Raw genomic sequence first — 123724 nt, 5'->3', positions numbered from 1 at the left:
GTCGGTTAGGACATCTACTTTGTGCATGACGCAAGTCATTTTTGTAATAATTGTTTATTTACAGTGGGCCAGAAGTTTACATACACTAAGTTGATGTCATGGCTTTAGAAGCTTCTGATAGGCTAATTTACATATTTGAGTCAATTGGAGGTGTACCTGTGGATGTATTTCAAGGACTACCTTCAAACTCAGTGCCTCTTGCTTGACATCATGGGAAAATCAAAAGAAATCAGCCAAGACCTCAGAAAAAAATTGTAGACCTCCACAAGTCTGGTTCATCCTTGGGAGCAATTTACAAACGCCTGAAGGTACCACGTTCATCTGTACAAACAATAGTACGCAAGTATAAACACCATGGGACCAAGCAGCTGTCATACCGCTCAGGAAGGAGACGCATTCTGTCTCCTAGAGATGAACGTACTTTGGTGCGAAAAGTGAAAATCAATCCCAGAACAACAGCAAAGAACCTTGTGAAGATGCTGGAGGAAACAGGTACAAAGGTATCTATATCCACAGTCAAACAAGTCCTATATCGACATAACCTGAAAGGCCGCTCAGCAAGGAAGAAGCCACTGCTCCAAAACCACCATAGAAAAGCCAGACTATGGTTTGCAACTGCACATGGGGACAAATATCGTACTTTTTGGAGAAATGTTCTCTGATCTGATGAAACAAAAATAGAACTGTTTGGCCATAATGACTATTGTTATGTTTGGAGGAAAATGTGGGAGGCTTGCAAGCCAAAGAACACCATCCCAACCGTGAAGCACAGGGGTGGCAGCATCATGTTGTGGGGGTGCTTTGTTGCAGGAGGGATTGGTGCACTTCACAAAATAAATGGCATCATGAGGGAGGAAAATGATGTGGATATATTGAAGCAACATCTCAAGACATAAGTCAGGAAGTTAAAGCTTGGTCGCAAATGGGTCTTCCAAATGGACAATGACCCCAAGCATACTTCCAAAGTTGTGTCAAAATGGCTTAAGGACAACAAAGTCAAGGTATTGGAGTGGCCATCACAAAGCCCTGACCTCATTCCTATAGAAAATTTGTGGGCAGAACTAAAAAAGCGTGTGTGAGCAAGGAGGCTTACAAACCTGACTCAGTTACACCAGCTCTGTCAGGAGGAATGGGCCAAAATTCACCCAACATATTGTGGGAAGCTTGTGGAAGGCTACGCGAAACGTTTGACCCAAGTTAAACAATTTAAAGGTGTTGGGGTTCGTTCCTTGTTCTTTGTCAATCATTGGCTCATTGGTGAAATCAGCAATTAGACTATATCTTTATGTAAATCAATCAAACCTTTATTAATGCAATTGCAGACAGAAGTTGACAACGGGAACATAGCATGTATGTTTAAGAGTAAGTTATGCAAAATAGGAAAGGTTCCGAGTTGTTTTATTATGCTTGCAGTCAACCCCTAGTGATGTAACTGCCCACGTCAACACCCTCTACTCATGAGACCAGGCCCATACACACACAGCTATACAAACAATAGTTTCATTGTTATCTAAAGGCTCAGCAGTCATTGTCCACTCCCCAAGTTGATTTATAGTGGTATGTCTGACTAGTCTCTTACCTCTTTCAGTCCCCTGCAGGGTTCTGTGTCTATGAATCTCTTTTAGCCTTGAGGCCCTTTCTCACAGACACCCTGTTTTGACTGCAATAACTCACACATCTCTGACTGTTTCTTTATAAGAGGCAGAGACTATAAAAGAATAGTGGAACAATTTTAAACCTTATAATGAATATATATTGTATTATAGCCCTTCCCCTTCTATTAATACAACATAAGTGTAATCAATTATTATAATACATCAAACATTTGGTGCAGCCCCTATCATGACCCCAAGGTGAACCCCATCAAAGGCAATGCTACCAAATACTAATTGAGTGTATGTAAACTTCTGACCCACTGGGAATGTGATGAAAGAAATAAAAGCTGAAATTAATCATTCTCTCTACTATTATTCTGACATTTCACATTCTTAAAATTAAGTGGTGATCCTAACTGACCTAAGACAGGGAATTGTTACTAGGATGAAATGTCAGGAATTGTGAAAAACTGAGTTTAAATGTATTTGGCTAAGGTGTATGTAAACTTCCGACTTCAACTGTACTTCTCTGCAGCTGCCACCACAACATCTATTTTCTGTGGCTTACAGTTGATAACCATTGCTATGAACACTAAGAAGCCAACATTATTGAAACATATATCACTCATTGGGCTATCCTTCTGTTCTGGCACAGCTCTACTATTCACAGGGATCCACTCAGAATCACTCACCCTTGATCCACCCTCCTGTACTTTCTTCACTGCCTCAGCATACGACACCTTCTGCACTACTCTGACCGTGGCCACCTCAACCTGCCTCTCTCGCACCAGACACCTCCAATCCCCAGCAACATGGGTACCCCTACAGTTGGCACACAAAACTTTCAACCGAAACTACACATTCCTCTGTCCCATGTCCTCCTGCACACTTCCCACATCTTGGATGTGGGAAGTGTGCATCTTCCTCCTACAGAGTGCTGCGACATGCCCCTAAACATGACACCTATAACACCACAGTGGATTTGGCAGAAAAGCTCTAACAGCATAATTCATATATCCTAACATTACTTTGTCAGGTAAAGACTAAATCAAAGCTCAAAAGAACACTTCTGTTTCACCAAGCTCTCCGCCGGGTCTGCATCACACCAAACAGTGGGTGCCACAAACACCCGGAATTTTCAACTTCAATTGCTCCACCTCCACACTTAACTCTACCCCAGAAATCACTCCCTTCAATGGTGCCCTGTATCTAAGCGTAAAGCAAGATACAGGTCTTTCCGCAAGTTGCGCCTGCTCCCTCTGATCTTAACAAAAACAAAGAAACATTTCAAGTCCACTTCGGGTTACCTACACCGACTCAACAGCACTTACCACATTCCACCCAACCTGAAACGACCCATGGACCAGCCAAAAGGCGTGGATCTACCCTCTTCAAAAATCTCATTCCAACTGGACCAAACTTATTTCTATCATAACCTATCATAACCTTGTCCATCAATGCATGGCTTGGGCTCCGAGCACCTCATCATACCTTCCACCTGTTCTATTTCACCTCGAACTGGTGTCTGGCTCACTCTGTTTGAACTTGACTTGACACCAATCTTCCTCGACATACCCTCTCCCCTTGTTATTGCCATCTTCAACAGATTCACACCAATCCTTTGCCTACCTCAGTCTTTTTAACCTCATCTCTCTTTCTCTCTAATCCTCCTCCCTTAACCAATTACCCGGCTCATGAAAATATTTTCCACTTTTCCAAGTCATAATCTCTTTCTTGCTTCCTTGAGGGCCATGCTAAGCCCTGTACTCGACCCACAGTCATCCAATATCTGCAGGTCCTTTCAGCCATTCCTTGTGCTTGAGTTTTGCCTCTGATCTAGCTGGTAGTTGTAGTCCAGAGTTGGAAAATTACTGATTGGATAGAAGTTTCTCTGTAAAATACAAATAAACACTTAAGAAATAAATGGTTGTGATCATTTACCCAATTATTTTCTTTTTTGATTTTCTTTATTCAAATATAAAAGCTTTAATGAGGATATCTAGAGTGAGTGGGTCGAAAGCCACATCACTAAGGATCTATCATGGTCCACACACACCAACACAATCATGAAAAGGGGCACGACAACGCCTCTTCCCCCTCAGGAGGCTGAAAGGATTTGACACGGGCCTGCAGATTCTCAAAAAGTTATACAGCTGCACCATTGAGGGCATCTTGACTGGCTACATCCCTGCTTGGTATGGCAACTGCTTGGCATCCGACCGCAAGGTGCTATAGAGTGTACATCTGTTCTGCCTGCGGCTAAGGAACCCTGACCTGTTCACTGGATGTGCTACCTTGTCCCGGACCTGCTGTTTTGGACCCTCTCTCTACCGCACCTGCTGTCTCTAATTCTGAATGATCGTCTGTGCTGACCTGTTACACCCTCTACAACCACTGTGATTTTTATTATCTGACCCTGCAGGTCATCTATGAACGTTTGAACATCTTGGCCATGTTCTGTTATAAACTCCACCCGGCACAGCCAGAAGAGGACTGGCCACCCCTCAGAGCCTGGTTCCTCTCTAGTTTTCTTCCTCGGTTCCAGCCTTTGTTGGGAGTTTTTCCTAGCCACTGTGCTTCTACATCTGCATTGCTTGCCATTTGGAGTTTTAGGCTGGGTTTCTGTACAGCACTTTGTGACATCGGCTGATGTAAAAAGGGCTTTATAAATACATTTGCTTGATTGATAGTGCGTATGGCCCAGTACATCACTGGGGCCGAGCTCCCTGACATCCAGTACATGTATACCAGGTGTTGTCAGAGGAAGACCTAAAATTTGTCAAAGACTCCAGTCACCCAGGTCATAGACTGTTCTCTCTGCTGCCGCACAGCAAGCGGAACAAGCCGGACCCTGAACAGCGTCTACCCCTAAGCCATAAGATTGCTAAATAGTTAGTTAACTTAAATAGTTAACCAAATAGCTATCTGGACTATATGCATTGACAATTTTTGCACTCATTGTGTATTTATTATTACGTGTTTTACTTTTTTATTATTTCTCTATTTTCTTTCTCTCTGCATTGTTGGGAAGGGCCGTAAGTAACGCATTTCACTGTTATTCTACACAAGTTGTTTTCAAAGCATTTGATGAATAACATTTCATTTAATTTTGTTCATACTGCTGAGAGGTCTAAATGATTTACTTTTGGATTATATAGCTAGCTATAAAAATATATATATATTTGAAAAACTACTGTCTGAGTGGTCCGCACCCTCATTTGGCGCTAGAAAGATTTTCCTGATGTTTTACATTTTATTAAAAACCCTCATGACCCAGCATCCACCGCTAAGCGTTCCTTCCGGTTTGTCCGCCATTAAAGAAAGTAGGTAAGAATTCTTTTGAAGAATAACTATCAGCTGAAATCTTTACACAATCAATGGCATCCTTCGTTTATCACCAATTATGATAGAACCAACATACGGTTTAGTTGTTACCAAAAGCATGGCGCCAATATTGTGGTGACAAATAATATAATTTAGCTGTAACGTTACCGGAAATGTGTTGCGTTGACATGACTTTCCCCTACATATGAGATTCGTATCATATCGCATTATTGCTGGATTTTTGTAACGAGCCGTAATGACTGCAGTCAGATGACATTTATGTCTAGTATAGTCGGACTCTAGTCATTTTCCTCGACAGAAGTAAGCAACTACTAGATAGCTACGTTAGTTGGCTATCTAGCTAACATTGGTAGCATTATGTCTGTTTATAACAGCCATATTTGGTTCACGTTAGCTAACTTGCTTAATCAAGAGGCCTTACGCCTCAATAGGTTAGACTGCTTGTTGAGCTAGCTTCTTCTGCACCACTTTTAATATTTGGGTTACTATGAAGTATTTAGTGATGACCAACACAGTTTGTGTAATGTTATGATTTCATGTCTACTATTAACTAGTTACCACAAACAGTCATAAACCCCGCCCATTTATACAATGTATATTAGGGTGTGTTCTTAAATTCACTCCGGAGTGCCAGTGCTCGCAGTGGTCGTTAGATTGTCCGTTTCTAAATTAAGAACGTTCGGAGCAGCGCACACTGGCCGCGCTGTCCGATGACAGAGCGTCCAGTAGGGTCGATCCGAGGGCAGTCAAGCACCCAGACTAACGTTGGCTAGCTATTTCCAGACACAAATGAGAAAATCTCACTCTTGACCATTTTACTCACCCTAGCAGAGCTGGTTATGCTGTTTGGATGTTATCAAGTATGTTTTTACCTGTAACAGCTGCTGGTAACAATTTCATTATGCTTTTTTGCACACGTTTAATGACACATGCCATATTTAATAGTTGTTGAGTGTTCATAAATTCATCAGTTATTCTGCTCTCTGTCACACTCAGATGAGTGCTCTGAAATCGGAGTAGATAGCAGCTATCTATATAACCTGTCTGTACTTTTCTGATTATCCCTGTTTTATTTAGCTCTGGTTGTCTTAGTCTAATAGATGGTCAAAAATCTGTAGAATGATATGTATAGTTAGCTCACTCACAGTATTTTTCAGTTGTTCAAGGCTCAAACTCCCATGATTCCATTTGGCAAAGCCACTCCCACATCACTTATTTATTTGGATCCCCATTAGCTTTTGCAGAAGCAGCAGCTACAAGTAACACCAGTGATAGACAAGGACAGTCACACAAATTTGAAATGCAACAATATACGAACAATACAACAGTACAAATAATACAACAAAAATTGTGTTGATGTTGCAGCTCTGGCAACCATTGGGCCCTTTCCAAATATACTTTTCATAGTAAATTACTGTATTGGCTGTTATTTTTGAAAACACTTTCAGATGCAGCAGGTTTAGCTACTTAGCTAGCTAGCATTGCTAATAGCACCAAAGATACAGCAGGTTTCAAACATAAGAGATTAGGATTCTGTAGTGATTTGCCTGTAAATTTCATAATAAATGTTGTTTTCTAACAGGCCTACCTGTTTAAGACGTCCTTATATATAGATGTCCTTATATATATTCCCGAACATGTTTAAACCTGTTTTCGCTTCGTCATTATGGTGTATTGTGTGTAGATTGCTGAGGATTTTTATTTAATCCATTTTAGAATAAGGCTGTAACATTACAAAATGTAGAATAGGCAAGGAAGGCATCTGTATACTTTCCAAATGCACTTGTATATGGATGATTTATGAAGCCAGGCTATTGATTTTATAGTCAAAACATTTCTTGGACATTCAGGCTATGGTAAGGGCTGTTTCCTCGTCTCTGCTGCTGCTGGCTCCGCTGTATTCTACTCAATCCCAATATGCTTTTTAACTTTGCTATTAAGGACACAGCAACATAGGGAAAGGCACCAATTCTAGGTTGTTTCAGAACCGTGGACAGCGACCACATGCAACGCGAGCAAAAGCGCATTTGTTATAATATTAGATTATTAGTGTTTCACCATTTATTTTGACACAATATAACCATATACAATTTCAGTATCACGTGATGGACTGTGCTATCCCCATGGCCTCCGCAATGGATTTGTCCACTCAGACAGGTGTCTTGTGCACCATGGGATTCTTTTCATTGCGACTGCTCGACTAAAGAAATCTTGGTCGACCAACAGCCTATCAACCAAACAATCGACTAAATAGGGTCAGTCCTATGTATATTTTATTGGTGGCATAAAGACCGATATAAATATTTCTGTGAAATGCTATTGGTCGGGCTCTATTAATGACAGTATCGATTTTAGGTATCAAGGTGACTGTTTCGGATAGAAGCATTTGATTTTGCAACCGCATACATTTTGTGGGATTTGTGTGCCCATTAACTGTTTTCACCCTGTAAAAAAAAGGAGATATGAAGTGTTGCCTAGTGACACTGCCTTTTCTGAGAACTCTATGCAAAAACTGTCCGACAGCTAGATCCAAGATTCTTACAGGGTTCAAGTTCAATATCTACTTTAACAGATGAATTCTTAATATACACAATAGTATGTAGACACCTGCTCGTTGAACATCTCATTCCAAAATCATGGGCATTAATATGAAGTTGGTCCCCTCTTTGCAGCTATAACAGCCTCCACTCTTCTGGGAAGGCTTTCCACTAGATGTTGGAACATTGCTGTGGGGACTTGCTTCCATTCAGCCATAAGAACATTAGTGAGGTTGGGCGATTAGGCCTGGTTCGCAGTCAGCGTTCCAATTCATCCGAAAGGCTTTAAATGGGGTTAAGGTCAGGGCTCTGTGCAGGCCAGTCAAGTTCTTCCATACCAATCTCGACAAACCATTTCTGTATGGACCTCGCTTTGTGCACGGTGGCATTGTCATGCTGAAACAGGAAAGGGCCTTCCCCAAACTGTTGCCACAAAGTTGGAACCACAGAATTGTTTAGAATGTTATTGTATGCTGTAGTGTTAAGATTTCCCTTCACTGGAACAAAGGGGCCTAGCCCGAACGATGAAAAACAGCCCCAGACAATTATTCCTCCACTAAGCTTTAGTTGGCACAATGCATTGGAGCAGGTAGCGTTCTCCTGGCATCCGCCAAACCCAGATTTGTCCGTCGGACTGCTAGATGGTGAAGTGATTCATCACTCCAGAAAACACATTTCCACTGCTCCAGAGTCCAATGGAGGCGAGCTTTACACCACTCCAGACGATGCTTAGCATTGCACATGGTGTTCTTAGGCTTGTGTGGCTGCAAGTCCATGGAAACCCATTTCATGAAGTTCCCGACTAACAGTTTGGAATTCGGTAGTGAGTGTTACAATCGAGGATAGATGATTTTTACCCGCTTCAGCACTCACCTGGCCCGTTCGATGAGCTTGTGTAGCCTACCACTTCGCGGCTGAGCCTGTTGCTCCTGGACTTTTCCTCTTCACAATAACAGCACTTACAGTTGACCGGGGCAGCTTTAGCAGGGCAGAATTTTGACCAACTGACTTGTTGGAAAGGAGGCCTCCTATGAAGGTGCCACGTTAAGTCACTGAGCTCTTCAGTACAGGCCATTTTACTGCCAATGTTTGTCTATGTACATTGCATGGCTCTGCTCGATTTTTATACACCTGTCAGAAACTGATGTGGCTGAATCCACTCATTTGAAGGAGTGTCCACATAGTGTATGATATAACGACAACTTATAGTGCCATAAATGCAAGGACATAAATAAATCTTATGTCAAACGATTTGACAAATGTCACCAAACTATGAGAAGGGGTTGAACAGGTTTTTTCAACTCGTGAATTTGATTGAATATAGCCATGTTCACCCCTTATATGTTAAATGTAATGACATTAAGAAAACAATGGCAGATTACTATCAATGACTTAACAGCAGTAGGAAATCCTCACTTGTACCCTAGTTTTTAGAAGGACCCAGAAAGTATTCACACCCCTTAACTTTTTACACATTTTGTTACAGCTGGAATTTAAAATTTATAAAATGTAGTGTTTCACTGGCCTACACGAAATACCCATAATGTCGAAGTGGAGTTATATTTTTTACAAATTAATGAAAAATGAAAAGCTGAAATGTCTTATGTATGCTTGCCATAAAGGGGTTGAATACGTAAGTTCAGGAGTAACACTGTGCTTAATATGTTGCATGGACTCGCTCTGTGTGCAATTAGTGTTTAACATGATTTTTGAATGACTACCTCATCTCTGTAACCCACACATACAATTATCAGTCAAGCAGTGAATTTCAAACAAAGACCAGGGAGGTTTTCCAATAGCTTGCAAAAAATGGAACCTATTGGTAGATGGGTTAAAAAAAAAAAAAAAGCAGACATTGAATATCCCTTTGAGCATGGAGAAGTTATTAATTATACTTTGGATGGTGTCTCACCCAGTCACTACAAAGATACAGGCATCCTTCCTAACTCAGTTACTGGAGAGGAAGGAAACTGCTCAGGGTATATCACCATAAGGCCAAAGGTGACTTTAAAACAGTTTTAATGGCTGTGATGGGAGAACTAAGATGGATCAACATTGTAGTTACTCCACAATACTAACCGAAATGACAGTGTGAGAAGGAAGCCTGTACAGAATAAAAATATTCCAAAACATGCATCCTGTTTATAATAATGGACTAAAGTAAAACGGCAAATAAATGTAAAATTAACGCTTTGTATTCAGGACAAATCAAATACAACACATCACTGAGTACCACTCTTCATATTTTCAAGCATGGTGGTGGCAGCATCATGTTATGGGTATGCTTGTCATCAGCAAGGACTAGGGAGTTTTTTTTATGATAAAAATAAACGGGATAGAGCCAAACAGACACATTTACCTTTCAACAACCTAAAACAACAGCAAATACACACTGGAGTTGCTTACCATGCAACTTATCACTGGAGGGCTCCCTAGTGGCACAGCGGTCTAAGGCACTGCATCTCAGTGCAAGAGGCGTCACTACAGTCCCTGGTTTGAATACAAACTATCACATTTGGCCGTGATTGGGAGTCCCATAGGGCGGCGCACAATTGGCCCAGCGTCGTCTGGGTTTGGCCGGGGTAGGCAGTCATTGTAAATAAGAATTTGTTCTTAACTGACTTGCCTAGTTAAATGTTCCTGAGTGGCCTAGTTTGTTTTGACTTAAATGGCTGTGTAACAAAAACATTTTTAAGAATATTGTACAGTCCAATGTGCAAAGTTCTTAGACTCACAGCTGTAATTGCTGCCAAAGGTGCTTCACAAAAGTATTTACTCTGGGTTGAGTACTTATCTATTTTGTATAGACCATTGACAATTTTTAAAATTAAATCCACTTTAATAACACAACAAAATGTGGAAAGAGTTAAGGGGGTGTGAATAGAGTGGCGTAATTGTCCTTTAAATGTTCGTTGCAGTTGACAATACTGTGATGGCATTGTAGGAAAACATTATTCTGGTAAGGCCAGACAAGGGATTGTATCCACAAAGCATCTTAAAGGTCCTAGGAATCTTGTAAACCTGTTTTAAGACACACAAAAAAACTCCGTAGGTTGTCGGATGATGTTAAGACACTGCCTAGACAAACTTTGAACCCGGGAGTAAAATCAATTCGTAAGTTTCTCAGCTAGTAATCACGTCAGTTTGAGGTACCCAATTTGTAAGTCGCTCTGGATAAGAGCGTCTGCTAAATGACTTAAATGTAAATGTAGATGTACTGCAAAGGAAAGATTGAAGCTCATTGGTTATTCCAATCATTTGCAACGTCAATCACGATGAGGCATCATCAAGCTGTGAACTCCAATAGCATGCTTCAGACAACCACCGTGAATGTGGCTGTACATCAAATGTTGCAATGGTGAAACGTTTTGCCTGACAATCACTTTGCCTACTCTTAATTATTGCCTAATGTTGGCATGAATAACTTTGTCGAATTCTGATGGTTAAAGCGGCATCTTAACAAAATTACCGTTATATCAACACTCGTTGTCACTCCTGTTTAACAACTAAATATCTTTGGCACAATAGGCATCACGTCTCTTGCCGATAATGTTGCATACAGTGTTTTCATCAAACACAATCAAAGTTAACATAAGCCCTAGATGCCTTATATTTCCCAACTTATAGGCATCTCCAATTTAGGCATCGTTTTTATCGACGTGATGTTGCGTTCCAAAGGGATAACATGATGTAGGTAATTAAATTATTTATTAGCCTCGTGGTTATAAGTATTTAGGCCTCGTGAAATGTGAAGATTTAGATTATTTATTGATCAGACATTTATTATTTTGACAACTCCATAGCAATTGCATGTGGTGCAGGCACCACTGACTCACTGTTCTTTCTTTCCACAGACATGGCTATCAGGTATCCTATGGCCGTGGGCCTTAGTAAAGGCCACCCAGTAACCAAGAATGTGACAGCACCGAAACATGCTCGTAGGCGAGGGGTGAGTTCATCTGACTGGATAGAAACATGACAACCACATATAGTGTCGTATTGGTAGAGTCTATCAGGTCACTATGTCCTCTGGTAAAGGGTCTGGACCCTTTGCCACAGGTTGTTTGCTTGTCCTAGAACTGCTGGGTGCTGGTTCAAGTTTGTGTTCTAATCCCATTGCTGCCATCAGTGTAGTGATTGAAGGCCTGGGTTCAGGATTCACTTCGGCTGTCTCATCTACATTAGCGACATGCATACATATGTTCTGAAACAAAGTAGATGACCACAAATGTTTGAACCTGTTATTATGAGATAATGGGCCCAGTGGTCCACAATATGGCTGAAACATAGGCTACAGTTACTGTTAGTTCTAATGCATGCATCTAACTCAGTGTCTCTTTGCTGATTTGTATTTCAGCGTCTGACCAAGCACAGCAAGTTCGTGCGTGACATGATCCGTGAGGTGTGCGGCTTCGCCCCCTACGAGAGACGCGCCATGGAGTTGCTGAAAGTTTCCAAGGACAAGCGTGCCCTCAAGTTCATCAAGAAGAGGGTATGTATGATTCCCCTGCTACTAACCTGGCTGGGTGTATTCGTGTTGGTATTGGCAGTATGGATGCATTTGTCGATGTCAGCTTTCTGCAGCTGCTCTCTTGTGACAGTTTGAGAACAAATAAGTACATTTTTCAAACCAAACAGATTTTGTATTAGACATCTGTTTGGGAATGTCTAGCATTTTGTGCAGCTGTCAAGTGGGCAGCTTTCTGAAATGTGATGGACTGTTTCCTTTGTGGAGTATTTATTGGTAAGATGAATCAAAACTATTGGATCAGTAGAACTATTCTCCTATAGTTTGTCCAATCATTTCTGTATTATTAAACTGCTAGCCCCATATTTGTTGATTACGGAATTTGTCGCTGACATAACTGTCCCAGAAACATGCTTCAGTGTTAATTTCATCCTGAGCATGGTAGTTAACCTGCTCTGAAAGTTGCAGATGCATTTGTTGGGTTTTTCCTGTTGCACATTCTAATGTGTGTTTGCTCCACAGATTGGAACTCACATCCGTGCCAAGAGAAAGAGGGAAGAGCTCAGCAATGTTCTGGCTGCCATGAGGAAAGCCGCTGCCAAGAAGGATTAAGCGGTTCTTGCAAATAAATATTTGTATTTAAAAAATGGAGAGTTGTCAGCTCCTTCCTTGTTTCTCATTTTAGAATGACTAAGTGGTACTATGCTTAGCAATGGACTTGAACTACTTATCTCAATTTATCTTTGAGCATATATATGACTTGTAGGCTGCATGTCTTCTCAAGTTTACTAGGGTGAGATGCCTGCAGACATTAGACCTGGAGTGGAGCTCTTCGGATGTCTTTGGGGCATGTTTGTGTCTAATTAAGACATTTACTTTATTTCAAATCCGAGTGTCTAATCGTCTGGGTAGTGTACTTTCTAGTAGTACAGTTGCCTGCATTGTTAGACATGCCAAAGGTGATGGGATAACCAATAATATACAACCGTTACCGGCAGCCTTTTCTTTCTGCAGAAATTGGCAACGATATGATATGAAACCACTGTGGGCACAAAGGATTGTGTTCAAAATGACTATTCAAGTTTGTGTTTAAACAGATTAAATGCATCTTTGGTAAATAAAAAATACCTAAGTCTTGGCTGCGTAGCAGCGACATGACCAACTGTGGTAGTTTGGGTATCTTCATATTACTGTTCTAAAGCTGGCAGCCCAACGCGTCCCCTTCTGAGGCCTAATGTACTTCAACACATCAGGGGATTGAACATTGCTGATAGAAATGCAACTTAGAGCTGAACCTTGCCTATTCTATATGAGACAATCGTACCTGTTCTACACCATACATTACTATCAAACGTTCTTTGTTTTACTCTTCTGAACAGACCCCCCTGCTCCCTGTCTGGTCCAACTGCTCAGCTGTAGGGCTTTAAACAGCAAGTGAATGTACTTAACAAATCACTCAACAGAAAATCTGGTTTCAGGGTGTCCTAAAGTCCATTACTCTGAATGTAGACAGACCATTATCCATCCTTTGGAGCCCCTCAGGCACCAGTCTCATAGCTTAATATGATTCGGTGTTCATTGTTGTGGAAAGACGGTGCGGTACATCTTGGTGTAATGATCCACAAAGTGAACCTCCAGGCCCTCTGTGATTAACTCTAGCAGGTCAGAGCAGTCCTTGTTCTCAGCTGGTAAAATCATGCAGGTCACACCTGGCCTGGTGAGAGAAGGGAGGAATGTTTAAACAGATTCATTACGACACTGCTAATAGAAAAACCTTTCAGAACAAACTGCCATACAGTGCTTTCGGAAAGTATTCAGATCCCTTGATTTTTCGCCATTATGTTACAGCCTTATTCTAAAATGTATTAAATGTTTTTTTCCCCAATCAATCTATACACCATAATGACAAAGCAAAAACTAGTTTTTAGAGTTGTTTGTAAACGTATTAAATAAATCTAATTTTATGTCATATGAGCCAAATACAACAGGTGTAGACCTTGAAATGCTTACTTACAAGCCCTTAACCAAATAGTTACATTTACATTTAAGTCATTTAGCAGACGCTCTTATCCAGAGCGACTTACAAATTGGTGCATTCACCTTAAGATATCCAGTCACTTTACAATAGTGCATCTAAATCTTTTGGGGGGGGGGGGGGTTAGAAGGATTACTTTATCCTATCCCAGGTATTCCTTAAAGAGGTGGGGTTTCAGGTGTCTCCGGAAGGTGGTGATTGACTCCGCTGTCCTGGCGTCGTGAGGGAGCTTGTTCCACCATTGGGGTGCCAGAGCAGCGAACAGTTTTGACTGGGCTGAGCGGGAACTGTGCTTCAGCAGAGGTAGGGGGGCCAGCAGGCCAGAGGTGGATGAACGCAGTGCCCTTGTTTTGGTGTAGGGCCTGATCAGAGCCTGAAGGTACGGAGGTGCCGTTCCCCTCACAGCTCCGTAGGCAAGCACCATGGACTTGTAGTTCAAAGTATTTACTAAATAAAAGTTTAAAAAATCGAATCAATCAAAAAGTAACAAGAAATGTACATAACAATAACGAGGGTATATACAGGGGGACTGGTTAGTCAAGGTAATTTGTAAAGTGACTATGCATAGATGAAACAGCGAGTAGCAGCAGTGTAAAAACAAATTGGGGGGTGGCCATTTGATTAGTTGTTCAGCAGTCTTCTGGCTTGGGGTAGAAGCTGTTAAGGAGCCTTTTGGTCCTAGACTTGGCGCTCTGGTACCGCATGCCGTGCGGTAGCAGAGAGAACAGTCTGTGACTTGGGTAACTGGAGTCTTTGACCATTTTTTGGGCCTTACCCTGACACCGCCTAGTATATAGGTCCTGGATGTCAGGAAGCTTGGCCCCAGTGGTGTACTGGGTCGTACGCACTACCCTCTAGTGCCTTACGGTCAAATGCCGAGCAGCTGTAGAACTTTTTGAGGATCTGGGGACCATTGACAAATCTTTTCAGTCTTCTGAGGGGGAAAAGGTGTTGTCGTGCCCTCTTCACAACTGTCTTGGTGTGTTTGGACCATGATAGTTTGTTGGTGATGTGGACAACAAGGAACTTGAAAGCAAACCATGAGGAGTGGCTTCCTTCTGGCCACTACCATAAAGGCCTGTTTGGTGGAGTGCTGCAGAGATGGTTGTCCTTCTGGAAGGTTCTCACATCTCCACAGTGGAGCTCTGTCAGAGTGACCATCGGGTTCTTGGTCACCTCCCTGACCAAGGCTCTTCTCACCCGATTGCTCAGTTTGGCCAAGCGGCCAGCGCCAGGAAGAGTCTTGGTGGTTCCAAACTTCCTCCATATAAGAATGGAGGCCACTGTGTTCTTGGGGACCTTCAATGCGGCAGAAATGTTTTGGTAACCTTCCCCAGATCTGTGCCTCGACACAATCCTGTCTCGGAGCTCTACGGACAATTTCTTTGACCTCATGGCTTGGTTTTTGCTCTGACATGCACTGCCAACTGTGGGTCCTTATATAGACAGTTGTGTACCTTTCCAAACCATGTCCAATCAATTACATTTACCACAGGTGGATTACAATCAAGTTGTACAAACATCTCAAGGATGATCAATGGAAACAAGATGCACCTGAGCTTAATTTCAAGTCTCATAGGAAAGGGTCTGAATACTTATGTAAATAAACGATTTATGTTTTCGCTTTGTTATTATGGGGTATTGTGTGTAGATTGAGGATTTCTATTCCTTTAATCCATTTTAGAATAAGGCTGTAATGTAACAAAATGTGGAAAAAGGGAAGGGGTTGGAATACTTTCCGAATGCAATGTATTCAACCATATCTATCAGAGGCTGGTGGGAGGAGCTATTTAAGGACAGGGTCATTGTAATGGCTGGAATAGTATAAATGGAACCAAGTCAAACCTGTGGTTTCCATATGCTTGATACTGTTCTATTTATTCCATTCCAGCCATTACAATGATCCTGTCCTATAGCTCCTCCCACCAGCCTCTGATATCTATGCATACTACACTGTCATTTCCAGTTTCAGACTACCATTGTGCCCTCAGGATTTATTATGAACAGGCTTTCAGAATAAAATATTGAACCATCAAACTAAGTCACACAAAACATATTGTTTGCATTTAGTTTTGAATATCAGCTATCTGGAAGAGTTACTTCACATACCGTTTTACTATAACAAACTAACAGGCTACTTGAAGTACATTTTGTTTTCTTCTTGGTTAATGTCCTCATAAAAGGAATCAATTGGTGAATCTATCCCACGAACATCCCTGGTTAATAAACAGTGTGTTACTAGTAAAAGTGATGTGACTCATAGCAATAGTCTTCTCCTTGATGCCTCCCACAGGCAGGATCTTTCCGGTCAGGGACACCTCTCCCGTCATGGCCACATTCTCTCGCACTGGCGTGTTGGTCGCCAGGGACAGCAGAGCCGTAACGATGGTGCAGCCGGCACTGGGCCCGTCCTTGGGAGTAGCACCCAGTAAACAACCATAGTAGTCCTCAGTGAGTGATACAGGGAGAGAAGAGGTTAATAAGAAACTTCTTCATGATGTTGTAGTTATGTATACAAATCAACACAGTTCCTTTTGGTGTTGCTTGTCTACAGTGGATGTTTGTGTACATTGAAAGTCCCTTCTCATATAATACTGTAATTATTATAAATATTTTTTTATTTAATTAAGAACAAATTCTTATTTACAGTGACGGCCTACCGGGGAACAGTGGGTTAACTGCCTTGTTCAGGAGCAGAACGAGGGAATTCGATCCAGCAACCTTTCGGTTACTGGCCCAACGCTCTAACCACTAGGCTACCTGCCGGGTATATGACATGAAGATCAGATAACATGGTCAGTACATGTGCATCAAAATATGTACATCGAGGCAAAAACACCAAACGGACGTGCAGATGGAGATGGGAGCCAGAAAATAAGTCATTGTCCGGCTGCTGCTTCATGAGGAAGGCCCTGGTGAAGGTACTGGCCGCTCTTAGCACTCTCCTTCATCACATGATGAACCCACAACCCTGTGGCTCAGTTGGTAGAGCATGTTGTTTGCAACGCCAACATGGTGTGTGCAACGCCAGGGTTGTGGGTTCGATTCCCACGGGGGGCCAGTACAAAAAAATGCATGAACTACTGTAAGTTGCTCTGGATAAGAGCGTCTGCTAAATGACTAAAATGTAAATGTAAATATCTCCAAGCTGCCCTGTGATCTCCAGGGACCCATCCCTGGGGCCATCCTTATCCTTACTCCCCGTGTCCCGTGACTGTCTTAGGGACGTCTCTATAAACAGCGTAGTGCCACCTGGAGAGGAGCGATGAAGGGGTGTGGACTTTAAGATCAGAGCTGTGTTGTTTGTATTGTTCTCTATGGACAATGCTCGTAAAACACGTCTCTTCCACACTGAACAAAAATATTAACGCAACATGTAAAGTGTTGGTCCCATGTTTCATGAGCTGAAATAAAATGTTTCATATCAACAAAAAGCTTAGTTCTTTAAAATGTTGTGCTCAAATTTGTTTACATCCCTGTTAGTGAACATTTCTCATTTGCCAAAATAATGCATTCACCTGACAGGTGTGGCATATCAAGAAGCTGATTAAACAGCATGATCATTACACAGGTGCACCTTGTGCTGGGGACAAAAGGCCACTAAAATGTGCAGTTTTGTCACACAACACAATGCCACAGATGTCTCAAGTTGAGGGAGTGTGCAATTGGCATGCTGACTGTGAGAATATCCATCAGAGCTGTTGCCAGAGAACTTAATGTTAATTTCTTTACCATAAGCCGCCTCTAACGTAGGTTTTAGAGAATTTGGCAGCATGTCCATCCGGCCTCTCAACTACAGACCATGTGTAACCACGCTAGACCAGGACCTCCACATCTGGCTTCTTCACCTGCGGGATGGTCTGAGATGAGCCACCCAGACAGCTGATGAAACTGTTAGTTTGTACACCTGAAGAGTTTCTGCACAAAATGTTAGAAACAGTCTCAGGGAAGCTCATCTGCATGTTCATCATCCTCACCAGGGTCTTGACCTGACTGTATTTCGGTGTTGTAACCGACTTCAGTGGGAAAATGCTCACCTTTGATGGCCACTGGCATCCAAGGTGAGAAATGTGAAAGAAATAGGTTTTGATTATGTTTTACTGGTAATGGGGACATACGTAAATGCCAACAAAACTTTTAGTCAGTGTGGTGTGTGTGTGTAACCTTTATTTAATTAGGCAAGTCAGTTAAGAACAAATTCTTATTTACAATGACGGCCTACCCCAGCCAAACCCGGACAACGCTGGTCCAATTGTACGCCGCCCTATGGGACTCCCAATCAAATCAAATTTATATAGCCCTTCTTACATCAGCTGATATCTCAAAGTGCTGTACAGAAACCCAGCCTAAAACCTCAAACAGCAAGCAATGCAGGTGTAGAAGCACGGTGGCTAGGTAAAACTCCCTAGAAAGGCCAAAACCTAGGAAGAAACCTAGAGGAACCAGGCTATGAGGGGTGGCCAGACCTCTTCTGGCTGTGCCGGGTGGAGATTATAACAGAACATGGCCAAGATGTTCAAATGTTCATAAATGACCAGCATGGTCAAATAATAATAATCACAGTAGTTGTCGAGGGTGCAACAAGTCAGCACCTCAAGAGTAAATGTCAGTTGGCTTTTCATAGCCGATCATTGAGAGTATCTCTACCGCTCCTGCTGTCTCTAGAGAGTTGAAAACAGCATGTCTGGGACAGGTAGCACATCCGGTGAACAGGTCAGGGTTCCATAGCCGCAGGCAGAACAGTTGAAACTGGAGCAGCAGCACGGCCAGGTGGAATGGGGACAGCAAGGAGTCATCATGCCAGGTAGTCCTGAGGCATGGTCCTAGGGCTCAGGTCCTCTGAGAGAGAGAAAGAAAGAAACAATGAGAGAATTAGAGAGAGCATACTTAAATTCACACAGGACACTGGATAAGACAGGAGAAATACTCCAGATATAACAGACTGACCCTAGCCCCCCCGACACATAAACTACTGCAGCATAAATACTGGAGGCTGAGACAAGAGGGGTCAGGAGACACTGTGGCCCCATCCGATGATACCCCGGTAAAGAGCCAAACAGGCAGGATATAACCCCACCCACTTTGCCAAAGCACAGCCCCCACACCACTAGAGGGATATCTTCAACCACCAACTTACCATCCTGAGACAAGGCCGAGTATAGCCCACAGGGATCTCTGCCACGGCACAACCCAAGGGGGGGGGGGGGGCGCCAACCCAGACAGGAAGACCACGTCAATGACTCAACCCACTCAAGTGACGCACCCCTCCTAGGGACGGCACGGAAGAGCACCAGTAAGCCAGTGACTCAGCCCCTGTAATAGGGTTAGAGGCAGAGAATCCCAGTGGCGAGAGAGGAACTGGCCAGGCAGAGACAGCAAGGGCGGTTCGTTGCTCCAGAGCCTTTCTGTTCACCTTCACACTCCTGGGCCAGACTACACTCAATCATATGAGCTACTGAAGAGATGAGTCTTCAGTAAAGACTTAAATGTTGAGACCGAGTCTGCGTCTCTCACATGGGTAGGCAGATGATTCCATAAAAATGGAGCTCCATAGGAGAAAGCCCTGCCTCCAGCTGTTTGCTTAGAAATTCTAGGGACAATTAGGAGGCCTGCGTCTTGTGACCGCAGCGTACTTGTAGGTATGTACGGCAGGACCAAATCGTAAAGATAGGTAAGAGCAAGCCCATGTAATGCTTTGTAGGTTAGCAGTAAAACCTTGAAATCAGCCCTTGCCTTAACAGGAAGCCAGTGTAGGGAGGCTAGCACTGGAGTAATATAATACTTTTTTGGGTTCTAGTCAGGATTCTAGCAGCCGTATTTAGCACTAACTGAAGTTTATTTAGCCCTTTATCCGGGTAGCCGGAAAGTAGAGCATTGCAGTAGTCTAACCTAGAAGTAACAAAAGCATGGATTACTTTTTCTGCATCATTTTTGGACAGAAAGTTTCTGATTTTTGCAATGTTACGTAGATGGGAAAAAAAGCTGTCCTTGAAACAGTCTTGATATGTTCGTCAAAAGAGAGATCAGGGTCCAGAGTAATGCCGAGGTCCTTCACAGTTTTATTTGAGACGACTGTACAACCATCAAGATTAATTGTCAGATTCAACAGATCTTTGTTTCTTGGGACCTAGAACAAGCATCTCTGTTTTGTCCGAGTTTAAAAGTAGAAAGTTTGCAGCCATCCACTTCCTTATGTCTGAAACACAGGCTTCTAGCGAGGGCAATTTTGGGGCGTCACCATGTTTCATTGAAATGTACAGCTGTGTGTCATCCGCATAGCAGTGAAAGTTAACATGTTTTCGAATGACATTCCCAAGAGGTAAAATATATAGTGAAAACAATAGTGGTCCTAAAACGGAACCTTGATGAACACCGAAATGTACAGTTGATTTGTCAGAGGACAAACCATTCACAGAGACAAACTGATATCTTTCCGACAGATAAGATCTAAACCAGGCCAGAACTTGTCCGTGTAGACCAATTTGGGTTTCCAATCTCTCCAAAAGAATGTGGTGATCGATGGTATCAAAAGCAGCACTAAGGTCTAGGAGCACGAGGACAGATGCAGAGCCTCGGTCTGACGCCATTAAAAGGTAATTTACCACCTTCACGTGCAGTCTCAGTGCTATGATGGGGTCTAAAACCAGACTGAAGCATTTCGTATACATTGTTTGTCTTCGGGAAGGCAGTGAGTTGCTGCGCAACAGCTTTTTCTAAAATTTGGAGAGGAATGGAAGATTCGATATAGGCCGAAGTTTTTTATATTTTCTGGGTCAAGGTTTGGCTTTTTCAAGAGAGGCTTTATTACTGCCACTTTTAGTGAGTTTGGTACACATCCGGGGGATAGAGAGACGTTTATTATGTTCAACATAGGAGGGCCAAGCACAGGAAGCAGCTCTTTCAGTAGTTTAGTTGGAATAGGGTCCAGTATGCAGCTTGAAGGTTTAGAGGCCATGATTATTTTCATCATTGTGTCAAGAGATATAGTACTAAAACACTTGAGTGTCTCCCTTGATCCCAGGTCCTGGCAGAGTTGTGCAGACTCAGGACAACTGAGCTTTGGAGGAATACGCAGATTTAAAGAGGAGTCCGTAATTTGCTTTCTAATGATCATGATCCCTCAAAGAAGTTCATGAATTTATTACTGCTGAAGTGAAAGCCATCCTCTCTTGGGGAATGCTGCTTTTTAGTTAGCTTTGCGACAGTATCAAAAAGAAATTTCAGATTGTTCTTATATTCCTCAATCGATACTGCACGGTATTGTCTTTCCAAGTTAGTCGGAAGACTTCCAGTTTGGTGTGGCGCCATTTCCGTTCTAATTTTCTGGATGCTTGCTTCAGAGCTCGTGTATTTTCTGTATACCAGGGAGCTAGTTTCTTATGACAAATGTTTTTTGTTTTTAGGGGTGCAACTGCATCTAGGGTATTGTGCAAAGTTAAATTGAGTTGCTCAGTTAGGTGGTTAACTGATTGTTGTCCTCTGACGTCCTTGGGTAGGCAGAGGGAGTCTGGAAGGGCATCAAGGAATCTTTGAGTTGTCTGAGAATTTATAGCACGACTTTTGATGCTCCTTGGTTGGGGTCTGAGCAGATTATTTGTTGCGATTGCAAACGTAATAATATGGTGGTCCAATAGTCCAGGATTATGAGGAAAAACATTAAGATCCACAACATTTATTCCATGGGACATAACTAGGTCCAGAGTATGACTGTGGCAGTGAGTAGGTCCAGAGACATGTTGGACAAACCCACTGAGTCGATGATGGCTCCGAAAGCCTTTTGGAGTGGGTCTGTGGACTTTTCCATGTGAATATTAAAGCCACAAAAAAATGTAATATTATCTGCTATGACTACAATGTCCGATAGGAATTCAGGGAACTCAGTGAGGAACGCTGTATATGGCCCCGGAGGCCTGTAAACAGTAGCTATAAAAAGTTATTTTGTAGGCTGCATAGATTTCATGACTAGAAGGTCAAAAGACGAAAACGTCATTTTTTTTTTTGTAAATTTAAATTTGCTATCGTAAATGTTAGCAACACCTCCGCCTTTGCGGGATGCACGGGGGATATGGTCACTAGTGTAACCAGGAGGTGAGGCCTCATTTAACACAGTAAATTCATCAGGCTTAAGCCATGTTTCAGTCAGGCCAATCACATCAAGATTATGATCAGTGATTAGTTCATTGACTATAACTGCCTCTGAAGTGAGGATCTAACATTAAGTAGCCCTATTTTGAGATGTGAGGTATCACGATCTCTTTCAATAATGGCAGGAATGGAGGTCGAGGCACAGACACAGTCTCAATTGGGATAGCTGAGCTGACTACACTGACTGTGCTAGTGGCAGACTCCACTAAGCTGGCAGGCTGGCTAACAGCCTGCTGCCTGGCCTACACCCTATTTCATTGTGGAGCTAGGGGAGTTAGAGCCCTGTCTATGTTCGTAGATAAGATGAGAGCACCCCTCCAGCAAGGATGGAGTCCGTCACTCCTCAACAGGCCAGGCTTGGTCCTGTTTGTGGGTGAGTCCCAGAAAGAGGGCCAATTATCTACAGATTCTATCTTTTGGGAGGGGCAGAAAACAGTTTTCAACCAGCGATTGAGTTGTGAGACTCTGCTGTAGAGCTCATCACTCCCCCTAACTGGGAGGGGACCAGAGACAATTACTCGATGCTGACTCATCTTTCTAGCTGATTTACACGCTGAAGCTATGTTGCGCTTGGTGACCTCTGACTGTTTCATCCTAACGTCGTTGGTGCCGACGTGGATAACAATATCTATATACTCTCTACACTCGCCAGTTTTAGCTTTATCCAGCACCATCTTCAGATTAGTCTTAACGTCGGTAGCCCTGCCCCCTGGTAAACAGTGTATGATCGCTGGATGATTCGTTTTAAGTCTAATACTGCGGGTAATGGAGTCGCCAATGACTAGGGTTTTCAATTTGTCAGAGCTAATGGTGGGAAGCTTCGGCGTCTCAGACCCCGTAACGGGAGGAGTAGAGTCCAGAGAAGGCTCGGCCTCTGACTCCGACTCGCTGCTTAATGGGGAGAACCGGTTGAAAGTTTCTGTCGGCTGAATGAGCGACACCAGTTGAGCATTCTTACAGCATTTCCCTCCAGAAGCCATGAGAAAGTTGTCCGGCTGCGTGGACCGTGCGAGGGGATTTATACTAACGTTACTATCTGTACTTACTGGTGGCACAGACGATGTTTCATCCTTTCCTACACTGAAATTACCCTTGCCTACACTGAAATTACCCTTGTCTGAAGCTGGGCTTGCAGCACAGCTATCCTCGCCGTAAGGCGATCGTTCTCCTGTATATTATGAGTACAACGACTGCAATTAGAAGGCATCATGTTAATGTTACTACTTAGCTTCGGCTGTTGGAAGTCCTGACGAACCATGTCCAGATAAAACGTCCGGAGTGAAAAAAGTTGAATGAAAATAAGTTGAGTGAGGGAAAAACTAAAAATATAAACGGTAATTAAAAAGTAAAAACCGTAAAGTTGTCAGGTAGCAAAGTAAGATTGGCAACAAAACGCACAGCAGCACGTAAACAAGTCTGCAAGTTGTGACCTGAAATTAAGTTGTGACCAATCACAGCCGGATGTGATTCAGTCTGGATTCGAACCAGGGACTGTAGTGATGCCTCTTGCACTGAGATACAGTGCCTTAGACCGCTGCATCCATGTGTGTGTGTTAACTATTTAACTGTACTGGAATGCTTACAAGGCCGCTAAAATCTTAAATATCGGTATCGTTTTTTTTCCGCAAGGAAAATATTGGATATCGGTATTGGCCAAAAATGTCATATCGGTGCATCACTAATTAAGACCTTTAGTATTTATTGGAAATGAGATTCAAGCTCATCACCATGCATTTTTACCACCCTGTGAAGTTCAACATGAATCATGAATCATCTGTAGCTAATAAACTGTCCACAATTTTCTGTTTCCATCAGGTCTGTCATTAGTTTGTTATCCGACAGATACTTTACTCAATTAAAAATAGTTGGATGGAAACATTGTTAATGACTCAATGTTTGATGTAAGATGGGGTGGGTGTTTTGCTTTGTGATGTAAAGCATGTGTTGACTCTGTCTTCTCTATGCGTTGTATGTTGAGACAGCTGTCTGATTGAATCTAATGTCGTAGGGCCTCCCGAGTGGCGCAACGGTCCAAGGCACTACATCGCGGTGCTAGCTGCGTTAACTACAGATCCTGGTTCGATACCGGGCTGTCACAACCGGGAGACCCCATGAGGCGACGAACAATTGGCCCAGTGTTGTCTGGGATAGGGGAGGGTTTGGCAGGCCGGGATGTCCTTGTCCCATCGCGCTCTAGTGACTTCTGTGGCGGGCAGGGTGCATGCACACTGACGCGGTCGCCAGGTGTACGGTGTTTTCCTCTGACACATTGGTGCGGCTGGCTTCCAGGTTAAGCGTGCATTGTGTCAAGAAGCAGTGCGGCTTGGCAGGGTTGTGTTTCGGAGGACGCACAGCTCTCGACCTTCGCCTCTCCAAGTCCGTACGGGAGTTGCAGCTGTAACTACCAATTGAATAATGACAAAATTATGGACAAAAAGGGGTACATAAAAAAAAAATCTAATCTCGTAACACATTAACACATGGCTAGTTTCTCCTGGACCACGTATCCAGACATGTTGATCATCTCCATGCGGTCTCTCAGGGGCTTTGTGATGGTGTCAGTCACATTGACAGTACAGATAAACAGAACCTGGAAAGAACACAAGGACACAAACTGTTTAATTCAAGACAATGATCCATTCATTATTAGTGTTGGGCTGTAACTAAAGCCTGCACACACTGAATCCTAATGGGGGTTTGTGTGTGTGACCACCTACCTTGGACAGGTACATACTATAACAGGTACATCCTAACAGGTGTGTGTGTGTGTGTGTGTGTGTGTGTGTGTGTGTGTGTGTGTGTGTGTGTGTGTCCACCTACATTGGACAGGACCACAGGCACATCTAGGTAGTGATCCAGAAAGTTGAAGTTCTGTTCTCTAAAATGACGTTGGAGGCGGCTTATGGTAGAGAAATTAACATAAAATGATCTGGCAACAGCTCTGGTGGACATTCCTGTAGTCAGCATGCCAATTGCACACTCCCTCAAAACTTGATGACTCTGTGGTATTGTGTTGTGCGACAAGTGCACATTTTAGCAAGTGGCCTTGTATTGTCCCTAGCACAAGGTGCACCTGTGTAATGATCATGCTGTTTAATCAGCTTTCTGATATGCCACACCTGTCAGGTGGATGGATTATCTTGGCAAAGGAGAAATGCTCACTAACAGGGATGTGAACAAATTTGTGCACAACATTTTAGAGAAATAAGCTTTTTGTGAGTATGGAACATTTCTGGGATCTTTTATTTCAGCTCATGAAACATGGAACACTTATTAACATGTTACATTTATATTTTTGTTCAGTGTACATAGACCGACACAGTGGGCGCGTCATAATACCCATGAAACCTAGCGGTAAAACCTCAGCAAAACCTCAGCAGAGAAGATCTCAGCAAGTCCTGCACGTCATCTCGAGCCGACACTGTCAGCTACCGTTCACCAGAGTTATCAGAGACCGTTGTGCCCAGAGAACTTCTGTGCCCAATCCATTAATTTGTGTCCCTTTTCTCTTTCTTAGCTAGCCACTGACTACACTTTAGCTAGCTAATTAGCAGAACAGTAGATCAAAAAAATCACTTTGTTTATTTACTTAGCCTAGATAATTGTTTGTACCGTATGTCGACATTGGTGTCTATTTTAGACCTTATGATATTTTTCAAGGATGAGCATAAGAGCATTAAAAGGGAAGAAGACCACTTCTGGCCATGTGGAGAAGTGCAGCTATAGTGAGGGGCGATTTACCGGTTTGGTCAGGGCCAGCATGAGGGATAAAGTTTATCCTGTGTAGCTAGTGTAGCTATAAAGTTAAGTTTGAGCATCTTAGCAATACAATGTTATGTTTCACTATATTGGATCACTCCAATAAATTGTTATCACTCCGCGGCGGAGGGATACATCCGAGGAGAGGATTTACAGATTTACTCCTGTGTACAGCTGTGTCACGGCTGGGGTCCGCCTCTATATATAGACCCCATGGCCGCAACACACATTTTCTTTCATTTTCTAAGCGGACGTCCGTATGGTTTGAGGTACAAACTTTCTGAAGTTCGCTTGGTAAGTCACTGGTAAGTGTAATATCTTGCGTAGAAGTATACTCACCGGCTGTTTGCAGCCTGGAGCAGCCGGCCACATGGCCAGCCCCTCATCTTGAGTGCTCTACTCGCTGCGCGCGGTTGATCTGTATCTTCCGCCCGTGGTTTGTCGTACTTGTGTTTCCTTAGCATTACACTACGACTCTGTGTGCATCCATTTGTATGGTGGCTCTTGCTGCCACACACTGTAATTTACCTTACACAACTTGCCGACTGGCTTGTTCTATGTGTGTGTTGTGAATTGCTTTAACATTCTCTACTAATTACCATGCAGGTTTGTTTTCTTCTTGTTCTTTCCCCTGCAGAGTGTAAGAGTATAGTGGTGGGCTTTCCACGACGTTGAGACATTAACTTTGGAGTTCCTTAATTAACGGAGTTACTCATATGGTAACTCATATGGTGCTGTTTTTACTGCTTGGACATTAAACAGGCTAGGTAATATTGCAGTTGCCGTAAAACAAAAATAAATATATTAAATCCATTACCTGGTTGCTGTTTTTTTTTGTCTGCCTGCTTTTCCCACACAGGTCTTCCCTGTTTTTTGCAGAGGTACTGGGTAATTTATCCCTCACCGGGTTCCTATTCCTCCAAGCGGGTCACAACATAAGCTTTCCCAGAGTGCCGGACCCCTGCTCCTTGGCCTTGTTGGCTTGGCTGAGCTTATGGCTTCCCTTTGTGACAGGTGTGATGGTGGCATCCCCCTGGGGATCTGCATACCTCGTGTATGCATTGCCTGGGTTTGAGCCACGCTGAGAGGGCGGTGGAGCACCCTACTGGATGCCTGTTTTGTGTGGTGTTCTCAGAACGCATGCGCCTGGCGGGATTGGAGGCCATGCGCGAGTGGGTCAGCCAGGCTCAGGTTGGGAACGAGCTCCCTCCCTCAGGAATGGTGCATCAGCAAGCTGTTAGTCCCTCTATTGGGCCCAGTACCCCTCCCAGGAAGCGTGGTCGGAGCCACCGCAGGCAGGGCCCATCTGCTGCCAGTCCTGGACGGGGGCAGGAGTCGGACCGCTGGGACTACCTTGAACGGAGGGCGCATGCCCTGCGTCAGGAGGTTGATAGCTTCGATGGTGACGACAGCTGTTCCCTGTTGGCCAGTGATAGGCTGTTTCTGGGGGACGATGCTGGCACTGTTCACCACCGTGAGCGGGGATACCAGTCTGACAGGCCATCAGAAGCCGGCAGCGGAGCTTCATCACCCCCAGCGTCTCGAAAGGCTATGAGGAGCCTACTCACTCGGGTAGCCACTGCACTGGACATCAAACTGGTGGACAGTGGTGACTCTCCATCTGTCCACATCTCTGCTGAGTTCCGTGAGGCCTTGCGGAAAGCTGGGCCTCTGCCAGGGAGCGCTTCCAACTCACAGCAGAGACTGGACCATGGAGTTATGTTGCGGGCGCAGTCACTTGGCCTCCGGGAGTACCCGACCATGGACACCATGATAGCTGCCATGGTCCTCTCATACTGGGAGATTATAGGGCGGAACCTGCGACTGAAGCTGGGACCCTCCTGAGTCTTTGATACGGACGTGAAAGCCACATATGGGTCCCTCTGCTCTCTTGGCCGCCTTACCAACGTGATCATGCTGCTGCAGGCCTACCTGCAGACTCTGTTGCCTCGGCTGCAGGAGGGCACAGAGGAGCTCCTCTGGGAAGCGATAGAGTTGTCTCGCCTGCTTTCCCTGCTCCAGAGGGATGTGGCCATGTCGCAGGTGGTTACCTCCCAGGGCCAACTCTGGCTGGACCAAATCCCATCTGCCAGCTGCTCTCCAGAACACATTTGCCACTCTCCCCATCACCCCTGGGCTGATGTTTGGCCCAAGGGTTGATGACATTTTGGAGCAGACCGATAAGTAGTTGTAGGGACCGGGAGACCCTGAGACGGTTCATGCCGCCTCCTCTGGCCCCGGGTCCAAGGCAGATGGACCGTCGAATGACCGTGAGGTTCCTCTCCTGCCCCATCGCCTCGTGCTGAGGGACGACAGCTGGGAGGGTCACAGAGTGTGGTGGAGCAACAACCTGCCAACCGTCACCGCCATAAGGACGTGCCTTTGGGACCCATGCGGTCGGGGCGCCAGAGGAGAGGCGGGCCCTGGCAGGACTCCTGATGCACCCTTCCCTGGCCTCGAAGTGGGAGGAGGCTATGGAGTGTCCCTGGGTGATGTCCACAATGCTCGAGGAGTACCGATTCCAAATCTGGTGCCGGCCCCCGTCCTTCAGGGGCCTTTGTGTCACCACGAAGAAAATGAAGAAAACCCTGCGGCTGGAGATCTCCTCACTCCTGGACAAGGGTGCTATCCCCAGGATAGAACGGCTAGGTGGGTTCTACTCCATTTATTTTGTGGTCCCAGTGGTTTTTTACGCTGGACATGAAGGATGCATACTTCCATGTTCCTGTTTACCCAGCTCATTGGCAGTACCTCCGATTCGCTTTCGAAGGGATGGCTTACGAATTCATGGTTCTTCCCTTCGGCCTCTCCTTGGCAGCCCTCACTTTCACAAAGTGCATGGACGCTGTCCTGGCACCTCTCACGTCCGAGGATTGTTGATCCTCAATTACCTGGACGATTGGCTGATTTGTGCCCCGACCAGGACACAGGTCCTGTCAGACAGAGACATGCTCCTGACCCATATCGGCGGGCTGGGTATTACTGTAAATGACAAGAAGAGTTGTCTAACACCCACCCAGAGGGTGAGAGCACGCCTGCCCACCAGAAGGGTTCAGGCGATCTTATCTTGCTTCGACCACTTTCGGCAGGGGCTGGTGGAATCCGCCCTGACAACACCTGTTGTGCTTGCTGATAGCGGCCTCGTTGCTGATTCCCCTGGGCCTCCTCCATCTCCGGCCACTTCAATGGTGGTTCAATTCCCACCGGCTGCACCTGAAGCGCCACCATCACCGCCAGCTGTGGGTGACCGCACAGTGCCTCAGGGCATTGTTGAGGTGGCACTGTCGCTCCTTTCTCTCAGGTGGGGTGGAGATGCTGAGGATGTGCTGCCGGGAACTGGTCAGCACAGATTGGTCACACCCCCCCAAAATTGTCTCTCAGCATTTCGTTACACCCGCAATAACATCTGCTAAACACGTGTATGTGACAAATACATTTGATTTGATCCAGTCGTGTAAGACACACTGGAACTCGGTCTATGACATGTTTGAGAGGTTGGTGGAGCAGTGGTGGGCAGTGACAGACGTGTTGTCCAACCGGACAGTCACCAAGCTGCATCAGACCAGGACTCTCGAGCTCCCAGAAAACCACTGGCAAATAATGACAGAGATCAAGTATGTCTTGGCAACCCTAAAATGAGCAACCACCACCATGTCATCTGAAAGGTGTCCATCTTCAACATATACCCCATCACATTCAGGCTCCTGCAAACACATCTCCTCTGCGGAAAGGATGACAGTCCCTCTGAAAACAGGGGACTATTAATGTATTAATGTATATTAAAACTAGGCTATATTGTATGTAGGTTAATACAGTGTTGTTAAAATTACCATATATTGTACGATAATAGTAGCCAAATATTGTTCCTGTCATTGTCTTATTGAGAGTATTAGAATAAACAAAACCATTCATTTTTTGCATATTCATGAAAAATGTTTTTGAAGAATAGGATATGCAAAATTGTATAATATTTATTTCAAAAAGCCTTTAATATCAAATTGAAATAGCAAATGTTTTAATTTAGAAAATGAAATTAAAGGTTTTACAATTGGCTGCTTCTCAATGAAAATGTTTGTTCTTCGTACGCATGCAATTCACACAGGAGTAGGTTATCAGGGGAACCATTATTTTATTTAGTCAAGTTAATCTGCCAGGGTGCTAAAAAGGAGTAAAAATGTGCATTTCAATTTACGAAATGTCTGATAAATTTTATTCAAATCGTCAAAGAAAATTGTCTCTCAATACAGCAAAATTCTATGTTGATAAATCAAATGCATCAAAGGAATCAAAACCATAGCCTTAATGAAATTTAGGCCCTATTAAAGCCTCTAAATATAGGTTATCACTTCACAAAGCCGTTTCGAATGCCGACATCAGCGAATGCAATGCCGAACCTGGGCCGGGATTCATCACCTTGGAATTGACAGCACCTCAAATGCAGCGCCAAAGATAATCCGAAACAGGTATAGTCAGCGGAGCTCCATGGTGCATGGAATGAACGGAAAGCACCTCCATCTTTTATTTTGTATAGGTCATGTCATTTTACTCTGTGGGAAAAAAAATAACAGTTAATGAGGGTCGGTTAGTCTGCAGCAAAATTGACAGAAATTTGCATCCCTATTGTCTCATCTTTCAATGTAAACTGTAAATGATTTTGTCTGTAATGTTATTTAAATTGCGTGTCGAACCCCAGGAAGACTAAAATCAAATCATATTTGTCACATGCGGCAAATACAATTGATGTAGACCTTACCGCTTACTTACAAGCCCTTAACCAACAATGCAGTTTTAAGAAAATATTAAATAAATACTAAATAAACTAAAGTAAAAAATGTTTTAAAAAGTAACATGAAAATAACAATAATGAGGCTATATACAGGAGGTACTGATACCAAGTCAAGGCCTTCCTCTGACACCGCCTAGTATATAGGTCCTGGATGGTAGGAATCTTCACGCCAGTGCTGTACTGGGCTGTAAAGCACTACCCTCTGTAGCACCTTACGGTCGGATGCTGAGCAGTTGCAATACCAGGCAGTGATGCAATCGGTCACCTTTTTGAGGATCTGGGGACCCATTCCAAATCTTTTCAGTCTCCTGATGGGGAAAGGGTGTTGTACTGCCCTTTTCATGACTTTCTTGGTGTGTTTGGACCATGATAGTTTGTTGGTGATGTGGACACCAACGAATTTGAAACTTTCGACCTGCTCCACTACCGCCCCATCGATGTGAATGGTGGCGTGTTCGGCCTTCCTTTTCCTGTAGTCCACGATCATCTCATTTGTCTTGCTCATTTTGAGTGAGAGGTTGTTGTCCTGGCACCACACTGCCAGGTCTCTCTGACCTCCTCACTTTAGGCTGTCTCATCGTTGTTGGTGATCAGGCCTACCACCGTTGTGTCGTCAGCAAACTTAATGGTGTTGGATTCGTGCCTGGCCATGCAGTCGTGGGTGAACAGAGAGTACAGGAGGGGACTAAGCACACACCCCCGAGGGGCCCCGTGTTGAGGATCAGCGTGGCAGATGTGTTGTTGCCTACCCTCACCACCTGGGTGCGGCCCATCAGGAATTCCATGATCCAGTTGCAAAGGGAGGTGTTTAGTCCCAGGGTCCTTAGCTTAGTTATGAGCTTTATGGGCACTATGGTGTTGAACGCTGAGCTGTAGTCAATGAATAGCATTCTCACATAAGTGTTCCTATTGTCCAGGTGGGAAAGGAAAAGTGTGGAGTGCGATTGAGATTGTGTCATCTGTGGATCTGTTGGGGCTTTATGAAAATTGGAGTGGGCCTAGGGTTTCTGGGATAATGGTGTTTATGTGAGCCATGACCAGCCTTTCAAAGCACTTCATGGCTACAGACACGAGTGCTACGGGGCGGTAGGCAGGTTACCTTCACTTTCTTGGGCACAGGGACTATGGTGGTCTGGTTGAAACATATAGGTACTACAGACTCGGCCAGCTGGTCCGCACATTTTTATTTATTTTATTTTCACCTTTATTTAACCAGGTAGGCATGTTGAGAACAAGTTCTCATTTACAACTGCGACCTGGCCAAGATAAAGTAAAGCAGTTTGACACATACAACAACACAGAGTTACACACGGAATAAACAAACATACAGTCAATAATACAGTAGAAAAAATCTATATACAGTGTGTGCAAATGAGGTAAGATAAGGGAGGTAAGGCAATAAATAGGCCATGGTGGCAAAGTAATTACAATATACCAATTAAACACTGGGATGATTGATGTGCAGAAGATGAATGTGCAAGTAGAGATACTGGGGTGCAAAGGAGCAAGATAAATAAATAAATACAGTAAGGGGATGAGGTAGTTGGATGGGCTATTTACAGATGGGCTATGTACAGGTGCAGTGATCTGTGAGCTGCTCTGACAACTGGTGCTTAAAGCTAGTGAGTCTGAGTCTCCAGCTTGTGATTTTTGCAGTTCGTTCCAGTCATTGGCAGCAGAGAACTGGAAGGAAAGGCAACCAAAGGAGGAATTGGCTTTGGGGGTGACCAGTGAGATATACCTGCTGGAGCGCATGCTACGGGTGGGTGTTACTAGGGTGACCAGTGAGCTGAGATAAGGCGGGGCTTTACCTAGCAAAGACTTGTAGATGACCTGGAGCCAGTGGGTTTGGCGACTAGTATGAGCGAGGGCCAGCCAACGAGAGTGTACAGGTCGCAGTGGTAGGTAGTATATGGGGCTTTGGTGACAAAATGGACGGCACTGTGATAGACTGCATCCAATTTGTTGAGTAGAGTGTTGGAGGCTATTTTGTAAATGACATCGCCGAAGTCGAGGATCGGTAGGATGGTCAGTTTTACGAGGGTATGTTTGGTAGCATGAGTGAAGGATGCTTTGTTGCGATTCAGGAAGCCGATTCTAGATTTAATTTTGGATTGGAGATGCTTAATGTGAGTCTGGAAGGAGAGTTTACAGTCTAACCAGACACCTAGGTAGTTGTAGTTGTCCACATATTCTAAGTCAGAACCGTCCAGAGTAGTGATGTTGGACGGGCGGGCAGGTGCGGGCAGCGATTGGTTGAAGAGCATACATTTAGTTTTACTTGCATTTAAGAGCAGTTGGAGGCCACGGAAGGAGAGTTGTATGGCATTGAAGCTCGTCTGGAGGTTAGTTACCACAGTGTCCAAAGAAGGGCCAGAAGTATACAGAATGGTGTCGTCTGCGTAGAGGTGGATCAGAGAATCACCAGCAGCAAGAGCGACATCATTGATGTATACAGAGAAGAGAGTTGGCCCGAGAATTGAACCCTGTGGCACCCCCATAGAGACTGCCAGAGGTCCGGACAACAGGCCCTCTGATTTGAACTCTATCAGAGAAGTAGTTGATGAACCAGGCGAGGCAGTCATTTGAGAAACCAAGGCTGTTCAGTCTGCCGATAAGAATGTGGTGATTGACAGAGTCGAAAGCCTTGGCCAGGTCGATGAATACGGCTGCACAGTAATGTCTCTTATCAATGGCGGTTATGATATCGTTTAGGACCTTGAGCGTGGCTGAGGTGCACCCATGACCAGCTCTGAAACCAGATTGCATAGCGGAGTAGGTACGGTGGGATTCAAAATGGTCAGTAATCTGTTTGTTAACTTGGCTTTCAAAGACCTTAGAAAGGCAGGGTAAGATAGGTATAGGTCTGTAGCAGTTTGGGTCTAGAGTGTCTCCCCCTTTGAAGAGGGGGATGATCGCGGCAGCTTTCCAATCTTTGGGAATCTCAGACGATACGAAAGAGGTTGAACAGGCTAGTAATAGGGGTTGCAACAATTTTGGCAGATCATTTTAGAAAGAGAGGTTCCAGATTGTCTAGCCTGGCTGATTTGTAGGGGTCCAGATTTTACAGCTCTTTCAGAACATCAGCTATCTGGATTTGGGTGAAGGAGAAATGGGGGAGGCTTTGGCGAGTAGCTGTGGGGGGGGGTGCAGGGCAGTTGACCGGGGTAGGGGTAGCCAAGCATGGCCAGCCACAGAAAAATGCTTATTGAAATTCTCAATTATAGTGGATTTATTGGTGGTGACAGTGTTTCCTAGCCTCAGTGCATTGGGCAGCTGGGAGGAGGTGCTCTTATTCTCCATGGACTTTACATTGTCCCAGAACTTTTTTGAGTTTGTGCTACAGGATGCAAATTTCTGTTTCAAAAAGCTAGCCTTAGCTTTCCTAACTGCCTGTGTATATTGGTTCCTAACTTCCCTGAAAAGTTGCATATCACGGGGGCTATTCGATGCTAATGCAGTACGCCACAGGATGTTTATGTGCTGGTCAAGGGCAGTCAAGTCTGGAGTGAACCAAGGGCTATATCTGTTCCTGGTTCTAAATGTATTAATTTATTTAAGATGGCGAGGAAGGCACTTTTAAAGAATAACCAGGCATCCTCTACTGATGGGATGAGGTCAATATCTTTCCAGGATAACCGGGCCAGGTCAATTAGAAAGGACATGCTCTGAGTACACATCCTGGTAATCTGTCTGGCCCTGCGGCCTTGTGAATGTTGACCTGTTTAAAGGTCTTGCTCACATTGGATATGGAGAGCGTGATCACAAAGTCGTCCGGAACAGCTGGTGCTCTCATGCATGCTTCAGTGTTGCTGGCCTCGAAGCGAGCATAAAAGGCATTTAGCCCGTCTGGTAGGCTCACGTCACTGGGCAGCTTGCGGCTGAGTTTCCCCTTAATAGTCCGTAATAGTTTGCAAGTCCAGCCACATCCGACGAGTGTCAGAGCCGGTGTGGTAGGATTCAATCTTAGCCCTGTATTGACGCTTTGCCTGATGGTTGATGGTTTGTCTGAGGGCATCGCGGGATTTCTTATAAGTGTCCAGATTAGTGTCCCGCTCCTTGAAACGGCAGCTCTAACCTTTAGCTCAGAGAGGATGTTGCCTGTAATCCATGGCTTCTGGTTGGGATATGTATGGTCACTGTGGGGACGACGACATCGATGCACTTACTGATGAAGCAGGTGACTGAGGTGGTATACTCCTCAATGCCATTGTACGAATCCCGGAATATATTTCAGTCTGTGCTAGCAAAACAGTCCTGTAGCGTAGCATCCGCGTCATCTGATCACTTCCGTATTGAGCAAGTCACTGGTACTTCCTGCTTTAGTTTTTGCTTGTAAGCAGGAATCAGGGGATAGAATTATGGTCAGATTATCCAACTGGATTGCGAGGGAGAGCTTTGTAGGCGTCTCTGTGTGTGGAGTAAAGGTGGTGTAGAGGTTTTTTTCCTCTGGTTGTGACATGCTGGTAGAAATGAGGTAAAACGGGTTTAAATGTACCTGCATTAAAGTCCACGGCCACTAGGAGCGCCGCTTCTGGATGAGCATGTTCTTGTTTGCTTTTGGCCTTACACAGCTCGTTGAGTGTGGTCTTAGTGCCAGCATCGGTTTGTGGTGGTAAATATATGGCTACGAAAAATATAGATGAAATCTCTCTTGGTAGATAGTGTGGCCTACAGTTTTTTATTTTATTTATTTAACTAGGCAAGTCAGTTAAGTACAAATTCAAGTCCTTTCTCCTGCACAGTAACACATTGTTCAGAGCCTCTAGCTCAGGGCTGATGATTTTCCATATAATCTTTAGCTGATGCCAGGAAGTTGAGGGAGGGAGGGAGGGCAGGGAAAGTACAAGGGGGGTGAGGGAGAAAGGCCAGGTAGGGCAGAGAGGAAGGGAGGGGGATGAGGGAAGGAGGGCCGGGAGAGAGGGAGGAGGGTGAGGGAGGGCAGAGAGAGGCAGGGGTTAAAGCAACAAAAAAATACCATGACTGAAATTTAAGTCGATCTCAGATTGATTGTCTGTGGGGCCAAGTTGTCCTCCCCTTTCATGTAAAAAAGTAATGACCATAATGGTTTTTGGGAAAGAGGATAATTGTTATTATGTTTTAATAAAAAATCATAAAACATTTACCCCGTTTTCTCCCAAATTTCGTGGTATCCAATTGGTAGTTACAGTCTTGTCTCATCGCTACAACTCCCGTACGGACTCGGGAGAGGCGAAGGTCGAGAGCCGTGCATCCTCCAAAACACAACCCAACCAAGCCGCACTGCTTCTTGACACAATGCCCACTTAACCCGGAAGCCAGCGGCACCAATGTGTCAGAAGAAAAACAGTGCACCTGGCAACCATACACTGCGCCCGGCCCGCTACAGGAGTCGCTAGTGCACGATGGGAGAAGGACATCCCTACCGGCCAAACCCTCCTCTAACACGGACGACGCTGGGCCCATTGTGCGCCGCCCCATGGGCCTCCCGGTCGCGGCAGGCTGCGACAGAGCCTGGACTCAAACCCAGAATCTCTAGTGGCACAGCTAGCACTGTGATGCAGTGCCTTAGACCACTGTGCCACTCGGGAGGCCAGAGGAGAATTTTGTACATGTATTAAACTGTGAGTTTGACTAATTCCAGTCCTCTTGCTTAGGGGTTCCGGGGTCCTCGCCAGGATCATTTCTATGTAGAAGGACTTTTTGAAAGGACATTCTTCTCCAAATTGTATGAAATAAAATTATGCTGACATATAATTTTCACCTCCAGAAATTAGTCCAATAACATATAGGTAAAAATGATGTTATTTTAACATATTGGACCATGCATATAACCCATGCATGTTTTATATCAGGAACTCAGTTGGGGTCTCAACTTACTGCTGAGTTAGAACAACAGAATACACAAGGTGCAATTTCAAAATTGGGTTGGCCATCAACAGTTTGCCTCTTGTTATGTCAGTCACTGACAGCCCATGTCAGCAAAAATGTTTTAGATTGGTAAGTTCTTTTTTTATTTATCCCTTATTTTACCAGGTAAGTTGACTAAGAACACACACATTTACAACAACGACCTGGGGAATAGTTACAGAGTAGTGGAGGCGGCATGAATGAGTCAATTGGAAGCTGGAGATGATTAGGTGGCCATGAAGGTATGAGGGCCAGACTGGGAATTTAGCCAAGACACAGGGGTTAACACCCCTACTCTTATGATAAGTGCCATGGGATCTTTAGTGACTACAGAGAGTCAGGACACCCGTTTAACGTCCCAAACCAAAAGAAGGCACCCTACACAGGGTAATGTCTCCAATCACTGCCCAGGGGCATTGGGATATTTTTTTGACAAGAGAAAAGAACACCTCCTACAGGCCCTCCATCACCACTTCTAGCAGCATCTGGTCTCCCATCCAGGGACCGACCAGGACCAATCCTGCTTAGCTTCAAAGGCAAGCCAGCACTGGGATGCAGGATGGTATGCTGCTATCTAAACTTGCAGTAATCATGGTCGAATTACCAACCGGGGGGCCCCCATTGACTTTGTTAGTCACTCTCACTCGGATATATTAAAAACTGGAAAAAAAATCCACGTCCTATGGCAAAATGTGTAGAATTGCAGGAAATTACCAGTAAAACTGCTAATTATTCTCTCGCCCCATAGCAAAATGAGTAGAATTGCATGAAATTAGTTATGAAATTGCTAAATCTTCGATCCACCCCATGGCAAAATGTGTCGAATTGCAGCAAAGTTGCTTGAAAACTGCAACATTACGGACGACGACACAATTTGACTTACAGTGATTCAGATTTTTTTGTAGCCCCCACCCCCATCAATGTTGCCCATACTATCAGATCCTGGAAGTGAGGGAGGAGACTGAGGGAGGGCAGGGAGGAGGTGAGGGAGGGCCAGGGGATGAGGGAGGGAGGGCATGGAGAGAGGGAAGGGGTGAGGGCAGTGAGGGAGGGAGTAAGGGAAGGCAGGGGTGTGAGGGAGGGAAGGAGGAGCATGGTAATGGCTGATTCACTTTAACCTGTCTCTCTCATACGACAGCAGTCTGGACATGCCTTATCTTGCCCAGGCATGAAATACACATTCACAACCACAATATCTGTGTGCCCTGTTCTGCTGTTGGCACAGGGAGAGGGTAAAGTGAACACTGAAACACAGAAGAAGTGTTTTCTTTGCTGGATGGGGTAAGAGGTGAGGGGGAAGAGAGAAGAGGGAAGTGTGAACTTCCAAAATGGCAGATCAGGGCCAACCACTCTTTTTAGGTTATGGCTTGGTGAATTTGGTTTTGTTCACTTGGTAGGTCACCAGACAACTTCAAAAGCTTTCATTGGGAACCACCATTGAGTTGTAGGGTTGAGCCATGTAAGCCATGTGCAGGTATGGATAGCACCGCAATTCACACGGATCTAGGGTATAAGTGTGTGTATGCGTGTGATTGTGTGTGTGTGTATGCATGTGATTGTGTGTATGTGTTAGGGGCGGCAGGTAGCCTAGTGGTTAGAGCGTTGGGCCAGTAACCAAAAGGTTGCTGGATTGAATCCCCAAGCTCACAAGGTAAAAATCTGTAGTTCTGCCCCTGAACACTGTTCTCCAGTAGGCCGGCATTATAAATAAGAATTCTTAACTGACTTGTCAGGTTAAATAAAAACATTGTCACCCACCTCGATTGTCTTGCTCCAGGCGTTCCTTCTTCACGTCGCGGGTCAACTCCCTCAGTCTCTCCAGATCCTGTTGGTACATCTCCCTCTGTCTCTCCAGCTCCTCTCTCTTCTCCTCCAGCCTCCTGCACTCCTCCTCTCTCTGCCTCAGCCTGTCCTCTGCGGCCTCTGCCTGCAACCGGTGGCGCTCCCGCTCCCTCTCCCAACGAGCCTGGGTAGAAACAAGATTCAACTTGACTAAATGCAGACTGGAATAATACTGCATTAAGTAAAAGTCATAGGGTGAGTTTGAGGTCGTCTTGTTTTGGCGGGAATTATCACGATCGTTTTAATGTGGTTCCCTTTTACTAGTATTATGAGATTTAATGATCTACATAGTGCAATAGTAATGAAGACGACCTGGAGGGCGACCATAAATCTAATTTTGACTGTGTCCCACCTGCTCCTGTCGGTGCAATAATAGCAACTTGTGGAAGCTGGCCAGCTCCTCCCTCTGCAGGGCCAGCGTTCTCTGTTTCTCCTGCTCCAGGAGCACGTTGCCGCGGTGACCGCCGGGGAAGGAGGCACGCTCAGTGAGGGAGGTGCGCTGCAGCTTGATGTGGCTGTCTTGCTGGGTGATGATGGCCTAAAGGGGGGAGACCGGTGCAGAGGAGGAGATACGTGGGTCAACTTCTGGAAAGCATGAGGCTTGTGGTCACAGAGTGTGGAAGACTGATTGTTCATGGCCCAGTCACACACAGACACACACAGGGCTGGAGCAGAGCCACATGCTGGTATGAGCATGTAAGTGGATGTGGAGAGGTTGTTACTGAGGGTATCTAGGGAAACATGAGTGAGTAGTGTTGTTTTGTTCACTTGCAGGCTGTAGAGTCTGAGACAGCATCAACACCAGGTCAAAGAACTAGGGAGACCGAGACGGGAACGGAAAGAGAAGATCAAAATACAACTCTAGGTTTAAACACTATGGGACTGTACACCTGTGAGAGTATGCAGGTCATGGAAGAACTGGGACATTTCCAGCTTTCAGGAATTGTGTACAGATCCTTGTGACATGGGGCCGTGCATTATCAAGCTAAAACATGAGGTGATGACAGCGGTTGAATGGCACGACAATGGGCCTCAGGATCTTGTCACAGTATCTCTGTGCATTCAAATTGCCATCGATAAAATGCAATTGTGTTTGTTGTCCGTAGCTTATGCCTGCTCATACCATAACCCCACCATGACATCAGCAAACCACTCGCCCACACGACGCCATACACGCTGTCTGCCATCTGCCCGGTACAGTTTAAACCGGGATTCAGCCGTTAAGAGCACACTTCTCCAGCGTGCCAGTGGCCACCAAAGCCAAACTGCAGTCAGGTCAAGAACCTGGTGAGGACGCTGAGCACACAGACGAGCTTTCCCTAAACTTTTTCTGGCAGTTTGTGCAGACATTCTTTGGTTGTGCAAACCCACAGTTTCATCAGCTGTCCGGGTGGCTGGTCTCAGATGATCCTGCAGCCAGATGTGGAGATCCTGGGCTAAGGTGGTTACACGTGGTCTGCGGTTGTGAGGCTGGTTGGACTTACTGCCAAATTCGCTAAAACGACGTTGGATGCGGCTTATGGTGAGAAATTAACATTTAATTTACTGGCAACAGCTCTGCTGGACATTCCTGCAGTCAGTTTGCCAATTGCACGCTCCCCCAAAACTTGAGACATCTGTGGCATTGTGTTGTGTGAACAAACTGCACATTTTAGAGTGGTATTTTATTGTCCGAAGCACAAGGTGCACCTGTGTAATGATCATGCTGTTTAATCAGCTTCTTGATATGCCACACATGTCAGGTGGATGGATTACTCTTTCATTACTACGTAATGACAGCATAAAATAGCTTTTGTTCTGTCCCCATTCGGAATACTGGGTCATCTAATCTATTTATCTGGAAATACTGGTACAGTTTGCTACCTAACTAACCGTTCAGGTTGAGAGTAGCCCTGAAGAACATTTCTGAATGACCTGGTGTGATGCTCTTATCACTGTTTAGTCAACATAAGCTACACTGCTGGCCCTGTTGTGGGGACAGGGAGTGTGTTGCCCTGGTCACCCTGGAACTTAAGTTGTGGCTGTCTGTCCTTTCAAGACATTTTCTCATCCATTTTTGCTGTGTTTGTTAACGTGAGTGAGTGTGTGTGTGTGTGACCCACCGGTGGCTGCTCCAGGGCCTGGCTGGCCTGAATCTCCTTGAGCTGGGTGTCAGAGCGGGCTCTCTGGCTCCTGTCTCTGGCCTTGTCCCCTCCACTGTAGTTCTTCTTCTTCACACTGCCTTCTAACACCACAAACACACCACATACACACACACACTTGAATACACTATGGGAATTAGGGCTGGGACGATACCAGTATTGCAATAATCGTTAGTATCGTGGCAAGGAAACAAAACACAAAGCGCACTTAACTTCTTTAGGAAAACAGCCCTAATGTTGGAAACAAACATCCTTATGATGACATCCCAAGTCACATTTAAGCTATAGCACACAATATTTTCTGGTATTGCATCAGCCCTAATGGGAATACAATGGTGATAGTGCACATGTAGACCAGGGCAGGCAGGTGGAGGGGACTTACTCTTCTGAAGGTTCTCCACTGGAGAGCGCGAGCGAGATGGAGGCAGGTAGAAAGAAAGATTAATAATAATGTTTTAAGAAAGAACAAGAGTAGTGAGGACGAAGCTAACCCTACTATTTTTACAGTTGGGTACAGTTGCAATCCGTAATATAATGTTTTTTGGGGGGGTGATGCCTGTTTTGCATGTTATTTTGACATTAATACGTGTCACATATCAGTTTGCAAACAACGTAAATTTTGGGGGGGTTAATAAAGCTGCATAAATGCTCCAAAATGCAGGTGTTTCAGCCTAGCTCAGTGCTTTCTGTGGTGATGGGGCAAGCCAGCGGAAAATACGGAGTGTAGGGGTTGGTAATGTTCTCTAGTTGCACTGTGATTGGCTCAGTGTTCTGTCACTCACGGGGACACTACGTCACTGACAAATCTAAGGGTAGAGCTCGAAAAGTCAATCACCTTGGGTGCTGCCATAGAGTTACATTAGAAGTGCCCATCCACGAAGGCTCAAGGTCATTGGCCACACATAAAATGACGTCAAATCACATTATATCTACAGCAGCTTTGATTGGACTGATCATGTCAACATCATATTTCAAAATCTTAGCTAGCAAGCTAGCAGTCATCATCATGAATCAGGTCGACAATCTACTGGCAAATCCTTTTTAATCCTTGTCATATGAAGAGAAATAATGAAGAGAAATTATAGATAAAACGTATTGGTATTCATCGGACACTGGACAAACATTACACAACAAGTTGGAAATTGCAAATTCAACAATGAGTGGTTTGGAAGGAATCAGTGGCTAACTGCAAGCATTGCAAAGCAATCACTAGCCTGCTATTCAGTGGAGTGATGTGTGGTCCCAAGTCTTGGTTTAAGGGTCTCTTTTCCAAGCTTATAGAGATAAACATTCAACATTGGCCATGGTGTCAATCCAGCATGACTTCTGTCGGGCTCAAAACAGATGGAACCTCAGAACTGGAAAATCTGATTTCAGTTCAAGACAACTGGGAACCCGGGAAAAAAACGGGCTCCGACTGGGAAAATACGTTTTGAACGGTCATCCAACTTGGAATTGCAAGTCAGGAACTAGGGCCTCTTTCTAGAGCTCTGACCTGAAGATCACTGACGTCATTCACGATTCAACCTTGTTTTTTTCCAGAGTTCCCAGTTGTCTTGAAAGCACCATAAATCCAGAGAATGGCGGGCTTTGATAACAAAGTTTGAGGACAAAATTTGCCCACGTAGGACTGCCGCGCCACCTTCCTGAGTCCAAAAATGTCTTGTATGCTGCTGCATAAATTATGTAATATGCCAGGGATATATGTATACTGTAGCTAAGAAAGTAATACTAAGTGTATGTTGTGTAATAAGCTGTTAGTTGCCGATGTGCCTCACCCTAATAATTTGGTCCCGTTTCCCCTCCTAATTTCACCTACTGTTTTGACTTGGTGGTGCACATGTAGCCTATGGCCTGTTTTAGAGAAATGTAATCATTGAATATTGTAAGAGCTTTCACTGTCTGCTTATATGCCCCCTTTATTTATCATACGGTTCTGACTTGGTGTACAGGGAGAATACTGTAAGAAGGCCCATGCTCTTGAATTCTGTCGCTGTACATTTCAAAAGTGCTGAACAAATAGTTATATTGACTACATCCGTCCTAGCTCGCTCATTAATGTCTTAATCGAAATTACGGATTGCCTCTTATCCGCTCCTCGTACCCTTAAGCCATAGTTTGTACATCTCAATTGTCAGTAGAAACCATATTTCTTTAAGCAAGTCAGCCATATCAGCAGTTTTTTTTAAAGGCAGTAAATGAGGCTGAATGAACTGTTTTGCTGCCAGACAAGGCTCTGTTGATAGCCAGGTGTAGCAGTGGTAAGGACTGCTGTTGGGACAGCTTTATTTAGGTCCTAACAGCGTTTGGCCACCGTTTGTCACAGTTATAGTGCAATTAATGTATTGTTTAGTGTTGTGTAGTGGGTTTGCTGGCATGCATCTCAAAAGTAAAAATGTTTTTGTTTGCCCTACCAAGTTTTACATGCTAAAACCGCCACTGGTTGGGTGTCTGTATGTAACACAAACAAAAGTCTGAATGATTTGTGAATTACATTAATAATCTGTTGTCTTGTGTTGGATCAAAAACCTATACACTATAACAAAAGCCAGTGTATTGTATTCTGTACTGCACGTGTTGTGTCTGTTGTACCTTCAGTGATGGTTCCCTTGAGCTGCGTCTCCCCTTGGTGGAGGTCTGAGGCGTCACCACGCAGCAGCAGATGGGAGCGTGAGGCCATATCCTCAAGACCAGCCACGGACTCTGCCATGTCTGCAAACAGCTGCAGCTTCTCTGTCAGACCTGCCACGATCTGGCCATCCTTCTGGCTCAGACTATCTGGGAGAGGAGAGAGGGACAGAAGAATAGAGTTCTCAATGATCAGATTCACCTAAAGAAATGGAATACAAGGAAGAGAAACATTTAGCAAATGTGAATGTTGTTGACTGGTGCATGGGTAAACCCTTATGGCCTAGCATCGACATTACACTACTTTACAAAGATAGGTGGTCTGTCTGACTGTCTGACGTTCCGTCGTTAGTTACCTTGGAACTCTTTGAATTTGGCTGCTCGAGCCTCCTCCTCCTCACTGAAGAGCCTCTCTGTGTGTCGACAACTAAGAGAGAGAAGAGAGAGGAGAGCGAAGAAAGGAGAATAGAGAGAGGAAAAGAGTTAGCAAAAGAAAGAGCGAGTAATAGTGAGAGCAAGAGGGAGCGAGAGAGAATGAAAAAGGGAGCATACACTGAGAGTAAAAAACATTAGGAACACGTTCCTAATATTGAGTACCCCTTTGCCCACAGAACAGCCTCAATTCGTTGGGGCATGGACTACAAAGTGCTGAAAGTGTTCCACATGGATGATGGCCCATGGTGACTCCAATGCCTGCCACAGTTGTGTCAAGTTAGCTGGATGTCCTTTGGGTGGGGGACCATTCTTGATACTCACAGGAAAATGTTGAGTGTAAAAAACTCAGCAGCGTTGCAGTTCTTGACACAAACCGGTGTGCCTGGCACCTACTACCATACAACGTTCAAAGGCATTTACAGTTGAAGTCGGAAGTTTACATACCCCTTAGCCAAATACATTTAAACTCAGTTTCACAATTCCTGACATTTAATCATAGTAACAATTCCCTGTCTTAGGTCAGTTAGGACCACCACTTTATTTTAAGAATGTGAATAATAGTAGAGAGAATGATTTATTTCAGCTTTATTTCTTTCATCACATTCCCAGCGGGTCAGAAGTTTACATACACTCAATTAGTATTTGGTAGCATTGCCTTTAAATTGTTTAACTTGGGGCAAACGTTTTGGGTAGCCTTCCACAAGCTTCCCACAATAAGTTGGGTGAATTTTGGCCCATTCTTCCTGACAGAGCTGGTGTAACTGAGTCTGGTTTGTAGGCCTCCTTGCTCGCACACACTTTTTCAGTTCTGCCCACAAATTTTGAGGTTTGAGGTCAGGGCTTTGTGATGGCCACTCCAATACCTTGACTTTGTTGTCCTTAAGCCATTTTGCCACATCTTTAGAAGTATGCTTGGGGTCATTGTCCATTTGGAAGGCCCATTTGCAACCAAGCTTTAACTTCCTGACTGATGTCTTGAGATGCTGCTTCAATATATCCACATAATTTGGCCACTGACACGCTGGAGAAGTGTGCTCTTAACCAGCTGAATCCCTGTTTAAACTCTACTGGGCAGACGGCAGACAGCATGTATGGCGTCGTATTCGGACGGTTTGCTGATGTCATGGTGGGGTTATGGTATGGGCAGGCATAAGCTACGGACAACAAACACAATTGCATTTTATCGATGGCAATTTGAATGCACAGAGATACTGTGACGAGATCCTGAGGCCCATTGTCATGCCAGTCATCCGCTGCCATCACCTCATGTTTCAGCTTAATAACGCACAGCCCAGTGTCGCAAGGATCTGTACACAATTTTTGGCAGCTGAAAATGTCCCAGTTCTTCCATGACCTGCATACTCAACAGACATGTCACCCATTGAGCATGTTTGAGATGCTCTGGATTGACGTGTTTGACAGCGTTTTTCAGTTCCCGCCAACATCCAGCAACTTCGCATAGCCATTGAAGAGGAGTGGGACAACATTCCACAGACCACAATCAACAGCCTGATCAACTTTACGCAAAGGAATGTGTTTCGCTGCAAGAAATGGTGGTCACACCAGATACTGACTGGTTTTCTGATCTGTGACCAACAGATACATATCTGTATTCCCAGTCATGTGAAATCCATAGATTAGGGCATAATGAATTTATTTCAATTGACTGATTTCCTTATATGAACTGTAACTCAGTAAAATCTTTGAAATTGTTGCATGTTGCGTTTATATTTGCTGTTCAGTGTAATACCCTTTTCACACATCTCTGCCAACCAGATCCAAATCGTACTGACTGAGATATTATTTTTTTTTACACATTGTGCGTTTCAGCACAGTTCTAGCCACTATGGTGGATGCGTAACAGTCCAGCTCAGTACAGCTTGGCTCAGCTTGGTTACTCTCAGCAGTGAGAAAAGCCATTTGAGTGTTTAACACTGCAGAGAAACAGTGAAGGAGAAGGAGGAAAGGAGACAGTAAATAATACAGTATGTGTAAGACAAAGACATTATGAGTGATACCTTGTGTGTGTGTGTGGTTGTGTGTGTGTGTGTGTGTGTGTGTGTGTGTGTGTGTGTGTGTGTGTGTGTGTGTGTGTGTGTGTGTGTGTGTGTGTGTGTGTGTGTGTGTGTGTGTGTGTGTGACCCGTGTTCTGAAGGATCATGCCATCTCACCGGTTTTGACTAGATGGGATGCCGCTAATGTCAGAAGTGACTTTTCGCAGCAGATAAGGAGAATTAACATAGCAGGTTAGGAAAAATTCTCTCCAACGGGACTCGAATATGCAAGTTTTGACATCACACTGACATTAAGTGCATTCCTTCTAGACATGACCCATCTCACAAACCATCCAATAACCCTGCGGACACATACCCTCTCCTGCCAACTCACCACACCTGAACTCATTCTACTAATCACCCTTCCTCTCCCATTTCTCTGGCCAGCTTGTTTTACCTCTGTGTTTGTGGTGGGATGGGGCAGCACAATTCCTTTGCCTTTTGTTGGGAGTGAGATGACTAAAGTAAGTACATTATATTGTGTAGCAGTAATTGTACTGTAGAACCCATGTATATTTATTTTGTTTGCAAGCTCATAGTTTGACCTAATGTCTGCACTGGCCAAGTATGTTTTCTGTAGCATAGCAAGTAATAGCCTTTGTTAGTCCTAACTTGAGTATTGGTGTATTGCTGGTGTAGCCTACTTTATATACTAATGTTATTAGTATATAATAACACATAGCACTGGTCAGTCACTTATGCTAATGTAGTCTCCCCTTTGGTATTCCTTTCAGACCTACCACCTATATCACCCATTCCATAGCTCTATCCTAAAACAACCAGAACCGGGAAACCTAACCTTTGACCGTCCTTCCTGCATTCTTATAGATGCACCACAGTGTCACCATCACTCCTCAACCTAACTTAAGATACAGTCCACCCTAGTCCTTTTCTTTAACCTGTGTGTGTGTACCTCTCCACTGCCTGGCGGAGGTGTGTCATCCAGGTTTTGCGCTCCTCCTTGGAGGCGGTGTGGATCTCGTACATCTCAGGCTCATTGGGGGAGGCACAGATTAGGAACATGGCCTTCTCTTCGTGGGCCACCTCCCTCACAATCAACTTCTGGAGGGAGATCACTGATGGCTTGTTGTCCTGAGGGAGGTACAGAAGGCAGCTCAAAGTGAAATTGAAAGAAAATTACACCAGAAAGCAAAATGGAGACACTGTTCATAGTTCTAGACCAGGAATGGGTATCTCCAGTCCTCGGGGGACTGATTTGGTATCACACTTTTGACCCAGCTAAGGGAAAGGGGGATACCTAGTCAGTTGTACAACTGAATGCCTTCAACTGAAATGTGTCTACGCATTTAACCCAACCCCTCAATCAGAGAGGTGCGGAGGGCTGCCTCAATCGACATCCACGTCTTCGGGGAACAATGGGTTAACTGCCTTGCTCAGGGGCAGAACCACAGAATTTTACCTTGTCAGCTTGGGGATTTGATCCAAACACACCTGACTCCAATTATAAACTAATCATGATCTTCAGTTTAGAATGCAATTAGTTTAATCAGCTGTGTTTGCTAGGGATGGGGGGGGGGGAAGTATGACACCACTCTGGCCGGCGAAGACTGGAGTTGCCCATCCCTCTTTCTAGACAGATATACAGACGACTGCTGTATCTACAGTGAGGGAAAAAAGTATTTGATCCCCTGCTGATTTTGTACGTTTGCCCACTGACAAAGAAATTATCACTCTATCATTTTAATGGTAGGTTTATTTGAACAGTGAGAGACAGATTAACAACAAAAATCCAGAAAAACGCATGTCAAAAATGTTATAAATTGATTTGCATTTTATTGAGGGAAATAAGTATTTGACCCCCTCTCAATCAGAAAGATTTCTGGCTCCCAGGTGTCTTTTATACAGGTAACGAGCTGAGATTAGGAGCATACTCTTAAAGGGAGTGCTCCTAATCTCAGTTTGTTACCTGTATAAAAGACACCTGTCCACAGAAGCAATCAATCTATCAGATTCCAAACTCTCCACCATGGCCAAGACCAAAGAGCTCTCCAAGGATGTCAGGGACAAGATTGTAGACCTACACAAGGTTGGAATGGGCTACAAGACCATCGCTAAGCAGCTTGGTGAGAAGGTGACAACAGTTGGTGCGATTATTCGCAAATGGAAGAAACACAAAAGAACTGTCAATCTCCCTTGGCCTGGGGCTCCATGCAAGATCTCACCTCGTGGAGTTGCAATGATCATGAGAACGGTGAGGAATCAGCCCAGAACTACACGGGAGGATCTTGTCAATGATCTCAAGGCAGCTGGGACCATAGTCACCAAGAAAACAATTGGTAACACACTACGCCGTGAAGGTCTGAAATCCTGCAGCGCCTGCAAGGTCCCCCTGCTCAAGAAAGCACATATACATGCCCGTCTGAAGTTTGCCAATGAACATCTGAATGATTCAGAGGACAACTGGGTGAAAGTGTTGTGGTCAGATGAGACCAAAATGGAGCTCTTTGGCATCAACTCAACTCGCCATGTTTGGAGGAGGAGGAATGCTGCCTATGACCCCAAGAACACCATCCCCACCGTCAAACATGGAGGTGGAAACATTATGCTTTGGGGGTGTTTTTCTGCTAAGGGGACAGGACAACTTTACCGCATCAAAGGGACGATGGACGGGGCTATGTAGTGGCTCAAGAAGAAGCACATTAAGGTCCTGGAGTGGCCTAGCCAGTCTCCAGACCTTAATCCCATAGAAAATCTGTGGAGGGAGCTGAAGGTTCGAGTTGCCAAACGTCAGCCTCGAAACCTTAATGACTTGGAGACGATCTGCAAAGAGGAGTGGGACAAAATCCCTCCTGAGATGTGTGCAAACCTGGTGGCCAACCACAAGAAACATCTGACCTCTGTGATTGCCAACAAGGGTTTTGCCACCAAGTACTAAGTCATGTTTTGCAGAGGGGAGTATTTACTATTATATTATTATTATTATTATATTATTATTATTATTATTATTATATTATATTATTAGTAGTATTAGTATTATTAGTATCACGTCCTGACCAGCAGAGGGAGTAGTTGTTTAGTATTTGGTCAGGACGTGGCAGAAGTTGTGTGTTGTATGTAGTTTCTAGTTGTTCTGTTTCTGTGTTAGTCTTGTGACTCCCGATCAGGAACAGCTGGATATCGTTGTTCCTGATTGGGAGTCATATATTAGGTGTGTGTTTTTCTCTTGGAGTTGTGGGTTGTTTTATTTTGCACTGCTGTAAGTATCTATATAGCCTGTAGAACTGTCGGTTTGTCCTTCGTTATTTTCTTGTTTTTCCGTGTTCTCATTATTTAATAAATTATGATGTTGAGCACGCAATCCGCAGCGCCTTGGTCTTCTCTACAGTACGACAACCGTGACATTATTTCCCTCATTGAAATGCAAATCAATTTATACAATCTTTGACATGCGTTTTTCTGGATTTTTGTTATTGTTATTCTGTCTCTCACTGTTCAAATAAACCTACCATTAAAATTATAGACTGATTATTTCTTTGTCAGTGGGCAAACGTACAAAACCAGCAGGGGATCAAATACTTTTTCCCCTCACTGTATACTGAACAAAAGTATGAAACGCAACATGTAAAGTGTTGATCCCATGTTTCATGAGCTGATATAAAAATATCCTAGGAATGTTTCATATTTACAAAAAGCTTATTTATTTAAAAAAAAAATCACATTTGTTTACGTCAATGTTAGTGAGCATTTCTCCTTTGCCAAGATAATCCATCCACCTAACATTTGTGGCATATCAAGAAGCTTACTAAACAGCATGATCATTACACAGGTGCAGCTTGTACTGGGGACAATAGAAGGCCACTCTAAAATGTGCAGTTTTGTCATACAACACAATGCCACAGATGTCTCAAGTTGAGGGAGCGTGCAATCAGCATGCTGACTACAGGAATGTCCACCGTAGCTGTTGCCAGAGATTGAACTTCTTAAGGCTAGGCATCTGTAACCAACAGATGCATATCTGTATTCCCAGTCATGTGAAATCCATAGATTAGGGCCTGATGAATTTACTTCAATTGACTGATTTCCTTATATGAACTGTAACTCAGTAAAACCTTTGAAATTGTTGCGTTTATTTTTGTTCAGTGTAACTTTCTGTCGAGTTAGTATGCCATATTTGTCAGTTTTCCAGAGTGGCAAAACTCAAGTTAGTTATGTTACATGGTGAAATTAACTGACAAAAATGATCGACTCACCACAGTAGAGAAGACATATCTCTGGTCTTTCTCTTGGAGTAACAACAGGACATCTGACAGCAGCACAGCGAGAATATCTGAAATGAAAGGAGTTTCATTTTTAGACCTGTGTGAGATCAATGCAGACAGAAGAGAGAAGAGGTCACTTCAGACTACGGAGATGCAGCCTGAGGAGAGGTAATCCTGTTACCTTTGAGTCTGCCAGAGGCAGCCTTGTGGTTGACGGTCCCATCGTGCAGCAGCCTGCGTCTGCCCAGGGCCAGGTCCTCTCCGCGGAACACATGGCCATCTTTGATCTTGCCCAGAGACTTGGGCTCCATCTTGTGGGCGATGTCTCGGAGGCGCGAGGCCTTCTGATGGAGGTTGACCAGGGCATCAACCTGGACGATGCAGTCTTTGATCAGACCCAGAGACCTCGTCAGCTCCTCATGCTCCTCTGTGCCCACTGGAGGGAGGAAAGAAAAGACCCAGGTCAACTTCAGACACACTGGGTCGATTGCAACGAACGGGCAAAACTTAACATGGTTGAGGCTGTTCTGAGGGCAGAAGGCGGTGCAACTCAATATTAGGAAGGTGTTCCTAATGTTTTTTTTACTGTCAGTGTGTGTGTGTGTGTCTCTCTCTCTCTTCTCTATACTCTTTCTCTGTTTTCCACACACAGGTTCTTTGGGGAGTGGGGGGCGTGTGGTGCAACTGTATTAGGAAGGTGTTCCTAATGTTTGGTATACTCAGTGCTAAAAATCATCTCCTCATGAACCATGCGTCAGATTCACTCCAGATTTTGTATTTTGACTTATGATTGCACATAAAGGAAGATACTGTAGTTCCTACATGCTTGCTTTGTTATCCAACTGATATTGTGTCCTGTCATCTTGTGATCCCCGTGCTGCTCGCAGCTATATTTGTATTACTTATTGTTAATACTGTCTTTGGTGTGATTATCAATGCACAAGCACCTTTTAACCCACTCCTATCCGCGGAGGCTCCGCAGAGGAGGAGCCTCCTCAGTAATTCTCAGAACTTAAAAGTCAAAAGTTTCAAAAGTTCTCCTTTTTAGAAAAAACTATACTAAATGTATTCACGTCACCAAATAATTGATTAAAATGCCCTGTTTTGCAAGGAAGGTCTAGAGTAGCCTCAGTAGGGAAGCACCATGGTATAGCCGGAGGACAGCTAGTTTCCATTCTCCTCTAGGTACACTGCCTTCAATACAAAACCTAAGAGGCTCATGGTTCTCAGCCCCTTCTATAGACTTACAAAGTAATTATCCTCTTCAGGATCGGACCCGTGTTTTCAATTTTAGCCTAAAATTACATATACAAATCTAACTGACTGTAACTCAGGCCCTGAAGCAAGGATATGCATAGTCTTGGTACCACTTGAAAGGAAACACTTTGAAGTTTGTGGAAATGTGAAAGGAATGTAGGAGAACACAATAGACCTGGTAAAAGATAATACAAGAAAAAAACAACCGTTCGGTTTTTTGTTTTATTTTGTAAAATCTTTGAAATGCAAGAGAAAGTCCATGTATTATTCAAGTGCAGCTGCAATTTAGATTTTGGCCACTAGATGGAGGCAGTGGATGTGCAAAGTTTTAGACTGAACCATTGCATTTCTGTTCAAAATGTTGTATCAAGATTGCCCAAATGTGCCTAATATGTTTATTAATAACTTTTCATGTTCAAAACTGTGCACTCTCCTCAAACAATAGCATGGTATTCTTTCACTGTAACAGCTTCTGTAAATGGGACACTGCAGTTAGATTAACAAGAATTTAAGCTTTCTGCCAATATCAGATATGTCTGTCCTGGGACATTTTCTCTTTACTTACAAGCTCATGCGAATCGCATTAGCCTACGTTAGCTCAACGTCCCCTGGGGACCCACCGATCCTGAAGAAGTTATCCCTCTAGAGTCTGACGGGGAAGGGGGTTCTAAGCTAACATATGGACTTTAAAAAAAAAGAAAAGATGGTCATACCAAGGACTATTTAGCTATTTGATTTGACATTTTAAGACCCCTTAAGTTATCAAAAAAATGTATTAAATTATTGGATGAAACATTGAATTTGGCATCATGCTATTAGCCAATAGAAACGCATTGAATAACAGATTCACTACATGGAACAACAGTCCCATATCTGAGAGCTATAGTATTTTTTTGTACATGTATTTATCCCATTATTTTCGGCACTGAACTATCTCCATATACTTCCATTCATTAATTATTTTTATTTTTTACTGGTACCGGGGACCTTCAGACGAGGCTTGTGGGTGTCCTAGAACTAAAACGGAGAACGCCATCCTGTACTTTGTAGGCCAAACCGTTTGAACACTACAGGCGTTTTTGTGAGAAGACCAGATTTTTGGGATGTCTCATGGTCTGACAAACACCGCTCAAGCACTGCCATCGGCAGATGCGGTGGATTGAGACGCAACCCATACAAAAAAAACATGTAGTTTAAATGGATGGATTTAAAAATATATATATACACTGCTCAAAAAAATAAAGGGAACACTAAAATAACACATCCTAGATCTGAATGAATGAAATAATCTTATTAAATACTTTTATCTTTACATAGTTGAATGTGCTGACAACAAAATCCCACAAACATAATCAATGGAAATCCGATTTATCAACCCATGGAGGTCTGGATTTGGAGTCACACTCAAAGTTAAAGTGGAAAACCACACTACAGGCTGATCCAACTTTGATGTAATGTCCTTAAAAAGTCAAAATGAGGCTCAGTAGTGTGTGTGGCCTCCACGTGCCTGTATGACCTCCCTACAACGCCTGGGCATGCTCCTGATGAGGTGGCGGATGGTCTCCTGAGGGATCTCCTCCCTGACCTGGACTAAAGCATCCGCCAACTCCTGGACAGTCTGTGGTGCAATGTGGCGTTGGTGGATGGAGCGAGACATGATGTCCCAGATGTGCTCAATTGGATTCAGGTCTGGGGAACGGGCGGGCCAGTCCATAGCATCAATGCCTTCCTCTTGCAGGAACTGCTGACACACTCCAGCCACATGAGGTCTAGCATTGTCTTGTATTAGGAGGAACCCAAGGCCAACCGCACCAGCATATGGTCTCACAAGGGGTCTGAGGATCTCATCTCGGTACCTAATGGCAGTCAGGCTACCTCTGGTGAGCACATGGAGGGCTGTGCGGCCCCCTAAAGAAATGCCACCCCACACCATGATTGACCCACCACCAGACCGGTCATGCTGGAGGATGTTGCAGGCAGCAGAACGTTCTCCACGGCGTCTCCAGACTGTCACATGTGCTCAGTGTGAACCTGCTTTCATCTGTGAAGAGCACAGGGCGCCAGTGGCGAATTTACCAATCTTGGTGTTCTCTGGCAAATGCCAAACGTCCTGCACGGTGTTGGGCTGTAAGCACAACCCCCACCTGTGGACGTCGGGCCCTCATACCTCATGTTTCTGACCATTTGAGCAGACACATGCACATTTTTGGCCTGCTGGAGGTCATTTTGCAGGGCTCTGGCAGTGCTCCTCCTTGCACAAAGGCGGAGGTAGCGGTCCTGCTGCTGGGTTGTTGCCCTTCTACGGCCTCCTCCACGTCGCCTGGGAAAAACGCATTCCCGATATGGCGAACAAACTATAAATATTAGCGGCACAAAAAGGCACGGGGCGCAGCCCGGTAAATTCTCTCCTCCTTAAACTGTCAGATAACAAACCCGTAATAAAAACACGGACCACCGTCCTGAGTGGACAATCAACAATCCCGCACAAAATCCCAACTGAAAACACACCTTAAATAAATCCCCACTAATGACAACACAAAACAGGTGCGGAACAGACAGACAAAACTAAACGACAGAAACAACGATCGATGGCAGCTAATAGGCCGGCGACGACGACCGCCAAGCGCCGCCCGACCGAGGAGGGGCGCCACTTTCGTTGGATCCTGTGACAGTACCCCTCCCCTGACCGCGCGCCGACGCTGGCCTCGGGGACGGCCCGGAGGGCGAGGCACCGGCCGATCCGGTCGGCGACGGTGGAAGTCCAGCAGCATAGAGGGATCCAGAACGTCCGCCGCCGGAACCCAGCACCTCTCCTCCGGACCGTACCCCTCCCAGTCCACGAGGTACTGCAGGCCCCCTACCCGACGTCGGGAGTCCAGGATGGCTCGGACTGTGTACGCCGGGCTCCCCCCGATGTCCAGGGGGGGCCTCCAGCACCTCACTGTCCTGCAGCGGACCAGCTACCACCGGCCTGAGGAGAGACACATGAAACGAGGGGTTAATACGGTAATACGAAGGAAGTTGTAACCTGTAACACACCTCGTTTATCCTCCTCAGGACTTTAAACGGCCCCACAAACCGCGGACCCAGCTTCCGGCAGGGCAGGCGGAGAGGCAGGTTCCGGGTCGAGAGCCAGACTCTATCCCCCGGGTTAAACACGGGGGCGTCACTGCGGTGGCGGTCAGCGCTCTCCTTGTGCCGTTCGCTCGCCCTCCTTAAACATTCCTGGACCGCGTTCCAGGTCTCCTGAGAGCGCTTGACCCATGCCTCCACCGCAGGAGCCTCCGTCTGGCTCTGTTGCCATGGCACCAGGACCGGCTGATACCCCAGCACCACCTGGAAGGGTGACAGATTAGTGGAGGAGTGGCGCTGAGAGTTCTGGGCCATCTCGGCCCATGGCACGAACTGCGCCCACTCCCCTGGCCGGTCCTGGCAATACGACCGCAGGAACCTGCCCACATCCTGGTTAATGCGCTCTACCTGCCCATTACTCTCGGGGTGGAACCCCGAGGTCAGGCTGATCGAGACCCCCAGCCTCTCCATAAACGATTTCCACACCCTGGACGTAAACTGGGGACCCCGATCAGATACGATGTCCTCGGGCACCCCATAGTGCCGGAAGACGTGAGTGAACAGGGCCTCCGCGGTTTGCAGGGCCGTAGGAAGACCGGGCAAAGGGAGCAGACGGCAGGACTTAGAGAACCTGTCCACAACGACCAGGATCGCCGTGTTCCCCTGAGACGGCGGGAGATCCGTAAGGAAATCCACCGAGAGGTGAGTCCAGGGCCGCTGTGGAACAGGGAGGGGCTGTAATTTCCCTCGAGGTAGGTGCCTAGGAGCCTTACACTGAGCGCATACTGAACAGGACGAGACATAACGCCGGACATCCTCAGCCAAGGTGGGCCACCAGTACCTCCCCTTCAGGCCCCGCACTGTCCGTTCCACCCCAGGATGACCCGAGGAGGGTAGAGTATGGGACCATCGGATCAGGCGATCGCGAACATCAAGCGGAACGTATTTCAGGCCCACGGGACACTGCGGCGGAGTAGGTTCTGACCGACCCGCCCGCTCGATGTCCGCATCCACCTCCCATACCACCGGTGCCACCAGACAGGAGGCGGGAAGTATGGGAGTAGGATCGATGGTCCGCTCCTCGGTGTCGTAGAGACGTGACAGTGCGTCAGCCTTCCGGTTCCGGGAACCTGGAATGTACGAGAGAGTGAAGTTAAACCTCGTAAAAAACATGGCCCACCTCGCCTGACGGGGATTAAGCCTCCTCGCTGCCCGAATATACTCCAGGTTACGGTGGTCGGTCCAGATGAGAAAAGGGTGACGTGCCCCCTCAAGCCAATGTCTCCACACCGTCAAAGCCCTGACCACGGCTAACAGCTCCCGGTCCCCCACATCATAATTGCGCTCCGCCGGGCTCAGCTTCTTAGAAAAGAACGCGCATGGGCGGAGCTTCGGAGGAACGCCCGAGCGCTGCGATAGCACAGCTCCTACCCCAGCCTCGGACGCGTCCACCTCCACTATGAATGGCAAAGAGGGGTCCGGATGCGCCAGGACAGGTGCATTGGTAAACAGAACCTTCAGACGATGGAAGGCTCTGTCCGCCTCTGCTGACCATCGTAGCCGCACCGGCCCCCCCTTCATCAGTGAGGTAATGGGAGCTGCCACCTGGCCAAAACCCCGGATAAACCTCCGATAATAATCGGAGACAGGACATGAGTTCAACGTGGTTACATTTCAGTACTGGTGTATTTGATTTTAGCGAACCCCAAGAACCGCTGCACCTCCTTCACAGTAGCTGGGGTTGGCCAATTACGCACAGCCGTCACGCGGTCACACTCCACCTCCACCCCCGAGGTGGAAATGCGATATCCTAGAAATGAGACGGCTCTTTTGAAGAACTCACATTTCTCAGCCTTGACGTATAGGTTATGCTCCAGCAGCCGCCCAAGCACTTTACGCACCAGGGACACATGCTCGGCGCGTGTGGCGGAGCAGATCAGGATGTCATCGATGTACACCACCACACCCTGCCCGAGCATGTCCCTAAGGACCTCGTCCACAAAGGATTGGAAGACGGCGGGAGCATTCTTTAACCCATACAGCATGACGAGGTACTCATAATGGCCAGATGTGGTACTAAATGCGGTTTTCCACTTGTCTCCATCTCGGATACGCACCAAGTTATACGCACTCCTGAGATCCAATTTCGTGAAGAAGCGCGCCCCGTGAAATGACTCCACTGCCGTAGCAATGAGAGGTAGCGGGTAACTGAAACCCACTGTGATAGCATTTAGACCTCTATAGTCAATGCACGGGCGCAGACCTCCCTCCTTCTTCTTCACAAAAAAGAAGCTCGAGGAGACGGGGGATTTAGAGGGCCGAATGTATCCCTGTCTCAAGGACTCAGTGACGTATGTATCCATAGCCACTGTCTCCTCCTGAGACAAAGGATACACGTGACTCCTAGGAAGAACCGCGTCAGCCTGGAGGTTTATCGCACAATCCCCTCGTCGATGGGGTGGTAATAGAGTCGCCTTCGTCTTACTGAAAGCGATAGCCAAATCGGCATACTCTGAGGGAATGTGCACGGTGGAGACTTGGTCTGGACTCTCCACCGTAGTCGCACCGATGGAAACTCCTATGCACCTACCTGAGCACTCCCCCGACCACCCCGTTAGAGCCCTCTGCCCCCACGAAATCTGGGGGTTGTGTGTGGCTAGCCAGGGGATTCCCAGTACCACTGGGAACGCTGGGGAGTCAATGATGAACAGGCTGATACGCTCCACATGACCCCCCCACGTCTGCATAACCAGTGGCACTGTGATCTCCCCTACTTGGCCTGACCCTAGCGGTCGACTATCTAGGGCGTGCACGGGGAAGGGGTGGTCCAGCTGAACCAGGGGAATCCCTAACCTCTTCGCTAACCCATGGTCCATAAAACTCCCAGCTGCACCTGAATCGACTAGCGCCTTATACTGGAAGTGAGGGGAAAAATTAGGAAAACAAACGGAGGTGTACAAGTGGTCGACAGGGGGCTCTGGGTGTGGCTGGTGCGGACTCACCTGGGGGGCCGAAGCAGTGCTCTGCCTGCCCTCCGAACTCCCGGAGGGACCTCTCCAGCACCGGTCCACAGTGTGTCCTCTGTGTCCACATCGGGTGCAAGAGAGACCCCTCCCTCCGGTCCTCCTCGGTGCAGCCCCCCCTATCTCCATGGGCTGTGGAGCAGGAGGACTGGTAGGCGGAACGAACAGGCCCCGACTGGAACGTCCCCGGGCAGCCAGCAGGTTGTCCAATCTAATGGACAAATCCACCAGTTGGTCCAGAGTGGAGGTGTTGTCCCTACATGCCAGCTCCCGGCGGACGTCCTCGCGAAGGCTGCACCTATAGTGGTCTATCAGGGCCCGCTCGTTCCACCCCGATCCAGCGGCGAGAGTCCGGAATTCCAATACGAAATCCTGAGCGGTCCTCGTCTCCTGTCTCAAATGGAATAGTAGCTCACCCGCCGCCCTGCCCTCCGGGGGATGATCGAAAACCGCCCGAAAGCGGCGGGTGAACTCCGGGTAGTCACCCCGGGCCGAGTCTGGACTATCCCAGACCGCATTGGCCCGTTCCAGGGCTCGACCCGTGAGACACGAGACGAGGACGCTCACCCTCTCTTCGTCGGAGGGAGGGGGGCGGACGGTCGCCAGGTACAGTTCCAGTTGGAGCAAGAACCCCTTGCACCCAGCGGCCGTCCCATCGAACTCCCTGGGCGGTGAAATCCGGATCCCGCCGGCACCCGCTTCAGTGGGTGTGGGTAGGGGCGCAGGGTGAGGGACCGGAGCTGGTCTGGCTGGGGAGGCCCCTCTCTCCCAGCTCTCCAACCGGGCCAACACCTGATCCATGGCCGAGCCTAGGCGGTGGAGGAGGCCGGCATGTTGGGAGACCTGCTCAGCCATGGATGGCGCTTCTGCTCCTGCTGACTCCATAGGTTGTGGGTGCGGGATTCTGTCACAATTGACTTGGACTGGTGTAAGGCGGAATCAGATGCAGGAGACAGGTGCTGGAGTTGAGTGTCCTTTTAATAATTTGACACACAAAAAACAAAACCCCGAGGCACAGGGCGCTACAGACAGACTGCCTGGGAAAAACGCATTCCCGATATGGCGAACAAACTATAAATATTAGCGGCACAAAAAGGCACGGGGCGCAGCCCGGTAAATTCTCTCCTCCTTAAACTGTCAGATAACAAACCCGTAATAAAAACACGGACCACCGTCCTGAGTGGACAATCAACAATCCCACACAAAATCCCAACTGAAAACACACCTTAAATAAATCCCCACTAATGACAACACAAAACAGGTGCGGAACAGACAGACAAAACTAAACGACAGAAACAACGATCGATGGCAGCTAATAGGCCGGCGACGACGACCGCCGAGCGCCGCCCGACCGAGGAGGGGCGCCACTTTCGTTGGATCCTGTGACAATAGGACTATTGCTCAACCGCTAATGTACACTCCCCCCCTCCCCTCCCCCCCACATTCCAATATTTCAATGGATTGAACTTGAAATGGACAACTTTTAGGTTGAATCAAACCACAATTTTTTTTATTTATTAATATTTTGTGAGTAAAGGCTCTAAACCTATTTTATTATTCATAAATACAGTTGAAGTCGGAAGTTTACATACACCTTAGCCAAATACATTTAGACTCAGGTTTTCACAATTCCTGACATTTATTTTAAGAATGTGAAATGTCAGAATAATAGTAGAGAGAATGATTTATTTCAGCTTTGGTTCAGAAGTTTACATACACTCATTATGCATTTGGCAGCATTGCCTTTAAATTGTTTAACTTGGGTCAAATGTTTCAGGTAGCCTTCCACAAGCTTCCCAGAATAAGTTGGGTGAATTTTGGCCCATTCCTCCTGGCAGAGCTGGTGTAACTGAGTCTGGTTTGTAGGCCTCCTTGCTCGCACACGCTTTTTCAGTTCTGCCCACAAATTTTCTATACGATTGAGGTCAGGGCTTTGTGATGGCCACTCCAATACCTTGACTTTGTTGTCCTTAAGCCATTTTGCCACAACTTTGTAAGTATGTTTGGGGTCATTGTCCATTTGGAAGACCCATTTGCGACCAAGCTTTAACTTCCTGACTGATGTCTTGAGATGTTGCTTTAATATATCCACATCATTTTCCCTCCTCATGATGCCATCTATTTTGTGAAGTGCCCCCCCCCCCCCCCCCCCCCCCCCGGTTGAATGAAATGTATTCAGAGTGCAAGGTAGCCACACCTGCAGAGCACGTTACGTGACTGAATAATGTAAGTCTGAATACCAAATACTGAGAAGTGGGTAGGAAAGACGTAAATTCCTAAGTCGGGATCGGGTCTCATTACCTTCTGTGTTCTGCAAAATGCGTTCCACCAGCACTGGGTACTTCGTGATGCGCTGTGTCACCAGGAGAATACACTCTGTCACTCCTAATCTTCTCACAATGGAAAAACTGTTGATTTTCTGGAAGAAAAAGCTACATATTTTATACACAGTTCATAGACCATGTAGTGTAATCTGTAAATATTTCTGGATACACACAACTGCTGAATGTGGAAAAAGTCTCATATATTCTTAAATGGCCCACTGTCATTAATGTTCCTTTAAGTTAGCACATGGTGGATTGGACAGGATTTGTCAATGTCTCTCTTATCGTAGAACCAAACACTTACCCGTATGAGGTTTTGGAACTTCTTGTTGTGCAGCTGCTCCTTGTAATAGCTGACAGCCTCTGTGTGGCGGCTACAGAAATCACCATAGCTCTCCTTCATCCGCTCCCCTATCTCACCTGAAAACTGGAGAGGAGACAAGGATGAGAGCAGTCTCAGTATTGTTAGTCTTCCCGGGCTCCTCTGATCACCTTTCACTGACAGGTTTTTAATTGTAGGCATTTTTTATAGAGAAGGAGACAGATAGTAGGGGCATAGACTGAGTGGCCGAGACGGGACTCGAACCCCCAACGCCAGGGGAGCATATGCGATCCGGAGTTGGCAGCTCAGGCTTTGTTTACACAGGCAGCCAATTCTGATATTTTGCCACCAATTGGTCTTTGACAAACGATCAGACAACTTGCACATTATTGGGAAAAAGATCAGAATTGGGTACCTGTGTCAACATAGCCTTTGACCACTACACCAGACTCCGGCACATTCTGACAGGTTCACTGAGTGCACAAAACATTAGGAACACCTTACTAATATTAAATTGCACCCCCTTTTGTCCTTAGAACAGCCTCAATTTGTTGGGGCATAGAGTAGAGGTGTTGAAAGCGTTCCACAGGGATTGTGGCCCATGTTGACTCCAATGCTTCCCACAGTTGTGTGAAGTTGGCTGGATGTCCTATTATTGATACACACAGGTAACTGTGCATGAAAAACACAGCAGTGATGCAGTTCTTGGTACCCTCAAACCGGTGAGCCTGGTACCTACTACCATGACCCATTCAAAGGCACTTAATTCTATTGTGTTGCCCATTCACCCTCTAAAAATGGCACACATACACAATCCACCTCTCAATTGTCTCAAGGCTTTAAAATCCTTCTTTAACCTCCCCTTCCTCTACACTGACTGAAGTTGATTTAACAAGTGATATAAATAAGGGATCATAGCTTTAACCTGGATTCACCTATTCAGTCTGTCATTTAAAGAGCAGGTGTTTTTAATGTTTTGTATACTCAGTGTATATCTTATTTTCACTTATAAAAGGGAAGGAGGCAGAGAGTGGAAGACAGTTATGTGGGAAAATTACTAACTTTGTTCTGCACATGCGCTGTATGAGCCTTAAACCTGTACATTTCCACTGTCTGTTTCTCATGTTAGAAGAAGCCAGAGTTTTTCCTCTTGTTTCTGAGTAGCTTAGTCACGCAGCCAAAGACAGTGCTATCTGAGAGTGACTAGTTTTTGGTCCATCCTGTTCCTTTTTTATCTTTCAAGGGCACAGCTGTGTGGAGACACTAAGAGAACAGAGGCTAGCTTGAGAAGCAGCGACAATTCTATCAGCAGAAAGGAGTAACAAAACTGCCGTTATGACTTGTTTGTAGGCTCTCTCACACCTGCTAAACTGCCACGTAGACAAAGGTTATAGAAGTTGAGACCCAACTCTTGTCCGTTGGGCTCTTAGCGCTGCACTGTTGAGTGGACTGTTATCTGCTCCAGATTTGCAAATAGTATAATAAAAAGTTGTTATTTTGAAGAATCTGCAGTCTCTTCCTTTCTGGTTAGAATTTCCACGACAATTCTTGACGACTAGAATGGGATGGCTAACTCCGCTTGCTGATCGTTCCCGGAGACACAGAGGTTAATTGTGCACAGGGGCTACGTTAGGTGTGGCTCAGGGAGCCCACACCCCACTAAAAGGAGCAGAAGGGACCCCGCCTCGGACCCGGCAGAGAGCGTCAGTGGACGGATACGCCATCCCGAACAGACAAAATACATTTAAGGGTGAGACAGATTTTCTTTCAAACATCATAGAAAATCCTGTTCTGGGAACAGGTTGTGCACATTAGGTCTTTGTTGGAGCAAAGACACCCCTAGCTTTAAACTTTGTTGTAGGGTTATTTCTGATAGGGGAAGTCCTAGGGACGAGTTGCCCTGTTGGAGCAGGGACATCTCTGACTAGGATCCTTGTAGGAGCAGGGATAACCTGGTCAGAGATGGGTGAGTTGTCACTGTGTGTGAAGAAGACCTTGTCTTAGTGACAAGGAGGGCCCTACTGTGTGTGGAGAAAACCCTGTTTTATAAGAGGTATTCCCGGGTAAATGAGCATTAGTTGGCAAAGTACTTAATTAATATTAATTGATATGCCATGGTTTGCAATCATCAGATGTAAATGCACGAGTTATGTGGTTCTAGGACAGGGAAAGTAGCCACCCTTTGCCTTGATGACAGCTTTGCACACTCTTGGCATTCTCTCAACCATCTTCACCGGGAATGCTTTTCCAACAGTCTTGAAGGAGATCCCACATATGCTGAGCACTTGTTGGCTGCTTTTCTTTCACTCTGTGGCCCAACTCATCCCAAACCATCTCAATTTGGTTGAGGTCGGGTTTGTGAAGGACAGGTCATCTGATGCAGCACTTCATCACTCTCCTCCTTGGTAAATAGCCTTATACACAGCCTGGAGGTGTGTTGAGTCATTGTGCTGTTGAAAAACAAACGATAGTCTCACAAAGACACGGCGGTTGGAACCAAAAATCTCAAATTTGGAGATAATGTCCACTGCCAGTCTAATGTATTGGCCCAAGCAAGTCTCTTCTTCTTATTGGTGTCCTTTGGTAGTGGATTCTTTGCAGCAATTTGACCATGAAGGCCTGATTCATACAATCTCCTCTGAACAGTTGATGTCTGTTACTTGAACTCTGAATAATTTATTTGGGCTGCAATTTCTGAGGCTGGTAAATTCTAATGAACGTATCCTCTGCAGCAGAGGTAACTCTGGGTCTTCCATTCCTGTGGCGGTCCTCATGAGAGCCTGTTTCATCATAGCACTTGATGGTTTTTGAGACTGGATTGACTGGCCTTCATGTCTTAAAGTAGTGATAGACTGTTGTTTCTCTTTGCTTATTTGAGATGTTCTTGCCATAATATGGACTTCGCCGTATTTGGCAAAAGACCATCTTCTCTATGCCCCCATCTACCTTGTCACAACACAACTGATTGGCTCAAACGCATTAAGAAATAAAGTAATTCCACAAATTAACTTTTAAGAAGGCACACCTGTTAATTGAATTACATTCCAGGTGACTACCTCATGAAACTGGTTGAGAGAATACCAAGAGTGTGCAAAGCTGTCATCAAGGCAAAGTGTGGCTACTTGGAAGAATCTCAAATATAAACAAATCAAAACACATTTTAAAACTTTTGTTACTACATGATTCCATATGTGTTATTTCATAGTTTTGATGTTTTCACTATTATTCTACAATGTAGAAAATAGTAAACATAAAGAAAAACCCTTAAATGAGCAGGTGTTCTAAAACTTTTGACCGGTAGTGTACTTAGGGAAATAATTGGTTATGTGCATAAAACACATACAACATTTTGTATAGGGGGAAATACTATATGGGTACAGAATTCTAAATTACATAAAGACATATACAAATATTTTGATGGCGAAGAAATGCCCCCTTTGAGTTAATCCATAATTTATTTTAAGAAAGGAAGAAGTTCCTAACTAAATATTATTTGTTTTGTATTTGTATAGACAAAGTTTCACAATGGGAGCCAAGAGCAGCAGGGGAGAAACTTGTCTGCCTGACCCGCTGGTAAGGTAATGGTGGATAAGTGGGGCAGGGACATTCTGGAACAGGTACAAGCTAGCAGACTTTCCCTTGAAAAGTACATTAAGTGAAGTTTTGCTAGCAGAATGTAGAAAGAAGTTACAGGACTTAGAAGAAACCAAGAAAGTAGAATAGACTAGGATGATTTTAGGAAATGGGAAAGAGAAGCAGAGAAGGGCAGACAAGAAAATTAAAGGAATAATGGTGAATGATAAGAAAAGGAGAAACAATGACTATCCACCTCCCTATTATACCTCTGATTCCACTGCACCAGCACCCGCCCTGGTTGTCCAACAGCAGCCTGCTCAGCCGCCTCCCCCACTGCAGCTCTACCCCGAAACAAGGCCTGATACGACTGAAGGACTGTCAGACCCCTAAGAGACAGCCCCAGAGCAGTAGGAATCTGTTCTACACACCACCTACAATGACTCCCATTTCACTAGAGGACTAAAGGCATAGATTGGAGAACTGTTTCCGCAAACACAGTGGCATCAGAACAGCAACCGATGACTACAATAGCCTCTTGAAGGCTGCCCTAATGAATGGACTTTTGCCAGCCCTTGGTAAACAGGTTAAGACGACCTGCATTGGCTGGGAAACTACTACCCTACAGACGGTCATTGAACACTGTAAACGCGCTGAGAGGCAGCAACTGTCTCAAGAAGATAAGATGAAACAGAGCATGGAAAAGGAGGAATGCACAGCTGGCATTCTCAAAGACAGGGCCAGCAGGATCAGGGACGACCTCCAAAACGATTGACAGAGAGGAAAAGGAAGAGGTAGAAGAGGAGGAGGAGACGTGCGGACGGTCCGGACGACAGCAACCATAATGCTATAATTGTGGAAAGAGTGGACATTTTGCAAAAGACTGCAAGAACGGATCGGGAGGGGGAGGTAACTGGAGAACAGGACCGCCACTGAAAACGACCCTACAACCCACACAGAGACTGACGCGAGGATGAGACAGTTGACTAGAGGTTGACCGATTATGATTTTTCAATGCCAATACCGATTTATTGGCGGACCAAAAAAGCCGATACCGATTTTTAATAATAATGACAATTACAACAATACTGAATGACCTTTTATTTTAACTTAATATAATACATAAATAAAATCAATTTAGTCTCAAATAAATAATGAAACCTGTTCAATTTGGTTTAAATAATGCAAAAACACAGTGTTGGAGAAGAAAGTAAAAATGCAATACGTGTCATGTAAAAAAAAGCTAACGTTTAAGTTCCTTGCTCAGAAAGCTGGTGGTTCCTTTTAACATGAGTCTTCAATATTCCCAGTTAAGAAGTTTTAAGTTGTAGATATTACAGGAATTATAGGACTTTTTCTCTCTATACCATTTGTATTTCATATACCTTTTGACTATTGGATGTTCTCATAGGCACTATAGTATTGCCAGCCTAATCTCGGGAGTTCATAGGCTTGAAGTCATAAACAGTGCTGTGCTTCAAGCATTGCAAAGAGCTGCTGGCAAATGCAGTAAAGTGCTGTTTGAATGAATGCTTACCAGCCTGCTGCTGCCTACCACCGCTCAGTCAGACTGCTCTATCAAATATCAAATCATAGACTTAATTATAATATAATAAACACACAGATACGAGCCTTAGGTCATTAATATGGTCAAATCCGGAAACTATCATTTCGAAAACAAAACGTTTATTCTTTCAGTGAAATACGGAACCGTTCCGTATTTTATCTAACGGGTGGCATCCCTAAGTTTAAATATTGCTGTTACATTGCACAACCTTCAATGTTATGTCATAATTATGTACAATTCCAGCAAATTAATTACGGTCCATGTTAGGAAGAAATGGTCTTCACACAGTTTGCAACAAGCCAGGCGGCCCAAACTGCTGCATATACCCTGACTCTGCTTGCACAGAACGCAAGAGAAGTGACACAATTTCCCTAGTTAAAAGAATTCATGTTAGCAGGCAATATTAACTAAATATGCAGGTTCAAAAAAATATACTTGTGTATTGATTTTAAGAAAGGCATTGATGTTCATGGTTAGGTACACATTGCTTTTTTTTCCTCGAATCCGCTTGTTAAATCATCACCCGTTTGGCGAAGTAGGCTGTGATTCGATGATAAATTAACAGGCACCGCATCGATTATAGGCAACGCAGGACAAGCTAGATAACTACACATGGTTGATGATATTATTAGTTTAACTAGTGATTATCTTAAGATTGTTTTTTATAAGTTTAATGCTAGCTAGCAATTTACCTTGGCTCTTTGCTGCACTCGCGAAACAGGTGGTCAGCCTGCCACACAGTCTCCTCGTGGAGTGCAATGTAATCGGCGTCCAAAAATGCCGATTTACCGAATGTTATGAAAACTTGAAATCGGCCCTAATTAACCGGCCATGCCAATTAATCGGTCGACCTCTACAGTTGAGACCCCTGGACAGCATTCAAAGATGATTTCAAGCCCCCGTAAGGAGCCAACGGTTCGTCTCTTCGTCAATTGAATTTCTAGTAGATACTGGCACTGCAATGTCTGTCTTAAATTCTAAAACTGTCCAATCCTCCCATGTGAAATGAATCACTCTTGTTTCTGAGTAACTTGGTCATGCGGCCAAAGACAAAGGGCCATCTGAGAGTGACCAGTTTTTGGTCCATCCTGTTCTTTTCGTATCTTTCAAGGGCACAGCTGTGTGGTGATATTAAGAGAACAGAGGCTAGCTTGAGCAGCAGCACCTAGATATCAGCTAGAAAGGAGTAACAAAACTGCGCGTAATGTTCCCATCACGCTCTCAAACACCTGCTAAACTGCCATGTAGACAAACGTTACAAAAGCTGAGACCCAACTCTTGTTCGTTGGGCTCTTAACGCTGCACCATTGGGTGGATTGTTAATTGCTCCAGATGATCAAATCTTGTAATAAAGTTGTTGTTTGAATAATCTAGTCTTTCTCTTCCTTTTGATTAGAATTTCCAGTCAAGGTAATTGGGATACAGCATCGGAATTTATTTTTAGTTTACCTGCAAATACGGGAAAAATACAAGTCACTGTGTATGTAAGAGAGAGTGAATTAGAGAAAGTGTGTGTAACACTGTGTGTGTGGTGTCTCTCTACCTGTGTGATGAGGATGTCAGCGAGTCTCTGTATGTTGTAGTTCTTGTCGCTGCCGGGCTGCGTGGCGTCTCGGCGCCGCTCTTTGAGGTGGGACAGGAAGTGTGTGTGTAGCTCCAGTAGGTTCTCCAGGCGCGGGAACAGACAGTCCAGACGCCGCTCATCCATCTGAAGGTGCTCTTTCAGCTCCCTCACGTACACACGCAACATGATCTTCAGGGTCCGTACGTGATGCATCTCTGTCTGCATCAACTCTGTTGGGACAAATAGACAGAATGACTGACAGACAGACAGGGGGTTCAACATCTAATTAGCCTTTTACAGGAATTTGCTTTTCATCCACCGGACTCCTTTATTGATTGTAGAGCCAGACAGAGATGGATGGAACAATTGACATTCAAAAAGAGTTGAGCTTCTCCCTTCTCATAATTCACCTTCTAATCTTCAACTTAACCACAGGTATAACTACAAAAACACATTGAAAGCCTACATAAAACACGACAAATATAAAAAGATGTATAAGGCATCAAAATACAACAAAGATAGTGTATGACAAACTGACCGTAGATGACGTCCTGTCTCTTGACCATCTCCTTGGTGTGTTTCTTCAGGTACTGTTGGTCCACAGCCAGGCTCCATGACTCCACATCCAAGTCCTGGGCATCTGACTCCAGATCAGCTTGAACCGCAGAGTAGTATGCATCTGGGGGAGGGGAGGGGCATGGAACAGGTTGAGGTTGGCTGCAGCAGTGTGACTGTATGCTTGTGTAGCACAACTCCAATGTATTTCTAATGCATTCAATAGGTGATGTTCATTAAAGTCACATCACATGGTTTAGCAATATGTGCAATTAAATGCTAAAATAATAATCCTACGCTATGACCACTAACACATACTGATCTCCCGTAGTCGGGGTGGATGACTGTTTCTGTCTTGCTACTGTAGCAGCACTAGCTACATCACTGCTAGACAACCTGGGATAATCATGCAGTCTCTTCCACACACTCCAGCTTAATGAAACTGGGTGAGGTCCCATCTCTCTCCCAACAGCCCACACTCTCTATATGCCAGCCATATAACCCGTCTCATAACCTAGGATCACAACAGGGTTGCACGACCTTCCTCCTGGAGAGCTACCCTCCTGAAGGCTTTCTCTCCAACCCTAATCTTGCACACCTGATTCTACTAATTGGCTCCTCAATAGGACTTTGATTAGCTGAATTGTGTTAGTTACAACAGGGTTGGAGCAAAAGCCTGCACACTCAGTAGTGGTTGTCCACTCTGGCTGTACGGTACTCGCTCTCGTGTATCTAAGCTCTAAAGAGCAGCTCCCTCCCTAACCCACTCACCCTCTACGATGACGGCGTCAGTGGTGGAAGGGGTCAGGGACACCGCATACTCGTTGAAGCGCTTGATCCCGAAGCGGAGGCTGTCCATCTCGTCCATGTCCCCTGGGAGGGATCTGAAAGAGGAGCGCCACAGGTCCAGAGTGGCATACATACTGAGAGACTACAAGACTACTATACACTAACACTACAGACACAGCTACAATACAGAGGTCCTGAATGACATACTGGACTGAGATGTTACAAGACACACTAACACCAACACCCCCCCGGCATAGGAGAAAGATACAGCTACACTACACTAAAGTGGCATACATACTGTACATGCTGAGATACTACACTACTCAACCACAGGAGACAAAGACACAGCTACACTACAGCTAGACTGGCATACATGCTGAGAGGGACTATACTACCACAGATGGCAAAGACACAGCTACACACCTCCCGCAACCTGCCTGCCTGCCTGCAAGATGCCCCGTCTACGACAGCACTATGATAGCACTGGCTGTTTTAAGCTCTGTCTCAACTCAAATCAAAGAACTGCAAAATTCACTTGACAGTTAGCTGCAGCATGTCACCTATTAATAACACATCACAGACATGTAGAAAAAAAGAAAGCCAAAGCCAGCTTGCATGCACCACAACCACCAGAAAGGTAAAATGTATTTGCTTAAAAACTAACATTCAATTCACAAATTAAATTATACAGAGCAGTGGTATAGTCTATACAGATGATATAGGGCAGTGGTATAGTCTATAACTACAGTCTATTATGACAATGGTATAGCCTACATAGTGGCGGTCAATACACTGCTATTGACCAGCGGCTAGCTTATGTAGCCTGCTGACTGATTGGTCAGGTGGCTAGCTGTTGTTAGTACTAACCCAGAGCTGCTGTTGTGGTTGAGGTAGGCTGCAGCAGTGTGACTGTGGCTGGAGGAAGAGCTGCTGGAGGCAGCAGGCTGAGCACTGGGTCTCCGTGGGCTGAGGGTCATGCCTGGGACTTGCGGCGAGCTGGAGGGGCCATCAGGGGCCAGCGAGGACTTGTCCCCCTTCCTCAGGGCTGGGAAAAGACAAGAGATGGATGAGAGATGGCAAAAGCCCTGCTTGCCCCAGTAACGCTGCAGCCAGACGTGAGGCAGAGAACCCTGCAGGAAGCGACAGGTGAGGTGGTCTCTGTGCATCAGCACCCGGACTCCCAGACGGCCAGACAGACCCCAGGAGGGCCCCCAGACATTGACCCTACTCCGGGCAGGTCTCGCCCGACCAACCCCCTTGTTAACCTCTAGCTCCATAGTGTCGGTCTGTCTCGCAGGAGTAGAGGTGATGCTGCTGCTCGCACTATAGTCACGGAGACTGATACACACATGGCTTTATATGCCCACCCGACTCCTGATCAAGTACATTCTAGAGATCACACATGCCCCTTTCCTTTTCTCTCTCTCGTTTTTTCTACATCTCTCTCGCTCTCTCTCTCTCTTCCCTTCCCCTCTCCCTCCTCCACCTCTCTGTTTCCAGCAGGGGCAGGGCTGGGGTGGGCTGTGTGATAATAGGCAGAGATCAACAAGTAGGAGGGGAGATGAGAACACAGGTGTCTGTCAGTCAGAGTCTTGCTGCTCTTCAGATGACTACCGCTACTGAGGATGAGCAGCGTAGACTCAACCCTCACGTGCTAGACTGCTGCTACTGAGAATGGGCAGTGTAGCTTCTGCACTTATCCACCAGACCGCTGCGACTGAGGATGAGCGGTTGAACATCTGGGTGATTCTCATGAAACTGGCACTTGACAAAAAAGAAACATTTTCCACCATAATTCCTCTTGGATCACTAAGATTAGGATCTGCATGTATCTATTTCATAATTATTATGTGGTATATTAATCAGATATTATGCATTTTACCAACATTTCCACAACTAGCAATGCAAAAATTATAATTACCACAGCTTTTGAAGTCCAAAAAAGTTATAAACAAATAAATGTAATTTTTTTTTAACATTGCTCACCTAATGAAAAAGCCTGAGTTACACATAACACTGAAACAGATATACACTGAACCAAAATATAAATGCAACATGAAACAATTTCAAGTTCAATGAGTTTGTCACGTCCTGACCAGTATAAGGGTTATTTGTTATTGTAGTTTGGTCAGGACGTGGCAGAGGGTATTTTGTTTATGTGGTTCGGGGTGGTGGTTTATTTAGTAGGGTGTTGGTTTAGTTAGTCCCGGGTTTTTGGGGTTATGTTCTAGGTTTGTACTTCTATGTGGTCTCTAGTCTTTTGTATTTCTATGTCTAGTTTATTGGGGTTGGACTCTCAATTGGAGGCAGGTGTTTTCTAGTTGCCTCTGATTGAGAGTCCTATATATGGGTATGTGTTTGGTTAAGTGTTTGTGGGAGATTGTTTCTTGTTTTGCCTGTGTGAGCCTGACAAGACTGTTTTGTTGTTCGTGCGTTTTTTCGTTTTGTTATTTTGGTGTTCTCTTTATTTAAAATAAATAAAAAGATGAGCATCCACATTCCTGCTGCGTTTTGGTCCTCCATTCCCGACGACAACCGTTAGAGTTACAGTTCATATAAAGACATCACTCAATTTACATAAATTAATTAGGCCCTAATCTATGGATTTCACATTACTTGAAATACAGAAATTAATCTGTTGGTCACAGATACCTTAAAAAAAGTAGGAGCGTGGATCAGAAAACCACTCAGTATCTGGTGTGATCCCCATTTGCCTAATACAGTGCGACTCATCTCCTTTACGTAGAGTTGATCATCCTGTTGATTGTGGCCTGTGGAATGTTGATTGTGGCCCACTCTCCTTCAATGGCTGTTCGAAGTTCCTGGATATCCAGAGCATCCCAAACATGCTCAATGGTTGGCGTGGTTACACGTGGACTGTGGTTGTGAGGCCGGTTGGAAATACTGCCAAATTCTCTACAATTACATAGAGAAATTAACATTACATTCTGGCAACAGCTCTGGTGGACATTCCTGCAGTCAGCATGCCAATTGCATGCTCCTTCAACTTGAGGCATCTGAGGCATTGTGTTGTGTGACAAAACGGCACATTTTAGAGTGGCCGTTTATTGTCCCCCAGCACAAGGTGCACCTGTGTAATGATCATGCTGTTAGGTGGATGGATTATCTTGGCAAAGGAGAAATGCTCACTAACAAGGATGTAAAAATTGCTAAATAAGCTTTTTGTGCATCCTCATTCTGAAGGCATACAGTGCATTCGGAAAAAATTCACACCACCTTCCTGACCAACTTTCTTCTCCTCAGATTGCTCTGTTTGGCCGGGCTAACAGCTGAAGGAGAGTTTTGATGGTTCCAAACTTCTTCCATTAAAGAATGATGGAGGTCACTGTGTTCTTGGGACCTTCAATTCTGCATAAATGTTTTGGTACCATTCCCTAGATCTGTGCCTCGACACAATCCTGCCTCGGAGCTCTACGGGCAATTCTTTCGACCTCCTGGATAGGTTTTTGCTCTGACATGCACTGTCAGCTGTGGTATCTTATGTAGACAGGTGTGCCTTTCCAAATCATGTCCAATCAATTGAATTTACCACAAGTGGATCCTAGAAACATCTCAAGGAGGATCAATGGAAACAGGATGTACCTGAGTCTCAATTTGTAAGTCGCTCTGGATAAGAGCGTCTGCTAAATGACTTAAATGTAAATGTCTAATAGGATGTACCGAATCTAATAGCGAAGGGTCTGAAGACTCATGTATATGAGGTATCGTTTTTTTTCCATTTTTTTTCTCTTCTGAAAAACTGTTTTCGCTTTGTCATTAGATTGATGAGTAAAACAATTATTATTAACAATTATTTAATACATAGCATAAGGATATAACGTAACAAAATGTGGAAAAAGGGAAGGGGTCTGAATACTTTCCGAATGCACTGAAAATGTGAAAAAATTATATTAACTTGTGCTCATCTAAGGACTTTTCCTCTAGATGTTGCATCATGAGTAGGGTTGTACATTTTGGGGAATATTCAGAGGTGGAAACTTTCCGTGGGAATAAATGGAAATATATGGGAATTAACGGAAATATATGCAAATTGATAATACCATTTAAATGTAGATGTTTTTTGCATTGGATATATTTACCATATCATATGGAAACAGAAACATAAACCTTTTACCTTATCATAAGTAGACATAATTGCAAATTACTAAAGCCTTCCAAACAGAAAAAAAAATGTTTAGTTACGAATTGAACTTTAAATGAGTTGACTCTTCACATGGGATGATTTCACTGAACAACGAAAGAAAGGGAATATTGAATGATCCCCAATGATCCATCTCATCTCCCCAAAAATTTTTCAACATACATCTGTAAAATGATAGTCTTCCATGTCTTCTCCCTGGACCTCCTCAATGTCCACCTCTTGAACATCAGACTCTGAGGCCTCATCTTCAGTGCCACTTTCCAACCTTGTTAAGGATGGCTCGTTGTCAGGCTCAAAAAGCCTCAAATTTGCCCGGAAGGCAACCAATTTTTCAACCCTTGTGTTGGTCAGCCTGTTGCGTGCTTTGGTGTGTGTTCCCAAACAAGGACCAGTTGCGCTCTGAGGCGGCTGATGTTGGTGGGATTTGGAGGATGATGGAGGCAACAGGGGAAAGAGCCTCAGATCCACAAAGTCTCTTCCACCAGGTGGCTGATGAGATATGTTGGCATGACTGCCATATTGCATCTCCATCTCAAAGCCCAGACTGCCAAGAACCTTGCCCTCATCCAGGCCAAAGGGGCGAGACACGGTAGTGATGACACCATAGGCCTTGTTGATCTCTGCACCAGACAGGATGCTCTTGCCAGCATACTTGGGGTCCAACATGTACGCTGCGGCGTGTATGGGCTTCAGGCAAAAGTCTTAACGCTTTTTGATGCATATCAGAACTGCAGTTTTCTCTGCTTGCAGCAATAGTGGGCAGGGCAGTACGGATTTCTTCTCTTACATCTGCAAGCAGAGTCTGAACATCAGACAGGATGGCATTGTTTCCCTCAATCTGTGCAATGGCTGTTGCTATATGTTTCAGGAGTTTCAGGCTGCTTACCACTCTCTCCCAAAAAACATCAACCAGGAGGAACCTCTTGATGGGGCTGTCCATATCAGCAGACTGTGATATGGGCATTTCTTGGAGAGACTCTTTCCTCTCCAGGAGACTGTCAAACATGATGACAACACCACCCCAACGGGTGTTGCTGGGCAGCTTCAATGTGGTGCTCTTATTCTTCTCACTTTGCTTGGTGAGGTAGATTACTGCTATAACTTGATGACCCTTCACATACCTAACCATTGCCTTGGCTCTCTTGTAGTGTATCCATTGTTTTCAGTGCCATGATGTCCTTGATGAGCAGATTCAATGCATGAGCAGCACAGCCAATGGGTGTGATGTGAGGGTAGGACTCCTCCACTTTAGACCAAGCAGCCTTCATGTTCACAGCATTGTCTGTCATTAGTGCAAATACCTTCTGTGGTCCAAGGTCATTGATGACTGCCTTCAGCTCATCTGCAATGTAGAGACCAGTGTGTCTGTTGTCCCTTGTGTCTGTGCTCTTGTAGAATACTGGTTGAGGGATGGAGATGATGTAGTTAATTATTCCTTGCCCACAAACATTTGAACACCCATCAGAGATGATTGCAATACAGTCTGTTTTCTCTATGATTTGCTTGACTTTCATTTGAACTCTGTTGAACTCTGCATCCAGCAAATTAGTAGATGAAGCATGTCTGGTTGGAGGGGTGTATGCTGGACGAAGAATATTCAGAAATCTCTTCCAATACACATTGCCTATGAGCATCAGAGGTGAACCAGTTGCATACACAGCTTGAGTAAGACATTAATCAGCATTTCTCTGACTACGTTCCTCCATTGAGTCAAAAACACTTCTGATTCCAGGAGGACCATGAGCTGTTGCTGTCGATAAGGTGTCTGATTTATCATTTTCACCTCGAATAGAAGTAGAGGGACTTTTGTCAGAGGTTGGTTGTTGTGAGTGCTGAGGGAACTTTATGCACTTAGCCAGATAATTCTGCATCTTTGTTGCATTCTTCACATATGATTTGGCACAGTATTTTTAAATGTACACAGCTTTCCCTTCTACATTAGCTGCAGTGAAATGTCTCCACACATCAGATAGTGCCCGTGACATTTTCCTCTAAAGATTATTAAAAAATGAGTAAAAAAAAAACGAATACAATTGCATGTACAGATAAATAGTCAAGCAGTTAGATTAAACAACTCCTTTGTAAAATAAATGTTTTAAAATGAAACATGTATGGAAACAGGTGAATTAACACTCTTCAGTTAGCAGGCTCAAGCAAGCTAAAACCCACATAGTAGCACAAACTAACTATCAGAAATTGTTAACAAGTTAGAAATGATTTAAACACACTTTGCTGTAGGCTACTATTTGCTAGTTAACAAAGAACATGTATGTCATATAAAATATATTCACCCCACCCATATTGTAATCAAAACATACCAGAAAGCATGTAGTCCTTGACTCAGACAGTGTATTAGTGTGGGCTCAATGGCATCTCATTAATGTGCAAGATCTTGAGAATCAGCTGTACATGTGATGGAAAAGTGCACTGCACATGTGATGGAATAATGCACTGTGGATGCAGAGGGTTGCAATTCCATTGAATTGGGGATAGCTTAACCAAAATATGCCACAATACCTAGAATTGCCTTATGTGTATCTCACAAAAAAGGTTCACTGTTATAAGCCAACTTTTTTGATTAATTTAAGCAAAATTAACTTTCCATAGAAAAATTCCGGAAATTTACCAGGTTTCCGACCCTTTGCAACCCTAATCATGAGTGAATAAATCTATTTACACTTGAAAAAAGCAACTTGAAAAAGTGTGGCGGTAATGAGCAACATGTCCACAGACACTGTGCTTTCACGTAATAAATATTATAGTTTAATGTAAACTTCAACTAGCATTCAATTTTTATGATTTATGGACAAACTACAGCAACATATTTTGTGTTTTTATTCAAATAAGTTAGGTTTTTCGAAAGTAAAATAGTATAAATCTGGACGCATTTCGGTAATGAGAATTTGGCTAAAATTTTAAATATATTCAAACTTAAACACTGCGCCATAAACTATGCATCTTAGTCATCAGAATGATCGTGGCTTGTTGCAGATGCATCATGGTTTTCTAACTCAATTTGCTACTGCCATTGTTAAAATTGGTTTCATGAGAATCACCCATCTACCAGACTGCTGCTAACATCAGCCCTCATCCACCAGACTGCTGCTACTGAGGATGAGCAGTGTAGCTTCAACCCTCATCCACCAGGGAACAAGTCTGAGTGATGAGATTTGTCTACATATTTTGCCATATCCACATTAAAAACAAAACAGAAATGGGAATGTAAAGTATGGAGCTTTTTTTCTGTTGGGGAGTTAAAGGATAACTTTACTTTACTTTTGATAATTAGTCCACTGTTAATATGGTCTCAGAAAGTTGTGCATGTCAGCAGCAACATTTAAAGGGCCAATCTGCGGTTGCTACATCCATTTATGGTCTTATAAATTAATGATGTGTACCCATTGATTCTTGGGGAATATAACTTATGCCTCATGAGTGTAGTTCAAATGTCTCAACCCATCAAGTACCCAAAATATAAGCTTGTTTTATGGCAATGTTTGTACACAAGTAAATCTAAACAAACACTGTATAGCCTCAAAACATGCTTAAAACTATAATTTTTATATCATGGATGGCCATTCCTTGCATCCATAGCTCTGTCTATGAGTTTGAGAATGGCTACATTTCTCCAGTTCCTTCCCTCACCTTTTTACCGAAGCAGTGGCGTAGAGTTGGCTTTGTTAGTGTTTCTACTGCTGATTGCCCCTTTAAGATAAAGCACTTTCAGTAAAAAGCTAAAAAGTGTGATGCAAAACACATCATCACACTTGTACTCCATCTTGAAAATGTAATTGCTGACATGCACACTTAAGGACCATATCAGAGGCCAAATACAAATAAAAAAACACAAAAAATATATAGTCTTTAATAAAATGATCCTTTAAGGGACAAAAAAAGAAAACATTTCAACTCATCAACTAAACGTGTAACTGTCATGCAATATTTCATGGGAGGTCCTTCCAAACAAAAAGGAGTAAACAACAACACTAACCCTGGGGCAACTAGAAGGTTCCAGGTTTAATGGGAATGGTCTAATATACTGTAGATGCCTGGTACCCTGGAGACGTGATCTTCTCTTATGACCTCTAGAGACTGTCGGCTTGCTTGCTAGCTCATTGGTCACACACACACCTTCTCTATCGCACTCTCACAAACTGTGGCTTGTATTTTCCTCACTTTGCAGGTAGAAAAAAAACCTGACACATTAGCTAGGTTTCCATCCAATTGGTGACAGATTTTCATTCAATATAAAAAAATCTGCCCAAAAACAATATGCGCATTTTCACACCTGAGATGTCTTTCCATCAAATTGATTTCTTGCGGATAAAAAAAAAAGTAAAAAAAAAAAAATGCAATAAAATTCCCATGCACCTGTCACGGTTGTCGTAAGGATTGGACCAAAATGCAACAGGAATATGTATACTCATCTTCTTTTTATTTGAAGAAGGAGAAACAACTAAATACGTATACAAAAAGAACAAAATGAACCGTCAGGTGCAACAAACACTAAACAAGGAAGCAACTACCCACAAAATCCCATATAAAAACACCCCTCTTAAATAGGACCTTCAATTAGAAGCAACTAGGAGCAGCTGCTTCCAATTGAAGGTCAACCCAACAAACACCACATAGAAATAGACATACTAGAACTAACATAGAAATAGACTAACAAGAGCATAGCCCAACAAACCCCGAAACACTCTAAACAAACACACCCCTGCCATGTCCTGACCAAACTACAATAACAAATAACCCCTTATACTGGTCAGGACGTGACAGCACCGAATACAAAATACAAGTTAAATGGGTTTCTATCGCATTCAACTCGACTGATGGTTTTGTCACAATTTTTTTTAACTTTATACAGCGAATGTGCCCACTCTCGAATTGGCACGTGGGCTCCAGCCAACAGTTCGCAGATACAGTGCAGATATAGACTACATGATGAGATTATTTTGGTCAAAAGAACAAGTATTTTTTATTTGTCAAACGGCAGCCAAGCATCGATCATCATTTCACCAGAATAAGACTCTCGATATTTATTGGAAAGGAGTATCAAGCTCATTACTTTGCACTTTCGCCACCCTGTGAAGTTCATAATAACTTATTTCATCTACATTTTACATTTTAGTCATTTAGCAGACGCTCTTATCCAGAGCGACTTACAGTAGTGAATGCATACATTTCATACATTTTTTGTTGTTGTACTGGCCCCCCCATGGGAATCGAACCCACAACCCTGGTGTTGCACGCACCATGCTGGCGTTGCAAACACCATGCTCTACCAACTGAGCTACAGGGAAGACCCTGTAGCCATCTGTAGCCTAATAAATTGCATGCTTTCCTGAGCCGTAGTGCAAGGACCACACAACATAGTTTGGTTTGATAATTAAATTTTAAAGACAAAAAGATCCCACCTGTCACGCCCTGACCTTAGAGACATTTATTTTCCTCTAGTTTGGTTAGGTCAGGGTGTGATGTGGGGTGGGCAATCTAGTTTTTCTATTTCTTTGTTTTGGCTGAGTGTGGTTTCCAATCAGAAGCAGCTGTCCATCGTTGTCTCTGATTGGGAACCATACTTAGGCAGCCCTTTTTCCCTCCTTGAGTTGTGGGATCTTGTTTATGTATAGGTGCAGGTTATGCACTCCATGACTTCACGTTTCGTTTGTTCTGTATTGTTTTGGTGAGTTTCCTTTATTATACATGTGGAACTCTACGCACGCTGCGCCTTGGTCTCCTCATTCTTACAACGCGCGTGACAGAAGATTCCCTGTGGCTCAGTTGGTAGAGCATGGTGTTTGCAACGCCAGGGTTGTGGGTTCGATTCCCATGGGGGGCCAGTACAAAGAAATGAAATGTATGAAATGAAATGTATGAAATGTATGCATTCAGTAAGAGTGTCTGCTAAATGACTAAAATGTAGAAGATCCCACCACAAGAAGACCAAGCAGCGTGCGCCTACGGGGAAGACGAGGTGGACATGGGAGTCCATCCTGGATGGCAAAGGATCCTGGACGTGGGAGGAGAGCAAGGCCGGAAGGGATGGCCTCCCATGGGAACAAGTGGAAGCAGCGAGGGAGGAGCAGCGACGAGATCGGGAGGCATGGCAACGAAGGAAGCCTGAGAGGCAGCCCCAAACATTCTTTGGGGGGGGGCACACGGGGAGTTTGGCAGAGTCAGGGTGGAGACCTGAGCCAGCTTACCGTGGGGAGTGAGTGACGAGGCAAGCACCGTGTGATGTGGTGATGCCCACTGTGTCGCCAGTGCGATCTGTGCCCGCGCCCTGCAGTTGTCGAGCTGAGTTGAGCATCCAGCAAAGACGGGTTGTGCCAGCCATACGCTCCAGACCTCCAGTGCACCTCCACGGCCCAGTATATCCTGCGCACTGTGTCGCCAGTGCGCCTGCACAGCCCAGTTCGTCCTGTGCCAGCGCTCCGCCCTTGCCGGGCTAAAGTAAACATCCAGCCAGGACGGGTTGTGCCAGCCCTACGCTCCAGACCTCCTGTGCCAGCTCTGCGCACCCGTTCTCCAGTGCGTCTCCCCAGTCCGGTGAGACTTGTTCCAGCTCCACGAAAGAAGCCTCCAGTGATGATCCATGGCCCGAAGCCTCCAGTGATAATCCATGGCCCGGAGCCTCCAGTGATAATCCATGGCACGAAGCCTCCAGTGATGATCCATGGCCCGGAGCCTGTAGGGATGATCCATGGCACGAAGCCTCCAGGGATGATCCATGGCCCGGAGCCTGTAGCGATGATCCATGGCTCGGAGCCTACAGCGAAGTCCCCCGGGCCGGAGCCTCCAGCGACGTCCCCCGGGCCGGAGCCTCCAGCGACGTCCCCCGGGCCGGCGCCTCCAGCGACGTCCCCCGGTCCGGAGCCTCCAGCGACGTCCCCCGGTCCGGAGCCTCCAGCGACGTCCCCCGGTCCGGAGCCTCCAGCGGCGGCCCCCGGTCCGGAGCCTCCAGCGGCGGCCCGCAGTCCGGAGTCTCCAGCGGCGGCCCGCAGTCCGGAGTCTTCAGCGGCGGTTGGCAGTTTGTAGCCTCCGGCAAAGATCCACGGTCTGGTTCCTCCGCCGACACAGAAGCGGGGGGATCAGCGGGCGGAGTGGGGGCTACACCCTGAACCAGAGCCACCGCCAAGAATAGATGCCCACCCGGACCCTCCCCTATAGGTTCAGGTTTGCAGCCGGGAGGGGGTACTGTCACGCCCTGACCTTAGAGACGTTTATTTTCCTCTAGTTTGGTTAGGCCAGGGTGTGATGTGATGTGGGGTGGGCAATCTAGTTTTTACATTTCTTTGTTTTGGCTGAGTGTGGTTTCCAATCAGAGGCAGCTGTCCATCGTTGTCTCTGATTGGGAACCATACTTAGGCAGCCCTTTTTCTCTCCTTGAGTTGTGGGATCTTGTTTATGTGTAGGTGCAGGTTATGCACTCCATGACTTCACGTTTCGTTTGTTCTGTATTGTTTTGGTGAGTTTCCTTTATTAAACATGTGGAACTCTACGCACGCTGCGCCTTGGTCTCCTCATTCTTACGACGAGCGTGACACCACCTTGTCTAGCGTATTTTGTTTTGTCAATATTTGGTAAGTTTACAGACAAATTAGCTGTTTCCATCAGGCCTGTCGTGACATGTACTTTACTCGCACAAAAAGGTTGGATGGAAACCTGGTTTGTGTCCCAATTACCTTGACCATCTTCCTCTGCCTCCTTCCGGGGTTTTAAAAAGGATAGTACGGGCATTGAAGAAAGCACCAAAGCATTCCACTGCACAGACAGAAGACTTATAAAAGTGCCAATATGATCGAGACCTATTAATAAATGTTACCTTTATTTTACCAGAGATTTTTTTTCCAACAATAATTGACAGCGTAATTTGCCTATGTAGTCTGAACGTTTAACCTAATGACTCCAGAACAAATACAATTTAATCAGAATTCCTTCTGGGGTTTAGTGATTTACTGTTTTCCCCCATTTCTTTAAAAGTTTCTGTTTTGAAGGGTTTCTTCCGACAAGGAATCAAGAACTCCCACTTTTGTAATCTCGAATATGAAGAAAAACTTGAAGCTTTGTTAACTTTTACTTAAGTGAAAAAAGCCCCATGCCTGGCTGCCTGTCATTAGCGGTCATCATAACAACCTTGGCACTCCACTAATCCACCTCCCACTGGAGCCTGGATGAGGAGCTGCAGGACACCTTTAATTTGACTCTCAGGGACCAGTAACATCCTTATCCACTCCTTCTTTACTCCATCTCTGTTCCTTCTTCCTTGTCCATCTCTTCTCTTCCCTCTTACCCTCTTTTCCTCCTTGTTGTCACCCCTGATTACTCCTTCATCACTTACTAACCTGCCCCTTCCCTCCTCCTCCTCTCCCTGGCATCCAGACAAAAACAGGGATCAGCTCGACTGACCAATCACAGGGCAGCATGGTGGATGTAAGCAAACAGAGGCTAACTGTCTGCATCACAACCAGTATAAGACATGTCCTGGAGACCACACATTTGCCATGTCGAGGAGGAGAGGGGAGAGATAATGGGGAGATGGGGAAGAGGGAATGGGGGCTGAAGGCTTTGATATCTCATTTAGATCACACTTGACAGGCTATATAAGGACTGAAGTAAAGATAGAGACAGTGGAGGGTATGGAATAAGACCATGAGATAGAGATCATGTTGATGGGTTTCTCTGCCTATTAAAGATGGAAAATCTACATTATGTGTGTGATCATTCCAGTGTTTCACCTGTGAAGGGCAAAGTGTGTGTGTGTCAGTTTTGCTCAACTAGGTTAGGGGATGCTGTTGCAGAGGTCCAATGCAGATAATCTTTCTATGAGGAGAAAAACATGGGATTATCTAACAGTGGGAAAAAAAACTGACCAGGATAAATTGGAGAGAGAACATTTTTACTGATTGCAAAGCACATGACATTGGCCAAATCAGTTCAATAATTGTCTCTAGTCTAGACACATTGGTTTATTGGTTAGAAGTGCTCTGTGACTGTAGGGTGAGCATGCATGCAGGAAGAGATCATTAGAACACATACCGTGGGGAATAGCACAAGGACGCTGTCATTGGCGCCCATTCAAAAAACCTGGTATAAGAAAGTGGATATTTGTCTAATCGGTCATAATTTATGTGTTCTAACAAGCCCACAATGTGGTTACTAAAATCAGAATTTTATAGATTTGCCTGTTTTTGCTGCATAATATTTAAAAGTGGTCCTTTTTCGGGTTTAGATATTTTTTTTTTAAACGCTAACTCCCATTCAGATAAGATGGTAGCATAGCTAGCCAGAAATTGGTGTTGGAAGTTAAGTGTAATGCAGTTGATTGTGAAGATGACATGAACATGTATTGGGGATGACATCCATATAAGCATTATACTCCGTTTTTTTGCCAAGGGCTAAAATAGAAGTCCTTTCTATTTCTGACGCAGATCGTGCTGCAAGTCCTGCTTCTCCCATCTCCTCATTGGTTTATAGAAGCAGGTACCCACGTGCCATCTCCTCATTGGTTATACCCACGTGGGTGATTGAAAGACGAACTGTGTTGCCGGTTGTAGTGGTAATACTATGAAAGTTTAGATGTCAATCACAATATAAGTTCAAAGATGAAAAAGCCTGGAAGGAGAGATGACTAGAAACGATTCGGTTGACCGTTTTATGTGTGGATTAATTGTCGGAGTAGAGGACCTTGTGCATTTCAGGTAAAATAACAACCTCCTATATCCCAGGACAAATTAACTAGCAAAAGCAAGCTAGCTAAATAGGACAAATTAGCTAGCAAGTGCAATCTAACTAGCTAAATTGCCATAAATGTTTAATGCTTTTCGACCTGTCCCCAAATGAATATAATTGGTTCAGAGTTTGTTTTGATATTTTAACCTGCGTGTCGTGATCGCATTTGGTGTGGTAGGACAAAATAAATGTATGCACGATGGTGCACACGTGCAGCCGGTTTGGATATGAATTGGGGAGAAAAATAAATATTTAATTACTATGTAGTTACAATGTAAAAACCTTTGCAGTCAATAGGTGAAGTAAGGAGACAGGAGAACATTGTTCAGTTTGACTTTTCTGTAATGGATTTAAGAAAGATTCATATTCAATTAATAATTTCAGACTCTTAGCAATAACTACTTTAGTGAGTAAAACATACAAACACAGGGTAGCAAAGCTAGCTAACATTCCTCCATAAATTAATTTGCGAGCTAGCTACCTAGTAAGCAGCTAGCTAAGCCCTGGAACAATGTCAACATGTTTTCCAACTCGGTCAATAAACGTTACAAAATTGTAACGTTAACAGAATTGCAGGAAAGCAGTGCTTGGCAGGCAGGGGCAAAGTACGCGGTCTACCGGTGTCCTAACTAGTGGTGTCGCCCCCACCGCCCGTCTGTGTACCGGTGTCCTAGCTTAAAAATGTACAATTTAAAGTATAAAGAGGTTCCTGCAGATGCATGATGATTTTGTAACGTTTTTTGACGTTGGAAATGTGGAAAATGTGTTGACATTTTTCCAGGGTTTAGCTAGTTGCTAGCTAGCTACATTAGTGAATGAGTGCATGGGGGAACGTTAGCTAGCTTTACCACCCTGTGTTTGTACGTTTTACTCACTAAGTCTGCAATGGGGAATTACATTTGAATGGTTTGAATATTAACCTTTGTTAAATTCATTAAAAGGGACACTTTTGGATTTTGTCAATGAGGCCCTTTATCTACTTCCCCAGAGTCAGATGAACACGTGGATACCATTTTTATGTCTCTGCATGCAGTTTGAAGGAAGGTAGCCTGGCGGGTAGGTGCGTTGGGCCAGTAACCGAAAGATTGCTGGATCGAATCCTGAGCTGACAAGGTAAAAATCTGTCATTCTGCCCCTGAGCAAGGTAGTTAACCCACTGTTCCCCAGGCGCCGAAGACGTGGATGTCTATTAAGGCAGCCCTCTTCACCTCTCTGATTCAGAGGTTGGGTTAAATGTGGAAGAAACATTTCAGTTGAATGTATTCAGTTGTACAACTGACTAGGTTTGCCCCTTTCCTGGGTAAGTACATTGTAAATACATGTTTATTCTTTGTAATAACAGAGTTGGTTGATAAAGGTTGTTTTATTGTAAGTACAATGCAACTAAAAGGGTTATACCTAATACTCTTGTCTCCTAACTTCTTGTTAGCCTATTTCTGCAAAATTGTTGTTACATTGTAAGTACATGGTAATTCAAAAGTTATTTCACTTTACATTAATTTGATTTATGTTGCTTGCTCCTAAGCCAGTACATTACAGTTACAAGCAATGTAACTGATTGAAGTTCACTCAACTTTCTAGAGCAGTAATCACAGCAGTAATGACCAACCAGTCGGCATTACTAGTCGATCACCAAACATTTCTGTGAAAAACCCAACGAATTATGCCTTGTGTTCCTATTTTTTTGTCTCGGGCAGTTGACAGTAGGTGCATCCGATTCAGCTGCCTTTCGCACCGTGTAGGCGAACTGTTGCCATTTTGAACCATTTTAATTTGTCTGAATGTACAACGTCTGCCTTCCCGGCGGGCCCAGAGAGCAAATCAAGTACACCTCTCGCCAATCGGATGGCTCAGATTACGGTGTCTGCAGTAATGTAGCAGGCATTAAAGAAAGCTACAGCAAAATTGGTACTGTGATATTTCCAAATATTTAAAACCAAGACTAGAGAGAGACTGTCAACAAATACAGCAAAGAGCATGTTTAAGTCCTTACTCAGCACTGTCAACACTTTGTATTCAACACTTTTATAAGCCATAAAATTCTTGCATTCTTACTATTTCCACTCAGCGCTACAACAAGCAGTGCAGCAGTAATGAATGAGTAGGAAAGTGTATCTTATAAGCTTGCTTTGTTGTTCTTATTAGCGGCTGTAAGGATCAGCGATGGCTAGAAGGTCAGCGATGGCTCAGCGATGGCTAGAAGGTCGGCGACTTCGACCGCCGTATGCCGCCCGAACAAGGAGAGGGACCAACTTCGGCGGAAGTCATTACAGCGGCATGGGTCTTTTTTTAATATAGAGGAATATTTCACTTCCTCTCTTCATAGGAGTAACAACATACATTTGTGGATGAGGCAGAAATAATGCAGTGCGACTCAAGTTTCCAAAATCAACTGGAAAACGGTGTCCCTTTTTGGTCAATGTCAGTGGAGGAAAGGGAGAGAGTAGGGATGTTGAGAGGCGGACCCCCAGTCTGCTGCTCCCTCCCTCCACTGAGACTGACCATCAGATGCAGGCACCATCAGCCCAGAAAAATAAAATAAAAAGCTAATTATTTAAATGTAGGCTCAGTCAGCTGTGCCTCACAAATGTTGAAATAGAATGTTTTTTAAATGGCCCGAACAACAATGCATTGGCAGGGCAATTCAAGCAAAGCCAATACGCAGTGATAACGTATTGGGCATATAGCTTACTACACAAACCTCATTGCTACAGTACTGTTTTTAATTGGTTAATGTTGCATAGGCTTGCATTTTTTTATGTAAAAAAAAAATATCTGAGCGGTAGATCTCGGCTTGCATTTGGACTCAGAATGTGATCTTGACTCAAAATGTGTAGAGTTTTTCCTGTTAACACAATCAACGTTTCCTTTTACTGTGGCAATTGTGAACACAATATTAGCCACTTTCAATGCAACACAACGAAACAAAACGAACTATGCGATTTTGTTGTAGGCAGAACTCATCGAAGTAGGATTCTATTGCATCTGTGCCATTTACTTTGAACTGGACTGGGTTTACAGCATGAGCGGTCGTAAGTAGATGTGTTTGTTTTGAGATCAAAGCGAGAGCTGCATGTAGATCATGTTATAGATCATGTTATAGATCACGTGTAGTCAGCAATATGGGAGTGATTGCTTCCTACAAGAGCGCAAAATGTGTACATTTCTAGGCATCTTTGAAAAGCGAGTCAGGTAAAGAGTTTTTGTTGTCTTAAGGGGGCAGTGTTTTTTGAGACAGGCTTGAATAAGCTAAGTAGACAATAGGCAGAGGGTAGCATAATTGTCTGATTCTCTGCAATAAATGGTATGTGAATACTAACGCATTTTATTTTGTATAATGTTTTTTGCATCAAACAACGCAACAACATTTTCAGCCACCTCCTTGTCTGAAGGAGGTTAATGTCAAGCCCTGTATGTTTTTTTTTCAAAAGTCTCATGGAATGTAGGCCTACATTGAACACCACACACTGGCTGCTACTGTAGGCTGAATGATCGAACAACTATTTCCATGTTAAAATGACGTGATGCATTTTCTTCATTGATTTTTATGGTAGGCCACTCTGGTAGGCCTACATTATGATTAAATAGCCATAGTTGCCTACATGGTCACTGTTAAAACTGTAACTTAAAGATGGTACTGCCTCAGTGTTCACAGTAAATGTGTGCTGGAAGTTGCACAGAATTTTCACAACGTTCAAGTTTGCACTTAGCAGACCTGCAATTTGTTCAGTGCCAATTTTTGGGGGAGGGAACATACAAGTGTATCCTTTGTAACATCATTGTAGTTCCATAACATTTGATTCAATATACACCCTTTGGGCCGGGTTATAACATGTAAATAAACTACTGAAAACAACCTGTAGTTAATAGCAAGGTGTGCCTTGTTACAATTGTTGTTACCAGGTCCTAGCCTATTTACATAATTAGATTGAGATGGTATCAACCCTGGGATTACCTGTGGATTTGATGGTAGTGGTACTATGCAGTTACATGTAACAAGGTCACAATTTGCTTGCCGTTATTAATGTGGTAATTCACAGGTGACTTTCAAACATAATTAAGTTATAGTGGAACAAGAAAATGTAATAAAATTAGTAATTACACATGTGGAATAAACTTCAGAAAATTGATGTATAATTTCCGTCCTTATTCCAAATGTGTATTAACTGATACTAATAAACCCTATTACCATGTAATTACACAGTAATGCCTGTTACTACAGTTATTACTGTGTAGTTACATAGTAATAGGGGAAACTTAATGTAAAGTGTTACCAAATAATCTAAAAAGAAAGTTGAACATCTACTGGCCAGCACTGGAGTAACACTGAAGTAACCTATGGGCAGTCTTGGGGACAAAAGACACCATGCCGACCAGTGGTTAAAAGCAGAGGGTGGCCGTCCTATATATCATACTGAAAGTGCCCTCTGGGCACAGTGGAAAGCGTGCTTCCAGAACGGAACCTTGGCCCCCTGATTGAGACAGGTAACCAAACCAACCATGTTAATCTTGGCATTCTCTTCACTTAGAAGTTCCTTTATAAAGCTAAATAAGTAGGCTGGAAATCAAATTAACAACTAAGGCAGACTCGGCTGAGCTCCTGATCTATCGTTTTTAAATAACCCTTCATTAATGGTGAACCCCATGGGTTTAGACCAAATACAAGGTTTCACATTTTGGAGCCTAGGCTTATGGATAGGGGAAAAAACAAGACTCATCACCTGATGTCAATCAACGCAGCCGAGTGGAGAGGAAGGCTGGTGGTGAATAAACAAGATTAATAAAGAGAGTGATTAGAGAAGAGAGAGGCCTAGATAGATAGAGGTAAACAACCAAGCTTAATGCAGCCATTAGTGAGGCACAGGCTTTGTCTGCACCCTGTGGGAGCTCTCAACACTAGTGAGCTCTTCCTGTGCATTAGACTAGGTAGCAAATGTGCGTGTGTGTCACGCCCTATATATTAAGCAGCACGCAGCACACACCAAATGGTTGTTGTTTGCGTTAGTCTTCAGGTTAGTGGGCGTGCTCACAGAAAAGTAGGGTTTATGTTCATGTTGACATGCTGCAAACACCTGGGGTGCATTCAGCATGCTATGTAGAACGAACATGCCTCTCTGACATTTAGAATAAGGAATCACGTCAGGTTTATTTCAGCCATTTCTATCTACAACGCTCAACATCGTTTGGCTACTGAACTTGGCCCAGTCATGCTCAAGCGCACAGGTTTTACATGACTACATGACCTGACCAGGAAAACTCTGGGTCCTACTCATGCTGCAGTTTCATTCATGTTCACATCACATATGCTGCTATTTGACTATAACACCAGTGTATACACCCTTATGTTATACTAGGGAAATTGTGTTTCCATAGCTAGGGGTGACAGGGGTGACAGTGAGGACTTGTGAAGAGCAGAATCTGCATAATCAAAACAGTTGCTTTGTGAGGTGTAAAGGTTCACATTTAGCCATTGTTATGTAAATGCAGGCTGGAAATTACTAGTGGTCTGGCTTTGTCCCCAAGTGAGAGCAGGTCTGCCAGTGCCATGGCCCTGTGAGACACTGGTGCCGGCCCGCATAGATGAGCTCTCTCTCTGCCTAGCCCAGGACAGGAGAGGAGGTGGAATAAGACAAGATAAACGAAGGAAAATAAAACTGGCTCCTAAGCCTAGTGAAATAACCTTCACACAATACTTTGTCACCCTAGGCCAGGCCTCGTCGGTCGTCACGCAAAAATGTGTCCAAATGTTGCCCTCCAAGCTCATCACCAAGCTCAGGACCCTGGGACTGACACCTCCCTCTGCAACTGGATCCTGCACTTCCTGACGGGCCGCCCCCAGGTGGTGAGGGTAGGCACATCAGCTACGCTGACCCTCAACACGGGGGCCCCTCAGAGATGCATGCTTTGTCCCCTCCTGTTCACCCACAACTGTGTGTCCGTGTTCAACTCCAACACCATCATTAAGTTTGCTGACGACGGTGGTAGGCCTGATCACCGACGAGGAGACAGCCTATAGGGAGGTCAGTGGCCTTGCAGTGTGGTGACAGGACAACAACGTTTACCTCAACGTCAGCAAGAAAGGAGCTGATCCTGGAGTACAGGAAACGGAGGGCCGAGCACGTCCCCATCCACATCTGTAGTGGAGCGGGTTGAGAGCTTCAAGTTCGTCAGTGTCCACATCACTAAGGAATTAACATGATGAACACACATCAACACAGTCGTGAATAATGCACGACAATGTCTCTTCCCCTTTCAGGAGGCTGAAAAGATTTGGCATGGCCCCTCAGATCCTCAACAAGTTATGCAGCTGCACCTTTGAGAGCATCTTGACTGGATGCATCACTGCTTGGTATGGCAACTGCTTGGAATCCGACCACAAGGTGCTACCGAAAGTAGTGTGTACGGCCCATTACATCACTGGAGCCGAGCTCCCTGCCATCCAGGACGTCTATACCAGGCGGTGTCAGAGGAAGGCCCTAACAATTGTCAAAGACTCCAGCCACCCAAGTCATAGACTGTTCTCTCTGCTACCGCACAGCAAGTGGTAGCAATGTACCAAGTATGGAACCAACAGGACCCTGAACAGCTTCTACCCCCAAGCCATAAGACTGTTAAATATACTGAACAAAAATAAAACGCCTGTCACGTCCTGACCAGCAGAGGGAGCAATTGTATTAGTTTTGGTCAGGACGTGGCAGGGTTTTTGTGTGTTAAGTGTTGTGTTGGTGATTGGACTCCCAATTGAAGGCAGGTGTGTTGAGTTGCCTTTGATTGGGAGTCCTATATAGTAGTGTGTGTTTTTCTTTGGGGTTGTGGGTAGTTGTTTTTGCACTGCGTTTTGTGAGCCTGCAAAACTGTTCCTGTTGTCGTGAGTATTGTTTATTGTTTTCCCTGTGGATGCTTTGCGTGTTTCATTAAAAGAATATGAATATCCACATTCCCGCTGCGCCTTGGTTTTCTCTCCACTACGACACATGTGACAACGCCACATGGAACAATTTCAATGAGTTACAGTTCATATAAGGAAATCAGTCAATTAAAATAAATTCATTGGGCCCTAATCTATAGATTTCACATGATTGGGCAGGCGTGCAGTCATGGGTGGGCCTGGGGGGCATAGGCCCACCCACTTGGGAGCCAGGCCCAGCCAATCAGAATTAGTTTTTTTTCCCCTAGAAAAGGGCTTTTTTACAGACAGAAATACTCCTCAGTTGTCTCTCCTCAGATGTCTCTGACAATCCCGTAGGTGAAGAAGCTGGATGTGGATTTCCTGGGCTGGCGTGGTGATCTGCGGTTGTGAGGCTGGTTGGATGTACTGCCAAATTCTCCAAAACCACGTTGGAGGCGGCGTATGGTAGAGAAATTAACATTCAATTTACTGGCTCTGGTGGACATTCCTGCAGTCAGCATGTCAATTGCACACTCCTTCAAACTTGAGACATCTGTGGAATTGTGTTGTGTGACAAAACTGCACATTTTAGAGTGGCTTTTTACTGCCCCCAGCACAAGGTGCATCTGTGTAATGACCATGCTGTTTAATCAGCTTCTTGATATGCCACACCTGACAGGTGGATGAATTATCTTACAACAGAGAAATGCTCACTAACAGGGATGTAAACAAATCTCTGCACAACATATTTAAGAAATGTGCTTTTTGTCCTTATGGAAAATCTCTGGGATCTTTTATTCCAGCACATGAAACATAAAAACAACACTTTACATTTGCATTGATATTTTTCAGTGTAATTTACAATGAGGCATGTTTTACCTAGCTTCAAAGTAAAGACTTCCATATGCCATTCAAACCAGTAGCCTATTTCCATCATGTTCTATTGGTTTTCAAATCAACTGTCTTTCAGGTTGTTGCTGAGTAAGTGAGTGGGGGGTGTGTGTGTGTGTGTGTGTACGTGCGTTGAGAGAGCACCACAACTATTGGCTGAGTCACATGAGCAAGAGGAGCGAGAGCAGCACGCTTGCACATCTTGACAACTTTTTTCCAGTTGTAGGTAGGCTATTTAGATTGACATTATGGAGACACCCGTGTCCAACCCTTTTCCCATAAAACATTAATATGCCATCAATGAATAATGGAGACAAAGCGCTGGAAAATGACTTTGGGCACTCGGATTTGCTTTAACCTCTCTGGGCCAGTGGGACGCTTGCGTCCCACCTACTCAACAGCCAGTGTAATCCCGTGGCGCGATATTCAAATACCTTAGAAATGCTATTACTTCAATTTCTCAAACATATGACTATTTTACACCATTTTAAAGACAAGACTCTCGTTAATCTAACCACACTGTCCGATTTCAAAAAGGCTTTACAACGAAAGCAAAACATTAGATTATGTCAGCAGAGTACCCAGCCAGAAATAATCAGACACCCATTTTTCAAGCTAGCATATAATGTCACATAAACCCAAACCACAGCTAAATGCAGCACTAACCTTTGATGATCTTCATCAGATGACAATCCTAAGACATTATGTTATACAATACATGCATGTTTTGTTCAATCAAGTTCATATTTATATCAAAAACCAGCTTTTTACATTAGCATGTGACTAGCATGTGACTAGCATTCCCACCGAACACTTCCGGTGAATTTACTAAATTACTCACGATAAACGTTCACAAAAAACATAACAATTATTTTAAGAATTATAGATACAGAACTCCTTTATGCACTCGCTATGTCCGATTTTAAAATAGCTTTTCGGTGAAAGCACATTTTGCAATATTCTGAGTAGATAGCCCGGCCATCACAGGCTAGCTATTTTGACACCCACCAAGTGTGGTACTCACCAAACTCCGATTTACTATTAGAAAAGTTTGATTACCTTTGCTGTTCTTTGTCAGAATGCACTCCCAGGACTTCTACTTCAATAACAAATGTTGGTTTGGTTCCAAATAATCCATAGTTATATCCAAATAGCGGCGTTTTGTTATCCGTTTCACTATCCGAAGGGTAAAGAAGGGTGACGCGCCCGACGCGTTTCGTGACAAAAAATGTCAAAATATTCTATTACCGTACTTCGAAGCATGTCAAACGCTGTTTAAAATCAATTTATATGCGATTTTTCTCGTAAAAAAGCGATAATATTCCGACCGGGAGTCGTTGTTTTCGTTCAAAGAGAGAGGGTTCAAGGGTTTTTCTTTATTTTGACTATTTTCTTCATTGTAGAATAATAGTGAAGACATCACAACTATGAAATAACATATGGAATCATGTGGTAACTAAAAGTGTTAAACAAATCAAAATATGTTTTAGATTCTTCAAAGTAGCCACCCTTTGCCTTGATGACAGCTTTGCAAACTCTCAACCAGGAATCACCTGGAATGCATTTCAATTAACAGGTGTGCCCTGTTAAAAGTAAATTTGTGGTATTTCTTTCCTCTTTAATGCGTTTGAGCCAATCAGTTGCGTTGTGACAAGGTAGGGGTAATATACAGAAGATAGCCCTATTTGGTAAAAGACCCAGTCCATATTATTGCAAGAACAGCTCAAATAAGAAAAGACTAACAGTCCATCATTACTTTAAGACATGAAGGTAAGTCAAGCCGGAAAATTTCAAGAACTTTAAATGTTTCTTCAAGTGCAGTCGCAAAAACCATCAAGCGCTATGATGATACTGGCTCTCATGAGGACCGCCACAGGAATGGAAGACCCAGAGTTACGTCTGCTGCAGAGGATAAGTTCATTAGAGTTCCAGCCTCAGAACTTGCAGCCCAAATAAATGCTTCACAGAGTTCAAGTAATAGACACATCTCAACATCAACTGTTCAGAGGAGACTGCGTGAATCAGGCCTTCATGGTCGAATTTCTGGAAAGAAACCACTACTAAAAGATACCAATAATAAGAAGAGACTTGCTTTGGCCAAGAAATACTTGCAATAGACATTAGACCGGTGGAAATCAGTTCTTTGGTCAGTCCAAATGTGAGATTTTTGGTTCCAACCGCCGTGTCTTTGTGAGACGCAAAGTAGGTGAACGGATGATCTCTGCACGTGTGGTTCCCACCGTGAAGCATGGAGTAGGAGGTGTGAAGGTGCTTTGCTGGTGATACTGTCGATGATACTGTCGATGTCACATCTGCTGCTGCTACGCCCTCTGGTGTTTATCTGGTGTCTTCTTGACCTGCAGTTACTTCCCCTGTACACTCTCTCTCTCCCTTTGCGTGATTGTGTGGTTGGAGACAGGTGTGCTGGAGTCAGAGCAGATCCCTACCAGCTGCAACTTGTTCCATAATCAAGACCTCTACAAATACTCAGTCCTGCCACTCCCACTCTGCCAGATTGTAATCTCTGCTCAGTCAGTTCATGATTCTAGCCATTTATGATTATTCAAGACCCTGTTACTCTGCTGTGCCTGTTTCCCTGCCTGACACCGTTTATCCTCTCATTGCAGTCACCGCTCTGTCTCCTGTTCCACATCTCACCACCCAACTACCTTGCTCTAGATTTTACTCACCACCACTTCCTTGGATTCCTCTCGGGACCTGTTTACCATGTTCTACTCAGCTAACTCCAACCTCAGTCTCCACATCTGTTTTTTCTGCAACTCATCCGAGCTTCCCCGGATCTGCACTCCATATCTCCCTGTGTAACAATAAATATTTTGGTTCATTCATCCCCGTTTCCTCATTGGAGTCTGCTCTTGGGTTCCCCTGTGTCGCTCTGCTTAACAGATTCAAGGCACACTTAACCAGCATGGCTTCCACAGCATTCTGCAGCGATACACCACCCCATCTGGTTAGCTCATAGTGGGACTATCACTAGACCTCCCTCCTTCTTCTTCACAAAAAATAAACTCGAGGAGGCAGGTGAAGTGGAAGACCAAATGTACCCCTGACGCAGGGATTCAGAGACATATGCTTCCATAGCCTCCGTCTCCGCCTGTGAGAGGGGATACACGTGACTCCTGGGAAGTGCAGCATCGACCAAGGAAATTTATTGCACAATCGCCCCGTCGATGGGGTGGTAATTGAGTCGCCTTCTTTTTAGGAAAGGCGAGAGCCAAATCGGCATATTCAGGAGGAATGCGCACGGTGGAGACCTGGTCTGGACTTTCCACCGTAGTAGCACCAACGGAAACCCCTAAACACCTCCCTGAGCACTCCCACGACCACCCCGTGAGAGCCCTCTGTGGCCAAGAAACAGTGGGGTCATGATAAACTAACCAGGGTTGGCCTAGCACCACGGGAAATGCAGGAGAGTCAATAAGGAAGAGACCAATTCTCTCCTTGTGCCCCCCCTGCGTCACCATGCCCAGAGGAGCGGTGGCCTCCCTAATCAAACCTGACCCTAATGGTCAACTATCTAAGGCGTGAACAGGGAAGGGCACAGCCACGGGAACAATGAGGATCCCTAAACTATGGGCGAACTATCTATCTATAAAATTCCCAGCCGCGCCTGAATCGACGAGCGCCTTATACTGGGAATGCGGGGAAAACTCAGGAAAAGTGACAAACACAAACATATGTGCAACAGAGGGCTCTGGGTGAGAATGGTGCCGTCTCACCTAGGGTGATGCCAGAGCGCCCTGCCTGCTGCCTCGATCCCCAGAGGAACCAACCTGGCACAGACCGGTAGTGTGACCTCTGCGGCCACAGATGGTGCACGAGCTGGAACCCCCTCTGGTCTCCCTGCGCACCGGCCCTCCCAGCTCCATGGGTATAGAAGAAGGGGTGCGGGGGGATGGAACCGCGGGTAGCCAGCAGGTTGTCCAGCCTAATGGACAGGTCCACCAGCTGGCCGAACGTGAGGTTGGCATCTCTGCAGGCCAACTCCCGACGGACGTCCTCGCGCAGACTGCAACGATAATGGTCGAGCAGGGCCCTGTCGTTCCATCCCGCGCCGGCAGCCAGGGACCTAAACTCCAGGGCGAACTCCTGGGCGCTCCTCGTCCCCTGCCTCAGATGGAAAAGGCTTTCACCCGCCGCTCTACCCTCGGGCGGGTGGTCGAAGACTGCCTGGAAGCCGAGGGTGAACTCCTCAAACTGGTCCAACGCCGCATCTCCCTCTCTCCACACGGCGTTGGCCCACTTCAGGGATTTCCCGGTGAGAGACGAGGGCGGACACCCTCTCACGGCCCGATGGAGCCAGGTGGACGGTGGCCAGGTATAGGTCCAGTTGTAAAAGAAACCCCTGGCAGTTCGCAGCCTTCCCATCGTATTCCTGGGGCAGGGAGAGACGAATCCCACTGGGACCAGGAGAAGGAGGGGCGCTTAGTGGAGACTCGGTTGTGCTGGTGGAGGAACTGGGAGAACTCCCTGTCTCTCCCAGCGGTCCATTGTCTGGACAACACAGTCCATGGCGGTGCCAAGATGGTGGAGCATTGCTGCGTGTTCTCGGACGCGCTCCTCCACCCCTATACCCGGGATACCTATTCCTGCTGACTCCATAGCGTTGGTCCGGAATTCTGTAACGTGCTGCGTACTGGTGGCAGAGAAGTCAGAGCCAGGAGAGTGAAAACTGATTTACAACGGTGTCGTTTAATAAACATAAAAACCATCGTAAACAGAACAATGAATGAATGAATGGGTCAAACAAAACCCGGTATCCACCAGCATAACGTGCACAAGCACTACAAGAAACAACTCCGGACAAGGACATGGGGGGGAAACAGAGGGTTAAATACACAACATGTAATTGATGGAATTGGAATCAGGTGTGAGGAAGAAACCAATGGAAAATGAAAGGTGGATCGGCGATGGCTAGAAGGCCGGTGACATCGACCGCCGAACGCCGCCCGAACAAGGAGAGGGACCAACTTTGGCGGAAGTCGTGACAATAGACTACCTGCCTTTAGCTAAGCAAACCATGGCAAAATTTAATTACAGTCAAAAACCCAGATTTTCTGTAGCCTATGCTTATTGAAATGACAAGTCAATCTCGCAAATGGGCCATTTATAACGGTTTGTAGTCTTAATATCTGGCACATAATAACAGCACAATTGCCAGAAAATAGCCCATCATTAGGTTTTTGGTTCATCCAAGTATTTCTTGCTCAGAGATTAAGATCCTCTGTCCAACTTTCATTACTCAAACTCACCTGTCGGATTACTATAGTTATGCACATGTGCAAAAGGGATTTATTTACAATTATTAACCTGGTTCGAGCTCTGAATGCTGATTGGCTGAAAGCCGTGGTATATCAGACCATATACCACAGGTATGTATTGGGGATTTTCCAGTACATGTGTTATGAATCTTAGAGTAGTAAGCAAAATCAATATAAGCTTAACCATTATGTGTGTGTTGGGGTCATTAAGCTAAGGGAAGACATCAACTAGTCCCTTGAGGTTCATTAGACATGCACTCTGAAGCCATTAATTCATTATTGTATTTATTTTTAAGTTCTAGTCTATTTGTAGCAGTTTGGATCAAGGCGGTGACCCGATCCTGTAGGTTCATGCTCTACAACATTCGCAGAGTACGACCCTGCCTCACACAGGAAGCGGCGCAGGTCCAAATCCAGGCACTTGTCATCTCCCATCTGGATTACTGCAACTCGCTGTTGGCGGGGCTCCCTGCCTGTGCCATTAAACCCCTACAACTCATCCAGAACGCCGCAGCCGGTCTGGTGTTCAACCTTCCCAAGTTCTCTCACGTCACCCCGCTCCTCCGCACACTCCACTGGCTTCCAGTTGAAGCTTGCATCTGCTACAAGACCATGGTGCTTGCCTACGGAGCTGTGAGGGGAACGGCACCTCCGTACCTTCAGGCTCTGATCAGTCCCTACACCCAAAGAAGGGCACTGCGTTCATCCACCTCTGGCCTGCTCGCCTCCCTACCGCTGCGGAAGCACAGTTCCCGCTCAGCCCAGTCAAAACTGTTCGCTGCTCTGGCACCCCAATGGTGGAACAAGCTCCCTCACGACGCCAGGACAGCGGAGTCAATCACCACCTTCCGGAGACACCTGAAACCCCACCTCTTTAAGGAATACCTGGGATAGGATTAAGTAATCCTTCTAACCCCCCCCCCCCACCCTCCCCCCCCCAAATATATAGATGTACTATTGTAAAGTGGTTGTTCCACTGGATATCATAAGGTGAATGCACCAATTTGTAAGTCGCTCTGGATAAGAGCGTCTGCTAAATGACGTAAATGGATCAGTTTCATTTGGGGACTTTTATTTTGAAAGCCAACTGCAAATCCTTATTGTGGCTAGCTTCACACATGTCTGTTCTTTTTAGCCGGGGGGGCTTGGAAATGGCGGCGAGTATTGCGAACGAAATGTAAGAAATTGAGAAAAAGTTGTTGAAACAACAGCTGTGCTGGAATGCGAACAATATGGGTGTCAGTTCTGATGGTATGGAGCGGGTGGATGAGGGTCAAGGACCGAAATGGTCGGCAGTGGAAAGACATAGGAAGAGAGATCATGATACAGAAAGCAGTGAAGCGTCTAGTAAAGAAAGCATAAAGAGGGCCAAGGTAGGAAGCAAGAGTAATGATGTGTTGGGAGTGGAAAGTGGTGTTTGATGAGCCCACAGGGCCTCACTTACACACTATCCGACTAACTAATGCCGTAGAGAAAGAGGTAGGTGAAGTGAAATTAGCTTGGTTCATTGGAAATGGTAGATTATTAATATTGTGTGGTAGCCAGGCTCAGTAAGAGAATATTCTAAAAATGGAAAAGCTTAATTGGTAGAAGATTAAAAGCCATGTCCCTGGTGCTTATGCTAGATTTGAGGGGAGTTGTTACTGGGGTCCCAATATCTATCTCCGCAGATGATATGAAAGAAAATGTGAAGGAAGGCAGAGTGATTGAGGCCAAAAGGTTGATCAGTAGGAAATAGGGTCAAAGAAGCGAAAGCTTATCAGTGACGCTGAGGTTTGAGAAAGTCTTGCCGGGAAAGTGCAGATAGGATTCCTTAGTATCAATGTTAGAGAATTTGTCCCATATGTACTGCAGTGTTTTAAATGCCAATAAATGGTACATATAGCTGCTCAGTGTAAAGGAAAGAAAAGATGTGCCAAGTGTGAAGGGGAACCTGATTACGGTGAATGTGGAAGCAATGTAAAGGTTAAGTGCTGTACTTGTGGGGGAGAACACAGTGCAGCATTTGATGGATGCCAGGTACAGAGAGAGGCTAGAGAGGCTCAGAGATATAGTATCTCAACTAACAAGGGGAAACCCTACTTCAAGTCTCAGAGCGAGTGACGTCACTAATTGAAACGCTATTAGCGCGCACCACCGCTAACTAACTAGCCATTTCACATTGGTTACACCCGCACATCGACTCTGTACCGGCACCCCCTGTATATATTGTTATTTTATTTTTTACTACTGCACTGTTCGTTAGGGGCTCCTAAGTAAACATTTCATTGTAAGGTCTACATCTGTTGTATTCAGCGCATGTGACTAATACATTTGATTTGATTTGATCAGTCATGATGCATCATATGCAGAGGCCGTAGGACTACAGTGCGGAAGTGGACCTACTGTTGGGGCTGGTGCTTCTGATGGTCCTGGCATGGTTTCAAGGGCTGTTAAGAAATCTTGTGCTCATGAATGTGTGGTGTTAAAGGACACTTTGATAATTAATAAAGTTGACTTCATAGCTTTTATTGGTAAGGTTATTAATATGACTCGGGTTGTGGAAAGCAGAAATGCCAGGTTGAAGGTTATTGTGGAGATGACAAAATAGATATTGGGGGTAACAGATGTTACTGTTGAAGTGGTTGCTGAACAATCCAATCCTATGCAATCCTAAGGGTGGAGTGTTTCAGCATGATATTGGGCGCCTTCGTGAATTCCCTCTGGACGCTCTGCTCAGAAATGCGAGCGCTCTGGTTCGAGCATCTAGAGCTTGATAAGGACGAATTTACGAACGATGAAAGGTTCCCAAATAAAGATTGCTGAAAACAGAGAACGCGTGACTGCTCTCTTTTGGGTAGTAAACAATGTAGTTTCATCTATTTTTTAGACTGGTTGACAGTGATGAAGACAATGTAAGACCAACACATTGGCCTTGCAACTTGCATTTGGCGTGACCGTCTGTCACTAACCTTGTTTAGCTACAGTAACATCAAGCTAACTAACTAGCCAGCTAGCTAACGTTAGCAAGTGCAATCAGCTGATTGTCAGCTGGAATGGCAATAGCTACAGTAGTATAACGGAACTTACTTAGCTATTAACGTAGCAGGCTATTCTAGACAGATACAGTAACTAACTTGCTACAGTAGTCTCATATTTTAAGAGTATGACACTGTTATGTTAACACCCAATCCGCAATTTACACGCACACGGATTCCAGACTATGGCGAAAAAAAGTGTACCTATTCATTGATGACTTCAAAATGCACTTCAGACTGAAAAGGAGCACCTTCCAAACCCTCTGCGAGGACACAACTACCCATATAACCAACCAGGCAGTCGGTCGGCCATCCATTCTGGTTACTAGGAAATCAGGGGTCATTCAATCAGGGGTCATTCAGGTGAATATTGTTGTGCCATTATAAACTAATAACGATCATGGATGTGATCAGGTACAGAACTTGACACAATTATGTCCAAATATACAGTACCACACACAACGTCATAACTATCCAACTCCATCACAGCTAGCTACCGTAGTCCATACACGTGCACAGACCAACATACAATTATAGACCTAGCTACGTCAAACACTGTAATAAGTTGTCATAATGTTCAGACAACGGGTAATCAGGGCCACAAGACTGTTACTCGCGCATTTCAAAATATATAATAAAATGAACGGTAAGCCATCTGCAATAAAACTCACCAGAAATCCATCCTGCTAAATGGTCAATCGGTTTTGTTTACATGATATTGACATGTCCTTTCAACTGTCATAAAGCGCTGTATTAAAAGGCACATGGTAGCGCTGACGCCTTTATTTGGTTTTGCATTTTATTTTCATGGTAGTACAGAATTTGGCAGATCATGATTGATATGACATTCCAGCACAGTAGGTGGCGGCATGCACTTTAAACGTTTGTTTGTGGACCGCCATGATCGCATAGAAGAAGAAGAAGAAGAAGAAGAAGAAGATTCTTTCTTTCAGGCGTCGTGAGGCCAGCTAGCGATTAGCCATGGATACAAAAATATCTGGGAAGAGTTTTCGCGTGAGCGATGGAGACTGGATTTGCCCTGATAAGAAGTAAGATAACGAACAAGCTACATTTTGAACAGACATGTTGTTGGAGAGGCATTCAAATAAAATGTTAGGCTTGCTGTGTCTAGCTTTCACCACATGTTAGCGAAACGTGAATTAGCTAGCTAACGTTACAAAGGACAAGGCCCAATACTAGCTATTTTAGCTACCTTGATACTAAACAAGAATTACTAACGGTAGTTATAGCTAGCAACAACGTATCTCGTTAGCTGTATTGTTAGCCATAACTCACTAGCTAGCCAACTAACGTTACGTGTGTGCAGCCAGTGCATATAAAATCGTTTGCGAGCTTAACTCCCCTTGATGTGTGGTGCAGCTTGTTGGACAACTAACCCCGATGTTCAATGAAAGATGGATGGCTTGCAAGCACACACTAGCGTTGGCAAGTTAGTTAACTAACGTTAGTTATGTCAACTGGCTTAATTTTAGCCAGTGTGCCAATGATAAGTGGGGGGTTAACGTTAGATGGCGGCTCGCTATGGTTGGTCAATTTGTCCACTCGACACAATTTACAGTTCTACTTTAGTCATTTAGCAGACGCTTTTATTCAGAATGACTTACAGTATGTGAGTGTATACATGTTCATACTGGTTCCCCGTGAGAATCGAACCCACAACCCTGGCGTTGCAAGTGACATTCTCTACTAAGTGGGCCACACTGTACGATAACCTTTTCAATATCACTAATTCTAGTGGTACTAGCTAGCTAGCTAACCAATTCGTATTGAAATAAGAATTCATAGGCCCCGGGGCTTTCCTCTTCCCAGCACAATTTTCTATGAACAAATCCGTGTACCAACATTTGACCGACCGCCTTGATTCAGTCTTATGTAGCAAAACTTTAAATTGTGTGTTTACATTGGATAAAAGCAGAGACACAGAGCTACACAATTATATCATATACTTCATTTGAGTAACAATGGGAAAGTAAATTCTGCTTTGAAAGTTAAACTTGTAACCTAACTGCTGAAAAAATGGCCTTTGAATTTTTTGGGTTCCTACTGAAGAGCTCTTCATTGTGTACACCCATTCAGCATCGTACACCCTCTTAAACTTTAGCCCTCACCCAAACTGACCATTTTACTCGCCCTAGTAGAACTGGTTAGGCTGTTTTCGTGTTATCCAGAGTGTTGGTGACTAACTGCCACTGGCAATAATTTAATTACGCTTTTTTTGCCCACGTTTACTGACACAGAACATATTTAACTGGTGTTGAGTGTTTGTAAATGAGTTATTCTGCGTTCTGGCACACTCAGATGAGAGTGCCCTGAAATAGGCGTAGATGGCCAAACTGAATTTATGAACGCACCCAAAATGGTTACGTGCATAGTGGAGTGTTTTATTAGCTAGCTAAACAATGAATCATAATCCCAACTCATGTTACTACCCTGCATGAATCTGCAGGTCGCTAACCAACCAGGTTCAATGTTAGCTAGCTAACATTAGGCTAAAACTAGCCAAGCAAATGGCTCTGAGATACAAATAATAAGCTCATACCGTAACGTTGGTTGGTGAGACAGCCAGCTAACGGTACACTTGAAATGAAACCACTTTCTGTCAGTTAGAAACGTGTAATATCTGAATGTAGACTCTTACCCGTATACATCATGGATGGATGCATCTCCTGTCGGATTCCATAAATACCCTTAGTTTCAAGATGTAATCCGGAGATGGAGAAAACACATCATACTCAAATTCCACTGGTTTCAAAACTTGGTCCACCCGAAAATGGAGAGCAACACTTGTGCAGTTTTACTACGCTTTTTTTTTTTTTAAATGCCGCATTAGACAGGATTAACTAGACATACTGACCAGCTCAAATAAACAGAGGCGTGCTATATGGCAGACCAATCCAAACTAATTTCTCGGCATCTCCAGCCCACTTATTATCTCAGCCAATCATGGCAAGTGGGAACGTTGTCTTTCTGTGGCTAAACCAACTGGGTTCGTAATTTAACAATTGTATTCGTATTTACAGATGGCATACAAGTTTATTAAGGCACATGAAATTTCACATGTTTGAGAAGGCATTTCTGCTAAAAAAAACAACACTTTTTGATAATGAGTTTACGTTCCTGTGTAAAAATAAGTGTTTGTTTTTTGGGCATAGGGCTTGGGCTCAACTCACACATAACCAGTCACATTTATTTATTATGCAATGGATTATTTTTATTAATCAGTTATCCAATCAAGGCAGGGCCCCCACTTACCCACTTGTGGGCCCCTTACCTCATCTCCTCCCCATCTGACGATTAGCAAAGCGGCAGCAGGCTGTCTACACTCTTTGAGAGCAGGCTCCTGAATCCTCCTGTGGTTGCTATATATATATATATATATGTATGTATGTATGTATGTATGTATGTATGTATGTATGTATGTATGTATGTATGTGTGTATGTGTGTGTATGTGTGTGTGTGTGTGTGTATGTATATATGTGTGTGTGTATATATGTGTATATATATATATATATATATATATATATATATATATATATATATATATATATATATATATGTGTATGTATATATGTATATATATGTGTGTGTGTGTGTATATCACATACAGTGCATTCGGAAAGTATTCAGACCCCTTCACATTTGTGACTAATTTCAGGAAACTAGGATTATGTCGAGGGTCACTACTTCACAGGAGAGCAGTTTGAACCCAAAATGTGTTTTTTGGCAGAAATGCCTTCTAGAACATATGAACTTTCATGTGCCTTAACCTCTCTGGCGCAGGTGGGACGAATTCGTCCCACCTGCGTAACAGCCACTTAAATCCAGTGGCGCGATTTTTGAAACGTTTGAAATACTATTACTTCAATTTCTCAAACATATGACTATTTTACAGCTATTTAAAGACAAGACTCTCGTTAATCTAACCACACTGTCCGATTTCAAAAAGGCTTTACAACGAAAGCAAAACATTAGATTATGTCAGGAGAGTGCCCAGCCAGAAATAATCAGACACCCATTTTTCAAGCTAGCATATAATGTCACAAAAACCCAAACCACAGCTAAATGCAGCACTAACCTTTTATGATCTTCATCAGATGACACACCTAGGACATTATGTTATACAATACATGCATGTCTGTTCAATCAAGTTCATATTTATATCAAAAACCAGCTTTTTACATTAGCATGTGACGTTCAGAAAAAGCATACCCCCGCAAACTTCCGGGGAATTTACTAACAGTTTGCTAAATTACTCACGATAAACGTTCACAAAAAGCATAACAATTATTTTAAGAATTATAGATACATTACTCCTCTATGCACTCAATATGTCCGATTTTAAAATTCGGATGAAGCACATTTTGCAATATTCTAAGTACATAGCCCAGCCATCACGGGCTAGCTATTTAGACACCCGGCAAGATTAGCCTTCACCAAATCATATTTCCTATAAGAAAAATGGTCTTACCTTTCCTGTTCTTCGTCAGAATGCACTCCCAGGACTTCTACTTCAATAACAAATGTAGGTTTGGTCCCAAATAATCCATCGTTATGTTCCATCAGCGACGTTTTGTTCTTGCGTTCTAGACACTATCAGAATGCTAAATCATGGTCGAGCGCATAGCGCAGAACGTGACAAAAAAATTCTAAATATTCCATTACCGTACTTCGAAGCATGTCAACCGCTGTTTAAAATCAATTTTTATGCAATTTATCTCGTAGAAAAGCGATAATATTCCGACCGGGAATCTGCAATAAGCTAAACAGCCTAATGGAAAATACTCCACGGGGGCGAATCGCGCACGCGCCTAGTTCTATTGTCACCTAATTGGACACTTGGAAAAGGCGATAATATGTTTCAGCCTGAGGCTGGCTCGTCATCGTTCAGATTTTTCCCGGGTTCTGAGAGCCTATTGGAGCCCTAGGAATTGTCACGTTACAGCTAAGATCCTTACTCTTCAATAAACAGAGGCAAGAAGAACGACTCCTTGTCAGACAGGCCACTTCCTGCATGAAACCTTCTCAGATTTTTGCCTGCCATAGGAGTTCTGTTATACTCACAGACACCATTCAAACAGTTGTAGAAACTTTAGGGTGTTTTCTATCCAAACCTGAACAATAATATGCATATTCTAGCTTCTGAGTTGGTGTAGGAGGCAGTTAAAAATGGGCACATATTTTTTCCAAAATTCTCAATGCTGCCCCCAAGCCCCAACAGGTTAATAACACAAGTGTATGCCCTCTGTAAATATGAATACAATTGTTAAATTACGAGCGCAATTGGTTTAGCCAAAGAAAAAGTCAGCAACCTTCCCGCTTGCTATAATTGTCTGATATAAGTGGGTTGGACATGCAGAGATGAGTTCGGATTGGTCTGCCATATGGCACGCTTCTGTATATTTGAGCTGGTCAGTATTTGTAGGTAATCCTGTCTAACGTGGCTTTTTAATAAATTCACACTTTGCAATATTCTGAGTACATAGCTCGGCCATCACAGGCTAGCTAATTTGACACCCACCAAGTTTGGGACTCACTAAACTCAGAATTACTATTAGAAAAATTGGATTACCTTTGCTGTTCTTTGTCAGAATGCACTCCCAGGACTTCTACTTCAACAACAAATGTTGTTTTGGTTCCAAATAATCCATAGTTATATCCAAATACCTCCGTTTTGTTCGTGCGTTCAGGTCACTATCCGAAGGGTAACGCGCGAGTGCATTTCGTGACAAAAAAAATTCAAAATATTCCATTACCGTACTTGGAAACATGTCAATAATACAAAAAAAAAAAACACTTTCAAATTTTGCTTCATAAGACACTCAAGGCGGTCGGTCACATTTTGTTACGTTACTGCCTTTTTCTAAAATGGACTCAATAGATTTTTTCCCCCTCAATCTATACACAATAACCCATAATGACACATGTTTGCAGTTGTATAAAATTAACTGAAATATCATATTTACATTAGTATTCAAACCCTTTTACTCAGTACTTTGTTGAAGCACCTTTGGCAGCAACTACAGCCTTGAGTCTTCTTGGGTATGACGCTGCAAGCTTGGCAGACCTGTATTTGGGGAGTTTCTCCCATTCTTCTCTGCTGATCCTCTCAAGCTCTGTCAGTGTGGTTGGGGAGCGTCGCTGCACAGCTATTTTCAGGTCTCTCCAGAGATGTTAGGTCGGCTTCAAGTCTGGGCTCTGGCTGGGCCACTCAAGGACATTCAGACTTGTCCCGAAGCCACTCTTGCGTTGTCTTAGCTGTGTGCTTAGGGTCATTGTCCTGTTGGAAGGTGAAGCTTATCTGAGGGTCCTGAGGATCAAGGATCTCTCTGTACTTTGCTCTGTTCATCTTTCCCTCGATCCTGACTAGTCTCCCAGTCCCTGCTGCTGAAAACATTCCCCACAGCATGATGCTACCACCACCATGCTTCACCGTAGGGATGGTGCCAGGTTTCTTCGACTTGACTCTTGGCATTCAGGCCAAAGAATTCAAACTTGGTTTCATCAGACCAGAGAATCTTGTTTCTCATGGTCTGAGAGTCTTTAGGTGCCTTTTGGCATACTCCAGGCGGGCTGTCATGTGCCTTCTACTGAGGAGTGTCTTCCGTCTGGCCACTCTACCATAAAGGCCTGATTGGTGGAGTGCTGCTGAGATGGTTGTCCTTCTGGAATGTTCTATCTCCACAGAGGAACTCTGAAGCTCTGTCAAAGTGACCATTGGGTTCTTGGTCACCTCCCTGACTAAGACCCTTCTCCCCAGATTGCTCAGTTTGGCCGGGCGGCCAGCTCTAGGAAGAGTCTTGGTGGTTCAAAACAATGTGTTTATGGAGACCTTCAATGCTGCAGATTTGTTTTGGTACCCTTCCCCAGATCAGTGCCTTGACACGATCCTGTCTCGGAGCTTTACGGACAATTCCTTCGACCTCGTGGCTTGGTTTTTGCTCAGACATTCACGGTCAACTGTGGGACCTTGTTATATAAACAGGTGTGTGCCTTTCCAAATCATGTCCAATCAATTGAATTTACCAGAGGTGGACTCCAGTCAAGTTGTAGAAACATCTCAAGGAGGATCAATGGAAACAGGATGCACCTAGCTCAATTTCGAGTCTCATAGCAAAGAGTCTGAATACATATGTAAAGAAGTTATTTCATAAAAAAAAAAAAAGTTTTTAGAATAAGGCTGTAATGTAACAAAATGAAGTAAAATACTCAAGGAGTCTGAATACTTTCCGAATGCATGTGTACACAGTACCAGTCAAGTTTTTACACCTATTCATTCAAGGGTTTTCCTTTTTTTTATTTTACTATTTTCTATGTTGTAGAATAATAGTGAAGGCATCAACTGTGGAATAACACATGGAATCATGTAGTAACCAAAAGTGTGAAACATCAAAATACATTTAACCTCTCTAGGGCCGGCGGGACGAAATCATCCCACCTACGTAACAGCCAGTTGAATCCTGTGGCACGATTTTCAAATACCTTAGAAATGCTATTACTTCAATTTCTCAAACATATGACTATTTTACAGCTATTTAAAGACAAGACTCTCGTTAATCTAACCACACTGTCCGATTTCAAAAAGGCTTTACAACGAAAGCAAAACATTAGATTATGTCAGCAGAGTACCCAGCGAATTCTGGTTGAGAGAATGCCAAGAGTGTGCAAACGTGTCCTTATTGGTGTCCTTCAGCAGTGGTTTCTTTACAGCAATTCAACCATGAAGGCCTGATTCACGCAGTCTTCTGAACAGTTGATGTTGAGATGTCTGTTACTTGAACTCTGAAGAATTTATTTGGGCTATTTCTGAAGCTGGTAACTAAAAGGAACTTATCCTCTGCAGCAGAGGTAACTATAGGTCTTTCCTATGGCGGTCCTCATGAGAGACAGTTTCATCATAGCGCTGGATGGTTTTTACGACTGTGCTTAAACTTTGAAAGTTCTTGAAATTTTCCGAATTGACTGACCTTCATGTCTTAAAGTAATGATGGACTGTCGTTTCTCTTTGCTTATTTGAGCTGTTCTTGCAATAATATGGACTGGGTCTTTTACCAAATAGGGCTATCTTCTGTATACCCAACCCTACCTTGTCACAACACAACTAATTGGCTCAAATGCATTTAGAAGGAAAGAAATTCCACAAATGTAACTTTAAACAAGGTACACCTGTTAATTCAAATCAAATTGTATTTGTCACATACACGTGTTTAGCAGATTTTTATTGCGGTTGTAGCGAAATGCATGTATTTCTAGCACCAACAGTGCAGTAATATCTAACAATACACAATCTAAATTAATATATATTTGGATGAGCAATCTCAGAGCGTATAGACTAAGATACAGCATATACATATGTAATCACTAGTGGCCAGTGATTTTTAAGTCTTTGTAGAGTTGAAGTCGGAAGTTTACATACACCTTAGCTACATTCATTAATTCAGTTTTTCACAATTTCTGACATTTAATCCTAGTAAAAATTCCCTGCCTTAGGTCAGTTAGGATCACCACTTAAGAATGTGAAATCAAAGAAATAATTCTCTATTATTCTGACATCACATTCTCAGTGGGTCAGAAGTTTATATACACTCAATTAGTATTTGGTAGTGTTTCCTTTAAATTGTTTAACTTGGGTCAAAAGTTTCTGATAGCTTCCCACAATAAGTTGAGTGAATTTTGGCCCATTCCTCCTGACAGAGCTGGTGTAACTGAGTCAGGTTTGTAAAGCCTCCTTGCTCACACACATTTTTTTCAGTTCTGCCCACAAATGTTCTATAGGATTGAGGTAAGGGCTTTGTGATGGCCACTCCAATACCTTGACTTTGTTGTCCTTAAGCCATTTTGCCACAATTTGGATGTATGCTTGGGGTCATTGTCCATTTGGAAGACCCATTTGCAACCAAGCTTTAACTTCCTGACTGATGTCTTGAGATGTTGCTTCAATATATCCACAAAATTTTCCTTCCTCATGATGCCATCTATTTTGTGAAGTGCACCAGTCCCTCCTGCAGCAAAGCACCCCACAACATGATGCTGCCACCCCCGTGCTTCACGGTTGGGATGGTGTTCTTTGGCTTGCAAGCATCCCACTTTTTCCTCCAAACATAACAATTGTCATTATGGCCAAACAGTTCTATTTTTGTTTCATCAGATCAGAGAACATTTCTCCAAAAAGTACGATCTTTGTCCCCATGTGCAATTGCAAACCGTAGTCTGGCTTTTTTATGGTGGTTTTGGAGCAGTGGCTTCTTCCTTGCTGAGCGGCCTTTCAGGTTATGTCGATATAGGACTTGTTTTACTGTGGATTTAGGTACTTTTGTACCTGTTTCCTCCAGCATCTTCAAGGTCATTTGCTATTGTTCTGGGATTGATTTGCACTTTTCGCTCAAGTTCGTTCATCTCTAGGAGACAGAACGCGTCGCCTTCCTGAGCGGTATGACAGCTGCTTGGTCCCATGGTGTTTATACTTGCATACTATTGTTTGTACAGATGAACGTGGTACCTTCAGGCGTTTGGAAATTGCTCCCAAGGATGAACCAGACTTGTCGAGGTCTACAAATGTTTTTCTTTAGTCTTCTGAGAGCCTATGGGAGCCTTAGAAAGTGTCACGTTACAGCAGAGATCCGCTTTCAATAAAGAGAATAAAGAAGGCCAAGAAATGGTCAGACAGGGCACTTCCTGCATGGAATTTTCTCAGGTTTTGGCCTGCCATATGAGTTCTGTTATACTCACAGACACCATTCAAACAGTTTTAGAAACTTTATTGTTTTCTATCCAAATCTACTAATTATATGCATATTCTCGTTTCTGGGCAGGAGTAGTAACCAGATTAAATCAGGTACGTTTTTTATCCAGCCTTGAAAATACTGCCCCCAATCCCAAAAAAGTTAACTTATCAGAAGCTTCTAAAGCCATGACATAATTTTCTGGAATTTTCCAAGTTGTTTAACCTGTTTGGCCTAGGGGGCAGTATTGAGAATTTTGGAAAAAATATGTGCCCATTTTTAACTGCCTCCTACACCAACTCAGAAGCTAGAATATGCATATTATTGTTCAGGTTTGGATAGAAAACACTCTGAATTTTCTAAAACTGTTTGAATGGTGTCTGTGAGTATAACAGAACTCCTATGGCAGGCAAAAACCTGACAAGGTTTCATGCAGGAAGTACCCTGTCTGACAAGGAGTCGTGCGTCTTGCATCTGTTTATTGAAAAGTAAGGATCTTAGCTGTAACGTGACAATTCCCAGGGCTCTGATAGGCTCTCAGAACCCGGGAAATACCTGAAGGTTTACGAGGCAGCCTCAGGCTGAAACACATTATCGCCTTTGGCAAGTGGCGGCTCAGAGGACCTTTGAATGAGGCGCGTGCACGATTCGCTCCTGAGGAGAAATTTAATTCGGCTGTTTAGGCTCAATGCATATTCCCGGTCGGAATATTATCACTTTTCTACGAGATAAATGGCATAAAAATTGATTTTAAACAGCGGTTGACATGCTTCGAAGTACGGTAATGGAATATTTAGACATTTTTTGTCACGCCAATGCGCCATGCTCGAGACCGTGATGTAGCATTCTGATAGTGTCTAGAACTCAAGAACAAAACGTCGCTGTTTGGATATAACGATGGATTATTTGGGACCAAACCAACATTTGTTATTGAAGTAGAAGTCCTGGCAGTGTATTCTGACGAAGAACAAGCAAGGTAAGAACATTTTTCTTATAGGAAATGTGATTTTGGTGGAGGCTGACCTGGGTGTGTGTCTAAATAGCTAGCCCTGTGATGCCGGGCTATGTACTTAGAATATTGCAAAATGTGCTTTCACCGAAAAGCTATTTTAAAAATCGGACATAGAGTGCATAGAGGAGTTCTGTATCTATAATTCTTAAAATAATTGTTATGCTTTTTGTGAACGTTTATCGTGAGTAATTTAGCAAACTGTTAGTAAATTCCCCGGAAGTTTGCGGGGGTTTTACTTTTTCTGAACGTCACATGCTAATGTAAAAAGCTGTTTTTTGATATAAATATGAACTTGATTGAACAGACATGCATGTATTGTATAACACAATGTCCTAGGTGTGTCATCTGATGAAGATCATAAAAGGTTAGTGCTGCATTTAGCTGTGGTTTGGGTTTATGTGACATGATATGCTAGCTTGAAAAATGGGTGTCTGATTATTTCTGGCTGGGCACTCTGCTGACATAATCTAATGTTTTGCTCTTGTTGTAAAGCCTTTTTGAAATCGGACAGTGGGGTTAGATTAACGAGATTCTTGTCTTTAAATAGCTGTAAAATAGTCATATGTTTGAGAAATTGAAGTAATAGTATTTCTAACGATTCAAAAATCGCGCCACTGGATATCAGTGGCTGTTACGTAGGTGGGACGAGTTCGTCCCACATGCGCCAGAGAGGTTAATTAAGGCACAGTCAATTTAGTGTATGTACACTTCTGACCCACTGGAATTGTGATACAGTGAATTTTAAGTGAAATCGGTCTGTAAACAATTGTTGGAAACAGTACTTGTGTCATGCACAAAGTAGATGTCCTAACCGACTTGCCAAAACTATAGTTTGTTAACCTCTCTGGGCTAGGTGGGACGCTACCTACTCAACAGCCAGTTGAATCCCGTGGCGCGTTATTCAAATACCTTAGAAATGCTATTACTTCAATTTCTCAAACATATGACTATTTTACACCATTTTAAAGACAAGACTCTCGTTAATCTAACCACACTGTCCGATTTCAAAAAGGCTTTACAACGAAAGCAAAACATTAGATTATGTCAGCAGAGTACCCAGCCAGAAATAATCAGACACCCATTTTTCAAGCTAGCATATAATGTCACACAAACCCAAACCACAGCTAAATGCAGCACTAACCTTTGTCATCTGATGAAGATCAATCTTAGGACATTGTTATACAATACATGCGTGTCTGTTCAATCAAGTTCATATTTATATCAAAAACCAGCTTTTTACATTAGCAGGTGACTAGCATGTGACTAGCATTCCCACCGAACACTTCCGGTGAATTTACTAAATTACTCACGATAAACGTTCACAAAAAGCATAATTATTTTAAGAATTATAGATACAGAACTCCTCTATGCACTCTATGTCCGATTTTTAAAATAGCTTTTCGGTGAAAGCACATTTTGCAATATTCTAAGTAGATAGCCTGGCATCACAGGGCTAGCTATTTAGACACCCAGCAAGTTTAGCACTCACCAAAGTCAGATTTACTATAAGAAAAATGTTATTACCTTTGCTGTCTTCGTCAGAATGCACTCCCAGGACTTCTACTTCAATAACAAATGTTGGTTTGGTCCCAAATAATCCATTGTTATATCCAAATAGCGGCGTTTTGTTTGTGCGTTCATGACACTATCCGAAAGGGTAAATAAGGGTTACGAGCACGACGCATTTCGTGACAAAAAATGTCTAAATATTCCATTACCGTACTTCGAAGCATGTCAACCGCTGTTTAAAATCAATTTTTATGCCATTTTTCTCGTAAAAAAGAGAATATTCCGACCGGGAAATCGTTTTTTATTACAAAGAGAGTGAAAGTAAAAGCATGCTATCCCCTCATGCACGAGCCTCAGTCTGATGGCCCTCTGATAGAGCACTTGCCAAACGCGCTAGTGTGTTTCAGCCTGGGCCTTGAATTACGTCATTCAGCTTTTTCCCGGGTTCTGAGAGCCTATGGGAGCCGTAGGAAGTGTCACGTCATGACAGAGATCCCCTGTTTTTGTTAGATGATCAAGGAGGGCAAGAAATGGTCAGACAGGCCACTTCCTGTAAAGGAATCTCTCAGGTTTTTGCCTGCCATATGAGTTCTGTTATACTCACAGACACCATTCAAACAGTTTTAGAAACTTTAGGGTGTTTTCTATCCAAAGCCAATAATCTACTAATTATATGCATATTCTAGTTACTGGGCAGTAGTAGTAAGCAGATTAAATCGGGTACGTTTTTTTATCCGGCCGTGCAAATACTGCCCCCTAGCCCCAACAGGTTAAATAGTACCCGCAAAACACCAGTCTCAACGGCAACACTGAAGAGGCGACTCCGGGATGCTGGCTTCTAGGCAGGGGTTTGTTATGATCAAATAGCCTTTTAAAATGAAGCCTTGGATTTGTTAACACAACGTGCCATTGGAACACAGGAGTGATTGTTGCTGATAATGGGCCTCTGTATAAGCCTTTGTAGAAGTTCCATTAAAAATCTGCCATTTCCAGCTACAATAATCATTAACAATATCTACACTTTTTAATCAATTTGATGGTATTTTAATGGACAAAAAAATGTGCTTCTTTCAAAAACAAGGACAGTTTTAAGTGATTCCAAACTTTTGCATTTTTTTCTTACTGGCTTCAGACCCAGTAAACCCCTGCATTACTATGGCCTCAAGGAGTTTGTTGATTGACATTCTGTGTTTCAAAATGCAGAAGTATCGATCCAAAATAACAAATAAATGGCTTCACTCTCCTAACGATGAGCTGTCTCAGTACAGTAAAATAATTGTTGTATTGTGCTTTATGTAGGGTGTCCAAAAACGCAGGAACATTTTACCCATTGTTCAAAAAAGTTGTTTTTGATTGGACATATGCTCATTTTGACACATTATTTTCCTCTAGGTGTGGAAATGTGAACTTTGCAAGAAGAACAAGTTGTAATAGATGTGGCAGTGGTAAGTTATATCTCTATATGACCCAGTACTACACTTACTACCCTGTCATGACTCATTACACTTAATCGCTCCACAAATGCACAATCGTTTGGTTGGAGGAATAAGGTTCATTGTGATGAGACTTAGTTGTAAACGCTGGTTCTCTTGATGTCAGTCAGCCTGTAAAGAGATATGTGAGTCCATCAGAAAAGTAACCACTGACAATTCATGTGTTAGGCGGTATCAAGGAATAACATGACCAGGATTTGTTTCACTGACTTCGGAGTCAAAGGAATGTCACACCAATGTGAATCCCTATCTATCCGAAACAGAAAAGACAACGGAGGCAAAGATGATGAAAGCAGGAGGGACAGAGATTGGCAAGACCCTGGCTGAGAAGAGTCGGGGCCTCTTTAGTGCAAACGATTGGCAGTGTAAAACGTAAGTAACTAGCTAACTCTTCATTAAACTTTGACTCGTGCATGGTTGATCTTGACACAGGTTATGCTTTGACTGTGTCTGATAAGCACATGATTGTATGCCTTTTTAATATATAGCTGCGGCAATGTGAACTGGGCCAGGAGGTCTGAGTGCAACATGTGTAACACACCTAAATATGCCAAGCTCGAGGAGAGAACAGGTACATTACACAACACTGCCCAAGAAGTTTTTTGTCATGTTTTGAAATGCATTGCCCCCTTGGATATTCCAAGTTAATTCTTAATTCCATTGCCCTTTCCTGTTATCAGGATATGGTGGAGGATTCAATGAGAGGGAGAATGTGGAGTACATTGACCGAGAGGAATCTGATGGAGAATACGACGAGGTGAATCTTTTAAGAAACTACACTATGGGCTTATAACTGTCAAGTAATACTGGTTTATGATTTGGTATACTTTAGACAACAATGTATGTTGCCATTCCGTTTACACTAATACTTTTGGATTTCAATATCTGCCAGTTTGGGAGGAAAAAAAAAAAGTACCGTGGGAAACCTGGTAGCAGGTCTTCCTCGAAGGAGAGTGAAAAGAAGGCGGAACCAGTGAAACCAGAAGAGGAGGAGGAGGAGGATGATGACGAAGAGGAAGGAGACCTTTCAAAATACAAACTAGATGTGAGGACATGGTCCATGGGGAAATAAAATGCAACCTGTGCTCCGCGTTAACTGAACAAGTTTGGGGGCAATATGGCTCTTTTCCATAGCTTAACATTCTTGTCCAATATCAGTATGTAGCACAATGTGGAGAACCCACATATCATCAGAAAGCTCGCCACACGAGTTGTTAATAGGCCATATTGCAGTAAAATATTGTGCAACGTTAAAGGGAAATGTGCTTCTTATTGGTCACTTTCAGAGAGGACCTCAGTTACGAACAGGGATGGAAGTGTCCATAACCTTAAAGAAAAAAATATAATTTGTACCTATTTGGCACCATACCACTATATTTTGAAACCGTGATCTCTGGTTCCCCAGGACGACGATGACGACGATGATGATGATGCGGACTTGTCAAAGTACGATCTGGATGCCAGTGGTGATGAGGGGGAGAAGGACAAGCCAGTCGCAATAAAGGATAGCACCCCGGGGTCTTCCCAATCCTCCTCGGGCTCCTCCAGCTCTCGGTCCAGGTCCAGGTAAAAGGGTACAGGTCAAGGGTAACTCCAGGCAAAATGTCAGTATCAGCTCAATATTCCTTATAACCTATTGATCCTCATGAATTATGTACTTTTGTGCAACTTTTTTTCTCCTGTTTTGTTTTTAAGTGATTCAGTATATGTGTGTGGGTTTATCCCCTAATCATAATGTGAAAAAGGGTACTTGTGTTTATTTGTACACTGAACAAAAATCTAAACGCAACAATTTCTAAGATTTTACTGAGTTACAGTTCATATAAGGCCATTTCAATGAATTCATTAGTCCCAAATCTATGGATTTCACATGACTGGGAATACAGATACCTTTTAATTAAAAAAATAATAAGTTGGGCGTTGATCAGAAAACCAGTTAGCATCTAGTGTGACCACCATTTGCCTCATGCAGGGTGATACAACTTCTTCACATAGAGTTGATTGTGGCCTGTGGAATGTTGTCTCACTTCTCTTCAATGGCTGTGCCAAGTTGCTGGATATTGGTGGGAACTGGGACACGCTGTTGATCCAGAACATGCCAAACATGCTCAATGGGCCACATGTCTAGTGAGTATGCAGGCCATGGAAGAACTGGGACGTTTCCAGGAGTTGTATACAGATCCTTGTGACATGGGGCCTTGCATTATCATGCTGAAACATGAGGTGATGGTGGCGGATGAATGGCACAACAATGGGCTTCATGATCTCGTCACGGTTTCTCTGTGCATTCAAATTGCCATTGATAAAATGCAGTTTGTTGTCCATATCTTATGTCTGCCCATACATAACCCCACCGCCACCATGGGGCATTCTGTTAACAACGTTGAAATCAGTAAATCGCTCAACCTACACGACGCCATACACGCGCGTTGTTTGCCATCTGCCCGGTACAGTTGAAACTGGGATTCATCCGTGAAGAACACACTTCTCAAATGCATTTGCCCACTGAAGTTGGTTACGATGCCGAACTGCAGTCGGGTCAAGACCCTGGTGAGGACAACAAGATGAACTTCTCTGAGTTGGTTTCTGACAGTTTGTGCAGAAATTCTTTGTTGTACAAACTCTCATCAGCTGTCGGGTGACTTGTCTCAGACAATCCCGCAGTTGAAGCCGGATGTGGAGGTCCTGGGCTGGCGTGGTTATACGTGGTCTTAGGTTGAGGCTGGTTGAACTTACTGCCAAATTCTCTAAAATACTAGAGAAATTAACATTCTTTGGCAACAGCTCTGGTGGAAATATCTGCAGTCAGCATGCCAATTGCACGCTCCCTCAACTTGTGTAGCATTATGTTGTGACACAACTGCAAATTTGAGTGTCCCCAGCACAAGGTGCACCTGTGTATGATCATGCTGTTTTAATCCGTCTTGATAGTCCATCCACCTGACAGGTGTGGCATATCTTGACAAAGGAGAAATGCTCACTAACGGGGATGTAAAAAAAAAAAGATGTGTTCGCAAAATTTGAGAAACTTTGTGTGTATGGAACATTTCTGGAATATTTTTCAGCTCATGAAACATGGGACCAACACTACATGTTGCGTTTATATTTTTATTAAGTATAATCTGTTTTTTGTCATTTGTTTCAACTAATGTTTTCAGATATGTTATTGATTTCTGTATTGCTGTCAATTGGTTACAAAGTGAAGGTCACTGCCATGACTTAAGTGGACACAACAATGTAAGATGGCGTATGATATCAAAAGGCGGGGGGGGGCTGGGCATATTCACAAGTGTGCATCTTTTCATGCTTTAGAATGGTTGGTTAATGCTGGCCAGTTTAATACTTTGTTTATTGTTGATTGACCTTTTTATGTTAGCTTGAATCAGCTGCTTTTTTAAAAGGTTGAATCCCTTGTATTGTCAGTTTTAGATGTTTTTCAGTTGATTTGTCACATGGTCCAAAGTAGCCAGTGATCATTGGTTTATGTGCACATTAAGGTGTGCAACATTGATCTATTTTGCCATTGATGGACTGTTACACAATGTATGATAGATGTAACTTGTTTGTTTTCATCTATGTGCATGCCCCTTGTTTTTCACTCGTTAGAAAATATTGTTACATTTCTTGTTTTCTGTTTTTCAGATCCCAATCTAGAAGCTCATCCAGTTCCAGATCTCGCTCCAGTTCCCAAGAGCGAGGCCGGTCTCGCAGGTCCAACTCCAGGTGAATGAGGTGACATGCACTCTCCTTAGGAGAGAGTGTATGTGACTGGGCAGAATGTTCCAGAAACCATATTGGCCTATTTAAAGTGTAGAAGAGGCTGCGCATTGACCTCAAATCCTACAGTTTCTCCTTATACGGTTCCTTCCTTGGATGTCCCCAATTTAATTCTGGAAAGTGTCACAATATAATGACAAGTTTGTCCCTGTTTATGTATTTATTTGTCATGTTAAATCAACTATTTCTATGTCCGTTGGTCTTTGTCATATCCATTTTAAGGCCGTGTCCCCTTTGTTTCACTTGCTGTGCATTCAGAAAGTATTCAGACCCTCTTGACTTTTTCCACATCTTGTTATGTTACAGCCTTATTCTAAAATGGATTAAATAGTTTTTTTCCTCAATCTACACTCAATACCCCACAATGACACAGCAAAAATAGGTTGTTAGAAAATGTACGAAAAAATAAACTGAAATATCACATTTACATAAGTTTTCAGGCCCTTATTAAGTACTTTGTTGAAGCACCTTTGGCAGCGATTACAGCCTAGAGTCTTGGGTATAACGCAACAAGCTTGGCACACCTGTATTTGGGGAGGTTCTCCCATTCTTCTCTGCTGATCCTCTCAAGCTCTGTCAGGGTGGAAGGGGAGTGTCGATGGACAGCTATTTTCAGGTCTCTCCAGAGATGTTAGATTGGCTTCAAGTCCGAGGTCTGGCTAGACCATTCAAGGACATTCAGAGACTTGTCCTGAAGCCATTCCTGCGTTGTCTTGGCTGTGTGCTTAGTGTTGTTGTCCTGTTGGAAGCTGAACCTTCCAACATGTCCTGATTGCTCTGGAGCAGGTTTTCATCAAGGATCTCTTATTTTTATTAAAAAAATGTTTTATACACATTTAACCTTTTAACTAGGCAAGTCAGTTAAGAACAAATTCTTATTTACAATGACAGCCTACACCGGCCAATTGTGCACCGCCCTATGGGACTCCAAATCACGGCCGGTTGTGTTAAAGCCTGGATTCAAACCAGGGTGTCTGTAGTGATGCCTCTAGCACTGAGATGCAGTGCCTTAGACTGCTGCATCACTCAGGAGCCCTGTACTTTGCTCTGTTAATATTTCCCTCAATCCTGACTAATCTCCCAGTCCCTGCTGCTGAAAAACATCCCCACAGCATGTTGCCACCACCATGCTTCACCATCTTGGTGGTTCAAAACTTCTTCCGTTTTAAGAATGATGGAGGCCACTGCGTTCTTGGGGCCCTTCAATGCTGCAGATTTTTTTTTTTTTTTTGGTACCCTTCCCCAGATCTGTGCCTCGACACAATCCTGTCTCGGAACTCTACGGACAATTCCTTCGACATCATGCTTTGGTTTGTCCTCTGGCATGCACTGTCAACTCTGGGACCTTATCTAGACAGGTTTGTGCCCTTCCAAATAATGTCCAATCAATTGTATTTACCACAGGTGGACTCCAGTCAAGTTGTAGAAATGTCTCAAGGATGAACAATGGAAACAGGATGCACCTGAGCTCAATTTCAAGTCTCATAGCAAAGTCTGAATACTTATGTAAATAAGGTATTTCTGTTTTATGAATTTGCAAACATTTCAAAAAACCTGTTCGCTTTGTCGTTGTGGGTTATTGTGTATAGATTGAAAATGTGTCAATTTTAGATAGGGCTGTAACGTAACAAAATGTGAAGTTAAGGGGTCTGAATACTTTCCGAATGCACTGTACCTGGTTCATTATTGTTTTTGCCTCACTGATTGCTTGATTTATCTCTACAAAAGATCCAGCTCTAGGTCTGGAAAGGCCTCTTCTCCCAGGAAGAGGACTCGCTCGCCCTCCTCCTCGCCAGAGAGAGAAAAGAAGCGTAGTCGCTCCAGGTCCTCATCTGGAGAGAGGAAAAAAAGGCGCTCTAGATCACGATCGTCCGAAAGGTTTGGGTTTCTGTGGAATACCGCAAAATGGTGTACTGAATATTAGCCTTGCCATCTACTACATCTACCCTTTTCACTACGCGAGTCAAGATTTTGATGTGACTTACTTACCTTAATGCTGTAATATCAGGTGCATGTGCTGATTTTAAGCCTTAGTTAGAGGGTCGTGCCTGTCCACCCTACTCACCTCTCTGGTATTTTGTTTCGTTTCAGGCGCCGTGGCCAGTCCTCTGGATCTTCCCATTCTGGCTCAAGTTCAAAACAGAAATAAGTTTAAAGCAGCCCGTAAAACGGGAAAAAGGAATCTTAATGCCAGTGAATGATGTTTAAAAAAAAGAAGAAAAGAAACAGGACAGATCTGTTCATTATGCTGTTCATTTTACCAGAGCTTTGCAGTACACAAATATTTTCCTTAAAAAAAGAAAATGGTGACATGTCTCCTTTTACCATTCATTACATGCTGCCTTTTTAGAGCTCACTAAGCTCCCTGTCTGTATCAAGTGTGTAACTTTAGGTGTTCAATAGGCTTATGGTGTCTGGTCCTTTTTTGTTGTTGAGAAACAGAATAATATTGTGAAGAGGCAACATCCAATTTTAATCCAAACTGCACAATATCATGGCAGGATACATTTTAATCCAGTCATTGTTAGGTTTTGAGTAATGAAAATGGCATAGAATGAACTTTAATTTTTTACCAAGGATGTTTTACAGATGTTGGTCTTAACCCCTGATTTTCAGTGATTCAGGAACATTCTTGTGTGTGAAATTGTATAAGGGAGGCAAAAATGACCAACTCAGGTCTGTAAAACCATCATCTTGAAATATCTATTGTGTTCACCAATAAGCTTGCTTAACTAATTTGATGTACTGTTAAGTCTTTTCTATGTTTTGAGGTAAAGTGAAGGTAAGTATTTTTCTTTACTTTCTGATATTTCTTGTTTTAAATAAGTGCAAGGTATTCCAATGGTGTTTTAGGCTTAGGAAATAACCCTAAATGATTTGGCGCTGACAGTTGTTAGGCCACCAATGACAGTTGAGGTAAAACTAAGTATATGTCTTACAGTAATTCATGTTTAGGGCCTATAAAATCACTACTCAACTTTGGTAAGTGTGTATGTGAAACTCATAACAGGTTTTCATGAAATTACTTGTTCTATTGTGAAAACTAAAATCTTTTTGCTTTGTTTCTCTGCTCTGTTGTATACTCAAACAGTTCATGATTACTGTGCAGTAAGGATTAATTTAAAAACATTTTTTCTCTTCAAAATGACAGTATCAATAGAATGTGTTAAGATCTCGATCTCTAAAAATAAACTGAAATGTAAGCAGCATGAATAAAATCCTGTCAATCATTGCTGTGCTATTTTCAAATGCAAAACTCACGAGGTATGAATGTCAGGAGACCATTTTTAAATGACAGTGTGCCCGATCTAGGCCTGTGTAAACGTGATATGGTGGGAAATGTATCTCCGGTCACAGGTGACTGAGCGTGTGATGTGATCCATGATGCACGCCGATGCATCATCGTGGGGATAGTATGCAAATTATTGGAGTTAAGACAACTGGGGGGGGGGGAGAAAGAGTTCAAATCACGACGTCAGTGATCTTCAGGATTGGAAAGTCAGCGCTCTAGAAAGATGCCCGAGTTTCCGATTTGAGATTCCGAGTTGGATGACTTCAAAAGTCTGAGGATTTCCCAGTTTTGAACCCCAACTGTCCAGGAATTTCAAATGCTACCCTCTACTGACCTTGAGGTCACTACTATAATCAAAGCACATCATGTTACGGATTAATCATTTTATTGACATTCAGTCTTGTCTTTAGGTGGCACTTAAAATACTAGCAGACTAAATTATGGAGCCCACTGTTAATTTTCAGACCAAATAATATCGTCCAGGAGGCTATGTAGAAACGCACTTCAGGGTTAGGAATCTGGGTTTACAGGAAATGTTGAATATGACGATTCTACTTTAAATTCAGGAAGCAGCCATTCTACTTGCCATTCACCAGATTTTCATTAATTATATCAAAATAGATTCGGTACTTACCAAAGACTTTTGCTTAGCAACTATTGTCATTACTGCTGTTACGCCTGGGATGTACTTCAAAAAAATGTCTAAATAAAAAGTTACATGCAACTGAAAAAATGCCTTGTCTGGAAATAATATTGTTTTTGACCAAGTGCGTATGCGCCAAGTCCATCTATTCCTCACCTACAATATTAAGAATTGAATTAAAATACACAAAATAAAGCTTATCTAGAAATATACAATCACAGTAAAAACGTACTCTATATTGTCTACTTAATCTACTTGCATGAAATATTGCATTACGTGTAGCGTGGATGAAACAACAGATTTGTGTTGCGTTTATATACTGTTGTAGGTGATTCAAATAAATTACCTTTCCTACTGCTAAATCAGCCGACCTGTGCGTGGCAGTAATGAGGGATTTTATTGGAGGTGCAGAAGAGATGGATTTGGCACAGCACACTTGGTCAATAACAATACTTCTTTCCAGACAACACGTTTTTTGGTTGCATGCAACTTTTTTATTTAGACCTTTTTTGGAAGTACATGACAGCAGTAATGATAGTTGCTCAGTGAAACTCCATTCTTTGATAAATACTGAACATATTTTGACATTAAGCTTGAAAAGCTGGTGCATGGCAAGTTGAATGGCTGCTTCCTGGGCTTAAAGGAGAATTGCCATATTCAACATCTCTGCTAAACCCAGATTCTGGTTCATTTTCAGGGCAGAAAATGGCAAACTGCACTGTGAAGGATATAGTTGCTTCATTTTCTTAAATGAAACAACTAGGCCTAGGCTTGCCCATGGCTCTGGAGTATCCTAGGTCAGTGATTTTCAACCATTGGACCAAGTGGCCTCGGGACCTTTTTTAAGAAATATCAGCAGCAAGGCCAAAATGTCTCATTTAATGCAAGAACTGACTGGCATAGTGTAATTTCATATTTTGTGTGAACAATTAGCACACATTTTGCTGGGGTGTGCTGGATTATTTGAAAGCTTTTCAGAGAAACCCAGAAGGGATCAGAACACTTAGGCCCATGATTGATCTCACCTGGACTATCAAAGCCGTTGATAGCCTATATTATATTTAAGGCATAGCTGCCTACTAGCATATGCTAGTAACATGAATTAAAATGTATTCAATGAATAACCCTTGTCCAGCTGCCAAAATGTTCCTGCATGAGTCATAAGTGTTGAAAGACAGGCCTGCCTCTTGTGCTTTAAAAGGTCTGATGCACTTTAATGCACAGTCACTTTGCAGATAAATCTTGGTGATGCCAGCAGTGTCGGGGAAGCTACTCTGAAAATATAGTTTAACAATTACTTCACACTGGAAAAAGTTTATCTAAATTTAAGCTACCCTTAAGAAAATAAAGTTTATTAAGTGACTCACTACCTAAATGACAAATTATATCTAAATCTGAAATGTCATACTACCAATTGCAAGAGCAAATCCAATCACTCTGGAGTCAATGTTAACCAAATGTGTAATTTAGCATAGACTCAAACTATATTTCAAGTGAGAATTGGGCAGGTCTGACGCTGAAAATAATTCTTACCTACTTCACACATTTTCTTTTCGCAACAAAGGTAGTGCATTTACAGTAGGCCTATTTACCTACACAATTACATAGACAAATGAATGTTAATCGTTTATTTACAAATTCTCTCCTAGTTTTGGTGCTGGTCCCACCCTAAAGCAAGACGGATTGTGCAGTATGGCTGTATTTGTGTTCGGATGGAATACAGCAATCACTCCATCTGATTTGGCTGTGATTTAAGTTCAGTAGGACCTCCCCCACAGGACACTTTGCGTTAGACTATATTGTAAATCAAAACCTAAACAAAATGCGCGTCCCTGTCAAAACATTTTTTCTTCAAGATCTGGCCAATATTTTTTTTAAGAAGATATATATTTTTTACTATTGTTATTTCTGGGTAATTTGATATGCGTCACTGTTCCTTTGTACGTAGGCATCGAATTGAGCGTATGCTGCGCAGGCTCACTGGTTTGCAAACCTAATGGAGGGGTCTAGCTCATTGATTTGTAGATCTGACGCAGTTGCTACCTCAGACTATGAGCCCAGCTAGTGTTGCAAATGAGGTATGTAGTCCACCAGATGGCCACGTGGAGGAGCAATAGATCTATAAACCCATACAGTTTTTGGCTAAATAAACCCTAAACCTAAGCCTAGGTAAAATCGAATCAAATTATATTGGTCACATACACATTTAGCAAATGTTATTGCGGGTGTAGGAACACAAGCATTTCGCTATCTCAAACAGTGCAGTAATATCTAACAATTCACAACAATACACACATCTAAAGTAAAAGAATGGAGTTAAGAAATATATAAATATTAGGATGAGCAATGTCAGTGGCATTGACTAAAATAGGGTAGAATACAGTACATATGAAATTAATAAGGCGTTATTATAAACATTATTAAAGTGACTAGTGTTCCATGTCTATGTATATAGGTCAACAGCCTCTAAGGTGCAGGGTTGAGTAGTGGGGTGGTAGCTGGCTAGTGATGGCTATTTAAAAGTCTTATGGCCTTGAGAGACTGATAAACAGCTTCTCTCGGTCCCAGCTTTGATACATCTGTACTGACCTCGCCTTCTGGACGGTAGCGGGGTGAACAGGCAGTGGCTCGGGTGGTTGAAGTCCTTGATGATTTTTTTGGCCTTCCTGTGACATCGGCTGCTGTTAGTGTCCTGGAAAGCAGGCAGTGTGCCCCCGGTGACGCGTTGGGCAGACCGCACCAGACTGTTGTGGGCTGTGCAGTTCCGGTACCAGGCGGTGATACAGCCCGACAGGATGCTCTCAATTGTGCATCTGTAAACGTTTGTGAGGGTCTTAGGGGCCAAGCCAAATTTCTTCAGCCTTCTGAGGTTGAAGAGACGCTGTTGCACCTTCACCACACTGTCTGTGTGGGTGGACCATTTGAGATCGTCGGTGATGTGTATGCCAAGGAACTTGAAGCTTTTCACCTTCTCCACTGCAGTCCCATCGATGTGGATAGGGGCGTGCTCTCTCTGCTGTTTCCTGAAGTCCACGATCAACTCCTTCGTTTTGTTGACGTTGAGGAAGAGGTTATGTTCCTGGCACCACTCCACCTGGGCCCTTACCTCCCTGTAGGCTGTCGTTGTCCTTGTTGGTAATCAGTTCAGTCGATAATCAATTGCTGTGTCGTCTGCAAACTTGATGATTGAGTTGGAGGCATGCATGGCCACGCAGTCATCGGTGAACAGGGAATACAGGAAGGGGCTGAGCATGCACCCTTGTGGGGCTCGTGTGTTGAGGATCAGCAAAATGGTGTTTCCTACCTTCCCCACCTGGGGGTGGCCCGTCAGGAAGTCCAGGACCCAGTTGCACAGGGCGGGCTTCAGACCCAGGGCCCTGAGCTTAATAATGAACAGGGAGGGTGAGCTATAGTCAATTAACAGCATTCTTACATAGGTATTCCTCTTGTCCAAATGGGATAGGGCAGTGCGATGGAGATTGCATCGTCTGTGGATCTATTGGGGCGGTATGTAAATGGAAGTGGATCTAGGGTGTCAGGTAAGGTACAGATGATATGATCCTTAACTAGCCTCTCAAAGCACTTCATGATGACAGAAGTGAGTGCTACGGGTGATAGTCATTTAGTTCAGTTACCTTTGCTTTCTTGAGTACAGGAACAATGCTGGACATCTTGAAGCAAGTGTGGACAGCAGACTGGGATAAGGAGAGATTGAATATGTTTGTAAACACACCAGCCAGCTGGTCTGCGCATGCTCTGAGGACGCGCCTAGGGATGCTGTCTGGGCCTTGCGAGGGTTAACACGTTAAAATGTCTTACGTTGGCCACCGAGAACGAGAGCCCACAATCCTTGGGAGCAGGCCGCGTCGTGGCTGGTTTTCCCTTTGTAATCTGTGATTGTCTGTAGACCCTGCCACATACGTCCCGTGTCTGAGCCGTTGAATTCTGACTCCACTTTGTCTCTGTACTGACATTTTGCCTATTTGATTGCATTACGGAGGAAATAACTACACTGTTTGTATTCAACCATATTCCCAGTCAACTTGCCATGGTTAAATGCTTTGGTTCGCCGTTTCAGTTTTGCACGAATGCTGCCATCTATCCACGGTTTCTGATTTGGGTATGTTTTAATAGTCACAGTGGGAACAACATCCGCTATACACTTCCTGATGAACTCAGTCATCGTGTATACCGTGTATACGTGTATACACGGTATACACGGCTGTAAGCACAACCCCCACCTGTGGATGTCGGGCCCTCATACCACCCTTATGGAGTCTGTTTCTGACCGTTTGAGCAGACACATGCACATTTGTGGCCTGCTGGAGGTCATTTTGCAGGGCTCTGGCAGTGCTCCTC

The 123724-nt window shown here is 44.0% G+C and overlaps 3 protein-coding genes and 1 pseudogene across 4 annotated transcripts; 2 read left to right on the top strand and 2 right to left on the bottom strand.

Annotated features, from left to right (window-relative positions):
- The first annotated feature begins 4830 nt into the window (after positions 1-4830).
- LOC115192169 (60S ribosomal protein L36) lies at positions 4831-12598 on the top strand. Of its 2 annotated transcripts, none has more exons than XM_029750369.1 (4): positions 4831-4922; positions 11332-11426; positions 11835-11969; positions 12468-12598. In XM_029750369.1, the coding sequence occupies exons 2-4, from the start codon at positions 11334-11336 to the stop codon at positions 12555-12557; spliced, it is 318 nt and encodes a 105-aa protein (XP_029606229.1). In that variant the 5' UTR covers positions 4831-4922; positions 11332-11333; the 3' UTR covers positions 12558-12598. The 2 variants fall into 2 exon arrangements, with proteins under 2 accessions (XP_029606229.1, XP_029606228.1); XM_029750368.1 differs by having other exon boundaries at positions 4834-4918.
- An 885-nt stretch (positions 12599-13483) lies between these two features.
- Positions 13484-18036, bottom strand: LOC115193009 (lon protease homolog, mitochondrial-like; annotated as a pseudogene).
- An 11815-nt stretch (positions 18037-29851) lies between these two features.
- On the bottom strand, positions 29852-69202 carry LOC115193008 (rho guanine nucleotide exchange factor 18-like). The gene is made up of 16 exons (XM_029752013.1): positions 69019-69202; positions 68793-68970; positions 67908-68020; positions 67120-67260; positions 66561-66811; positions 59860-59982; positions 59533-59650; positions 50061-50315; positions 49871-49947; positions 46573-46751; positions 43527-43597; positions 43135-43320; positions 40504-40625; positions 38754-38939; positions 38318-38525; positions 29852-30431 (listed from the first exon to the last, which is right to left on the bottom strand). The coding sequence occupies exons 1-16, from the start codon at positions 69200-69202 to the stop codon at positions 30427-30429; spliced, it is 2397 nt and encodes a 798-aa protein (XP_029607873.1). The 3' UTR covers positions 29852-30426.
- A 29614-nt stretch (positions 69203-98816) lies between these two features.
- Positions 98817-118661, top strand: zranb2 (zinc finger, RAN-binding domain containing 2). The gene is made up of 10 exons (XM_029750367.1): positions 98817-98947; positions 111553-111605; positions 111917-112025; positions 112142-112224; positions 112334-112410; positions 112546-112698; positions 113059-113219; positions 115296-115376; positions 117159-117308; positions 117522-118661. Exons 1-10 carry the CDS (start codon positions 98880-98882, stop codon positions 117577-117579), a joined length of 993 nt encoding a protein of 330 aa, XP_029606227.1. The 5' UTR covers positions 98817-98879; the 3' UTR covers positions 117580-118661.
- Positions 118662-123724: the final 5063 nt, after the last annotated feature.

This window comes from Salmo trutta, chromosome 4 (assembly GCF_901001165.1).
Source record: "Salmo trutta chromosome 4, fSalTru1.1, whole genome shotgun sequence".
NCBI classification, from domain to species: domain Eukaryota; kingdom Metazoa; phylum Chordata; class Actinopteri; order Salmoniformes; family Salmonidae; genus Salmo; species Salmo trutta.
The sequence above is the reverse complement of the archived record's forward strand: the minus strand, read 5'-3'. Positions and strand labels throughout refer to the sequence as shown.

What these genes read in the sequence shown, in the direction of transcription:
- LOC115192169 (XM_029750368.1), top strand. Translation starts at nt 4,837, where the DNA reads ATGTTTTACATTTTATTAAAAACCCTCATGACCCAGCATCCACCGCTA. An exon ending in TTTGTCCGCCATTAAAGAAA is followed by an intron (nt 4,919 to 11,331) that starts GTAGGTAAGAAT and finishes TTCTTTCCACAG; the next exon opens with ACATGGCTATCAGGTATCCT. An exon ending in TCAAGTTCATCAAGAAGAGG is followed by an intron (nt 11,970 to 12,467) that starts GTATGTATGATT and finishes TTTGCTCCACAG; the next exon opens with ATTGGAACTCACATCCGTGC.
- LOC115193008 (XM_029752013.1), bottom strand. Translation starts at nt 69,202, where the DNA reads ATGGAGCTAGAGGTTAACAAGGGGGTTGGTCGGGCGAGACCTGCCCGG. An exon ending in TGACGCCGTCATCGTAGAGG is followed by an intron (nt 67,261 to 67,907) that starts GTGAGTGGGTTA and finishes CCCCTCCCCCAG; the next exon opens with ATGCATACTACTCTGCGGTT. An exon ending in GAGACAGGACGTCATCTACG is followed by an intron (nt 66,812 to 67,119) that starts GTCAGTTTGTCA and finishes TTGTCCCAACAG; the next exon opens with AGTTGATGCAGACAGAGATG.
- zranb2 (XM_029750367.1), top strand. Translation starts at nt 98,880, where the DNA reads ATGGATACAAAAATATCTGGGAAGAGTTTTCGCGTGAGCGATGGAGAC. An exon ending in TGGATTTGCCCTGATAAGAA is followed by an intron (nt 98,948 to 111,552) that starts GTAAGATAACGA and finishes ATTTTCCTCTAG; the next exon opens with GTGTGGAAATGTGAACTTTG. An exon ending in TTGTAATAGATGTGGCAGTG is followed by an intron (nt 111,606 to 111,916) that starts GTAAGTTATATC and finishes TATCCGAAACAG; the next exon opens with AAAAGACAACGGAGGCAAAG.